Source organism: Paramisgurnus dabryanus, chromosome 2 (assembly GCF_030506205.2).
Source record: "Paramisgurnus dabryanus chromosome 2, PD_genome_1.1, whole genome shotgun sequence".
NCBI lineage: Eukaryota > Metazoa > Chordata > Actinopteri > Cypriniformes > Cobitidae > Paramisgurnus > Paramisgurnus dabryanus.
In genome coordinates, this window is record NC_133338.1 from 7,237,677 (window position 1) to 7,381,855 (window position 144,179).

The 144,179-nt window shown below is 38.8% G+C and overlaps 6 protein-coding genes across 8 annotated transcripts in view; 1 reads left to right on the forward strand and 5 right to left on the reverse strand.

The window, feature by feature from the left end:
• Positions 1–37,535: 37,535 nt before the first annotated feature.
• Positions 37,536–38,285, reverse strand: LOC135783407 (L-selectin-like). The gene has a single exon (XM_065294084.1). It carries the CDS (start codon positions 38,283–38,285, stop codon positions 37,536–37,538), a length of 750 nt encoding a protein of 249 aa, XP_065150156.1.
• A 5,737-nt stretch (positions 38,286–44,022) lies between these two features.
• Positions 44,023–45,901, reverse strand: LOC135731444 (secretory phospholipase A2 receptor-like). The gene has a single exon (XM_065249432.2). It carries the CDS (start codon positions 45,453–45,455, stop codon positions 44,703–44,705), a length of 753 nt encoding a protein of 250 aa, XP_065105504.2. The 5' UTR covers positions 45,456–45,901; the 3' UTR covers positions 44,023–44,702.
• Positions 45,902–46,846: 945 nt separating this feature from the next.
• Positions 46,847–79,310, reverse strand: fah (fumarylacetoacetate hydrolase (fumarylacetoacetase)). Its single transcript, XM_065294280.2, has 14 exons — positions 79,100–79,310; positions 78,798–78,908; positions 78,596–78,717; positions 78,363–78,412; positions 74,676–74,766; positions 72,908–73,005; positions 70,902–70,954; positions 65,039–65,138; positions 60,389–60,519; positions 59,094–59,169; positions 56,139–56,185; positions 53,500–53,601; positions 48,075–48,192; positions 46,847–47,436 (listed from the first exon to the last, which is right to left on the reverse strand). The coding sequence occupies exons 1-14, from the start codon at positions 79,262–79,264 to the stop codon at positions 47,360–47,362; spliced, it is 1,341 nt and encodes a 446-aa protein (XP_065150352.1). The 5' UTR covers positions 79,265–79,310; the 3' UTR covers positions 46,847–47,359.
• Positions 79,311–79,981: 671 nt separating this feature from the next.
• On the reverse strand, positions 79,982–90,156 carry zfand6 (zinc finger, AN1-type domain 6). 2 transcript variants are annotated; one of them, XM_065294281.2, is made up of 7 exons: positions 89,992–90,156; positions 85,064–85,218; positions 83,590–83,659; positions 82,896–82,999; positions 81,478–81,627; positions 80,839–80,940; positions 79,982–80,700 (listed from the first exon to the last, which is right to left on the reverse strand). In XM_065294281.2, exons 2-7 carry the CDS (start codon positions 85,212–85,214, stop codon positions 80,552–80,554), a joined length of 726 nt encoding a protein of 241 aa, XP_065150353.1. In that variant the 5' UTR covers positions 85,215–85,218; positions 89,992–90,156; the 3' UTR covers positions 79,982–80,551. The 2 variants fall into 2 exon arrangements, with proteins under 2 accessions (XP_065150353.1, XP_065150354.1); XM_065294282.2 differs by lacking the exon at positions 89,992–90,156 and adding an exon at positions 89,300–89,422.
• A 1,117-nt stretch (positions 90,157–91,273) lies between these two features.
• mthfs (5,10-methenyltetrahydrofolate synthetase (5-formyltetrahydrofolate cyclo-ligase)) lies at positions 91,274–96,348 on the forward strand. Its single transcript, XM_065294284.2, has 3 exons — positions 91,274–91,562; positions 93,189–93,450; positions 95,423–96,348. The coding sequence occupies exons 1-3, from the start codon at positions 91,452–91,454 to the stop codon at positions 95,647–95,649; spliced, it is 600 nt and encodes a 199-aa protein (XP_065150356.1). The 5' UTR covers positions 91,274–91,451; the 3' UTR covers positions 95,650–96,348.
• An 11,367-nt stretch (positions 96,349–107,715) lies between these two features.
• The window catches only part of LOC135783526 (uncharacterized), a 43,526-nt gene continuing 7,062 nt past the window's right edge, over positions 107,716–144,179 (reverse strand). For both annotated transcript variants that reach the window (XM_065294286.1, XM_065294285.1), the window contains 3 exons: positions 129,917–130,028; positions 110,463–110,544; positions 107,716–110,381 (listed from right to left, as the gene is read on the reverse strand). In XM_065294286.1, coding sequence (XP_065150358.1) covers positions 110,313–110,381; positions 110,463–110,544; positions 129,917–130,028 — 263 coding nt within the window. In that variant the 3' untranslated portion in view covers positions 107,716–110,312. The remainder of the gene's footprint in view (positions 110,382–110,462; positions 110,545–129,916; positions 130,029–144,179) is intronic.

The following is a 144,179-nucleotide window of genomic DNA, read 5'->3' on the forward strand; positions in this document are numbered from 1 at the left end:
TGCTCTCCCGTCTGTTCGAGAAGTCCGGTTCGGAGAGGGCGGAGACCATTCTCCCGGAGGGGAGGGTGGTCGGCGCCCTCGTATGGGGAATCGAACAGCGGGTGAGAGAGGCCGGCCGGGAGGGGGAAGTTCCGGAGGGGTGTCCAGCGTGTCGCCTATGGGTTCCTGAGCGGTTACGTTCCGATGTCATCCGGTGGGGTCACGAGTCCAAGTTTGTCGGCCATCCAGGAATTCGGAGAACGTTGGCTGCCGTCCATCAGCGTTTTTGGGGGCCTTCTATGTCCACTGACGTCAGACAGTTTGTACTAGCCTGTTCGGTTTGTGCTCGTAATAAAGCATCTAATTTACCACCCGCTGGTCTGCTTAAATCTTTGCCCGTGCCCTCCCGCCCCTGGTCTCATATAGCTCTTGATTTTGTCACTGGCTTACCGGCATCTAATGGTAACACTGTTGTTCTAACTGTGGTGGATCGTTTTTCGAAGGCGGTTCATTTTATTCCCCTGCCCAAGCTACCTTCTGCTAAAGAGATGGCCCAGGTTTTGATTAATCACGTCTTTCGGTTACATGGTATTCCGACTGATGTAGTGTCAGATAGGGGTCCTCAGTTCATCTCTCGTTTTTGGCAGGAGTTTTGTAGACAAATTGGCGCCACCGCCAGCTTGTCTTCTGGTTATCACCCGCAGACCAATGGGCAATGCGAACGGGCTAATCAGGATCTCGGTAGAACGCTCCGCTGTCTGTCGTCACAATATCCGAATTCCTGGTGCGATCAGCTTCCGTGGGTTGAGTATTCTCATAATTCTCTTCCCGTTACGTCTACCAATTTATTCCCGTTTGAACTTTCCATCGGTTATCAACCTCCCCTATTTCCATTACAGGAGCCCGAGGCAGCAGTTCCGTCTGCGTTAGCTTTCGTACGCAGGTGCAGACGCACCTGGAGGAGCGCTAAGACATTGTTATTATCTAATTCCAGACGAACCAAGGCTGCAGCTGATCGTCATCAGCGACCTCCACCCCGTTACGTTTGTGGTCAAAAGGTATGGCTTTCTACCAAGGATCTGTCTCTCCGTGAGCCTTCTCGTAAGCTGGCTCCGAGATTCATTGGGCCATACAGTATTTCTAAGGTCATTAATCCGGTGACGATAAAGCTTAAGTTACCCCTTTCTCTTGGTCGGGTTCACCCTGTTTTTCATGTATCCAAGGTTAAACCTGTGATGTTTGCTCGCTATAACCCCCCTGTCTCTGCCCCTAATCCCCCCGCCCCTCGTCTAGTGGATGGTGCCCCTGTCTACACTGTTAAGAGGTTACTAGACTCCCGCCGCAGGGGCAGAGGATATCAGTATTTAGTGGATTGGGAAGGATACGGTCCTGATGAGAGGAGCTGGGTTCCGGGTCGGGATTTGCTGGATCCTGGGCTGATCGAGGATCTCCGTCGGCGACAGGGTGAGTCTCCCGGTCCGTCTGGTGCCGGTCGTGGAGGGGGGGCTACTGTCATGACTGCTGGGTGATCGATGGCTGTTTGATCTGTGTGTGTGTGTTGTTTACCTGTGGTGCCGGTTCCTCGTGTATTCACTAACTCCGCCCCCTTGTTTCGGTAATTGTTCACCGGTGGTGTCTCGTTTACCTTTTCCTTTATATTGCACGTAGTCCTGTCCTTCGTTGCGCGCTCATTGTTTTATCACAGTCCTGCTGCCCTGCCTTGTCTTGTCAGTCGCTCTCTGTCTTCTCCTCTGTTACCCCAGGTTTGGTTTCGGCGTTCGGGGACTCGTCTTCACCCGGACCGCTCGCTTGTGGAGTACTGGATTAATTGACTTTGTTTGTCTCTCGCAACAGCTCCCTTTCTCTCCGGTTTGCATCATCACCCGTGAGTGGAGTTCACCTCATTACCATTGTGGATTATATTGACTCTAACGACTGTTGTTTCTCGGAACCACCGGTTCGCTTCGTTTTTAGGCGGTGACCAGTGGTTTTCGAGTGGCCCTACTACATCAGGATTTCACAGTGGATTACCCGTCTGAGAACTTGGAGTTTCCATCTTCCATCTCCGCCTGTCATCCACCTTCAGGGCGGCGTGTATCATCCCTCTGTTGCGTGTGGTGATTGTGCTGGCGTTCTCGACGGAGTGCGTGGGTGGCTCTCTCTCTCCCTTCGGATCTGTACTGGACTATTGTGTAGCACCGACTCACTCTCTCCTACTGTGGGAGTGCTTCATCCTTACAGTAGTGATTCCACCAGAGTGAGTCAACGGGTGTGTGCCGTGTGTGGGTCTATCAGTGACTTGCTCTCCTATTTTCTATATTTTCTAAATAAATTGTTAACTTTCATCTGACTCCTGAGTTCATTTCGTGACAGTAGTGTTATTATTATTGTTGTTTGTACACAGTAGGCTATATATATATATTGTTAGCAGCATTAAAAAAAACTGACGTCCTTCCGTCCGCGAGCTAGTGCGCGTCGAGAGGTTAATAATGTAATAATAATAGTAACAGATTCAATAACAGATAATAACAGATTTAATAATGTAATAATGGCTTTTTATGACTATAATTGTGTATTGTGTCTATGTTTGTCATTATAGGGACCAGAACAGCTCGAAAACAATGTGGATTAAACAAATTTATATACATTTCACTGACCTTCAAAATGCATCTTGAAGAGGTTTTGCTCATAAAGGCATGTAAAATAAAGTAATGTGAACTTGAGATCATTATACTGTTATTTAACTGCACAGTTTGAGCTGCAAACACAGCCAGTGTAAACACACGGCAAACGCTCTCCTCACGCGCTGCTCACGCTTGCGGTGCGAAACCGGTTCAGCCTGCGCTCCAGCTGGGTCAACTTTATTTTTTTTAAATAATTTCTATATTTTATTTTCAAACTGAAAACATGATGTGATTAACACTCAAGTCATTCAAGTCTTCGTGTCTCAAGTCAAGTCCCGAGTCTTTAACTTTCAAGTCAGAGTCAAGTCTCAAGTATATTATTTTTTGTCAAGTCAAGCCACAAGTCATAAAATAGCGACTTGAGTTGACTCGTTCCAAGTCACCAAGTCACAAGTCCCCATGTCTGCAATTCAGTGCAAATGTTAAAATTTGAGAGAACTACAGTAGTTTGGGCTGTGACGGGCAAACGCTTCAGAAAATCAAAAATTCTTCTAGTAACTTTTGTGAGGCTTGGTCCAAGGAGCATGTACGTCCAGTTTCGTGAAGTTCAGACAAAATTTGTGACCTTTGAATCTTTTTTTAGGTTTTCTGTTTAAACCAGTATGGCGGAAGAACGACACGGATCTGTGACGTCATGTCCTCAAGCAACTTAGACCGGCACTGCCCGAACGTTTTAAAGTTTAAACGGTTTCTATGTGCAAGCACACTTAATAATGGGAGATGGAAATGCATTTGCCAAAAAATTTGACGTAGCAAACATTAAAGTAGCAGCACTCACACACATCATCAACACCTCCCTGCTCACCGGTATATTTCCATCAACGTTTAAACGGGCCCTGGTCATGCCATTGCTTAAAAAAGCCCCACTCAACCCCCAGTGCTGGGCAGTAGCTTCACTACAAGTAGCGAAGCTAGTAGTTTAACTACATTTTTCAGTAGCTTGGTGGTAGCTTAGCTGCTTTCTAAATCAAATAGCTTTTCAGTAGCTAAGCTCTTTTTTGACCAAGTAGTGAGGTAGCTTCCACACAAGCTACAATTTTCCAAACATTTCTGAAGTCGTCCTGAATTTGAGAATAAGCGCGTCATTTGAATCGACACAGGACGTCGTTTGTCCCATATTTTCGAGTTGTGCAGCCTTCCTTCATTCATACAAAACATTACCACTCGCATTCTGTGAAGACTCGTGCTCTACCTCTGACTGGGTTATGTCATCAAGCCAAGCTAATATAAAAACATGTAATAAATATTACAATTGAAACTATTAATAGAATGTGCTTTGGCGGGCACCTCACAGACTCTGTGCAGGCTACCTGCTGCCTGCGGGCCCACGTTTTGAGACCCCTGTGTTAAGATATGTCAAGGCCAGGGGTTTTTAAATTAAGGCAGCTCAAACATGCATTTTATTCTGGAAGTAGGATAAGATCTGTCCAGAGCAAACCGCCCCATAATGTGAAGTACCTAGGCCTACATTATGCTTGTATAGCCTATAATTACCAAAATGCTAAATGGAAACGGAATAAATAATTACATAATAAAACTGGTTAAAAATAAAAAAGTAGCTTGGATGTAGCAAGCTACTATTGATGTAGCTTAGCTTGCTACATTTCCCAGGGGGGTAGCTTCAGTGTAGTTAAGCTTCATTTAATGTGAAGTAACTGGTATCTTAGCTCACTACATTTTCCAAGTAGCTTGCCCAGCACTGTCAACCCCTCTCTTACAGATATATAGAGCTGTCTCACTCCTTCCATTCATTGCCAAAACACTTGAAAGAGCAGTTTTCAATCAGGTATTTTCCTTTCTATCACTGAACAATCTACTTGATGACAAGAAGTCAGGCTTTTAATGCAACCACTCCACCGAAAAAGCACTTCTGTCGGTTATGGAAGCATTATGGATAGTGAATGCGGAATCCAAATCCTCGGTTCTGATTCAGCTAGACCAGTCAGCAGCCTTTCATACAGTCTGCCTATCCAACATCTCGGCGTGGATGAAGAAACACCACCTCCAGCTGAATCTAGCGAAGACGGAACTGCTGTTATTTCTGGCACAACCCAAGATAAAGCATGCCCTTTCCATTCAACTGGGCAACAAAACCATTACTCCTTTCAAAACTGCCAGAAACCTTGGCTTAATCTTTGATGACCAACTGTCCTTCACTGATTACATTGCAAAGACAGTATGTTCAGGTCGATTTGCACCGTACAATATGAGGAAGATACCCCCCTTCCTAATGCCTAAGTTCAGACTGCATGATTTTCAAACTTGTCGGGTCACCTGTGGTTTTACACTGCGTGATTATCTGGGGTAGCGTTCAGTCGATGCTGTTTCAGACTGCATGATGGATTGGCAACAGGGCTTTTTATACTGCATGACTTTACCGTAAGAAGAATCGCCGATAACTTTGTCCCGGTTCGCAGACTACGTCTCACAACCAAACGTATGTGAGAAGTGACGCGAAGGAAACAACGCGAGGTCACGCGTGCAAGACCGGAGTTCTCACGTGAGACTGGGCTTTTTTATTAAAAATGGTAGCTCGCAAGAAGCTTACCATACATATTGCATGTGCGCTCATTTGCAGCAGAAAGAAGAAGAAATAAAGATTATGAAGGAGGAAATGTTTTAAGAGACTCCTCCCCGAACTTCCAGCTGCCCTGTATGTTGCTCTCTCATTGGCTGTAGGTCATCGCTGATGTTATTGTCAGTCAAAACACATTTCACATGGCGTGATTTTGAATCGCCGACCGGTCCAGATATTTAGCATGCCAAGGCGATTCTCTCAGAATGCGTCTTTTATATTTCACTGTGTGATAGTCACTCACGTGAACGAGCATCGATTTGCCTGTGATTTCGGGCATTGTACATTTACATTTACATTTTGTCATTTAGCAGACGCTTTTGTCCAAGTGACTTACAAGTGAAGTAAACAATAGAAGCAATTATGGCAACACAAGAACAGCAATACATTAGTGCACTGGAAATAGTCTCATCAAGTCCAACACAATATACATAGCCAAGGGTTTGTTAGTATTTTTTAATAGATAGGGTGGAAGGTAAATAGAGAAAGAGATAAAGAGAAAGGTAACTAAAGAAAGATAGTAAGTCTGTTATTAGGAAGTGAGGTAATGGCGAAAGAGAGAGGTTTTAAGCCGAGTCTTAAAGACAGCTACAGTGTCAGCAGATCGTGTCATGACCGGCAGATCATTCCACAGTTGTGGAACAGTTCCTGAGAAGATACGCGCTGGTGTTTTCTTCCTTTTTTGAGATGGCACTACAAGCCGTCGCTTGTCAGCAATTTCTCAAAACCGGTCGGCGAGTCAAAATCAGGGCTAAAATCGTGCAGTCTGAACTTGGCATTACGTATCATGTTGGCCCTGGTTATCTCTAGGTTGGACTACTGCAATGCTTTCCTTGCTGGCCTTCCTGCACAGAGCCACTCCAACTGGTTCAGAACACAGCAGCCCAACTCATCTTCCAAGAGCCGCTCTTCATCTCTCTTCACTGGTTACCTATTAACTCTTTCCCCGCCATTGACGAGATATCTCGTCAATTAAGAGAAAACGCTTCCCCGCCAATGACGAGATATTCCGTCTTTCCGCAATACCGCTATTATCCACCAGGTGGCGCCCTTCCGCAACTTTTTAAACCCGGAAGTATTGCCCTATGGCATACTGCTGCATGTCCGTGCCTGTTTTAAAGATCGCTCTGAATATGATCTCTATGAAAAGTCCGTCATAAAAATGGAATTATCTCTGCTTTTTGCTCAAAATATGTGACCCGTCACGGAAACCAGGGACTCAAGTCGGCAGCACAAGTTTCGAGAAAATGAGAAACAAAGTTTTTTTTTCGAAATTTGTGATTTTCGTTTTATTGCAGAATCTGTTAGTTAAGATCACGAAGAAGCCTCTCCATGTTTGAGATAGCAGTTTTTGTATATTTAAAAGCGTACATTTAGCGGTTAAAATAGGCTTGTTTTTCCGGAGATTCTAGCGTGCAGCGGGGGGCGTCATTGTCTGTGTGTATATTTACATACTGTATAAGCTTGTGTTTTCGCCTCCGCCCCCAAAGGGAACAGCGTGACTACTAAATAAGGATAGTTCGCCCAAAAATGAAAATAATGTAATTAATGACTCACCCTTATGTCGTTCTAAACTCGGAAGACCTCCGTTCATCTTCGGAACACAGTTTAAGATGTTTTATCGTTAGATTTAGTCCGAGAGCTTTCCCCTTCATTGAAAATCTATGTATGGTTTCCATGTCCAGAAAAAACATCATCAAAGTAGTCCATGTGACAACAGTGGGTCAGTAAGATTGTGTTGATGCATCGAAAATACAGTTTGGTCCAAAAATAGCAGAATTACGACTTTATTCAGCATTGTCTTCTCTTCCGGCTCGAGCGTGAAGTCACGTGACTGTAGTGACGCGCTGCCCTGTTCCTCAGACATGTTTGCTAAGTTTTTTTTTTTTCAAACTTATAGCCTGCGTCTCCTTAGACTGTAAAGCTCGGGCGCACAAAACAAAAGAAAAATAAAAGAAGCTGGGGCGGAACAAATAACAGTCAGCCGCATCGTACGTCAGCCGCGTCACTGACTTTATGCGGCGCCGCAGTCGGATGACGTCAAAGTACCGCGAGAGCACTTCAAGAAATCTTACGGAGTAGTTTAATTTCGACTCGCTCTCGCGGTACTTTGACGTCATCTGTATGTCAGTTTTTGCAGCGCAGCATGAGTCCAAACACACAGAAGTTACACAGATATAGTTGTATTCTTCATATAATTGGCTACATGTTTTGTCTATCAATATTTTCCATGAAGTCATTGGCTGATGGAGGAACGAGCGAGCCATTGGTAACCTCTCTAAAGGATGTCACGTTTTCGACGGCGCTGTTTGGATGATCTATTATACTACTTCCCTAATTTAAATACAAACTTTGAAGGCGGGTTCATGTGTTTAACGGGGTGTAAGCTCATATACCCTTACATGTTACGATTTAAATAGTCTTCAGATTATATATTATATTGTATTACCAGACATTCATGCGAAATCTGATGTAAACAATCTATATTTCACGGATTATACGCATTTGTGGACAAATAATGGTCATTAGATAATCTGAAACAGACTGGATTCGACTTGTGATCCCCACAAAGGTAAAAGAGTCATGTTTATTTTTGCGGGTTGTCATTTGTTCATAAAATACTACATATGATGCTAGAACATCTCAAAAAGGGTTTTACAGGGGGCATGGCTTAGCTAAATGAGATGTAAATGAGCCCTATTGTCTCCCCCAGCTGAAAAGAAGAGTCCCTTTCGTCTCGATTTTCTCGGTTTGAGTATTTCTGAGTTCCTATATTCAAATGGCCACAACTTCTCCAAATCTTATCAGATTTCCATGTGTTACACATCGTTGGAAAGCTTAGAAACTGCACTTTCAGAATCTGTGAATAACTCAAAATGCCCAGATCCGACTTGTGTCCCTACTTTCCGTGACTGGTCACATATGGTGTTTTTGCAAAAACCTACCCATATTCAAAAGCTGATTGCAAAAGAACCACTAAAGGTAGGATGAAACGTTTTTTTTTGTTTGAAAGCAGAGGGTCTGTTCTTTCATTTTGTATATTGTATGTTTATATATTTAAAGAAGAACATTTTCTGGAAGGCATTAAACTTTGGTGAAAATCATGAAAAATGCTGGCGCTGGCTGGCAACTTTTTTTAAAAACGCTGGCGGTGAAAGAGTTAAAGTGCGTGTCGAGTATAAGTCACTGCTGCTCATTTACAGAACTTTCACTGGCACTGCACCGGCATATGTTCACACTTTCCTGCATTCCTACACCCCATCCAGAAACTTACATTCAGCATAGGAGTGGCGCCTATTCTTACCTTTTACAAAAGGCCACTAAATCACGTTCCCACTCATTTTCCTTCACTACTCCCTACTGGTGAAATGATCTTCCTATAGGAGTCCAATCAGCCACATCTTTCACTACATTCAAAAAACTAATCTTTTCCAAATATACTTGACAAATTAACACGGACTGTAGACACAACTTTTCTATCTTAAAAAATGTAACCAACTCTCTTTCTCTCACTCAACAGGTGTTGTTTCAGAATTGTAAAAATTTATAACTTGGTAAAAGAACTTCTTGTATTATTGCCTCACTATGACAAATCACTTGATTGTTTCCTTATATTTGTAAATCGCTTTGGATAAAAGCATCTGCTAAATGCCTAAATGTAAACCCATGTGAATTACCGTCTAGCTGTTTCTGCTGACATTGTCTTTACCAAATATGGAGCTCGACGTCGTTTTAATGCCCTTGCGGCTTGTGATTGCATCAAAAAGTCTGCATTCCTTCTTCTGTGCACAGCATTTAGTTTTTAGCAATTACAAGCTGCACTGCTACAGTTCTGTCTCCATTTCCATGTGTGCCTTGTTTGTTTACTGTTGGTTACCAATACCTAGATTACCAATACCACCATCATTAGCTCTAACAACTTTATGGACACGCACCTAATTTGCATTTGTTTGTTTTCTTGTTTTGTGAATTTTGAAAAGATCTGCTTCACATTTGGATGGAAAACCCAGCTTTTACTCACTTGCTCACCCTTAAAGGTGACATAGAATGATTGAACAGGGTATTTATCCTTGTTCTGTGATGTGACATGTAGACAATTTTTTTGGTTTGGGTCTGTAATGAAGCTTCCTAAAAATCTCTGATAGCTCTATTAGGGTGGGGGATTTTAAACTATTGGTTTTGCACCTATTTGGCTCCCCCTACTGGCTTAACTTGGAATCTCATTACTGATTGGCTGACTTTGCTGCCACTCAAAAAATTAGCCAATTATTTTAAAGTGGAGGGGCAGTGAGATGCCTGTGATTTTCTGGCTGACATTTCTAAAAGAGGAATTTCTATGAGACTGAGATGTTTAGCATGTCTAGCACTTTTTGTATGTTCGTGAATGTGGGTAGACTACCATTATTCAACAAAGACAAGGTAAAAATGGTTTTTCATTCTCTGTCCCCTTTAAGAAATCCAAGATACATATGTCCATCATCTTTCAGAAAAGCACATTTGGAGTTATTTTAGTAAACTTCCTTGCTCTTCCAATTATAATGGTAGAAAACAGGGATCAGGGAACAACTTCTGACTTTAAACCTCAAAAAAGTGCATGTATCCTTCACAGAGGTAATCCACACGTCTCCAATGGGTTAGTATAGGTTTTATGTGGGTAATCGATGCAATTGTGTAAGAACAATATCCATATCAGAGTCCTGCACAGGTCCATTTTTGGAGACCTGCTCCCGCCCGTACCCGCAAAGTTCAGTTACCGACTAAATGCATTATGCCTACGCTGCGTAATGCTTTGTCTTTATATTGTATTATTATGGGAAAAACAGTTTATCTCAGTTTATATATATAAAACCACAATATCAATTCTGACTAACCCAGTGTTAAATTAAAAAGTTTAGCCGTTTTGGAGATCAGTGGTTTTGGTTAAATGATATGCAGAGGACCTCATGCATAGTAAAACTAGGCGTTGTTTACCCCATAGTTGTTTTTAGGGAGGAGATGAGGTGAAGATGCACGTACACACAGTCTTCCACTGACTGGGACTTACAAAGGGAGTTTTGTGCAGTTTCTGGTCTACACATGGTTTTATAAATCTGGGGCCGTATTCACAAAGAATTTTAAGGCTAAAAGTAGCTCCTAACTGGCGAATTTAGGAGCAACTCCTAAAAATACTGGGCGTGTCACTCCTAAATTTAGGACTCCTAATTTTTTTCACTAAGAGTAATTCACAAAGCATTTTAGCCCTAAAAGTAGCACCTAAGTCTGGGACAGCTTAAAGAGTAACTAAACCCCAAACCAACTTTTTTTAGTTAATGATCTGTAAGAATGATGCTTTATTAGTGCTGTTGATTGATTTTAGTAAGTTTTTTGACATTTGGATATAAAGTGTTTCAATACTACAATATATGGTGTAAAAACGTCTGAGTGCTGCCCTCTTGAGGTTGAACGGTGGCTACTGCAGTTGAATTTTCCTATTGGATGTTGGGTCCAAGAAATGACTCGTGACGTAAGCAGGTTCAAGCTCACCACGCCCTTGTTACGATCTCACCACACACTTAGTTCGTCCCCTCTATCTCCGTTGGGATCTGCCCACTTTTCTTGCATTTTTCAAATATTGCAGTGGGTGGAGTCAGGCTCTGACCAGGGGTTTAGTTACGCTTTAAAAGAAGTCGAGAGGACTCATAACTCACTAAGACCTATTCACAAAAGATCTTAAAATGCCTTAGGTGCTGATCCTCCTTAACATGGACAGTTTCACCAACTCAAAAGCATTGCACATACTTAAAAGCACACTTTAATGTAAGCATATTGTTTATAACATTTGTTTCATAATTCATTACATTCATGACAAGCAGGAAGTTTTTTAGAATTACATGAAACAATAATGAAATTAAATATTTAATATTATAGGCATACCTGTTGCCATGTTAGTCTGTTTAAAGGCTGCAATCTCAACCCTCTACTGCGATTGTAATTCATATACCACCGCCTCTCGCATTCGTCCGGGGTCCGCGACATAAGCGGGAATGCTGCATTGATCTGCAACAAATCCTCTCCCCAGTGATGCGCGGGTTGATCCGAAATGAGCGGATGCATGCGGTCACCCGCGGTTACGAGTCATCCAAAAATATTTTTTTATGATATTCGGGTCGCGTTCCGTCGGGTCGTTTGAAATAAAGATGGCAATTAACTATTAAACAATTACTACTTTAAAAAAATGCGGGCCAGGGAGCGGGTCGGTTACACTATTTATTTTTTTATTTTTTGCGGTCCGAGTTGCGGGCGGGTTAGTTGAAAACGTTGGTCGGGTGCCAGTTGTTTTGTACATTGACCCGCGCATCACTTTCTCGCATGTCTCACGCTTAGTTTTGCTTGATATCTCAGTGCCGAATTTCCCTTTTATTACGTGTCTTTTTTCCAGCACCAACTGGGACAGCAGCAGTAACTGATCCTGCATCCATTTGGGCTTTCTTTTTCGTTTTGGCGAGTTCATAATCCACCATCATTTATTATTACATTAGGCAGGCTTCTTTAATATGGGCAACATTTCCTTGCTTTAAGTAGTCTATTTAGGCTAATAGGATGTACATTAATCAAGCGAGTGTTAATGCAATGTCGTTTTTTCTTATTAGGCAATTGGCGGTTTTCATTTGTATTAGGCTACCTTGATTTAATTTAATTTAATTCACGACTTTTCTTTTATATATGCATTTCGATGGCATTACTATTATTATTTTGTATAAGACACAGACATATTTCGATGTTGTAATTCCATGATTTGGTGCGTCTGTGTTATGTTCTGCATGACAGCCCTGTCATCTAACAACCAATCACCGTGGTCATTGCGAGGCAGCTCGTGCATGAGAATTGACGTCATCCGTAGCAACAAAGACTCACTCTTAGTTTAGGAGTAATAATTTTTCCTTACTAAAAGTAGGTCTGAAAGGCTTTGTGAATAACTTTTAAGAGAAAACTCCTAGCTAAAATCTTTTAGTGCGATTTAGGAGTACTCTTAGTGATAAGATAAAATGCTTTGTGAATACGGCCCCTGAAAATTTTGAAAAATAAAAAGTTTAATAAATGACCCCTGAACAGATAAAGAGTGTGAAAAGTCATTTATTTGAATCAGATGCACAAAAATCAACTCATCAACACAACAATGCTTAATACTAAAAAGTTTATTAAAACAAAAAACTTAATGCAGTGGTGAAAATTGAAAAGTCATGTTTAAGTCATTTTGTGGTGCTGTGGAAACAGGCAAAGGACAACAGATATGAAAATTTAACTCACTTCACTAAAAACTCAAACACGGGTACAGAAACAGGAGAATAACACACACACAGGTTTCAATGTTTTGGGGGGACATTCCATAGACGTAATGGTTTTTGTACTGTACAAACTGTATATTCTGTTCCCTTTCCCTAATCCAAACCCTAACCCCAACCATCACAGAAAACGTTCTTACTTCAGATTTTCAATAAACATCATTCTGTTTGATTTATAAGCTTGTTTCCTCATGGGGACCTCAAAATGTTATTCCTATCTTTGTGGGGACCAATTGTTAATTACCAGGTACACACACATTATCTGATCATTTCCCCCCAGACTACTTTCCCATATAGACTGTACTAAACAAAGACTTACTTTTGAAGTTCGTAATTGTGATGGGTAATTTAAGGCAGTCAGGCAGAGGCAGATGATCCAATTGCAGTATTTATTAAAGTTAAAACAAAGCAAGCAGACGTGTAAACGTAAACAAAACAGGCACAGGCAAACACAGACAGGAACAAGGCATTGCACATTCATTTAATTAACAATCACCGACAATAGACAATGCACACACTGGGCTTAAATACACTGGGTAATGAGGGATAACGAGAGACACCTGGGAAACAATCATCACGCAAACCAAGGAAACAAAAGAACTACACAGAGCTACAAATCATGGCAGATATGGACGGGACTTCAAAACAAGAGTGTACACAGAACATGACAGAACCCCCCCTAAGAGCGGCTCCCAGGACAGCAAAAAATTGTAGAGGTGTAGAGGCAAAAAAAATGTAGAGGGGAGGGACGGTGGACCAGACACGTGGCAGGGCAGGAAGCAAGGGTGGAGCCGGCAGGGCAGGAAGCCAGGCCGAGGGAGAGAGCAGAAAGAAGCCCTCTGGGCCAGGTTAGTTGTGGCAGAGAGTTCAGGGAGCTCGAGAGTGGCCATCTTGGGCCAGGCAAAGAGTTCAAGGAGCTTGGGGACGCCATCTTGGGCCAGGCAGAGAGTTCAGGGAGCTCGGGGACGGCCATCTTGGACCAGGCAGAGAGTTCAGAAAGCATGGGAATGGCCATCTTGGGCCAGGCAGAGAGTTCAGGGAGCTCAGGAACAGCCATTTTTGGCAAAGGTAGACAGTCTATGGAGCTTGGGAGCGACCATGTTGGCTGACCTTTAGGACACGGCAAACTCAGGAGTAACCATCTTGGCCTTTACAGGAAACTCGGGGAACTCGGAAACAGGCCTTATGGTCAGGACAGAAAATTCAGGAAACTTAGGCTCAGCTAACATGGTTAAGACAGGAAGCTCAGGGGTTCAGGTTCAAACCTTTCAGACGTAAAAGGAAGTTCAGGAGACTCAGGTTCGGACCTCTAAGGCATGACAGGAAGTTCAGGGGACTCAAGTTTGGACTTTGCGTCCAACTCAGATGACTCAGGTTCATGGGGTTGAGAGACATCTTGTGAAACAGAGGAACAGAAAGCAGACCACACACACACACCATAGTGCCATGGTAAATACAGGGAACACAGAAGTCAAAGGACGTACCTCCGATGCCATAGGCAACATGGAACTGGACACTGCCGGACTTGAGATCCCAGCCACCCGTACAGACATTATCTGGGTATCCGCCACACTAGACATCAACCGCTGGATCATGGCATTAACTGTAGAGGCTGGTGTGGCAGCCATCTTGTGAAGTGGCTCGGGTGTGACAGCCATCTTGTGAAGTTATCAAAGTGCGTTCTGGGTTCAACGAGCGGTGCTGAGCGAGAGGAATTTTTAGAGAGGCACTTTGATTGTAATATTACCGCACTGCTCAAGGCTCCGCTCCGCTCACATGCTTTGCCCTGAAACGTCAGTTAAAGCGCCCAGGCTCTCAACTGAAGGAATACATATGTCTACAAATCAAATGCTTTGGTAAAGTCTCACAAATTAAACATTGAAGTACATGTTGCATAAAAATAAACACTGAAGTTTATAATTACTATGTTTTTGTTTTTTTACAGTGGGTCATAATTTATCATATATTTTAGTTTGTCAGTGCGTTTTGTCGTGTTAGGAATTGTTTGCGCATTTCTGCACTCAAAATGGGCGTACACCACCTCCTGAGTCTCTGGTGTGGTCCTCGAGGGACCGATTACATTGACGTAGATTAAATAATGAAACTGTTGGATCCATAAAGGTCGATCGTTCTGTAATAATATGTGACCCGTCACGGAAACCAGTGACACAAGTCGGCAGCAGAAGTTTCGAGAAAATGAGAAACAGTTTTTTTTCAAAATGTGTGATTTTTGGTTTTTATTGCAGAATCTGTTAGTTGAGATCAGGAAGAAGCTTCTCCATGTTTGAGATAGAAGTTTTTGTACATTTAAAAGCGTACATTTTGCGGTTGAAATTGGCTTGTTTTTCCGGAGATTCTAGCGTGCAGCGGGGGGCGTCATTGTCTGTGTGTATATTTACATACTGTATAAGCTTGTGTTTTCGCCTCCGCCCCCAAAGGGAACAGCGTGACTACTAAATAAGGATAGTTCCCCCAAAACTGAAAATAATGTAATTAATGACTCACCCTTATGTCGTTCTAAACTCGGAAGACCTCCGTTCATCTTCGGAACACAGTTTAAGATGTTTTAACGTTAGATTTAGTCAGAGAGCTTTCTGTCCCCTCCATTGAAAATCTATGTACGGTTTCCATGTCCAGAAAGTTAATAAAAACATCATCAAAGTAGTCCATGTGACATCAGTGGGCATCGAAAATACATTTTGGTCCAAAAATAGCAAGAATTACGACTTTATTCAGCATTGTCTTCTCTTCCAGCTCAAGCCTGAAGTCACGTGACTGTAGTGACGCGGCTGGCCTGTTCCTCAGACATGTTTGCTAAGTTTTTTTATAAACTTATAGAGTGCGTCTCCCCAGACTGAAAACGAAGCTCGGGCGCACAAAACAAAAGAACAATAAAAGAAGCTGGGGCGGCACAAATAACAGTCAGCCGCATCGTACGTCAGCCGCGTCACTGACTTTATGCGGCGCCGCAGTCGGATGACGTCATCTCTCTGTCAGTTCTTGAGCATGAGGACACACAAGTTACACAGAGATCTTTGAATTCGTTTTATAATTGGCTACATGTTTTGTCAATCAATATTTTCTATGAAGTCATTGGCTGAAGCAGGAACGAGTGAGCGATTGGTTACATCTCTAAAGGACTTCACGTTTTCGACAGTGCTGTTTTTGGATTATCTATTATACTACCTCCCTATTTTAAATACAAACTTTGAAGGCGGGTTTATGTGTTTAACGAAATTTAAATTACCGGAGTGTAATCTCATATACCCCTACATGCCACGATGTAAATAGTCCTCAGATTGTATATTATATTGTATTACCAGACGTTCATGCGAAATCTGATGTAAACAATAGACTATATATCTATATTTCACGGATTATACTAGAGGTCGACCGATTTATCGTCCGGCCGATTAATTGGCCGATTTTTGGCATATTTAAAAAAATCGGCTATGGCCGATTTTGTTGCAAAATTAGGCCGATTAATAGACGGGTGCATCTGCGGGCAAAATCGATGGCAAAAGGTCAGAAGACCAAATCATATCCACCGAGGAAATGTTTTACGTGTTGTTACAGTAACACTTTGTTTACAGTTTTGCGCTGCTCAGCCTGGATTAGAACACAGCGCGTCCAATTCGCGAACAGACTTCTTTTGATGGATTCGTTTGAATGAACGGTTGAACAGATCTGTCCCAACACTAAACTCACAAGACGTCACTGTCAGCACAATCAGTCACTTATAGCGCCTCCGAAATGAGAATGTAAATGTGTTTAGAAAGATTTGCCCTAAATAACAGTCTCAACTAAAAAACATTAAAGACATTTACTATGTTAACTTTATGATGAAGAAATAAATTATCAGGTCTACCAAATAAGGATTTTATCCTACAAAGCAATAAAAGCCATGGTAAAAAACTGATCAAAGATGATGACAGCAGAGTGTCAGGTAATATCTGTGTCTGATAAATGCATGGTGCAGAGGAGGTTGTAAAATTCTTCAGAAAGACCAGTCATATTTTTTTTAAATACTTTGACTTAAATAGTGACATTTTTTTCACATTTAAAATATCTGCTAATGATGAGAACATTTTGATTATCATGTACATTTAGAAAATCGGCCAAACATATTGGCCATTGGCTGCCCTGATTTCTAAAAATCGGCATCGGCCAGATAAAAAGCCATATCGGTCGACCTCTAGATTATACCCATTTGTGGACAAAAATCATTGGATGATTCACACATCTGAAACAGACTGGATTCGACTTGTGATCCCCACAAAAGTAAAAGTCCTTTTTATTTTTGCATGTATTCATTCGGACTTCTGTCATAAAATACTACATATGATGCTAGAACATCTGTATCTCAAAACGGCTTTACAGGGGGTATGGCTTAGCTAAATGAAATGTAAATGAGCCCTTTTGTCTCTCCAGGCAGGGAAAAGGTAAAAGTGTTAACTTTTTTTTAGAGATGCAGCGATACCGATACTGGTATCGGGTATCGGCCTCGATACCACATTTTCTAAAGTACTCGTACTCGTTAAAAGTCCCCCGATACCAGGGATCGATACCATGGTCTGAGAAATGTCTATGTTTGAGCGGCGTGTAAGGGGTTAATGCCTCTTGTGTTGTCCAAAGAGGCAGAGTTTACAACAAACTGGAAAACTAGTCCCTTGTTTTTTTGTTAAATTATATGACTAAAGCTGTTACCTGTAAATTTAAATCATGTTTTTTATTAAGTACTCGGTATCGGTATCGGCAAGTACTGAAATGCAAGTACTCGTACTCGTACTCGTATTCCAAAAAAGTGGTATCGGCGCATCCCTACTTTTTTTCTTCCTCAAATTTCTCAGCATTCTCTTTCTTGAATGTGTTACATTCAAATGGCCACAACTTCTCCAAATCTTATCAGATTTCCATGTGTTACACATCGTTGGAAAGCTTAGAAACTGCACTTTCAGAATCTGTGAATAACTCAAAATGCCCCAGATTCGACTTGTGTCACTCCTTTCCGTGACTAGTCACATATGTGATTTAAGACAGGTAGGCCGAGGATCCAACTGCAGTATTTATTAAAGTTAAAACAAAGCATGCAGATGGGTAAACATTATCATAACAGGCAAACACAGACAGGAACAAGGCATTACACATTCATTTAGTTAACAACACCGACAATAAACTTCTTCTTCTTCTTTGAGGTTTAATGGCGGTTGGCAACTCGACTAAAAGGTGCATTACCGCCACCTACTAGACTGAAGTGTGGGCATTAGAATGACATCAAAGGAAAGCGGGGGGAAAAATTATAACAAAATAAATAAGTAAACCCTTTCAAATTATTTCACTTAAAAAATAAAATCGGTAAATTGTGTATTATCCCAGATGTTTTCCCTAATAAATGCTCAAGTGTCATGCCTTGTTAATCCATGTGTGCCTTTAATTCTACCCTATTTTCTTCATATTTTGTGCAGTCTAAAGCTGCATTTACACCAACCGCGGTAGAGGCGTGAAGCGCGAGTGATTTCAATGTTAAGTAAATGTGAAGACGTGTTGACGCGCGTCAGGAGGTCCCGCGGCGCGGAAGAGGCGTTCGGCGCGGCGCGGAAGATGCGTTTCCGCCTCTTTCGCGCATGAAGCTCACGCAAAAGGCGCAAATTGAGCGTTGTGCCGCGGTACGCGCGGTAAGCCCGAAATGTGCTTTTTGTGCATCTTGCGGTTCACACGAATTTGCGGCTGACGCCCGAATTGAAAAATTTGAACTTTGGCGGAATTTTGCGCCGCGTTAACAAATCAGGAGCCTGCTTGCTGCTGTTGTGGCAGCCCCACCCGGAGTCACTCATTCAACCAACGCTTGATATTGTCCATAAGCAGTCACCCGGAGCTATACGAAACAAGTTCTTATTTCTATAGAGGAGACAGCAATAAAAAGGACCTCGCTTGGAAGAGTGTCAGTGCAGACATTGGGCAACCTGGTAATTGTAATACACACTTCACTTTTGAGTCACGTGACGTTTATCGACCCGCACCGTTTATTTTCCCCCTATAGTAAGGTTACCAAATACAAACTGGTAACTCTCTCGATAAATGCACAATCAACATCAGTCATTTTGCAAACAGACAACCGCATAGCACTTGCCCCTCCCACAAGAAGCGGAGTTTGCCTCTGACGCGCGTCAAATGCTTGCTTTTTCCGCACGTCTACTCCGCTCTTATACATTACAATCAGTGCATAATCCAGTGGGATGTTTTCCTATTCTGTACAATGTTGTGTTTAAACCAGTGTGACCTATTCTAAGACGTGAGACTAATATCTCTTCCGTTGGGCTCCTGCCCTTTCCTCATGCTTGTGGCTACTTGTTTTTGTATACTATATAAATGACATCCTGTATCCGCTGTGTTCCAATATTCCTGCCATTTTTTTAAGTTAATGTTGCTTTATGATGGTTTTGACCTCTGTCTACTTATTGGTACATGCACACAGCTGTTTCATGAGTTTTTTGCTAGCATATCTACTGTTTAATTTCCTTCCACCCCTACATGGGCAGGAACCCAAAGGAAGGAGACATCTATTCTTTTATTAAGAAGTGTAAGAAGCAAGTGGAGTATTTGATGAATGAGGTTGATGCTCTTCCAGATTGAATGCTTATTAATGGTGATAAACTGTCTGAGGCTATAATGACACCTTTGTTCTGATTATTATTATTGTCCTCAACCCACCCTAATGCCAGTAAAATTGCTACTAATTCCAAAGTGTATACTGACAGGTGATCGGTTGTCCTCTTTTTGACTGCTATTTCATATCGAGGAATAAAAAGGCTGCACCAGTTCCTTTTAAAAAGATGGGTTTTAATCATGATTTAGAATTTTGGGAATTCAGTGCAGTCTCGTATTTTTTGGGGTAAAGAGTTCCAGAGGGAAGGGGCAGCAACAGAGAAGGCTCTATCACCCCAGGTTCGGCGCTTGGTCCTGGGAGGTAGAGTCAAGAGGTTTGCATCTGAAGAGCAGAGGCAACATGATGGATTGAGGCGATGAACCAGGTCGGTAAGGTAGGAAGGGGCTTGGTTATGAAGAGCTAAATATGAATAATTAGTTTGAACTATTATCCACTCTGGCATTATTTCTGTATTTTCTTTTAGTATTTTTTGTAAACTTATACTTAAAGATGGTTTTACAAATTTCCAGGGTGGAATCATTGAAATTGCCACAGTGGGTCCTATTTGCAACTGATTGAGACCTGCATTTTGAGCCTTAGTATTCCCCACCCATCCGAAACTGTAACAATTGCATTTGCTATGCTCTGCGCATTCTTGCAAGATAGTCTTTTTGGGGTGCACCATACTATGTCCTTGTAAATTATTCCAATACGCCAACATGATCTTGACCCTCCTAATATGTAGCAGCATCTCCCCTGCCTCCACCTATAATGCAGTAACAGGTGATGTTTTAAATACTCTTTTACAAATCCGAAGTGCTTGGGCCTGCTCCACATCAAGCTTTTGAAGGTTAGATTCCGATGCTGACATATACGCTAATCAACCATAGTCAGTTCTCATTACTGACAATAGACAATGCACACACTGGGCTTAAAAGGACATTCACCGATTTGCATTAAGCCTTGTATCGTTAGAACCCCAGTCATGTTTTTGAATGGTCGTGCATCATTCCCTCAGTTTCCCCTGAGACGGGAGAAATACAGATTTCAGTGTTTCACTTTCTTCTTTCAATGATGTAAAAATCGTCATTTTGCGTCATTGAAAGAAGGAACTGCTGTATCTTTGTCGAGAGTGAAAGACTACAGACACTCATAGGGGCTATGGGTGGGACCCACTCAGGATACAGACCTATTACAGATAAGTGGGTGGGACTTACAAAAATATACAAACACAGGCAAAAAAAATAGATCAGCCACCATCTTTATGCTAAGCTAAGCTTACAGACGTTGTCGAGCGAGCATGTAACAATAATAGCGGGAGGTAATCGATATGATATGGAAGTGGGTGATTTTGCAAGTGTGATGCTCTAATCCACTCTTCATGGCACCTTTATGAACCACAATACAGCAAAGAACTGAGGCAGATGGAGGAACAGAAGCCTGAGAAGAAGGCCGTAGCCTGGGCTTTGGCTGCGTAAAGGAACCCTGGATAGACGCCGCAACCCTCGGCCTCTGCTGCGTAGAGAAGCCCGGACTAGCTCGAGCTGAGACGGACTAGTAGTGGCTGTACTCTCGCTGTGTGCTTTCTGTATAACATTTCTGCATTAGATCAGGATATGGAAATTTTTTTGGTGAATGGTCCCAGGCAAGAAGAGGTGTGTTATTTCACAGACATGTTTCAGCTTACGAGCACAAGTGCTGAGCCAGCACGTCTGTGGAGTATACATATTGTGCGGTGGACGCATTTGTATTGAACGATTTTGTGTATATTTCTTTTATGTGTAATCAATGTCTGATGCGTAACATTGCAACTGTGCCCTGATGTTATCAACTTTCTGATTACATTACAACTGTACCCTGATGTAATTAAAATATATGTCTCCAGTGAAGGTGTGAACCAAATGGCCCATAGAAACTGATCAGTGTGAATAACAAAGAATCACCATTCCTCAGTGTAGACTGCTCGCTAGACCAATCTCCTGTAGGAGGTCCTAACAGGTTTCTGTTGTTTGTAGGCCTTTTGTTATCAAGTATAAAGTTCTGTCCCACAGACAGAACTTTGGGTTAAGAATGTAGAAGGTTGACACGACAACATCGCTTCTGAAGAACAATGCTACATAAGAACCTTCATTAAATCTCTTTTCCCCACATGCACTTGGTCCTGCTTATTATTTTACGTATTAGATACATTCTAATATGTTGGCGAGCCACGAAAGACTGAGCAGCCAAATTCAAGAAAATCTAACAATTTGGCGAGCCAGCCAGGAGAGACAGATAAGAAGAGCACTCATCACTGCAACAAGAAGAGAACTGAAAAATTTCAAAGATTCTAGTTTCTGAAGATTTCTGAAGATTACTGAAGACAAACCGACTATGTTTGTGAACTGTGTTTGTGGAAGCAACTTCCTTGATGACTTTAAAATCTTCATTTGGTGAGTGAAACTTATCAGCTCTCTTAAAGAACTACTTAAGAAATTAAGCAGACCAATGTTCATGGTGTAGCATTGTTAACCATTTTAAGCTTGGTCCTTTCTCTAAATGTCTGTAGGAATTGTTAAGAAACAATTTAGTCCGTTCATCTAGAGATTGTAGAAGTAGAAGCTTGGTCCTTTCTCTAAATGTCTGTAGGAATTGTTAAGAAACAATTTAGTCTGTTCATCTAGAGATTGTAGAAGTAGAAGCTTGGTCCTTTCTCTAAATGTCTGTAGGAATTGTTAAAGAACAATTTAGTCCATTCATCCAGAAACTGTAGAAGTCACAGAAATAGTTTGGGACTGATATTGCTGCAAGATTTTAGGATTCTTGACTGGGTGCTAATCAGTAGCCACTATTTGGTTAGAAAAAGATGGTCTAGAACCAAAATTATGGAACTTTAAGTCAATTTGCCTTCCATTGAAAGATATGGAATGTTCTGAGTGAAAAATAGAAAAATAAGAACTGTAATTGAGCATTCTGAATTAGGATTCAGAAAGATTCTAAGAGTTTAAAGTGTGAAGTCTAATGTTTATTAGTGTGCAAACAGTAGACATATTTTATTATGGTTCTCGTTCTTTCTTAATTGTAGTATTAAGAAGTAAACAATAGACCCTTTGCAAACACGTGACCTAGACCACGTGACGACGCCATGCTGGACGGCAAAATCACTGACGCACTAGGTTGATTAGTAATAGACGAGCGGGATTTTTGATTAGTTTTAAACAGTTTAAATATATATTACACTAAAATACATGGCTTCTTATATTAAGGAAGTTGTTGTGCCGTTATCGGTCGAGGTAGGGCATTTGGTAGGTCCTCACAAAAAGCGCTATTTAGAGAAGTTAGAGATAGCGGGACTGGATACCGACCCTTACCTTCTTCCTCCTTCAATTTTCACGGACCTCATTAAACAACGAGTCTGCCCGACTTCAGCCCGCATGAATTGTACCACTATGTGGTAAACGGGATATCCCCATACACTGGTGCTAATCTTAAGGTTTTTTAAAAGTCTGCAGAGCTGGCAACTTCTGAGTTCAGCTTGGAGTGAGATTTTTTTGGGGGAGTGGGGGTTTGTGGTAATAATTTTTTATATAAGTCCTAACCATTTGCCAATTGATAATAGTGTGGATTTTAGCTATTTCTGTGTTAAATAGTTGGAAAAGACTGCATTAAAATGGTTCACAATACAAATCGAATCATATTTTAGAAATTAAATTGAAATAAAAGCTTTTACTGAGTTTAAATGCCTGAGATTAGAGTCTTTACTATTATTTTATACACTTCTATTATGCTTTCCTTCTGATAAAAGTGCCAAAAAAGTTCTTAAAATCTAATGAAGGCTACTGGTCTCTGTAAAATGTATAACTGCAGATAACAGCAGCTTTGATTCAGTTTATCCACTGAGAAAGAGAAGCGTAAAGTGATGATTTGTGATTGGTGATAGAGGGACTGTCACAATCAAATAAACCAAATGAGTAGTTTATATTAAACTAAAGCAACAGATAATGTGTATGTCAAGACCATATAATTATATTTCGTATATATTATTGTTTATAGATGTCAAATATCAATTGACTTTTTTCTCTTTTATTAAAACCTGACACCGCAAACATCACGCAGGCTTGTACTGCTTGCAAACATGCACACGCGAGTGATGGTTGATTAAAATTGCTGTTTTCTGAGGGTATCTGCGTGCGTGGAATCCGGGAGGTCTCTGCTTTTCATCCAGACCTTGACGCTTTGTGTGTTCGACTGGTGCGGAGCTGACTGATCGGCGTATGACATCAGAGTAACGCGAGAGCAAAGGTAAAGGTGGACCCTTTTGTAACATTTCGACTTGCTCTCGCGGTACTATGATGTCCTCGCTGCCGAACTTCCTGCGCAGCACCACAAAGTGAAATGCTCTTTGACTCTTTGCAGCAAAGTACCAGCAACATGAGAAGTGGTGGCACGCAAAAGACAGTGAAGGTACGCTAAAATATAAATGTCAGTACTGCGAGCACTGGTTTAGCTACTTACATCGTGAAAATGGATGTGTGGCGTGAGAATGGGGTCAATTACGATGCGTGGGAGTTAGCAGCTATGATTTATGGTGTCACTGCAGCATTAAACAATAACAATAAATATATTCATGTAAAAATAATGTATTTATGCCACTTTTCTGTAATGGTAGGTGCATCATAGCAACACGAAATAACCATTTTATGACCCTAACGAACACAAACACGTACTTGTTCGGCTTGTCGTCCGTCTACAACATAGCACTTCCGCCGTCCGTCATGGCATCCACAATTCGCGCGAGTAGAGCGTGACGTCACGTGCAAGGGGTCTATAAGTTAGCACAAACTAATTATTGTTATTAAGAGTACATTTTAGAAATTTATGTTTGAGTGGGTTTGTCTGTATACTCCAAATGGTATGAATAAGCATCTTTAACAGATCTAACACCTTTCTGTTTTGTTTTTACACCTCTGAGGGCATTTCTCCTGTACTGGCCATGGCTGAGTCTATTATGAAAAACAATGGTTGTGGATCTAACCTGAGACCCACTACAGAACGGCATGGAACAGAACCTCCAAATGTAACCATTGATCAGATGATGGAAAATCTGAATTCATATTTGGACAAAAGACTGGAGATAAGGACATGCCATGATGACATCTGTAGGAAATACAGTATCAAGCACTCAGAGAGTGGACAATGGGCTTTGCCAGACATCAAATGGGCTTATGGAAAGATACAGCGCTTAAGGACAAACACCAGAAAAGATGGATGGTCTGTGATTTTGCTCAAACAAATTCAACAGCACCTGCAGAAGTGTGAGATGGACAAACTACAATCTGAGATTGAAGCTGAGAAGGCTAAGGTTCGAGGATTATCTGAATGACTGCAAAATGAAAAAAGAGACAAAGAGAAACTGTTAAACCAGAATGAGATAATCTCAAGAAAGACACTTGACTTTAGACAGTAAGCAAGTTGAAGATGCCGTCTCCAGAGAACAAATGTTGTTGATGAAAGGTTCAGCAAAACAGAGGGATGATAAGCAAGACAGCAATCACGCCCATAAGAAACCTGGATTAAGCCCTCTAAAGAAATGTCACAGGCAGGCCCATGCCCATACTCAGAACAGAAGATATGCTTAAAGCTCATATGAATGACAGCCAAGTCCTGAACGACCCTGAACGACTCAGCCTGGCAGTACAAGATCCTTAAGAGCAAGTTTTAAATGTATTCCATTGTGAGTTAATATACCGACTTACGAAGATGATTTATTAACATAAAAATGCTGCCTTGTGTCCCTTTAAATACACTTGGTGATGAGGGATAACGAGAGACACCTGGGAAACAATCATCACGCAGACCAATGAAACAAAAGAACTATACAGAACTACAAAACATGGCAGACATGGACAGGACTTCAAATAAAGAGTCTACACAGAACAGAGATCATGACAGTCACAGGCATCGCTCCCGTGGGGGTTTCCGGTGAGAGGATTCAACACTAACACTTTTTCTGCAGTTTTTTTGCTGCCTGTGGCCTTCTTGTTTTACAATTTGTCATTGTGCATTCAATGTTAAATAATAAATAAATGAATTATAAATAAATAAATGAAGGTACAATTGGTTACGACATTTTGTTATGTCATTTTCCCGCGAACTGCTGTCCCGTGAATCTGGTGTTGAAACGATGGCGCTCTCGTCCCAAAACCAAATGTCACGTCGCCAGTTTGGGAACATTTCGGCTTTCAACCCAATGAAAAGGGCGAGGCAGTGAATTTAGACGAGCCGATATGCTAAATTTGCAGCAAGAAGGTTTGTGTGACACGCGGCAATACATCAAATTTAAGGTGTCATCTCGCTAACTGTCATCCAGTCATTGAAGCGCACCTGCCCCCTCAAGCATCAGCTAGCGGAGCAACATCAAAAAGAACAGCTGAGGTTCTGGTACTGGCCGACAGTTGGGATTAGCTGAAGCCTTTGCGAAATCTGTAAAATACAGCTGTGAAAGTTACAGGCATAAATGCCTTACAGCTGCTGTTACACAATACCTTGTTCAGGAGATGGTTCCATTTAACATGGTGGAGAAACCTGCATTCAAGTCAATGCTTCAAAAATTTGACAAGCAGTACGAGTTGCCGGCCAAAACGTACTTTTCAGAAACTGCTGTGCCGAAAATGTACAGCAGGGTAAAGATAACGATCAAAAGCGAGCTTATGAATGTCGATTACTTTTCTGCCACAACCGATATGTAGTCAAGTGTCAATATGACTCCTTATATGAGTCTAACGGTTCATTATCTCAGCACGGAATGGATTCTGAAATCACGTTGTCTTGAAACAAAAAAAGTCCGACAATATTTCGGTGCTCTCTGACACGCATTTGAAGAGTGGTCCCTGGATGAGAAGAAGCTGGCCTGTATCACTACAGACAACGGGGCCAACATCGTTGCAGCAGTCAAAAAGTTTAATTGGCCGTGGCTGAACTGTTTTGGTCACAATTTACATTTAGCAGTTACAAACGCAATGGCAAGCGTCAAGGACTGCACTGCCCGAGCAATCGGCCTGTGTCACACATTGGTCAGTACATTTTCTCAGAGCTGGTTGAAGAGAAGAGATCTAGTGAAAGCACAAGCAGAAATTCAAATTCCTCAGCATGGCCTCATACTGGTAAGTTATAACATTTAAACTCTTAGCTAACTTATTGATTTCAATAAATAAAAATGAAATTTATAAAAATTAAACAATATGGCCTTTGTTACAATAGTATACTTGTCTGTCGCTGGGTTTAATGTATTTTTTGTTTTAAACAATTATTTTGAAACGAAAATTATTTCAAAAGGTAAGATATATTGAAGAAAAAAACATTTAGGCTAACTTCATTTAACGTCCATTACGCCTATCTGTCTTTGCACATTTAGCCTAATTAATATGTATTATTGCAGTCGGGATAATTTAAATGTATTTTTTTATTAGTAAAAATATATTGAAACGAAAAAATAATTTAAAATGTAGCCTAGTCTATAATTTATTTTCGTAGGCTATTAGATGTTGTTCTTGGCTGATTTCTATTCAATGATTTAATGGCCACTACTCTGTTCAGGACTGCGCTACGAGATGGGGCACCAAACAGAAAATGGTGGAAAGGTTAGAGCAGATAACGAGCTCTCGCGCTATCTGCATGAGGAGTGCATCGACTCCAACGCAAATCAACTGTCCTGGTGGCGCGATAATCAGTCCAGATATCCGCTGCTGTCCAAAGTCGCACGCAAATACATGTGTATTTGTGCAACGAGCGCCCCATTGAAAGGGTTTTTAGTGCCCCGGGGAATATTGTTACCCCTGCGCAATCCTCCCTGAAACCACATAAGGTTAATATATATATACGTTTTCCTAGCACGAAACAAGGACATGATAAACCAGGTCTAAATCACATTCGTTAAAGCCATTTTCTTAATGCTTGTTTTCATGTGATCATTTAGAACTCTTTGATTTCTTTTTTATTTCAAAATTGGTAAAGGCATGTTCTTGTTGCTGTACGAAACAATGACATGATACCCATGTCTAAATCACATTCGTTACTGATAAAGTAATATTTAGTTTATTCTCTGTATGTTCACTTACACCTATACACGTTGTTTTTATGTGATAGCCTACTTAAGAATTCTTTCGTTTTTCAAATTAGAAAAAGCCATTTTCTTGTTTGTTTTCATGTGATAATTTAGAACTCTTAGATTTCTTTTTTATTTTAAATTGGAAAAGGCATGTTCTTTCTGTTGCTGTTTGGCATTTAACAATAAACAAATGTTTTAAAACGTGTCTCTCTGTCAGTTAAAATATAAGCTACATAACTCACTCAAAAATAGAGCTTTGTATGCAGTAAATTTAGGATAAATTAGGTTTGTAAAAAAAGCGATAAAACAGCACATAGCGCTAAAAAGCAACCCAAAATAACCGCAAGGGAAATTTCTTAACCGCGACAGCCCTAGATGTATATACTTCAGCTATGAAACAAAATGAAATCCTGACTTTGTTCAGCAGCATGATCATACGCGAAATAGTTGAAAACATCAGATCACTTCCACACCTGCAGTACTCTGTGATGATGGATGGGACACGAGACGTGTCTGGAAAAGAGCAAGAGGCAGTGTGTTTGAGAGAATGTTGACAAGGATTTAGTCCCTCGTGAAGAATTTATTGGTCTTTATGAAGTTTCTTTGACATCAGAAGAAAATCTAGCAAAAGTAGTCATGGATGTGTTGCGGCGGCTAAACTTGCCTGTCACTGGGTTGCGTGGCCAAGCATACGATGGGGCTGCAGATATGGCTGGCAAATACAATGGAGCACAGGCCATTGTAAGAAAAATACAACCTCTGGCTCACTATGTTCATTGTGCTGCCCACTGTGTTAACCTAATTACACATAGGTCCTGTACTGCCTCAATATTCATCCGGAATTCTCTGGATTGGGTCAATGAGTTGGGAGTGCTGTCTGGGAAGTCAGGGAAACTGAGGGACATATTTCAGGGAATTGCAAGGTCTGATGAGGGTGAGGGTCCATGTCACACTATAAGACCTCTGTGTCCAACAAGGTGGACGGTCCGCACTAGTGCCATCCGCATTGTGCTAAACCAGTGCGAGTGCATAATCAAAGCTTTGGCTGAGATGGCAGTGAGCGAGTCTGATGCGGCTAGTAAGGCACAGGGGCTGTATGAGGCATTTCAGCAGGGAAATGTTGTCCTTGGTCTTGTGTGTGCTGTAGAGATCACAGGGGAGTTGGAGGTTTTGAATATGTCTCTCCAGAGCAGAACACAGACCCTAGATGGTATGGTTTCAGCTGTTGCCTGTGTTAAGGAAAGTTTCATCAAAAAGAGAAACCCAGAAATCAACCCAGACATCCCCAAAGTTCAGCTTGCATTGTTCAGAATGAAGTACAGCTTCTAGTCTAGTATTGAAATTGTTGCTGTTCTTCAAGTGATGACCCCAGAGGTCCGTGGTCTCTTTGACCAAGTCGAAACAGTTGTCCGACTTCTCCTAGTTGTGCCTGTGTCATCAGTCAGAAAGGAGTTTCTATTGTACAGCCTCCGGATGCTGAAAACTTGGCTACGCAGCACCATGACCCAAACCCGCCTTAACAGTGTAGCTGTGTGCCATGTACAAGACATGCTGGACAAGGTAAACAGAAAAAAGATTGCTGAACAGTTTATCTCCTGTAAGGAGGGCAGAAATTATTGATGGATTATTGATCCTGCTGTTCTGTGGAGTTCCGGAGTCCCCTATACAACCCGTGCTGCTAGTGGGTCAGTGCCTCAGTGCCGCATCACTCATACAATCTGAGTTCAAACGCACAATCTTATTTAAGCAGAGAGACACACACACACAATATTCCTTTCATAACGTTCAGTTATTCAAGTTTGTTTTGTTTACCTTACTTTACGGACATAAAACGATATGGGTTTGATAATGAAAAAATTAGTGTTTCTTTGACAGAACCATGTTCACGTTCCTTACTTCAATTCACTTATGTGATGTGTTGCTACACAAATGATTGTTTGAAGTTGGCCTAGTGTGATCGTCCGCAGAGTGTAACTTAAATTTCTAACTGAGAACTATTAATTGTTCCTTGTTATTTATTTTCGTTTATGTAACTGTTGTATATGCTGTTTATTTTGTTTTGTTATGCTGTTTTTTTGTCTTGTAATTGGTTGCGATATTATGGAGTTATCCGGTTATTTGTCTTAAATAAATTCGGTAGGAACGCACCTACCTGGCGTGCGAACTGTTGAGCTGTTTATTTTTTATAAGTCTCTAATCATGGACCTGATTTCATCTAGAAAGTGAGATTTTTTTCTCACAACTCAATGGTGTAGTGGCTAGGTCGTCATGCCACCGCGCTGGAGACCCGAGTTCCAATCTCACCTCTAGCAGTGAATACATTTTTTAAGACCTTCTACTTTAAACCACCGTTACAGCACCAAGTCTTGTTTTCTCCTATCTTTCAGGTGAGGAAATGACACCATCAACCAATCTTTTGTAAGTCAAATTTTATGGTAAGTGATCGCTTTGCATCAAAATGTTGTTGTGCTCATTGGTAACAAACTTGTGCTGGTTACCTTCAATTGTCTGTTACATTGGCACATTATTCAAGTATAACTAGATTATTTAGCTAGCTATGAACTTACTCTGCAATATTTTCAACTGTTGCTCTGAGAAAACTGACCGTCCTGTGTTGCAGTATGAATTACGTACAGCAACATTGTATGGATCTGCAGTATGTTCAAGTGCTTGCATAGAGTGTCACAGACTATGTTTACATGCAGCCAATAACCCATTCAAATCCGGAATATTAGCAATAACCCGGTCGCGCACGTCCATGTAAACACCGGCAAAAAGAGAGAAATCACGGATAATTAGCAAACTTCAGATGCTGTGGAAAAACCTACCAAGTGCAGGACTTTAAATACGTCACATGTCTAAACGGGATCTTTATGGTATGTGTGTGAATGCATACACAGATTCCGGAAAATTATTAGCAGTGTGAATGAACCGAAAATTTAACAATCTCAGAGAAATACCGAACACATTTGCCATGTATTTTCTGTAGTCTCATTGTGAAAAGGGCTTAAGTTTGGCCTTGTCTACACGGACATGGGTATTTTTTTATAACCGTGACTATTTTACGCAGTTCGGCACACAGAAATGCAGTATCAGGTCACACAGGCAAGTCTGCACTAAATTATGTCATCAAAGTGTGGACTCTGAGAAAGCCCACTAGTCTGGAATGTCCCATTTGGGACAGGGCCTTTGTACAGATCTTTTGTCCACACTCCAGATCAGTGGATGGCGGTAAATGCAAATCATGTGTGTGGCTCATTTTGAAACATTTTTGCAGTGTTGTCATGTTGACAGTAAAACTGGGTTTTTTGCTTCAGATTATGGCTTCTGACTGGCCAACGTGGCTTTACGATTAGGGTTATGTCACCGCCTGCTGGTGTGGCATGCTCTTGACAGCGTGTGATAGCGTGTTTTTGCATTTTCATGTAGGCAGAGATTTCTTTTTAACCGAGATGGGTGGACGAGATTTTTTTTAAACGCAGGAGTAAAAACTCCAGTTATAAAAATACCTTTGTCCGTGTGGACTAGGTCTATGTCATAGTCTTTCCTGAGTTTGTTGTTTATTCCTAGATTTCTCCCCATGTTTCAATTATTTAATAAATTATCTGTTTCATCATCCTCACCTGTGTCTTGTTTAGTTACTTATGAGTTTTGAGTGTATATATACCCCTCCTTTGGTCTGTTCCTGGAGGTATTCCAAAAAGCTGGTTATGTGACATATCCAGCTATGTTTAAAATTGAAAATGTCTTATGTATTTCCCGTGTGCATGCATTAACTCTCAGATACAAGTAGAAGGTTGATTGAACAAACTCTTATCAAGTGTTTTGGAATCAACATGATCAGGGTAAGCAGGTTTTGGGTTAATAAACCAAAAGTTCAGGTTTAGTTCCTCCTTTCTAATTGCTTGTATTGCATTTAAGTCTTGTGTTGGGGCAGTTGTAGCCTAGTGGTTATGGTGTGTGCGTGTGTAAACATTATGAGGCGGTTTCCCGGACAGGGTTTAGGTTAATCTTAGACTAGGCCTCTTTTGCAGCAATTTTTGTGTGAGCATATCAGTGAACACCCCTGACCACTCTGTGAGTTTCACGTCTTTGTAAACAAAAGTTTAAGGTGTTTAGGAAGGATTGTTCCAGTGCACCTATGCAGCAATTGTAGAGGTGGGGTGTGATACAACAGAAATCGAAAATTCTCGGGCCAGCATCATATGTCCAAATTTCAGTCAAAACCATTATATTTCATCATAAACATCTGAAAACAGCATTTTAGTTTGAGACTAGGATTAGCCCTGGCTGGGAAACCGCCCCTAAGGGACCTCTATTACTTTGACTATTGTGTGGATTGTTACTAGTTTGTGCATGCTTTTGCAGTGCTTGATAATGCCTCTCCAACCAGAAATGAGTTTGAGGCTGTCCGACCAGGAACACACTCTTGAGGGTGTCTGACAAGGAACACGCTCTTAAGTTTATCCAACCAGGAACAGGGTCTTAAGGCTCTCCAGCCAGGAACACATTCCCAAGGCTGTCCAACCAGGAACACGCTCTCGAGGCTCTCTGACCAGAAACACGCTCTTGAGGCTTTACGACTAAGAACACAATCTCGAGCCTCTCTTACCAGGAACACACTCTCAAGGCTCTCCGACCAGGAACACACTGTTGAGGCGCACCGACAGGAACACACTTTTGACACTCTCTGACCAGAAACACTCTGGAGACTCTCCAACCAGAAACCTGCTCTCTAGGCTCTCTGGAGACTCTCCGACCAGGAACACACTCTCAAGACTCTCCTACCTGGAACACATTCTTTAGGCTCTCTGACCAGGAACACGCTCTCAAGGCTCTCTGACCAGAAACACGCTCTTGAGGCTCTCCGACCAGGAACACACTCTCGATGGTCTCCTACCAGGAACACGATCTCGAGCCTTTCCAACCAGGAACACACTCTCAAGTCTCTCCGACCAGGAACACACTTTTGACACTCTCTGACCAGAAACACTCTCTGGAGACTCTCCAACCAGGAACATGCTCTCAAGACTGTCCGACCAAGACACAATCTTAAGGCTCTCTGACCAGGAACACTCTCTGGAGACTCTCCAACCAGGAACATGCTCTCAAGGCTCTCAAGACTGTCCGACCAAGACACACTCTTAAGGCTCTCTGACCAGGAACAAGCTCTCCGACTAGGAACACGCTCTCAAGACTCTCTGACCATGGACACGATTTTGAGGCTGTCCCACCAGAAACACACCCTTGAGGCTCTCTGACCAGGAACACGCTCTCAAGGCTGTCCAACCAGGAAAACACTCTCGAGACTCTCCCACCAGACACATGCTCTTGAGACTCTCCGACCAGGAATACGATCTTGAAGCTGTCCTACCAGGAACATGCTCTCGAAGTTCTCTGACCAAGAAGAGACTCTTGAGGCTCTCCGACCAGGAAAAAATTCTCAAGGCTTTCTGTGAAATCTGTGTAGTGGAAGATTTTTGATTTTGATTATAGTTTATGAACTTATAATTGTTAAATGCAAAATCCTGTTCTTCTGTTCTAGTGAAAGATTTATATTCTTTCCATCTGTTCAGTAGTAAAATGTCCAAAGACTAGGACATTATGCAAAGTCCTACCAGATAAGATAAAGGGGGGCTAGTGAATGAGATAAGTAACAAATAATGAGCAAGTGGAAAAACTCCGTAAACGGTAGAGTTTCACTGAGAACAAAATAATTTCTTCTATTTGACCACATGTGCTTCAACTGATATGTTTCTTAGTCATTGATAAATTGAAGGTTTATTTTCTAAGTGACGCTGGAACTAAGATGAAATATTTGGATCATGGGCTGATGGGATGACTGTGTTTTTCAGTATCTTACTATAAATATGTGCTCAACCTTGTAAACGGGGCTCTCGGTTTTAAAACTTCTGGCACCAGGGAGTGAGAGCCTATTCTATAGAATATATTAAATTCAGACAAAGAAAATTCTGTTGACAGTGTGTCTGTGTGATCCTTTGACTTTCACTCACTCTTAGTGAGTATTATTTGATCCGGCTAAAATTCCACGACATCTGTCTGCAGGGTTCTTTGATAGCTGTATTATTCTGTCTCATGTGGCGCTGACAGCTTTTAATAAAATACTTAGTCAAACAACAAAATATCCCAGAGGGGCAAACAAGGACAATAAATTAAACAACATGACATGACACTTTGCAGGGTAGGGCAGGACAAGACAAGAATATGCAACGGCATTGCAAGATGCACAACTATCCAACACAAGTGAGCAAACACAAGGGCTTTAATTAGGAGATAATTGATAAGGGCAACAGGTAAGAGGCATGAACCAATATCAAGATTATTAGGAAACAAGGGGGAAAGACAAGAGAGATCAGGCCCTGTCCCCAATGGCGCACTTTATGTGGACTTTCGGTCTCATGGCCCTAATTTGCTGTGCTCGCTTAGTCTATGGGTCTGTAGGGTGTCCCATCCGTCTTTTTTATGCTCTGAAGGGTGCTCATAAGCACCCCCTTTGCACCTTTTATGCAGTCTTCGTCAAAGCCCCCACTGCTGCAGTCTCTATGCACTTTACCAACCCAGAAGTCTTTGTGAAAGAGCAATCAGACAATGGACTCGCAGCAAGGGTCCCTAAAGTCTGCACTAAATTATGTCATCAAAGTGTGGACTCTGAGAAAGCCCACTAGTCTGGAATGTCCCATTTGGGACAGGGCCTTTGTACAGATCTTTTGTCCACACTCCAGATCAGTGGATGGCGGTAAATGCAAATCATGTGTGTGGCTCATCAAGTAAAATATGTGTTTGCCACGTAATTTAAACCTATGTGCATCATAAAAAAGTTGTTTGCCAACTGCCAATAAATATAATAAAAAGAAGACAGGAGAGCACATGGCACACAAAACACAAAGCCAACTAATTTATTAAGTTACCTGTCTTTTTGTCTCAAAGACCATGCAGCATTATGAAGTGTTTTAATTTCGACTCAATTCTTTCCAGAGAGAATATATACCATATACCCTAAATGTACTTTACAGAAGTGTGTATTTTGTAAAAGTATTTCAACCTTGTTGACCTTAGATTTTCATCATTAGCAAGCACAACACTCTTCTAAACAAAGCATGACATACTCTCTGAACAAAAGCTATGCAAATAAACAGATGTTTTTTTGGTAAATCAGTGAAACCTGGGACGTGCATATTCCCCTGTGTCCTCCTCTGCCATTTCTGCCTGCAGGTGTTATTCATTTGTTAAGTCTTCTCGATGGCTCATAAAAAAGCAATATTGGCTAACGCATTCAAAATAGCACCACTTAAGTTTGGGAAGAGACAGACAGCAGAATAATTAAAGGCGGAGTCCATGATGTTTGAAAGCCAATGTTGATATTTGAAATCACCTAAACAAACACGCCCCTACCCCAATAGAATCTGGACCTTCTGTTGATAGACCCGCCCCACACATACGCAACCCTGCATTTGATTTGATTTGATTGGCTATAAGTGTGTTTTGGTAGTCGGCCCGTCTCCTTTTCCAAACCGTTTTTCAAACATCGTGGACTCCGCCTTTAAAAGAAAAATTGACAATGGTTGTTTATCAGAAATGCTATTCTGGCATGACCAAAGCTAAATTACAGCCACGTCAAGTACTCTGTGAGTGCTTAAAGAAACTTCACAAGATACACAGTTTTTGAATAAACTTGTAAACACATTTTTAAATTGAGATTTCATTAATATTTCAGTATAGTTATCAATTAAAGGTGACATAGAATGATTGAACGGGGTATTTATCCTTGTTCTGTGATGTGACATGTAGACAAATTTTTTTTGTTTGGGTCTGTTATGCCTTAGAAGCTTCCTAAAAACCTTTCTCAGATAGCTCTATTAGGGTAGGGGATTTTAAACAAGTGGTTTTTCACCTATTTGGCTCCCCCTACTGGCTTAACTTGCAATCTCATTACTGATTGGCTGACTTTGCTGCCACTCAAAAAATGTAGCCAATTGTTTTAAAGTGGAGGGGCAGGGAGATGCCTGTGATGTCATAAGCAGCAGTTTTTCAGATTGGGCCGTTTTCTGGCTGACATTTCTAAAAGAGGAATTTCTATGAGACTGAGATGTTTAGCATGTTAGCACTTTTTGTATGTTTGTGAATGCGGGTAGACTACCATTTTTTCAACAAAGACAAGGTAAAAATGGTTTTTCATTCTCTGTCCCCTTTAAACAGGAGACCAAGAGGAATACTTTGATACTACTAAACTCATCTTTAGATTATGAGACTTTAACCTGGATTTCACAGATAGGGTCACAATGTTTCTTTTCACTTATTTTAAGGTTGTTTGTTAAGGAAATTTAATTGTAAAATGAAAAAAAAAACATGACCCATTTTCAATGCCCTGGCTAAGGGACGGAGGTTCTCCTCAAGATTTGATGGTACATGGTACCATCACCCCCTTGATGCACTACAGTTGTCCTGTCCCCTTATTTGTTTGATGAGGAGGTGGTGTTCTTGGGGTCATAGGCAGCATTCCTACTCCTCCAAACATGGCAAGTTTAGTTGATACCAAAGAACTCATCTGACCACAACATTTTCTCCTCTGAATCATTCAGATGTTTATTGGCAAACTTCAGACAAGCCTTGTACATGTGCTTTCTTGAGCAGGGGGACCTTGCAAGTGCTGCAGGATTTCAGTCCTTCACAGCGTAGTGTGTTCCCAGTTGTTTTCTTGGTGACTATGGTCCCAGTTGTTTTTTTGGTGACTATGGTCCCAGCTGCCTTGAGATCATTGACAAGATCCTCCCATGTAGTTCTGGACTGATTCCTCACAGTCCTCATGATCATTGAAACTCCACAAGGTGAGATCTTGCATGGAGCCCCAGACCGAGGGAGATTGACAGTTGTTTTGTGTTTGATCCATTTGCGAATAATCTTATCAAAACATGTATGTAGCTTGTCGTGTGTGTGGCTCGTCATGTCAAAATATGTGTTTGCCATGTCATGTGAACCTACTGTATGTGTATTATGCGTCATGTCAAAATACGTGCCTGCTGCAGACGCATCAAAAGGGTTTATGCTAAAAGAGACGACTACGAAGTGCCTACAAGATCAAATAAGACCAGTTTCTGTCGCAATACACCACTGGATTGCTGAGAAATAGCCTCACTTCATTTTAGATCATTGACAAATTTGCACTCTAGATGGTGCATTCAAACTTTAATGCAAATTGAATATAGAGCCAAGTAAGAGTGTGGCTAACTCTTACTCAAATGGCTAACTACACTCTGAAACAATACTGGTTTAACAATAACTTATATTGGGTAATTTTTTGCTCAACGGCTGGGTACATATAGGACATAACACATTCTGGGCTAAATTAAAATAGGAATAAATTTTAATTTAAATGTTTGGAGGATTTTACTTCCTAAATGGCCTAATTTTTTTTTTTTTTTGCAAATGTTAAATAAATCACAAATATATGTTGATAAAAAAATCTCTACTTTATTTCTCCATAAATAATATTTTTCATAAACATGCTATAGAACAAAAATTGTATGTTATAATATCATTAAATAAACTAAATATAAAGCAAAGTAAAACACTTAAGTTACTGAATGGAGTAATTGGATAGCTATTAATATAGCAAATTATTTTATGTTAAATAAATTACAAATTTAGTGAATTGAATATGATTAAAATGTTGGAAGAGCTGCAATGTTTGAGTTAAATTCACTCAAGTTATCAATATGCATTACTTTTTTTGTCTAATAAGTTTATTGCAAATAAAGCAGTAAATATACCAGAAAAAAGTATTGTACTAAATGTAAAATAAAGAGAGTATGTCTTAAAAAAAATCAGCATATCAATACAGTTTTATAAGGCATTTTACAGTTTGCACTCACACTGTAAAAGGTACTGTAAAACAACTTGGTTTTGCAAGTCAGTTCAACCTACTATTTTAAGTTTTGGCTTGTAATAACTTGACTTAACTTGTAATATCAAGTTGAAATTGTTAAAGTAAAACTTAAAGTAACATAAAATGCTGTGGTTTTTTACAGTATAACTGAAAACATACATTATCTATAACCATACATGTTTTATGGATTAAAGACTTATTAGGAAATCTGTTTTTTACAATTATATGGAAATGTTGAGCTTATAAGGTTCTTAACATAACATAACATAACATAACATAACATAACATAACATAACATAAAAGTGTCATATATCAGAATATCTATTTCAAACAGTTTATTTAATTCTTAATACAGACAAAGTTTAATCTTTCCTCACAGTCTGTAGGTTGCCAAACCTTATTTTTTATATCCAAAGCTCCACACCTGAGATTTTTGGGAGGGCACAGTAGCTCCCCATCCACAGACCAGGCTTCATATCCAATATCATCACCACTGACCCAAAACCAATCACCAGCTAAAAATCGTAGTCCAGTCCATACATAAGCTGTCTGTGATGTTGTGATGTTTTTTATCACCTCTGCCATATTCCTCTCAGAGGCGATACTAACAAGATCAATGTAGTTTTGTCTGCAGTGGTCCAGAGCCTCTTCCCATGTCTTACTCTCCTGTACCACTACCGTTTCATAGTAGTCCATACAATAAAATGATTGAGTCCAATCGCACGGAACATTGGTCAGTCCAGAATCCCCTTTTACTATAATAGTGCATTTCTCATGATCCAAAAGGTTTGGTTCTCCAGGGTTCCACTGTTCAACTGGTTGTTTCTCACCTCCAGACCAAATCCATTCAGATGAGTTTAAAGGATTTTGGTATGCTCCAACCCAAACCCAACTAGAAACCTTGGGGTTACTGGAGAGCTCCACTGTCTCTTGTGTGGTAGTAGTGGACAAATCATCATAATGCTCTCTGCAGTACGTCTGTGCATCATTCCAGTGCATTACGTCTTCCACATAGAAGTGTCTTCTATAGAAACTGGAGCTCAGTCCACAGATGCACAAAAATAGATATACACTAACAGTTGCCTTCATTTCTCTACACAAGATCTACACGATACAACCTTTTTGAGCAGAAGTTAACAATAATGTCATCACACGCTGTCAAATGTTGTTATATAAGGACAAAAAAACAATCAAAACAAAACAGAAAATCTTTGAAGATCAGGCTCAGTCTTTGTGAATGCAAATATTTAGAGTTACCTTAGTACACCTTTATATCTGCCGATACAAAGTAAACATGAGATGCTTTCTAGTAAAATTTTGTGCGAAATGTAAATCCTGAAGGTCCCAAAAGTAAAAAAAAAACATTTGTTCACCTATTACGTGTTGTTGTAGGAGGCCTTTTATGCAGAAATAAATTGGTTTTTACAGTTTTGTGTTTTTTGATGGAAATGATATAATCTTACAGTGTTGGGGCTTTGGGTGGCAGAATTTGAGTGATTTTACTCACGGTCTGAACAAATCTAGAGAACATCTAAGAGTTTATCTGTTACCCAGTAACAGTAGCCTATGTGTTATTCTCAGATTGTATTTACATAAACTAAATAAAAACATACATTTACCATGTTTATCTCTGTTTATAGACATGTTCAATGATCGTTGTCCCATTTTATAATTAATGAATGCTCCTTTAAAAAAAAACTGTGCTCATTGGTGTTATCTGTCAGAGCTGTGATCATGTCTTCTGAAGTAAACCTGCTGAGGTACTCCAGTGGTACAGATGTCTCAGAGAGCAGAATGCTGTGAGCACATTCGAAATTCTGCGGGATCCTGCAGAAGGGGGGTTCGGTGAGAGACGCAGGAAATACAAAAACCTGTAGATGGCAGTCGTGTTTCATGTAGGCCATACTAACGACAATATGTGTGCTCGACTTTATGCTGAGCTTACTGTATGATATTGAAGTAACATGACGGGGATTCTCTGTGCTTTGGCAGTACTTTGATGTCACATGCACGCTTTTTGGCAAACATTTGGTTGGCAAAGTTTTCTTTTGCCATTTACATAAACAGTCACATATTCTTCATAAAAATCTGACTTAAACGCGCATCATTTGTTAAATTTTTTTCTGTGTACTTACAGTAGAAGAGACGTGATGTATGATAACTGAGTCTTATAACAAAATAATTCACGTAGACCTTTGAAGAGACCGATAGCATTTGCCTAATATCATTAACTAGTACATCTAATTTTACATTTAGTTCCTTTTGCATCTGAACGTTTTTAATAGCTTAAACATGGTTCTGATGCGCTTTTCTGCATTACTGTACAGTACTTTTTATATTATCATGTTTATTTTTACATGGTATTTAACAAGATATAAAGTGTGCAATAGTGTTAATATGTATATGGAAGGAGATGGAAAAAGAAAAACGTAATTGATGCAGATGTTCATATTTCTAATTATACATTTTCTAAAATGTAAAAAAAAATGTATTGTACATTATAAAAATGTAAATTGAAAATGAATGCAATGAATTAAAGTGAATACTTTTTTAATGTACATGCATACTTGAAGGTGTTTCAGCAGTGGTCACCAATCCTGCTCCTGTAGGGCCGGTGTCTCTACAGAGTTTAGCTTCAACCCTAATCAAACACACCTGAAGCAGCTAATTAAGGTTTTTCGTATTTTCTGACCTTGGTGGGATGACTCGTCTTAATCACCTAAATCTGATGAGTTTTATTTTTGTAATGGTGGGGGGTATAGTTGTGTTGTTTGTAGACAGGCGCTTATCCAAAATATATCCCAGACGTTAGGTTTATTTGAGTTTATGCGGCACCCCAAAAACCGGCAGGAAGGTGACGTCAAAGTACCACGAGAGTGATTTGAGAAATCGTAAGGAGTCTGCTTTCGAATCGCTCTCGTGCTACGGTGATGTCATCCGCTTTTTCTGAGTTCTTCGTCATATGCTTGTTGAGAATGCGTGGAGTGACTGGATTCGGGACATAAAGTCAACAGTTGAGTAAAAGACACAAAACGCTGTAAAATTTTATCCCTGTAGAATTCTGAGATGTCAATGATATCAGTTAAAACAACATATATAATATACATAGACTGACACTGCAAAGTGACCTGAAAGGATTTTATTGGAATGGATTGGAGCAAATGATGGACATGGGATACCCCTCACTTGTAAGTCACAGTGGGCCTATCTGTGAAATTCACCTACTACATTTCAAACCATGAACACTGTGTCAAAGCTCTGGCCGCATATATGTAAGGGATAATGTAGAGGCAGCCGGTAGTTATTGGGAAATAAGCCCCGACATTGTGAATCACACTGAAGGGGCTTATTTCCCAATAACTACCGGCTGCCTCTACATTATCCCGCTTATTACATGGCTACTTGCCACATAAGAAAAAAAAACTGGACATGAATATGAATTTGAAACATTTTATTGGCATATTTGTTTTAAATTAACATTTTTATCCTTCCGCGAAACTTTGCACAGATGCATAAAATGATCGTAATACCTTATTAAGATCCTCTGCTTCAGACTTGTCTCCATTTTTTTCTCTTTTAGCCAGTCTTTGAGAAGTTTTAATGCCCATTCTGTATTTTTTTGTGTGTTGGCTTCGTAGCTGTCATGCTCTATTTTGTCAAGTTCAGTCTCAGTAAGCTCTCTGTGTCTTGTCGTGGTTGTCGAGTGTTTGTCACAAGATGGCGCCAAACAGACAGTAATCTTTATTGATCTTTATTGGCGCGGAGCGATTTTACTCGTGCAAGTAGTCCGGCTATGCGTTATTATTTTGGAGCGGTTATTATTTGAAAAGAACGAACCTGCAAATGTCTCAACTGACCAATCAGAATCAAGCATTCCAGAGAGCCGTGTAATAAGGGGCATTAACATCCTACTTGTATTTTATGGTTGTCAGCTTTGTTGCATTACATTTACTTAATTTACAGCATTTTCTGTTTGAATAAAGCTTCCAGTATTGAACCATGTTTGACACAATTGTATCAGAAAGCGTGCGGGGGTGGGGGGGGTTCTTCCTTCTTTTTTGTCCTTGGCCAATCACATGACTGGTTAAGCTATTTCTTTTAACTGTTTAAATAAATATGTATAGAAATGTAACCAGTCCTACTCGCACCCGCCCTGAGCGAGATTCAAACCGCTCTGATCTAGCATGAAAGTCGGATGCTCTAAGCCAGGAGACTAAAGGCCATAAGCTAATGTCTGTCGCTAGAGCACTTCTTGAGGGTTGGGGAGTTAGGTTTACTTATACTGTACAGCTTTAACTGAAAAATTGCTTTCCATTACATGCCAGCATGCATTCCATCTTTATGCTTTGCGCCAGATATGCGAAATAGTGATGCGCGGGTCTGCATTTTTCCAACCCACAGGTTCCCGCTTTTATGAAATATTTTGCCCGCCCCAACCCACCCCCCAACACTGTTTCTTTTTATACAACCCTCACTGCCCTGCGACCATTAAAATAGACATACTAGGCATTTGCCATGTAAACAAAAAGAGGCTTTATTTCAGCCTAAAAGTGCTTGGCAGCCATTAGATTACATCGCTCTGTAAACTGGCAACAACAAACGCGAATGAACCATAGAAACCAGTATGGTCGTATAAATATAGAGATAGGATAATGATAAACATTTTAAACATTTACAAAGCAGCGTATGTATTATCTATTCACAAATTCCATACCTTAATTTCTCCCGCAGATCGTCTTTCATCTTTTATTTCTTCGTTTGTTTTGTTTTTGTGGCTGGCAGCAGGAGCTACTTGGCGCTTCTGTGACGTGATGCCAAAGGTTTGGGGATATCAAGTTACGTTGCACAAGTTACGTTGCCACGTAGGCCTACATAATTTAACCTTATCAAAGAACATAATAAAATATAAAAATGTATATTCCCAATTATAAAACGGTTAGTTCCAATCCTTGATTCTGATTGGTCAATAGGTGTGCTTTATTCACAATAAAACACTGCTATGACCGCTTCACCCAACAGTTCTGTTTATCACTGCACCCTTAGCAACACCCTTAGCAACCACACATATTGGTTTGTTGTTTTTATTTGAGCTTTCATGCATATTTCACATTGGAACACTTTTTTTTTCATGGTCAGGGACAATTTTTTCTAGCGGAAGGAATGCTTTTTATTGATTTAACTTTATGAAAGTTGCACAATTTTTTTTTACTTTAATATTGTGTGGTAATCGTTTTATAAAAGCAATAAGGTACTTGAGGCAAGTGCTGTATCGTGAATAAGTAACGGCTGAAGGGGTTGCAGGCACTCCGCTTCGCGTTTGCAACCCCTTCAGCCGTTAATTATTCACGATACACCACAGCCTCTCGTACCTTATTGCTTACATATTTAATATATATTCTAGAGGGAATTAGCCACAACATACCTGTTTTTTATTTTGTTTTTAATGACCCGCCCCAACCCACCCCGCATTAAAGTTACAATTTCTATACCCGACCCAACCCGACCCGCGGGCTACGAGACGACCTGCGCATCACTAATGCGAAAACATTTGTTTATGATCATAATATTTAATAGAAAAAAATTGACCAATTGCCACAAGAGCCAAAGCGCTGACATTAATAATCTTTTCCTGATTTTAGTGTTTTTGCACTGTTGTGTGGCAGCGTTTTTACTTATATTTAATTCTATTTATTTTATGCCGTTTATATGGCTGTCTGATGACTATTAATCATGGGAAGATAGAGGCACAGATATAAAGACCAGAGGGGTCTGTTTTCTCAGAACGAATGTTTTGGTATGAACGTTGTATGTATCTCCAGAATCAGCCAGCGAAGAACGTCTAGGCTATATTCCGATTGGTTGCTGGTGTTTTGCCACTGCTTGCCACTGAACCACATCATAGCTCATTACCATAATGTTGAGCTTCTTTTAATTTTCTAATGAGCAACCTGGTTGCTCAAAACACCCAAAACGCAACGCCGATGAATTTGACGCTCCTTGCAGCTGAGGGAAGCCAGCCTCCATTGTAAATGAATGACTTCCCATAACTTTGGAAGCTCAAGTCTGCGGTGGTGTGAACGTACAGTTAATGATGTTTTATTACTGTTGAGATGATGCTTAACTCCCAAGGGTCCAAAAACACGGTGCCGCGTTTTGACGTGTTTTCTCCTCATCAAAGCAGAATCAACTTAAAATACTCCATAATAATAATCATACACTTATGTGTTAGACATCATTTAAAACTGTGAAGGTTCTTCTTTTATTGTGTACATTCAAAATTACAACAAATCTTTGTGTTTTTGTCAAATAAATAAAATTAACAGGGTGTCCTTACAGACGTCTGTCTCCGGCATCGTTGTCAAAATTGTTGCCATATGCAAAAAAGTTTGGATTACCAAACCCTAGATTGTGCATGCAAACTTTTATTCAAATCAAATAAATACAGCCAAACAAGAGACACATGTTTGTATCAGTGAAATTAACATGATCAACTAAAACACTGTTTTAACAACAAACCAGATTGGGTTATTTTTAGCTCAAAAGCTGGGTAAATATAGGCTTTAACTCATTCTGGTCTAAACTAAACTATTTTCCTTGTTTTTTTCCAAAGGATGAATTCATTTTAATTTGAATGTTGGGTAGATTTTACTTCCTAAATGGCTTAATATTTTCAGGGTTACTTTTATTTTATTGAAAATGTTAGATAATCACAAATAAATGTTGATATACAAATATCTACTTTATCTGTCCATTAATACAATTTTCAGTAAATATGCTATAGAATAAAAATTGTTATATAATTTAACATACTTAATATAAAGAACACTTAAGATACTAAATGAAGTAATTGGATATCGCTTTTGATATTACAAATTATTTTATGTTAAATAAATTACAAATGTACTGAATTGAATGTGATTAAAATGTTGGAAGAGCTGTAATGTTTAAGTTAAATTCACTCAAGTTATCAATAGACTTATTTTTTTTAAGTCAGCCTTTTTCCCAAAGTTTTAAATAAAAATGTAAAATTTGTCCAACTAGGCAAGAAGGTGCCTTTTCATTAAAGATACTTACATGTTTATGCCATAACCAGCAGTACATACACTCGAAAAATGGCTGGCTTAATTTTGACCCATAATGGGCAAATACTGGACAGAAAACAATCCCAACTGCTGGGTAATTATACCCCATGTTGCATAACAACAACCCAACATTGGGTCATTTTTATCCCAGCATGCGTTTTGTCCAATATTTACCCATTATGGGTCAAAAATAACTCAGCTATTTTTAGAATGTACCTGTACAAATTTCAATTAAACACTAAATATTCTTTTATACATTTTACAGTATGCACCCTATGAATAATTTAAAAACATTATACATTGTCTATAACCATACATTTTTATGGATCAAAGACTTATTAGATAGATTATATATGATTTTTTTTTACAAATGTAAGGGATGGTTGAGCTTATAAGGCTCTTCACATAACATCAGACCGTTTATTTAATTCTTAATACAGACAAAGTTTAATCTCTCCTCACAGTCTGCAGGTTTCCAAACCTTATTTTTTATATCCAAAGCTCCACACTTGAGATTTTTGGTAGGGCACTGAAGCTCCCCCTCCACAGACCAGGCTTCATATCCAATATCATCACCACTGACCCAAAACCAATCACCAGCTAAAAATCGAAGTCCAGTCCATACATAAGCTGTCTGTGATGTTGTGATGTTTTTTATCACCTCTGCCATATTCCTCTCAGAGGCGATACTGACAAGATCAACGTAGTTTTGTCTGCAGTCGTCCAAAGCCTCTTCCCATGTCTTACTCTCCTGTACCACTATCGTTTCATAGTAGTCCATACAATAAAATGATAAAGTCTTATCGCACGGATTATTGGTCAGTCCAGATTTCCCTTTATATATATTAGCACATTTCTCACGATCCAGAAGGTTTGGTTCTCCAGGGTTCCACTGTTCAACTGGTTGTTTCTCACCTCCAGACCAAAACCATTCTGAGGAGTTTGCAGGGTTTTGGTATGCTCCAACCCAAACATATCTATCAATAAGGTTTGGATTACTTGTCATCTTCTTTAACTCTTGTGTGGTAGTAGTGGACAAGTCATCATAATGCTCTCTGCAGTACGTCTGCGCATCATTCCATTGCATTCGCTGCGTCACATAAAAGTGTCTTCTATAGAAACTGGAGCTCAGTCCACAGAGGCACAGAAACAGATATACAGAAACAGTTTCCTTCATTTCTCTACACAAAATCTACACGATACAACCTTGTTGACCAGAAGTCCACAATGATGTCAGTGTATGCTCTCAAATGTTGTTCTATAGGAAACAAAAAACAACCAAAACGAAACAGAAAATCTTTGACCAATCAGAAGACGAGGCCCAGTCTTTGTGAATGCAAATACGTAAAGTTACATACACCATACCTTGGCAAATCCGCCAAAGTCAACAGGTGATGCTTTCTTGTTAAATTTTGTGGGTAATGTAAACCCTGAAAGGGATAGTTCGGCCAAAAATGATATTAAACACATGATTTACTCACCCCCAAGCTGTCCGAGTTGCATATGTCCATCGTTGTTCAGACAAACACATTTTCGGATATTTTAGAAAATGTTAAAGTTTTAGATCTTTCAGTTGATAAAATGTAATGTTACGGGGTCCACGACCTTCAAATCCAAAAAAAGTGTGTCCATCCTTCACAAAATAAATCCAAACGGCTCCAGGATGATAAACAAAGGTCTTCTGAGGGTAATCCGCACGGTGTTGTTGTAGAAATATCCATATTTAAAACTTTATTGACGTAAATAACTACCTTCCGGTAGCGCCGCCATCTTAGTCGTGTCCGCATTCAGGATGAGAGCTTACGCAGCCTACGGAGGCTACTCTGCTGCTGCTCTGTGCCCCCGCCCTCTGAATTTGTCATACGTCACTAAGAAAAGTGCGTACACTACGCTAATACTCTCTCCTGAATACAGAGGAGTCTAAGATGGCGGCTCCATTACAGAAACTACATAAAACAATTACGGAACCAGAATTTTACATGCCAGAATGCATTCCTTCTTTATGCTTTGCCCCAGACAAGCGAAAACATTTGTTTATGATCATAATATTTAATAGAAAAAAATGCAATGGACAACGTACTCTCAAAATAAAAATAAATAGGCTTTATGTCTACTTAGACAAGACGTCAGACTAAGATAATAGTCTGTTTGATGACCTATTGCCACAGAAGCCAAAGCGCTGACAGTAATACTCCTGATTTTACTTTTTTAGTACTACTGCGTGGCAGCATTTTTACTAATATTAAATTACTTTAGGCCATTTATATGGCCATTTGATGACCATTAATCATGGGAGGATCGAGGCTAATATAATCCCCCCCCCAGCAAATCACACCCTGGACAAAACACATCAATATTACACAAAAAGACTGATGTACAAAAAAATATGTAGCACCTATCGGTATAGTAAGTGGTGGTGACATCATTATGTTTAATTACAGTTGCGATGATGCTAAGAATGAAGCTTCCTTTAGTATAGTATAGCTATAGTAAGCAAGGTAGCTCATTAAAATTTGGAGAAGAGTTTGTGTTTATTCTACTGCAACTCTACTCAAATATGAGACATAATACAGGTAAATGGTAACTTTATTGTAAAAATTCAGTAACAAGATACAGTAAAAAACTGTCTCAGCAACCTTAAAATAAAGTATGTAAATTGTCCAAAAGTAGGGATGCACCACCAATACAAAATTTCTGTGGCGATACCGATATTCTTTTACTAATAATGACATCTGCTAATTCAAATTATGATGTACAGAAATCATGGAAAGTCTTACGGTTATTCAAAATAATCACACAGCTTGAATTCAGATGTGTTTTTGATTGACAGGATATAGCCTGCACTGATCATTGTCTCTTTCTAATTAATCGGCCAATGTCCGATAGTGGGGAATTTTTTTTTGCAGATATATCGGTGCATCCCTATCCAAAAGTAGAATTACTACTGTTTCCAAGCATACGGAGGCAACAACTGCATGTTTCAATTATAAAGTTTGGATTTTGTGTGTATTAACATTCAATTTTTGTGTAGGAACGATGTTGAATTTGTTTGTAGCTGTAGATGACATGCCTTTTGTCTGGTCACTGTTGCAGGGCAGGAATGATCTTCCCTTCACACTGACCAAAGCCCACTCTGTAACCCCTGCCCTCACAATAACCTGCAGACACAGAGAGGTCATATTCAATTCAACCCAACAGCAACTACCACATTTTTAATGTTAAAATGATCATAAAAATTTATTTCTATATGAAAATAAGATTTATTTATATTTTATAATTTAATAAATGTTGTTGTAATGATGTTTGTAATTATTAACTAGGGCTGGGTATCGATTCAGATTCGATTTCAATTTCGATTCACAAGCAATTTTATTTCAATTTTGATTCCGATTCTCGGGCCGATTTTTATACTCGATTTTAGATTCAACTCAATGAATATGGATTATATAGAATATTATATCATATCATAATATTATATTATATTATATTAGAATATATCAGAATAAAGACTGAATGAATGAATGACAGGCTTGCCTCTGGCTCATTGGTAACATCGCGCAAGAAAAAAAAGAGGGTGACATCTAGTGGAGAAGACTAGTAACTAGATTAACGTTCATTTTATGGTCAATGTTTGCGGAAATAAGTATGGAAAAAAATCCATTCGTGGGCTTTAAGAATCGATTTTGAATCGACCAGGTAAAAAATAAATAAAACGATTAATCGCAAAAATGTTTTTTTTTGCCCAGCCCTATTATTAACACATACACTGTGGTGAAAAAACGCTTTTAAAGCCCACCTGTGAGTGTAACCTCATCCCCATCCTTCAAGAAGGTCCTTGTTTCTCCATTGCCGAGGTCAATAGTCTTAGATCCTCTCCACGAGAGCTCCAGCATGGAGCCAAAACTTTCAGGATCCTAGAGATACACAAACACAGTCCATTGGTCATAAGCACCATTAGGCATCAGTCATTTATTGACTGCTGAGGATGAGAGGGAACATAAATCATCTAATGGAAAATGTTTACAGTAAGTCGTCAAATATGACTGAAACTGGATGTCAGTGGTTCTCGACCAGAGTTCACCTGTGTTTCATCCCCAGTTCTGCTCACACTTCCCATTCTTCACATGCTGAAATTTCTAGACTATTCTTGTCTTTAACTTGTGCTGGTAAAATACAGGATTTTTCTACATAATGGACTTCAATTGAACTCCTTTGGGATCGTTTAGAGCCCTTTGAAGCTGCACTGAAACTTTAAACTATTAAGATCCACTAAAGTCCACTATATGGAGAAAAATCCTGACATGTTTCCCTCAAAAAACTCCATTCCTTTTCGACTGAAGAAAAAAAGACCAACATCTTGGATGGCAGGGGGGTGAGTAAATGATCAGGATTTTTTATGAAAGTTGAGTAATCCTTTAAGATATTTCAAATAAATAATTTTGAATAGGTTCAAAAAAAAATTTCTGTATGCTGCAAAGAGTTCATTCTGTTTGACTGTAATGTTTGTTAACATGAGCACCCACTGATTTACAATTAAAATTTTGTCCAGTGATGAGTTGCTACAACTCGTACATGCTTTAAAAGTGAGGTAATGACATACAGTGAACATAGGCACAGACATAAACCCCATGCACACAGACCTTTGGTCCCAGAAAATACCCGTAAAATTGCCAGACAAGCGTCTGTGTGAACACAAACACGTCCCGTATATCTTCTGGGATCGTTGCCGGAAAGAGGACCTAGTCAGATACACAGAAAAACCTCTGTCTGAACAAGAAGCCGAAACAATGTCGTAATGGGCGTGTCGTAGTGAGGACGTGCGTCATCACAACAAAAGTTATGGTTCAGCTCCTTAAAAGGAGATCAAATGCATATAAACATTCACCATGAGAAATGTCGCAAACTAGATTGAAGCAGTTATCAGGAAATGATAAATGAGACGCATAAACAATTACGCACGTGCTGTAGTGAGGACTCGCGTGTCATGTCAAAATGAAATTGGTTCAACTCTTTAAAATGAGGGATTTACAACATTCATGACATTCAAGAAATGTCAGCAAACTGGACTGAAGCAGATATCAGTTAAGTAAGCTCGTTACATACTGCGTTGAAACAGAGATCATTCAGCAGCATAAAAGAATATCGCGTCACATGCTCATTTCAGCTTATAACAAACGAAAATACCCGCGAGTCATCCCAACAAGAAATATCGTTCAGCTCCTCAAAATGCGGGTTTTAAATGCATATAAACAATCACAATGAGAAATGTCTGAAAGAATTATTAAAGCAGAGATCAGGGAGCTCGTCAAATATCCACTCAGAAGCGGAGATCATTCACCAGCATAGAACTGTGCGTTCACGCGCTCCTTTTTAATCTTATAAACAAAAATGCACACGAGTTGTTTCTGGAGAGAGAAATAATAAATAATATGCAAACTTCAAACACTGCGTAGAAGAGAGGGCAGGACTTTCAACCGGTCACGTGTCTTTCCGGGACCTTGCAGATGCCGGCTAATCATGGCAGTGTGAATGTACAAAAAAATCAAACAATCCCAGAAAAATCCAGGATGCCTTTTCCGTGTATTTTCTGGAATGTCTGTGTGAAAAGGGCTATAATGTGTCCTCATGTGGTCACGTGACAAAAAAACCTCAGTGGTTGAAAAAATTATAAAAAGACTTCAAATAAAATGTTTAATTTAATTTGGTTTAATTTGCTTTTAAACGAACTTAACAAAAATGAAAAAAAAAAGATTTTTTCAGCTATGCCAGTTTAAAAATGTACTTTTTATAAATGACACAGTTGCTTCACTTCTTTTAGTGTGGCTTAATCATGCTCAGGTTTAAAGAAAATGTAGTATGAAAAATGCAGTAACAACAGAAAGGTACACTAAAGTAAATTTTCCAGTTTTGTTGTTCAGATACTGCATTATGCCTTTATAAAGAAGCAAAGGAAGCCAGTGGAGAGTCGGATGTGCAGTGATGTTGGGGACAGATAGAGATATGTGCCAAGATTGTCCGACAGACACTCTTCGGGCCCTATTTTAACGATCTGAAACGCAAGTGCGAAGCGCAACGCGCAAGTGACTTTGTGGGCGGATCTTGGGCGCTGTTGCTATTTTCCCGGCGTGAGAAATAATTCTTGCGCCAGGCGCAAATCAATAAGGGGTTGGTCTGAAGTAGGTTCATTATTCATAGGTGTGGTTTGGGCGTAACGTCAAATAAACCAATCAGAACGCTATCCAACAATCCCTTTAAACGCAAGGGCGCAAGTTCCATGGCGGGTTGCTATTATTATGACGGATTTACCAGGCGTACGCCAGGAGCGGTTCACAGCCGAGGAGACCGACGTTCTTGTAAGAGCAGTCAAAGACAGAGAAGTTGTTTTGTATGGGGATAGGAGAAACCCGCCCAAATCAGCGTAGGTTAAACAGGCGTGAGAGGAAATAGCCACAGTCTCATCAGCTGGCATCCCCAGGACGTTGCGCAAAGCGCTACAATGATGTCAGGAGACGGGGGAATCCCAAGCTTGCCAGCATAAATCGGGCACGCCGTGTAACGGGAGGTTGATCTGCCTCAGGACCTGACGACCAGCAGAGGACATCGCTGCGTCCCCCCTCACCGCTGAAAGGGTTTGGGGGCTTTGAAATCGGACTCAAGAAACGCAAGCAAGGTCCAACCCCAAAGTACACTTACAAATCAAGTTCATATACATTAAGGTTTCTTATGAAAACATTTTAATTATTATTTACATAAAATAAACGTAATACAGCCACACAACAAACTTATGAAAATATTTTAATCGTTATTTGCATGATCATTTTTTAACGCAGCCACACAATAAATAAAAACTATCACCACAATGCTCACCACTATGATTCCCCTTATCTTGTGTATTAATATTTTTAAGAGTAACAATTTATGATTTGCAAAAATAACTGTTGCATGTGTGTAGATTAGATAAGCAAAGTGTGTGCGCGTTGTGCACGCTATACATTATGGTCAAGCATGCGCCCTTAAAATAGCATAATGAACAACGCGCAACGCACCACTGACTTTAAACTTTTTTTTCTGGTCAGTGGCGCAATTGTTTTTTGAAACTGCAAAATAGCATTAGGGATGGTTTGCGCCGGAACACGCCTCTTTTTTGCGCTGAACCGCCCAGGGAGCGCAAGTTCATTCCCTAGTTTGCCGACGTGTGTCTGTGATGGGAAAAACCAAGGTGCGCCGGTGCAAAATACAAATGATACATGCGTCACTGACAAAGTCAATTGCGCTGGGTGCAAGATAGAGCCGTTCATGTCTAAAGCGCCGTTCACATTATAACGATAACTATATTAGTGTCCACATCGGACCATAATGATAAATTTATTCTAATTCGCTCACGCACGCAGCACTCACACAAATCACTTACCTGTAATGGCATTAACTAATATTGGATACTTCTTGTAATAAAAACTTTTGCAATTGTTAACATGTTACCTGTTACTGAATAAAAACTCTAAACAGTCTCAAATCTGTTGTTGTTGCATTTACACAGAGGGTAATCAGCAGATGTCCTCAACATGCTGCATTTGCATACTCTAAACAGTTAATCTAATAGTTTGTGTAATCTAATATCTTATCTATTGCCGAAGTCAATGTAGTAGGGAAAAAGCATTACGTAGTCAATTTCACAGGGACTGCATCAGCGCTGGATACCCGAGGTAATTTTATATTATGGACCTCAGCAATTTCAAGTGTGTGTGCAGTTCAAATAGATTTGATTGGCTGTCAATGGTTTATCGTTCATCAGGTGGGGAAAAAATAGCTCAGGAAGTGATCCCAACTTTATTGTTCATTGTATATTCATCGATATAGTTGTGATGTGAAATTAGTAGGGGTGTAACGGTACGCAAAAATCACGGTTCGGTGCGAACCCCGGTTTTGAAGCCACGGTTCGGTTCATTTTCGGTACAGTAAGGGAGAAATGCAAACATTAAACTGCAGGTTGTTTATTACTTTAAACTTTTTTTTACAATTTGTTTACACTTTTTTAAACACTTTATTAAAGTATAAAATATATATAAAATGAAAAAATAATAAATAAAATACTACTGCAAAGTTATTTTTTACATTATTTTATAACAGAAGGTAACTCTTATCTTAACCTTCTCTTAAACTTTTTCTACTAAAACCTTGAACTAACAAATTCAATTCCTGAATACATTTATGAACTATTAGCCTACATTTTTGCCACTAAAAATTTTCTGTTTTGATTTATTTTGGATTGTTTAACTCACAGAATTGAATTGGTTATGTTCCATCTCTGTATAAAAATAATATTACTGCTCTATGTGTAACTGCATAGCAAGCAACATGATGATATACTTATTATACACTCATTTTGAGATTAGTGAGCTGCATACATAGCCATCTTTGATCTTTTGCACGTTTCTCCTAATCTTTGCTTGTGTCATCAATGTAAGCTGTGACTTTACTTACGAACCCCTCCGCAGCTGAGTAACAGCTGAGTAAGCCCGGGTTACAGCTCTTCTCTGTCCCGACCAGCTGATCGCATTGTGACAATGATATGATTGACGTGATATGCAGATGAAAAATCTGATCACGCATTCCTTATTCTTGCTGTCACAGAAAGCGCGTCTCATGAATGCGTAGCAACGAAAGACGTGCATCCTCTCACGCACTTTTGAAAGAACAAAGCAGCGCGTTGACACGCGTTTAACATGCGCTTTTAGATACGACACGTAAACGTTTACATCAATAATCAAACGGATATACAACTAAGTAAATAAAAATCTTTCTGCGGGCCGAATTATGTTATATGTTTGACAGAAGACTTGCGCTGAACGCGGAGACTTCCGCCACTTAATATGTTCGTGCGGAAACGCACGTATTATGTTCCGCACAGGCGCACACAAAATACTTTCGGTGCACGTGCGCACCGTGCCGAAAGCCCTGAACCGAAACGGTCCGGTTCGAATACACGAACCGTTACACCCCTAGAAATTAGCTATTCTCTTTAATATAAAACGATTTTTAAAACTATATTTTTATTGTAATTGTTATAATTTGAACGGCCCTTAAGTGGGCATTTCTTAGAAGCTTTCAAGCATGACCACACTTTTATCATTAATCTAGTTGTAGACGTTTCATGCATTATGTATCATAAAAATATTGTATATACCAATGATGTTTTTGCACATATGCAAACAAACACATACCGGTCCACTGATGGTGCCTGATGCCAGCAGGTCACCTGGTCTGACGTTACAACCATTGACTGTGTGATGTGCCAGCTGCTGTTTCATGGTCCAGTACATGTACTAGAAAGACAAACAACATGTTATGTAGCCTTTTTTTTGTTAAAAAACAGGACAATTATTAGAATAAATGCTTTAATCTCTTCCATTCACTGCTAAGTCTGCAATAAAAAAGTTTTTCCAAAAACGGGAACGCCAAAATCAATTTTCTTCACTGCTCAATGCAATCTATATCACATTTAAGCTGGCTGCGGGAGATTTTATTTTTTCGTGAAGATATTAATGACTGACAGGAAGAAGTTGGAGGCAATTTTGTGCAACAGAGCCAGATCAACTATGACAAATCAGTCCTGCTTGCTTCCTGTACAGTTTGCGGCTTTGCACGATCCCAAATGGAAAGTGAACGTAACGCGAGCGCCAGAGATGGGGACTCAAGTTTCAGACTCGGACTCGAGTGCGACTTAAATCGCACACACAGTGACTTCAGACTCAACTTGATACTCGTCCTCAAAGACTTCAGACTCTACTCGAGCCGCGCGACTCGTGAACAATGTTTATTTTTAGGAAACATCTGATGAGCTCGCTGTTATTCCCCTCCCTCCGTTACCTACAACCTGCCAACACGTGACGTATCTGCTCCGCGCACGGCCACACATTAGCGAACATACATGTCGACTGCACCGGCCGCTACTGTGCCATTCATCTGAAGCTTTGGGTAGTGCTGTGACGGATCCGCAGTTCGGCTCGCATGCGATTCGTGGATTAATATGCAATTTAAATAGGGTAAGTTTATCATTAACGTGTTTCTAAGGCTTGCAATCATTTTAATGGTTAAACAATTTAACCGCAAAAAGGCGCTCAAGTGAGCAGATTTCTGTGTCCGGTCCAGCTCCAGTCAACGAGACTTGAGACTTGACTTGGACTTGAGCTCAAAGACTTCAAACTTGACTTGGACTTGAGCTCAAAGACTTCATACTTGACTTGGACTCAAGCTCAAAGACTTCAAACTTGACTTGGACTCGAGCTCAGAGACTTCAGACTTGACTTGGACTCAAGCTCAAAGACTTCAAACTTGACTTGGACTCGAGCTCAGAGACTTGTGAGCATCTCTGGTGAGCACGCGTTCAAAAGCAATTCAAATACCAGATGCCTGAATTACATACACCAATTACCCATCCAAATCTGTGAGAGAATGCAAAAGCATTTAAATATATTTTTCCTCCCTATGAGTCAACATAGCCCGACGGGCAGGACAGAGATGCATTTTGGTAGCCCGCCTGCAAGGCACAATAGCCACGGGACGTCGAGCTAGCGATTTTGCATGCCCTGGCGCTTACTCAGCAGTCACAACTAGGTGATTCTCACGAAATCCAGACTTAGAGGTCCAGCATCAGAATTTTAAAAAAGCCCTTGAAGCTAATTTTTTTGCACATATAAGATTAAGGTCTGAATTTGCTAATCATTATTTTTAGATTATTTAAAAAATATTTAAAAATTCAAAAATTATCATTACCGCAACATGATATTACATTACATAAATGCATTTACAAACTCATGTTTCGGTAATGAGAACTAAAAAGTTGTCTAGGTACTATGACAAACAATATTTTAACTTTTATCTGGGGAGAAAAAAATAAGAACTGCTTATCTTGAGTGTCACAGTCAATTATGTCCCTTACAACTATTTTTTTCAAATGTTAGTTCCTTGAGGGCTTAAACAATGATTGAAAATTGTTGTGGAGGATGAGAAAATTGGTCTTGGACACATTTATATTCCTTATTATTGTCTCTACATTTTACCAATGATTACGAAATACCACATGTTTCTTTACTGTAAATGTTTATAGTTTAACATGCACTGAAGCTTTTAATTTTTTAGATTTTTTAATTATAAATATTTCCATGTCAAAGAACCCAAATCCAGTCATGGACACGTTGCGGTAATGAAAAATTTCCCCTTAAATGTGGAAAAAAACATCAAACTTGGTTTGTATGATGTAATTTAAAATCATGTTCAAAATAGTACATGAGGAGATGTTTGTAACTGTATGCTTCTTATTTTGATAGCCGACTTTGTTATTAGCATTGTAACAACATTGAAATTAATTTAATGTGTAATTTAATGTTGGGGTATACATCTCGACTGTAACATCACAGTTGGTGTTATGCTGAGATTGGCCTGTTTTTCAGCTGTCTTTTGCATTCACAAGGTTTACATAAGGAGGAAACAATCATGTTAGAGGCTTACAATATGTCTTCAACATGTACAGAATTCATATTATTAATCTATGCCTAGATAAATATAGTTTTACATTCTACGGCACCTTTAATTGTAAACAATATATGAGATATAAACAATGCCAGCACCTACATGTAAGGTTGATATAGCTCAAATTCATGCATTGTTGCTGTACGCAATGTGTACTGCAACACAGGATGATCAGTTTTTTTCAGAAGAAAGGGTTTATGAAAATCTTTCAGAGCAAGTTTATAGCTAGCTAATCCACTTAAACTTAATAATGTCTCATTGTCACAGACAATTGAAAGTAACCAGCACAAGTTTGTTACCAACAACATTGTGATGCAAATTGATCACTTACCTTAAAATTTGACTTACAAATGGTGGCTGCACGTGGCATTCCCTCACCTGAAAGATGTCAAATATATAGGCGACAAAACAAGACTGCTTTAGTAAAGCAGACTATACATAAACAAGCAGTCTTTAGTAAGGTGTCTAAACATATAAATATATACATTCAGTGGCAAGAAAAAATTTGTGAACCCCTAGGAATAAACTGGTTTTCTACTGTGATTTGCCATAAAATGTTATCTGATCCTCATCTAGGTCACAGCAATTAACAACCACGATGTGCATAAGCTCACAAGACATAAATAATTCCAGTTTCTTGTGTCTTTTTTGGAAACACCCATTAAACATTCATAGTGCTGGAGAAAAATGTAAGTGAACCCTTGGATTTAACAGCTTGTTGAGCCTCATGTGGCAAATACTTCATGTATGCAAGCGCTTTCAGTAGTTCTGAATCAGACCTGCACATCGTTCTGAAGCAATTTTTGCTCATTCCCCTTTACAAAACCGCTTTAACTCAGGCTCTGTTTACATTAGAGCATTTGCTTTTTAAAACAGCATTTTAAAATGAAAACGATCCTTGTTTATACTAGCATTTTAAAAAGAATTACACTATACACCACCATAAACGCATGAAACATGACCAATCACGTAACTGGGCATGCGCATAAAAGTTTTAAATAACTTATTACTCTAATAATAGCTTACCTTTGCGCGTTTATGCAGCCTAGGGGTGTGCGATATTGACAAAAAATCATACCTGGGTCCTTTGCTGGCAACTACAACCGACACTATTTTTGAACCTATAAAAATGTGTTTGGGAAAGTCTTATATTGTTCTAGCTCCCCCCTACAACATATTAATATGATTTATAGGTTAATTTTGATTTTATAACTAAACAGAAAGGTCTTTATGATTTAAAAAGAAAGCATTCAAGTGAACAGTACTTAACGAACTTAAAGCAAAAATAAATTTCAGCAAATGCAAACTAGTAAGAGGTGAAGTATAGCTTTAGCCTACAGAAATGCTTATTGCATTCATTTTTAAAAGTGTGCGAGCAACACAGAAATAGCTAAAAGCGCAAGCGGATAAACAAGCATTAAATATTAATGACGTTGAGTTTATTGTTTTTATTAATTTATATTCACAAAACTTATCAACAAAACATCTATTAAAATTAAGAGACAAATTATATGAAACGAAATTCATTTTAAAGTAGCAAACAAAACTTAAATTAAACCTCGAAAATAATGTCTGACCCATTACAATTCTCCCTTCATATTGGCCTTTACAACGCCCATGGCGTTTAAAATAACAGTCTATCTTTCGTAATAAGCTAACTAAATTTAAACAAAACAAACAAAATTACAAAAATATTCAAACTCAACAATACTCAAACATAAATATAAAACAGACATTATCTATAAGGATACATGTTAAAACAATCCGATATAGCGTTTATAATAGCTGGTTGGTAGATGTTTACTATTTTTGGCAAAACCTCCGTTGCAAACCTCCATTTACCTGAATAAAATAATTTTTACTTTGAAAATGATGCGCTGTCACGTTAACATCAGCTATTCGTTTACATAAGACTCCGTCTTTGTTCATTTACACTCAGCGCAACATCTGAGTTCTCAAACTAAAACAGGGTCTGCAGCGTTTGCGAACGAATCCATTTGAGGGTCAAAAACGGTGGTGTAGTGTAGATGAAAGGCGTAAACGTAGCAAAAGTAACGCGTTTTAAAGGATAAACGCATTAATGTAAACATAGCCTCAGACACATTTGTAGAATGTCTGGTGTGAACTGCTCTCTTGAGGTCATTCCACAGGTTAAGGTCTGGACTTTGACTAGGCCACTCCAAATGGCGCATTTTGTTTTTCTTAAGCCAGTCTGTAGTGGATTTACTACAATGTTTAAGGTCATTGTCCTGCTGCATCAACTAACTTCTACTGAGCTTCAACCGGTGGACAGCCACCCTGACATTATCCTGTAGGATTTTTTTTTTAACTTAATAATTCAGTTTACCCTCGATGATGGCAAGTGGTCCAGGCCATGAGGTCTAGCCCAAATCATGATGTTCCCTTCACCATACTTCACTGTTGGGATGATGTTTCGCTGATGGTAAAATGTGTCCTTTTTGAGCCATAGTATTTTTCCCAAAAAAATCAACTTTTGTTTTATCGGGAGAGCAGCGGCTTCCTCTGTGGTTTTCTGCCATAGACATCGTGCCTGTTTAAAGACTTGCATATGGTAGACTCATGAACAGAGATGTGTGCCATTTCCAATGATGTCTTCAAGCCATTAGCTGATACTGTGGGTTCTTCTTTACTATATTGAGTATTCTGCATGGTGTCTTAGGAGTCATCTTGGCTGTGCGCCCACTTCTAGGTAGGGTAGCTACAGTATTAAATGGTCTCCATTTATAGACAATTTGTCTAAGTGTAGACTAATGGAGGTATAAACATTTTGAGATTGTTTTGTATCCCTTTTCAGCCTTATGGAGTGCAACATCTCTTGATCAGATATCAAGAGCATGGTTCAGAAGAGCTGATGCTTCTTAAGGACAGCAATCTTAAAATGTGTGAGTGTCTTAATATCAATCAAAGTTGCACTAAACCACACATTTAAACTCATTTTATTAACTGGACTCCAGTTTTCCAGCTTCTGACAAAAAAAGCTTTCAATAAAGTAATTACAGTAGTCCATGGGCTCACTTACATTTTCCTCCAGCACTGTGAATGTTTAATGGGTGTTTCCAAAAGAGACACAAGAAACTGGAATTATTTATGTCTTGTGAGCTTATGCACATCGTGTTTGTTTATTGTTGTGACCTAGATGAGGATCAGATAACATTTTATGGCAAATCACAGTAGAAAACCAGTTTATTCCTAGGGGTTCACATACTTTTTCTTGCCACTGTATATAGTCTATGCACAATAACAGTCATGTCATAGAGGCACAAACCTTTCAACGCCACGAACAGGTTGATATTGAACGTATAGGGGTCATCGTGACTTAAGTATGGTAGAGGAACAGGGTCCTAAAAAGATTAAAAAACATCAGGTTAATAGTATGAATAAGGCATGTCCGGAAAGTCTACTGTAATGCACTAAATAGTTCTGATTTTAATCAAACAATAAAAATTTGCATTAGGTTTTTGCCAATATTTATGTGTACTATGTATCTTAAGACAATTGTGTTAGCTTAGCAACATGTTTCAGACAGGATGCAGGATATGTAGACAGCAGACAAAGTTTCGGTATTTATGAACAGAGTGCATTAAATAGTGATGTCTGACATTCTGTATGTCAAAAGTAGTTTATAATGAGACAAGGATTTGATTTCTGAATTTTCAAGTAATCTAACTGAAACATTTTTCCAAAATATTCAAACTCTTATGCTGCGTACACACCAGACGCGAGCATCCTGGTCCTTGCTCTAGATTACTCGCTGGATTTAAATTTTCCTCAAGATAAATATTTTCAATTTGCACAAAGATGCATTAAAGGCAAATATTATATTATTCCCAGATTTGTTTTATGCAACAGTCAATCATGGCCATTCACTTTCAGAAGTTGTTGTGATGTTTTCTTTTTCCAGAGATATGACAACACATGTTGTTATATAATAATGTTATATATTTTTAAATGGCCTCATAACCTTTTTCAGACTGATAGATCTCAATTTCAATCTTTCTCATTTGTTTCTGAATATCTTAAGGTCTTGGCACGATGGCTGGCTTTTGAGGATTTTTTGGTCTATTTCAACTGTCCTATTTGAGTGATTTCTTGATTGTGAACAGGTGTGGCAGTAATCCGACTTGGGTGTGGTTAGAAAAATTGAACTCACATGTGATATACCACAATTAAGTTATGTTTTATCAGGAAGGCAAATACTTTTTCACACAGGGCCATGTAGTTTTGGATTTTGTTTTCCCTTAATAATAAAAAGCTTCATTAAAAACCACATGTTGTGTTCACTTGTGTTTTCTTTGACTAATATTTAAATGTGTTTGATGATCTAATACATTAAAGTTTGACAAATATACAATAACATAAGAAATCTGGAGGGGGCCAACAAGTCACGTCACATCTTAGATTTATACTTCAAATGTGCATAAACTTTCTGTCTGCTTTTGTCAGAAATAATGCAGCATCATTTCACAGTAATCATTTTTAGTAAAGTCCGACCGCTTCGGCTGATGTTGGAGGTAGCAAAACGGGGTGGGTCTTTGTGAAAGGTCAATGGATCTAGTTTACCTGGACTGTATTGGACTCAACAAAAGGCATCAGCGCTTCCATTGGAACGACCCAGGGTGAGATGGTGGTGCCAAAATTTTTGCCCAGAAATGGACCTAATGGAACATATTCCCAAGCCTGGATATCCCGAGCTGTAACATAAGAGAGGAAAGGATACACTGTAAATAACTTTTATGGATCATACATTCATAATAATTACCTTTGATATAGAACTTGCAACCACACAGCATACACCAAAAAAATCCCTTAACTACATCCTATAAGACTCTTGCAACATGGTGACTTCACTGACATTTTCTGCATATCATCAAATTTCCAAATATTACATTTGTAATAATTTGCTGCAGTATAAGGTCATATTTGAGCATAAAACAAAATAATACAATGTTTAATTCAAACCAAAATTATTCTGCAATAAACTTTAATAATGCTTGGGTTGCATGTTGGGATAAGGTGGGTCACGCAAAGTCACAAAACAAATTTGTCCTATGAATGACACTTGGTTTTGATATCAAGTGTTTTGGGATTGCAATTAAACTTACATTTTATTCATACAATGACAATGAAAATATAAACTACTGTCTTCTAAAAGACAACTAATTTAATTTTGTATGCATAAATGTATTTTTTTGTATCGCCCACCCCTCATGGGGCGTTTTGTACAAATATAGAAGTTTGCTAGAAAAATAAGTGATTAAATAAGCCCTGCAGGGCAGTATTCATTAGAAACAGGTACCTTCTTTTATCCTCAGTTTCTAAATTAACTGTTTTATTTGAGCGGTGGGACTAATTTATACTAGGGCTGTGACGGTCACAAAACTCACGGTTCGGATCACATTACGGTTTTTAAGGCATCAGATAATTTTTCGGATCAGCAAAAAAAGGGTGGGAAAATTTAATAACAAATAAAGATATTACAAACATTTATAAAAAGAACAAAGCTGCACATTAAGTAAGATCTAAAATTAAAAATAACACAATTGTACAAATTAAATATTATTATAAATTTATAAATATTGTAAATCATTATAAAATATTATTATTATAAATATTATTTTTCTCTTTGATTGGGATGGGTTGTTTGATTAACATTAATGACACAGACTTAAAGTGACACTTTGTAGTTTTTCAACCTTCATAATATATTTTTCAAGACCCTTATGATGGTACATCGACTTAAAATATGTTGAATGACATGTCTACCATAGCCTGATGGGGTGTGTATCCAGGGGCGGATCTAGAAAATTATTTATGGGGTGGCAAGGGGGTGGCATGAGAACTACGAGGGGTGGCAATGAAGTAAGCATCCTTGCATGCTTGTTGTGGATACAAGAAATTATATACAGTATATACTATATTCGGTGTATACACTGGACCTCAAATTTTTATAACATTAAAAAAAAACGCAACAACAAATGTTCCTGTAAGTACCCAAGCAGCTACCTTTAGCATCTCTACTGTAGCACCCTTTGTCTTAATACTAAGTTAATACATACATCTTACCAATATCTAAAAACACTGACTGTAACCATGATGAGCAAGGTTGAACATAATGGTATAAAGACTCTTATATAAATAAAATAGGTTTGCCTAGTTTATATTAATGTAAAACATATTTGAAAGGCATCTCTTTCTCTGATAACCCTCTTTCTTTAATCCTTTCACTCACTTCATGATGGATTTATGTCTTTTCACTTCTTTTTAGCTCTTTGCCATCCATATGTTTCTTTCTTTAATGACTTCATCTACTCCTCTCCCTTCCACAACGTATTTTTTCTGTCTTATTTGTACCTTCCACTCCCATAGTATTTGATTTTTGTATTTTTTCTTTTTGGTTAAAAAATGGATATAAGCCTTTCTTTTCATAGTATCCTGGAAAATGCAGCCTTAAGTTGTCTTTCAAGCTTTCTAAACATACACAACACTGAATAGTTTTGTCTCATTAATGAAGACAAATAAAAACATTAGACTATATCATAACGAGTGATTTCATATGCACGTATGGAATATTTTGATTGCTGCAGTAGCTAACAAGACATGACGGGCTAACTCTAGAAAGAACTGCTTAAAAGATATTTACTGCTTACATAAACCTGCAGTTCAGTTGTTTGAACTACCAAACACCTCAGGCATATTAAACAATTAACAGTTTAATTTTTGTATTTTTATCCTGATGCAACATTTATTTGTAAAATATGACCGTATTCAGTACTCTGATTTGCTGATGTGATGCTCAACTTATTCACTTAAAGACACTAAAGAGAAACCACTAGTTTTTTTGCCAGCATGTGATAATGTGAGGTGCTTTATTAGATCAGAATTACTTGCTAAATATGTAAAGAGACTCTTTCTTCATGGGCATAAGTTGCACGTTCATAAACATTCTTGCCTTTAACCTCAACGATGGAAAAGTAACGTTTGTGCTTTTTATACTTTGTGCTTGCGTCCGCTACCTTTGTTTTGAGATCGTTGTACTTGTCATCGCTCTGTTGTTGCAGGTTTGTGCAACTCGGAAGGGATGGACTGCAGTGCGAGAACCGGGCTGCGTGTGAGTGCCTTGGATGGGGCGATGCATCCTTTCACCGCAGTTTCCAAAAGTCTCCAACCACGCCAGAAAAGATCGCTAGAATTGTCCTAGTCGCTTTTTTAATAAAGTCGCTAAAGGGGTCTAAAAAGTTTGCCAAGTTAGCAAGACTGCGCGGACTTTTTTTACACTGTCAAAGACTTTCTGCTCGGACTGAATGTTCGTGCTTGTGTATGAATTCTGCTGCCTCTGGTTGGCTAACGATGGAAATTAAGCCAATCATCATCAGCTATGTGGTTTTCCCACCCCCTCTAAGACACACACACCAATCATCGTCAGATATGTGTCTCCCACCCCTAAACACACGCTGAGAAAAACTACATCGCCTCTCTGGTTAAAAGAGCCTAATCGGGTATATATTATATATATTAGGATACCAGCGCTGGGGTGGCATATGGGGTGGCAATGCTTTTATTTAGGGTGGCAACTGCCACCCCGTGCCACCCCGTAGAACCGCCCCTGTGTGTATCACTTTAACTCGTACTTTTAAACTTGGGGTTTCGGGTAGTAACCAGTAACTTCCTCCACTTCCTCAAATTCGGACGTAAGAGCGCAACTATTTATGTTCCTGATGTTTTTGTCATGGCCGAAGCAGCAACTAAGAAAAAGAAACCCAAGGTTTTGTTGGAGGAGACCAGAAAGAGAAAATGGCAGAGAAAAAGAAGGACGAGGATCAATATTGGGCCAACGTTCGCTCGCTGGCATGAACTAAATAAGGAGGAGGGGTTCCTGGCTGATGCTGACTTGGCCGTCATGCTTTTGGACTAGTAAGTAATGTAATATTGCTTGCATATATAACTTAAGTCCTGTCTGGCGCCCGAACACTGTTTTTTTACGTGAATTTTACTGGAGGCTACTTAGAGAGTGTAGAGAGTGACTTATATCACGTGACACTGTGGCGGCGTGGTAGTGTCATGGATCTATGACACAGGCGAGCTGGGTTCGATTTCTATTTAAGGCAATTTTTTATATAAACTTTAACCAAGCGTCCACCGTTACAGCTGGCTTGAAAACGTGAGCTATGCGATGTTTTGGCGTTTGAAATAAAATAAAACCCATGAAATTATATTCATATGACATGCTGGAAGGCACACTTTGTGACCTAAAGAGTAGTCTTCTTTTCCTTTGCGACAGTGCTACTGCGCTTGTGGCCTTTAGGGGAGCTAGACGTGAAAAATACATGTCTAGCACGCCCTAGTGGCCAAAAAGTTCTGTGGCGTGCCTTTAAGTACGTTAATTGAGGTTACTGTCTCTTTAAGAACAAATAAGCACAGACTGGTTTCTGACTCTATAATTCACTTAAGACATAAACAAATGTTTTCATTAGAAAAAGAATACTGTGAGATAATTTTGTGTGTACGTGCCCTGTCAAGAACAGAAAGATTTTATGTTATGTTTGAAATGCGTCTCTCCGGGTATACACTACTGAGGGCATTTAAACGTGTGCTCACACACAGGCTGAGGGCGAATTCCAAAACGGTGCTTCAGGAAGAAGATGCAGCATAAACAGTAGCTTCACATAAAAACGTTACGTTGTTTTTCATTGCTCTATTCATCAAATGTATGTTAACGGACTACAGTATGAGACACAGTAGCGCAACTCTTGTTATAGTTTACACATGAGGAGTTCTGATGGCTGGAGCCGGACCGGACACATTTAACCGCATGTGTGTACAGAAATCTGCTCACTTTAGTGCCTTTTTGCGGTTAAATTGTTTTAAATCACTTGAATGTTAACATTTGCAAGCCTTAGAAACACGTGTAAATGAAAAATCTGCGAATCGTATCTGAGCCGAACCGCGGGTTGTGATCAGTAATGATCACTGATCAACTGAGATGGGTCACAGCACTCATTTATACCTGTATTTTGCATAGACATTTTCATACTATATAGTTGTGATTTAAAAGTGTGTATTTTGTTCATTTATTTTAATCTCTTTCACCTTCATAAGTGCTATACTCCAAGTACAACATTCCTAAACAAAACAGCAAACTTTTTGAACGAAAGCCATGCAATTAAACAGGTGTTTGGTAAATCTTAAAATTAATATGTTACATGTTCTCACCACTCCAGTCGTTCATTAAAACCATGCCGAAAATGTGCTCATGGGTCTTCTCCACTGGGATGGGCTCACCCAACTTGTTGCCTTTCCCCACAAAGAATGCCTGAGAGATGAACACAGAAAGAGCTTCATTCTTCTTCCTTAGTGTAATATAAACCACACGCACAAAAACGTCTCGGGTTACGAATGTAACCATTGTTCCCCGAGAAGGGAACGAGACGCTGCGTCGCCGAAGCTACGCTATGGGAACGCCCTCTGCGTGATTGCGTCTGAAGCACGTATGTCAAATCAATCCAATGGTCAAGTGACACGTCATAGGCAGGTGACGTGGGAACCAGGAAGCTATAAAAAGAGCACCCGGCAAGCCGACTTCAGCTAGATTGTGCCGAAGCAAGGCGAGACAGGGATGCAGGGAGTATGGCAGGGAGACGCAGCGTCTCGTTCCCTTCTCGGGGAACAATGGTTACATTCGTAACCCGAGACGTTCCCCTTCGAGGGAACTCGAGCTGTGTCCCCGAAGCTACGCTATGGGAATGATGTACCAAAACACCATACTACAAAGTGCCTGTCTGTGTGTAAAAACGCGCACAGCTTAAGACATGAGCACCTGGGCTCCAGGCGTAGCACCAACATCTAACTCGTAGAACCGAACGAATGTGAGCGGAGAGGACCAGCCTGCCGCATCACAGACATCCTGCATTGAAGCCCCTAGCCACAAGGCCTTGGAGGCTGCCATACCCCAAGTAGAATGAGCCCTGACGGTGATAGGTGTAGGCCGTCCAGTGGTCTCATAAGCCAGAGAGATAGCCTCAACTATCCACTTACTGAGTGTCTGCTTGGTCGCCGGCAGGCCTTTCTTGGGCGAGCCAAAGCACACAAACAGTTGTTCAGACCTCCTCCACAAAGAAGATCTGTGAACATAGGCATCCAGTGCTCGCACTGGACACACCAAGTTAAGCTTTTCCTGATTCCTATCCCTAAATGGGGGAGGACAGAGGGCCTGAAGTACGACAGGTCGTGGCACATTAGTCGGTACCTTAGGCACATAGCCGGGCCTTGGGTACAAGAAAGCCTTAACCATCCCCGGTGCGAACTCAAGGCACGTAGGGGAAACCGACAGGGCCTGAATGTCACCCACTCTCCTCAGAGAGTGACTGCCAACAGAAGTACTGTCTTAAGTGCCACAAACTGGACTGGAACAGTCTCAATGGGCTCAAACGGAGCAATGGACAGACCTTCTAGCACAACGGCCAGGTCCCAAGCTGGGACCCTGGGTCGGACTACAGACCTCAGCCTCGTAGTGCCATGAAGGAAGCGGACCACCAGCGGGTCTCTCCCAAGGGACTGCCCGACCAAAGGAACATGGTAAGCCGAGATGGCCGCCACATACACCTTCAGCGTAGAAGGAGATAACCCTGCGGTGAACTTTTCCTGCAGAAACTCCAAGACTGTACCAATTGGGCAGTTCACAGGGTCATGCAGGTGTTTGCTGCACCAGGAAGTAAAAACTCTACATTTAAAGGCATAAAGCTTCCTCGTGGAGGGAGCTCTGGAGTGAAGAATGGTCTCAGCAGCCTCAGCTGAGAGACCAGATTCTATGAGTCTGGCCCCCTCAGTGGCCAGACCCACAGTTTCCATAACTCTGGGCGGGGGTGAAGAATTGAGCCACCCGCCAGAGAGAGGAGATCCCTCCTGACGGGTATTTCCCAAGGTGAGCCGTCGAGGAGGGACACCAGGTCCGAGAACCATATTCGGTTCGGCCAGAGTGGGGCTACCAACAACAGGCTGAGTTGTTGCGACGAACCCTCTCCAGAACTCCCGGGAGCAGAGCGATCGGGGGAAAAGCGTACAGCCGTAGCCTCGGCCACGGCTGAACCATGGCATCCAGTCCCAGCGGTGCTGGATGTGTGAGAGAAAACCATAGCGGACAGTGTGTCGTCTCTCTGGACGCAAACAGATCCACTTCCGCCTGGTAAAATCTCGTCCAAATGGACTCCACCACCTGAGGGTGGAGCCTCCACTGCCCGGGCCTCAGCCCCTGTCTCGACAGGACGTCTGCTCCCTGATTCAGACACCCGGGAATGTACACTGCTCTGAGGGACAGCAACTTCCCCTGTGTCCACAGAAGGATATGCCGCGCCTATTTGTACAAAGGGCGTGAACGCAAACCCCCCTGGTGGTTGATGTACGCGACTACCGACGTGTTGTCTGTCCGGACTAACACGTGATGGCCCCGCAGGTGAGGGATGAAACATCTCAGGGCGTAGAACACCGCCATCATCTCTAGGCAATTTATGTGCCAACTGAGCTGTTTGGCCCCCCATAATCCATGAGCCAAATGGCCCTCCATAGTTGCTCCCCAGCCTGTGAGGGAAGCATCCGTTGTCAGCGTAACTCGACGGTACTGAGCCCCCAACATCAGTCCTTGGGAGAGAAACCATGGTCTCTTCCAAAGATCTAAGGCACGAACACATCTCCGCGTGACCTTGATCAGACGGAACGGGTTGCCCCTCGGGGAAAACCCTTTGGTTTTGAGCCACCACTGTAGCGGTCTCATGTGAAGCAGCCCAAGGGGTATCACATTGGACGCTGCTGCCATGAGCCCCAACAACCTCTGAAATTGTTTTACAGTGTGTGACTGGCCTAACTTCACTCTGCCTACAGCCAAAAGAATGGATTCCACACGAGCAGGGGACAGATGTGCCTGCATTGTTGTTGAATCCCATATAACGCCAAGAAAAGCTGTCCTCTGTACTGGAGAGAGCATGCTTTTCTTTGCATTTAGCCTTAACCCCAGTCCTCTCATGTGGGTCAGCACAGCATCTCGATGCTGCCATGCCATACTCTCTGATTGGGCTAAAATTAACCAATGGTCTATGTAGTTTAAGACACGGATGCCCCAGAGTCGTAATGGAGCCAGCGCTGCATCCATGCACTTTGTAAATGTACGGGGTGACAGAGATAGACCGAAAGGGAGAACCCGATATTGGTAAGCCACGCCCCCGAAGGCGAACCTCAGGAATCTCCTGTGTTGCGGGAGGATAGATATGTGAAAATACGCGTCTTTTAGATCTATAGTCACAAACCAGTCCTCGGATCTGATTTGTGTGACGATCTGCTTTATAGTTAACATCTTGAGCTTTAGTTTTGCAACAGACCGGTTCAGATGACGTAGATCTAAAATAGGACGTAACCCCCAATCTTTCTTTGGAACTATGAAATAGCGGCTGTAAAACCCTGACTCCCTGTCGTGAGGAGGCACACATTCGATGGCATCCTTGCACAAGAGAGTTTCTACTTCTTGTTCCATTATTAGAGCCTGCCCAGCACCCACTATGGTAGATAACACGCCGTTGAATTGGGGGTTCAACCTGGGTGATATTAATGCCTCCCTCCTCGGAGAGAGGTGTTGCGTGCCCTGCGCACGAGGCACACAAGAATATGAAGCCGCTGTGCCCCGAAACACACACTGCGGCGGGGTTAACACACTGGCATCCCGAGGGCATCGAGGAGAGACGGGCACCGTGTTGTGAGGTGACTGCCGGCTCTCCCCGACTGGGGGCTGCCCTCGGAAATATGACACTACGTCCCTCAGGACTTCTTTTTAGCCGACGCCTTCCTCGCCATAATAACAGCCCTCAGGTCTGTTTTCTGCTTGGATGATGTCTGAGTGCGACCGCCCGTACCCCAGTTTTTTTGAGGGAGACCACGAGTGGCAACACTATGCTTTTGCGATGCTCTATACGATGTCGATGGCTGCTCCCGCCCAGCAGCCCTAGAATCAAGAGCACGGCGGGGGAGATAGCGTTCGAACGCCGCCGACTGCTTACGAGCCTCCGCAAATCTCTCGCCGACAGTATTAACGGCATCGCCGAAGAGACCGGAGGGCGCAACGGGCGCGTCTAAGAGAAATGCCCTATCTGAGGTTTTAAGCTCTGACAGATTAAGCCATAAATGGCGTTCCGTGGCTACGAGAGCTCCCATTGATCTACCCACGGCTTTCGCAGTCTCTTTAATCGCCCTGAGTGACACATCAGTGACTCGACGAAGCTCTTTAAATATATCAGACATACCCCCCTGCCTCGGTATCTAAATCTTAAAGCAGTTCTGCTTGGTACGCCTGTAAGACAGCTAAGGTATGCAGTGAAGCCCCAGCCTGCCCTGCAGACTTATAAGCTTTACCCACTAAGGATGAAGTTAACCTAACCGGTTTTGTGGGAAGCGAATGCGATTTTAATGATGATGCCGCAGCGGGGGAGAGATAGCTCGCAAGCGTCTGCTCCACCCGGGGCATCGTTAAATATCCGTGTTCACCCATCCCCACAATGTTGGAATACATGGTGGCGTGCGGGGTATGAACACGGGCTGAATACGGAGCTTTCCATGATCTTGACAGCTCGCTGTGGAGATCAGGAAAGAAAGGCATGTTGCGCCGCGAAGGTGAGGTTTCTGTTTTAAAAAGCGCTCGTCTAACATGCTCTGAGGACGCGCGCTCTGTGTCTCCGCCGGCCAGTCTAATTTTAAGCGAGCCACGGCATTAGTGACAACCTCCAATAAATCATCAAACGCGGGGGACGAATGAGAAGTTTCCTCAGCGTCCACCACGTCCACAGACATAATATCGACTTCCTCGGACGACGATAAATGCAAATCTGGGCTCCCGCCCTGGGCGGAAGAAACCGCAGGGCGGGCTTCCGAATCCAGAGACGGGGCACTAGATCCCGCGGGTGAAGGCTGAGAAAGGGGAAGATCCATCTCAAGCTCGTCCGCGAGATCTAGCTGTGATTCCCACGATCGCAGCTTCCACTCTGCCTCGGCAGCAGCGGGGCCAGAACCGTGGGGAACACGCGGCTCACCACCCTCCTCGAAGAGTGCGAGCCGCGAGCGCAACGTACGGAGCGGCATCCTTTCACAATGTGCACAACCACCCCTCTCAAGAGATGATCGTGTGTGTTGTGCCCCGAGGCACATAACACAGAGACGATGCGAGTCCTCGCTCGTAATGAAACGAGGACACGGGGAAGCACACTCCTTAAAACTTTGTTTGGACTTGGACATGATCATGACACACACTTGCTTGCTGAGGCACAAAGAGCTGTAGTCCGCTTGCCGGGTGCTCTTTTTATAGCTTCCTGGTTCCCACGTCACCCGCCTATGACGTGTCACTTGACCATTGGATTGATTTGACATACGTGCTTCAGACGCAATCACGCAGAGGGCGTTCCCATAGCGTAGCTTCGGCGACGCAGCCCAAGTTCCCTCGAAGGGGAACCACAGACTTCCCAATTTATTTTATACATTTATCTTATTTAGACTCAATATGTAGGACCTTATGATAAAACACACAGAAACATTTTCATTTTATGTAATGTTGGACATAAAGAAAGATACGTCCGTTTATTGTCATGCATTGCAAACAATGACAAGCGTTGCCTCGTTAGAGCGCAAGCAGGTTTTGTTAAAGCCCGGGACACAGCAGACTAAAGGTACAGTATATTTTCTTCAACGCGTCCGCCTTGCTCACACAAGAGTCCGCACAAATAAATAAATAAAACAGAATTTGGGGAAAAAATTAACAGATTTCATAGGGCCCTAATTATGGTACATTTTCAAACAGCATTAACAGGTTTTTATTCCAATTATTAAGTTGTTAATCTTGTTTTAAGCACTAAACTTGCTAAGTGTTTAAGGATGAAACGTTTCCTTTCTGAAATACATTTGTCAAAGAGATTTCTCCTGAGGCAGTGTCTTGTTTAAAAAAAAAAAACTGCACTGTCTGCACCTCTGCATAAGACTGAACAGGTGACCTTTAATGTTGAATAACAGATGCTTGCCTATTCAATTATCAAATAAAACCCAATCTCACCATCTCCAGTTCTATGTCCAGCTGTTTGCTTGCCCCAAAAACAGGTGGTTGAGCTGAAGGAGAGACAGATTACACAAATAAAAATATTGACAATGATTTTAAAGAATATCATAGCAGAAAAGTTTTTATTTTACTTATATATTGACTATATGTTTAAATCAACATAGCATCAGACATGAAGTGAACCTATTAAAAATAATTTGAGAAACCAAATAAAATGACCGCACATCATTATATATTACATGGAGATTTTGTTAGATATATGAGCAATTTCAACGTTATAGATGTAACAGTTGCAGTCAAAACTTGAAATATAATTTCTCAAAGAATGCATTTATTGGCAATATACTGAACCATCTGTTTATATTTCCCAAAACCCATGATGATAGAGTCCAGACATCATAAAAATAGCAATATATTTACAAGTTTTCTATTTAAGATGAGGGAAAAATGCATGCCTTATGGATGTGACAAAAACATTTTTGGATGACAACATACTTTGCAGGAACTCTTTGAATTTAAATGCACAAACCAGAAGCAATAATAACCAACAAATAAAGAAAGAATATTTCCTCAAAGAACATTTAATATTTATTTTATAAAATTTTTATATGTGCATTTATAAGGAAGAAATAATATGGACATGACAATTCTGAAATTTACACTCACTTAACTATGGGATGCAAAACTTATTTAAAAACAGAGACTTTGCATAGGTATTTAACCCCCCAGTCATATTAGCTACAAGAGCCAGAGCGACAGGCTACCATTCATTTTCAATGGGAGTGGCCGTTAACCAGTGACAAGCGACGGACGAGATCCCCGCTGCGCGAGCAAGTAGGGGCCCAATTAGCCAATAAGACTATTTTATGCAAATGCCGAGCGATGCGACAAAGGGACGGCCAATCGGAGTGAAGGGGCAGCTTGACGTAGGTCTGTGGCCGAGTCGATATATTTCTGTATATATCTGATAAGTTTGTCATTTTATCTCATATATTTTATCGAGAAATAAATACTTTTAAATCCAAAAACATTGTTCATGTAAATTAACAATACCTCTAAAGTGACTTTTGATACCGCTTTTACATACTAGCCAAGGAACGCCCATCAAGCGGGTGCGTGTCACTTGGTGTCGATTACTTTTGTAGCTAATGCGTTACAGTTACATTTTGCAGGTCCATACTGAAAAAACACAAAAAAAATCAATTTCCAATCTTTGTCTGATACAGGCTTAAACATAAGGTCTGTTTGCACACAGAGCTACTGAACTGTGAAATAGCCAATCAGATCAGAACTCCACATTATTATTCATGCCCCTTTTAAATAAGGTAATAATAGACTATTCAATTTTTAGGGCAAATCCTAGGGTTGTTAACGGATATGAAAAACATTTCTAGATAATGTTTGCACTTAAAGGAACAGTATGTAGGATTGTGGCCAAAACTGGTATTGCAATCACAAAACGTGTGGCTAAAACTGGTACTGCAATCACACAGCTGGTGGCCAATATACCAAACGACAACATAAACATCAGTTGAGGGCTGCAACTCCACTTTTTAAATGACAATATCCTGGCCGGACTGCTGTTGTCAGTGATAAAAGTATTTGAAATGAAAAGGATTTCTTAATGTCTAGTGACATTTCAGGGCCATTTAATGATTAATTGATATAAATTTCTTACATACTGTTCCTTTAATAAAGCCACATACCTTCTATGTAGATATCAGAACACCTGATTTTTGTGGTTTGTGCACTTAAGTTTAACAATCATAAATGTCATATAAAGATTTTTAAAACTTGCACTAGCTATGAAAGTAATTTTGTTGGATGGTTTGTATTTGAGTATTTTAATTCAAAAACAATCCTTTCTTTTATTTTTTTCCTTTTTTTAATGTAATGATTACTTTTAACTTGTTGTGTTTGCAGATCTATTCAACTTACCAAAATAAAATAATAATCCCCATATATTAATCACCCATGTGTAATAAGTGTCTGAACATGTTTACCTGGGTCTGGTCTCATTTGTCCTTGGGGTCTTCTGATTGGTGTTCCAGACACAACCACAGAGGAAGCTCTCCCATGATACCCCACCGGTAGCCTTAGCCTACAGTAAAAATGCTAAATGTAATTTTTGTTTTTCTTTAATATTTCTTACCTTTTCTAGATAGATAAACCAAATGTGCAGCAACCGAAAATATTCGTCTGAAAATAGAAAAATAAAGCATTTTCATTGTTTAGCCCAAGTGTGGTGCGCATGCTTACAAATGCAGCAAATATTTTTTACAAATGCGGTAATATTTTACCAAGCAGATCTGGGGCACCATTGACTTCCATTGAGTTATCTCGTCAATTAAGAGAAAACACTTCCCTGCCAATGAAAAAATGTTACTGCAATCCCTATTTCCGCTTTTACACACTAGGTGGCACTCTTACCAAACTTATAAAACACTAACGCATTCACTTGATTAAAACAGTAAAAACTGGACTTTGATCATAGCTCTGAATATGATCTCTAACAAAACTCCTTTACAAAATAGCAATTATCTCAGTTTTTTATTTAAAATGTGGTATTTTTAAAAAACCTACCCATATTTTAGAAAAATTAATATAGGATTAAACATTTTTTATTGAAAGCAGAGGATCTGTTCTTTCATTTAATATATTAAATGAAACATACAATTTGTATGTTTATATATTTAAAAAAGATAATTTTCTAGAAGGCATTCAACTTTTGTGAAAATCATAAAAAAATGCTGGCACTGGCTGGCAACTTAAAAAAAACAGCTGACAGGGAAAGACTTTAGAGAATTCTTTATACAAATCTGATAATTTACGCAATAATCATTTACTCAACATTCTTCAGATGAACACGAGCAAAGATTTTTATAATAAAATATTGCATTTTTAAATTCTAATATGGTGGTCAACATGGTGAAGCTTGGTATGTCTTGTGTCTGGTGGCCATGTGCACATTTATTCACAAGAGACACCAAAACCATTGAGATTCAACTTTATCAACATATTGGCGTATTTGAACGTGCCACACATTTTGGAACTCCACCATGTTGACCCCCATATAATATTATACGGCTGTGATTAATGAACAATTATTTGTTTGTGTTAAACTAAAGAAAGGAAGTCTGGGATATTTACAGAAATTTGGGAAGGTATGCGGGTGAGTAAATTATAAGAGGATTTTCATGTTCAGATAAACGATTCCTTTAAATGTCAAGAGTATAATTTCTAAAATTGCAAAAAGAATGACTTTTGAGGTTATGTCACTGACAATGAGGTGGTTTTAACCTTTAAAGTTTTTTCAAGACTTTTCAGGAGAAATGACACAAATTTGGAGAGGAATTTTAGCGGTGTAAGATATCCACTAAAACTAAAACTTTTCAAAAAGTCCCTGTTCTGTTTCCAAGCGAATAACTCCAATTCTGAGCCTTGTAAGTGAAAAACAAGGAAAGAAATACAGTTCTGTTTTGGAGGCGAGAGTTATTGCTAAAAGACAAAGAATTGGAACATACAGGTGCATTATTTAGCATGACAGGCGTACACAGCAAAAGGAACAAAGAGCATTTTTATGGGAAAAACATGGAAGAACTTTGCTGGCTCTTTTAAACTATTACCTATATGGTTGGCAGCTCAAAATATACATGAAATATCAAGTGAACAGGAGTTGGTCAGTCAGCATATTTCACACTTAAGTGGAAGCACACTTTATTTAAATGTTAGGATTTATGGGGTGAGGAAAATTCATAACCTGTCACATACCAGTTGGGCATCAAGGCATTCTCTTTTCCACGGAACATTATTCCAACGTTGGTGGCATGATCTCTGGATGAGTAAAAGTCTGTGTAGTCCCCTGTCGAAGTGAAGGCAGGAAAACAGATGATGGAAAACGGAGGTGCAAAAAGGAAAGAGTGAATATTTTCAACTTGTCTACCTAAAGGTGCCATAACAATTGCATTTTTTTCCTTCTTATGTAAATCTTGTGCATATAAAAGACTGCTGGACAACAGGCCAATCTCAACATAACAACGACTGTGATGTAACAGTTGTTTCAATATTACCAATATGAGCTACGGTCATGAGCAGAGCCAATCAGAGCAGACCTCAACATTATTATTCATGACCCATCCAAATAGGGCAAAAATAGACAATTTCATTCAAAGGACAAATCCTAGGGTTTTAAATGGACATGTAAAATGTTGCACTTAATAAACCTTCTATGTAAAAATCTAAGAACAATTTAACATTATTTAAATGCATTCTTTGGTACCTTTAAATCCAGCTTAAATCCATTTCTAATTATTGATTTTACTGTACTCCAAATGATATTCAGTGACTTGGAAATAATCTTATATGCATCCTCAGTCATTTTAATGACTTTTTTGGAGAAGTGATGTGTTTTCTGCCACAATACTGAATCACCCAAGAAAATGGGTCTTTAATACGAAAATGCATTATGCTACATTCAACTAAAACTTCTTCCACAAATCATCTCTACTTAGAAATAAATGTCCTTTTCATTTTCTTTATGCAGCAATTTTTAGGTTAAGATTTAAAGGGATAGTTCATCAACAAATCCTGTCATCATTAATTCATCGTCACATTGTTCTGAGTCTGGATGAGTTTCTCTATTCTTTTGAACACAAAAGAAGATGTTTTGATAAATACTGACTTCCATAGTAGGAAAAACAGATACTATGGAAGTCAATGGGCACTGTCAACTGTGTGCTTACCATCATTTATCAAAATATCTTCATTTGTGTTCAACAGAAACTCAAACAGACTTCGAACAAGATATGTAAATGAGTAAATGATGAGAGGATTTTTTTTTTGAGTGAACTTGTCTATACCTTTAAGTGTGTTGTATTAAAGCATGTGAATATAAAATAAATAATTTTGGATTTTATAATTTTATATGCAAGTAGCTCTAAAATGTAATCTTAAATTTCCTTGAAAGCATAAAGTTTACAAAAATAAAAATAAGCAGCACCAAATACACATTATAAATTGAATGGAGACTTGCAGAAATATACTTTGTCTAGGATTCTTTGGGGTTTAGAACAAACCCTTATTCGAAACGCCTTGAATACCTTGCTCATTTCAGGTGATTTCTAAAAATACAAAGTAGACATTGACAACTACAGTTAGTCAATAGTGCACTCTAGTGGTCAATATAGCGGCACATAAATAGACTTTATAAGAAAGTTTCAGTACCACTTACAAAATAAACTAACATCCTAAGCACTATCTATTTTTAGAGTCAAATAAATATTACACAGTCAAATAATATAGAGTATATTTTACCATTTTAACCTGTACCACAAAACCAGCCATAAGTCGTATGGGTATATTTGTAGCAAACCTAACAATACATTGTATGGGTCAAAATTATAATTTTTTTAAATGTCAAATAACATTAGTATATTATATAAAGACCATGTTTCATGAAGATATTTTGTAAATTTTCTACCATAAATATATACAAATTTATTTATTATTAGTAATATGGGAGCCATGACTGGTCACGACCTGGACATCCCATAAGCATTAAGGAACCCCATATAAAGCACAAAAATATAATTTAGGGGGTCACCTTTTTTTTATAGAAATTAAGATACTACATAAATTTAAAATGATCATGCTGTGCTGCCACAAAGTGATACAGTCCATTATTTGTCCCAATTTCGCAATAAACTAATCCAAAATATTTCTGTCTGTAATAAATGTAAACTCTCAAGAGCGCCTTATGCTGTTTTCAGGAGGAATTGTCAGATTTTTAGATTAAGGACATTGTTAGGGGGTTGCCCAGGGGTTGGGGCTTAGCTAAGGGACCCCTAAAATAATTGACATAATACAAACACTGCTTTAAAGTCGATTTTCTCAATATTATGGGCTCTATTTAAAAGATCTAAGCGCATTGTCTAAAGCGCACAGCGCAACGTCTAAATGGGCATGTCCGAATCCACTTTTGCTAATTTAACGACGGGAAAAATGTTTTTTGGTCGAAAAGGGTAGGTCCTATTGTAATGGGAGTATTTTGGGCTTTTATGTTCCAATTTAAAAAAAAATCTACGGTGGCCGCCAGGGGTCACTGCAACGAAAGAAAACATGCAAATAGAAAAAACACCAGCAAATTAAGAAAACCTCTTCATCAGTTTGACAACACATGCGCTGCATATACTCGCAACACAAACAAATACAGATAAGCGTTGAAAATTCTTACAACACAAACAAATACAGAAACACGCTGCACGCAGAAGAAAAGACAACAGAAGTGTTTTGGTGGGGGTCACAAAAAGTGATGCACAAGTCTGGGAAATGTTGGTCATTTCTAAAATTAAATAGTGCCCTCATGAAGTCTCATTTGTAGGATGCATTTAAACACTGTTATGTTTCAGAATATATAAAGTTCATTGTTGACTGATTCTTGTGTAAATTATTGTAATATGCTTATGACTTGCGAATGTTATGCTCAGTTTTTTATTACAATTGACAGTAATATAGATAATACAGCAGTGTAAACTGTCCAAAAAAATAACACAAAATGACATAACTCAAAAAGAGAAAAAAAATTGTTGCTGGGGGATTAATGTTATACAAAAAAATGAAAATAGTTACATACCTGTAGAATCTGACATGCCTTCTGGAATGTAATGATCAGTTAACTGAAATAAAGCTGTCTGACGTATGGACCATGCATTTGTAACTGGCTACAGAACAGTGCTCTAGCTTATTTTGTTATTTGTCTAACTTAACTTATTTTGTTATTTTTCTAACTTGTATAATTTTGTTTGTGAACTACTCAAAACTTTATATTGTGTTCCCATGAGCAGTTACTCTTTAAATTGTTGTAATATGCTTATGACTTGCGAATGTAATGCTTGGTTAACTTAAATAAATCAGGCTTGATGACATATACAGCCTTAGGATTGAGAAACAGCAAACATTTCCGTATGTCTGACGTTTCTGTATTTGTCTGTGCTTGGAGTATATGCAGTGCGTGTGTTGTCAAACTGGTGAAGATGTTTTCTTAATTTGCTGTGGTTTTTTCTATTTGCATGTGTTTTCTTTCGTTGCAGTGCAATGATCCCTGTCGGCCAACAGTAAAAATCACTGTCTTCTAATCTTTGATCAAAAAACAATAAATTGCTTCACCTCTGATTGAAATAACTTTACAAATACCACTCACTTTTAATTCCCTCCCCTCCAAACACCAGGCTCTATTCTGCGATGTAAAACCTACTTCTTAGAAGCCAATAAAATTCCAGATGGAGCTAATCAATTTCCACCTCACTTTCCCTTTCACATTAAATATCCTGATACCACAAAAACGTACAACCAAAGTACAATGTGTTGCAAATACTGACTATAGGAGGCTAAGCTGAAACAGCTATAGAAAAAAAAAATGATCCTGTGTAAGTTAGCCTATGTGTTATCTGCAACACTCACCGATCTCAGCTGGGAGATGCATCACAGCTGAACTTAGATGAACAAATGCCCTGAAGATCACAAAGCACACACAAGAAGCCAAAATGACCTTAAGAGGCATTAGGTAAAGTAAAACTCCTTCAAATAAAATAATTGATGGGATGAATAGATAAGAACTACACTGAGGTAATCTGATTTTACTTGGAAACATATTTGATCATTATCTAGTAAAATAGTATGTTATGCATGCTTACCTGCTCCTTAAACTGACGTCATCACGCAGCGTGGACTCATTTGCAGCCAGAAGCATCTGGAGAAACTTTCTTGCTTCTCTCCAAGCGTCATAACCCAATGCCATGAAAGCATTAAGCGTTGGCTTTTGAGAAAAAGTGTGTTTATATTGATTGTAAGATGGACAGACCAATGACATTAACAAATTAAATTAAGATAGCTCACCTGATCAAAAACATCTTGGTGGGTCTCAAGAGCTGGTCCATTGAAAAGATGCTTTATGACACTGAGGTCCAGGATTTGGTCTCCAATCGCAACGCCGATTCTGTGCCTGGGCTGTTGTCAGAATTTCAGAAGAAAATCAGTTTCAGTAATGCAATTTTTTATTCAAAGTAATGCAAATCTTAAAACGTATTATTTCAGGTTTTCAGTTAGATTTAAAAACTCCGCTTACTCAACATTTGATCAACAGTCGTAATGTCTAGCCTAAAACCTTCGTCGTATAATAAACCATACATTATACTTACATTATCCGATGTGGAAAAAACTCCGTAAGGCAGGTTATGATAAGAAAAGTCAGAGTTCTCGTCCACTTTTATGAAAGACATGGTAAAATTGCAGTTATACTCGGGTAAACTCTTCAGACTGAGTAACAGCGCGAGTAAACCCTTCCAGATGTTGACTGCAGCCATATGAAAGATGCCGCCGCCTCACGTGTCAATGTGACGAGCCAATCAGAAGCGTCCTCTTCCATCCTCCCTACTCCAAGTGCACTTCATAAATAACGTGTATCCTATTCAACGTGACTCAGCATAAAGAGATGTTCGACTTCGTGCGTAGCTGCGCAGACTTATTAGCGTATGTTGATATCGCAATATCGCGAGATACTTTACTCTCGCGGTACTTTGATGTCATAAACCGATCGATTTGCGCAGCTCGTTTGAGGTCGATAAATGATTTGTTTTCGATAACTGATAATATATCGTTAAATGAAACAACTGAAAATGTTGATAATTATTTATTAGAGCACTTACAATGAGTCTTATTTCACACTCCAAATTAAACCTTATACTTATTTACTTTTATTTAGCATTCAAACCACGATAATGCTTTTGGTTTCACTTTTAAGAATGAAGTTTTTTAACTTGACTCGACGTTCATGTTTAATAATTATGACGTAATAATGGCCGTGCCATACCTTGCCAACCTACCCACCATTCAATTACTTGACAAATGTTGCATCTGTTTAGTTAGCATACTTGGTAAGCAAAATATTTTCCCATCTAGCCAAGATAATGTCAACATATAGTTTAGCTTGAATTAAAATAACGGCCAAAACTTGTATTACTGATAATCAACAAATAAAATGTCTATTAAAAATAAAGAAATGTTGAACAAACTAAACAGGGTTACATGTGTGATGTGTAAAACTTTATTGAACATGAACATAGTGCATGCACAAACATAAATAAAGCACTCTCATTTCTGTCACACACAACTTTCACTCAAACTAGTAACTGTACCCTAAAAAAAGTAAACACAGTCCATAATGAAGTGCAAAACGTGTTAATCCAGCGATGGTGCATATACCTGCACACACACAACCACTTGTATAGTTGTAATCACTTGTACTTGAAAGGGCAAATACAGTAATTGTTGAAAACCTTATCTTTTATAACATTACGTAAATTGTTATGATCCTTATTTGAAGAAACTAAAATAAAACAAAACAAAAAGACATATTCTGGCAATGGTTTAAACATGCAAGCTTTGTTCAGACACCAGAAATGCACAGCCACACAAATGTTTCAGAACATAAAGTAAATTAAATTATTACTGTAATTATATAAATATTTAGTGGGTTATAAACCAAAGTATTTGTAATTAAAGAAATTTAAGAGGTAAAAGGACACAGGGAAAAAATATGTAGATGTGTTTCATTGTGCCATGCACAACTTTTAAGGTGTTGGGGAAGCAGCTTAAATTTTTTGGATTTTCACCCCAACGACCAGGGGGTTTTCTTTTCTTATTTTCTCAGCAGCATCAGCCTTATAGTCAAAGCTACAACTGTGAATGTCGGTGTATCGGTGAACGCTGCAAAATAAGTGTCCGCATCGACATCCAAAGCCTGTCGGAAAAAAAATAGTTGAGATATTCAATATTTTGATAAAGAAAATTACTGTAGTATGTCTAATGTGCACATAGGTTCTGCTCCCTGGCATCCATTATATTACTATTACTATTATTATATTACATTTATTCATACCAGTGAGCCCCAATTTCTTGCGGCAGGTGAAACAGCGGTTTTTCTTGGGTTTGGAATGTTCTGGTACATCTGAGGTCTGATCTGAGACGTCTGCTGCTGAGGCTACCAAAATAATACAGGTGTTAAAACATTTAAAAAGTCTCCTAACTATTTTAATTAATTTCTGATTCTCAAAGGTTCTTGGTTTACACTAGGTCTTCATAACAATTATTCACAACTACTCGTTTGCAGGATAAAAGTTTTTGTTTACATAATATATGTGTGTGTATAATAATTATGTATAAATAAACACACACAAGCTTGAATAAATGTAAGCAATATTTACACATGTATATACAATTTTATATGCATGTACAAATTATAAAAAAAATTTTTTTCTTACAATTACCCATCCATGTGTCTGCGTTTATATATACATAACTATATAACTAGAGTACGTCACATACATACACACACAAATTTTCAAACGATTTTCTTGCGATTAATCGATATGCAGCCCTAGTTCACAACTGAAACTTTTCTTCAGCCATTATAAATCTGCAAGGTTTCCAAGATCAGCCGAAAATATAAATTTTCTCATAACTTTAAAATTGTGCCAGGAGCTAAGCAAAGATGTGCTTTTCTGATCCCAGTACTCACCAGACTCCGTTTCAACTGGCTGATAAGTTTCATCCAACTTCCTCTTTCTTCTCAACGTGCTGTCCTCCACTGAGCTACCTGCTGTAACCAGCTTGTCTGTGGTGGCTTTCTCCTGAATGTTTCTTGCTAATTTGGTGCTCGACACGCCATCTACACAGCCAGAAAAACACATAGTTATTGACAAGAAAATGCACTTACTATGAGTTTCTACCTGTTCCTATGTATAGTGTTTTTTATTTTATTTCAAAGTTTTAAATTGGCTTTACAGAAAGTCATATTGGCCCCATTTACACATGAATTAAGATGTGTTTAGGTCGATCAGATCACAAGTGGACGATGCTAAACACAGGTTTAAACAGTGTGTAAAATGCTTTGAGCTCGTCCACATTTTATCAGAATGCGCGTTTAATGACGTTTCATGCTGCTAACGCAACGCTATTGTGGTGATACTGGAAAACACAAAATGTCTATTGCTTATTAAAGGATGAAAATTATTTCAAAAATAAAAATTCTGTCAATATTTTCTCATCCTCATGTTGTTCTAAATATGTCTGAATTTCTTTTTTCTGATAAACACATAGGAAGATATTTTGATATATGTATATTATGGATTATGGAAGTATTATGATAAATGATGAAGAAGATATTTTGATAAATGATGGTAAGCACACAGCTGATTGTAACCTTTGACTTCCATAGTAGGAAAACAAATATTATGGAAGTATTGTGATAAATGATAAAGAGAATATTTTGATAAATGATGGAAAGCACACAGCTGACAGTACACATTGAATTTCACTGTATTTGTTTTCCTACAATGGAAATCAATGGTTACAATCAGCTATGTGCTTACCATCATTTATCAAAATATATTTTTTGTGTTTATTAGAAAAAAAGAAATTCATATATGTTTAGAACAACACGAGGATGAGAAAATGAAATTTTTTTTTATTTTTTGGGCCCTTTCATGTCTTGGTACAATTACAAAAAGCTATTCCTTACTGCTTTAGCCCATGTGAAAGTCAGTATCAACTCTAACATCAGAGTTTACTGGCTATACAGTATGAACATAATGTTGAGGTTAATTCTAAAAGTTTCTAGTAAAATACATCAGAAGAACATCTTACAATGTAATCTATTTAGACCTGGAAAATGGAAAAACAGGGCTTTATTAAACGTAACAAGTGAACTTTGAGCACTTCCTGGCCTGGTATCAAAGCAAACAATAACATGAATTTGGAACTGAACTGAAGCTCTGCTAGTTAAAAAGAAAGCTGCTGTCTGGCTGTTTCTATGGAGCTTGGCAGAGCTTTTGTCCCTCATGTCATGCATCTGCTCAATGCTGTGGTGGAGTTAAGTATCAGGGTTTGGAGAAGTGGATGACATAATGACCAGGTCAATGTATAACGAAAGCATACCATGTTGTACTTCTTGTGTTGTCAAAGCCACTTGAGAAACTGTTGTTGCCTCGTCTGTTTTTGTAGCTGCCGTGGGCGTTGAGAAATTCTGCTTGGAGAGAATACTGACAGAAGATCTTAATGTTATTTAGGAAACAAGTAATACTTGCATAATAATATCTGCAAATTACATAAAAAAATGTAAATGTAAATGCCATTAAGGTGAGTAAATTATAGGAGTTTTTTCTTTAAAGCCAGGGATAATATACACACACCCGCTAACACACATTTGTCTATTTCTACATGAATGCTGGAATTGATTTTGCTTGTAAACCATAAACAACCTAAAACCTCTCCTGCTTAATAAAGGTTTGATGGGTGGCAGATGTATAAAGTAAAAAAAACCTGAGAAAGTGTGTCTAAAACAGTAGCTACATCTCATATTAAAGACTGATCTCTCTGGAAGCGGTATTTCTCAGCACCATATTTCTTCAAAGTTGGCTTATTTCTCAAAAGCAACCATTACATTTCAAGGAATAAACATTAATGACAACCTCAATGAAATATAGTGGCAGACATCGAAGACAAAAGCAACCTCCAAATGCAGCCTTCAAAAAGAGACACAACTCCATCCCTCAGAGTCTTTAAAATTTGTGCCAAGTTATATATGGCATCTACCTTAACTAAGGGAGGTGTGGTACAGAAAAAGCCCTACCTGTTCCGCTCATGTTGTGACGTCAACTGGACAGACACAGAATCTCCTATACTGCTTACGCTGGATGACACTGCAGGAATGAAAAAACAGGACACAAAAAGTGTCAACACTTCCATTTTGAAGTCTTCGTAGTTTTTAAAAGCTGACTAATGCAACCAATGTTTAATTTAAGTTGCTTCACAAAAAAACAATTAACTTTCCTGAATGAAAGTCAAGGCCAAAGTTTGTAATTTATGTGAAAGTAGCACAACCAAACGAACTCCACCAGGTCAGCCACTGGTTATACAAACAAAAAGGCCATCCCAAAACTTACGTCATTGATTAAGACACTACTTGCGTTTCTATACCCTTAAATTGTGCAAATAAAAATTTGCCCAATGAAAACTACCACATATCTCAAACACGTTTTTACACTTGCATGAGGCAAAGGGTTTCTCAGGCAAAAATAAATATAAATTTCATTCGGCGCATTTTTTTAGAAAGACTTACTTTGAGAAAAACACAAATTGTTTTAGTCCCAAAACATCTGTTGATGGAGCCATTTATTTCGCTATTTTTTATATCACAAACGTTTTACACAAATCTGTATTGGAAACCAGGCTGCTGTTGCTGTATGAGGATGGTCGGGACTCAAACAGTCTAATGCCTTTAAACAGTGTTTATACTTTTCAGGGAATTCAACTTACCGTTAGCCTACTTCTAGTTGTCTCTGCATATTAAACTGGGACAAGAGAAAGCATTTTAACTTCAAAAATTACAGCAAAAAAAATCATATTTTGTGGTATAAAAACACAGATTGGGAGGTTTCACACCAATTATATTTCAGGGTCAAAAGAAAACTAGACAGATTTATCTAATAAGGCAAATAATTTGGCTATTTCAGTCAGGATATTTGACCATTATCTGCATCGATAATAGTCAACTATATGTTTGGCTTATGACCATTATTGAAGCGATACTCCAGCCAAATATCAAAATTACACTATGATTTACTTGCCCTTAAGCCATCTGAGACACATACTATATGTCCATCATCTTTTCAGACAAACACATTTGAAGTTATTTTAGTAAAAATAACATTAGTACAAAAATAACAATAATATTAGCGATTACCCAAAGAAGACCTTTATTAGCCCCTTAGAGCCGTGTGGATTACTTCTGTGAAGGATGGATGCACTTCTTGGGGTTTAAAGTCAGATGTTGTTCCCTGATCCCTGTTTTCTACCGTTATACAACTTGGATAAGGAAGGACATTAAAATAACCCCAAATATGCTCAAGATGATGGACATATGCATCTCGGATTGCTTGAGGGTCAGTAAATCATGGGGTAATTTTGATATTTGGATGAGTATTCCTTTAAACTATTCATATACCACCGCATTTTTACCTTACCAACCTCCCTTCATAAAGAACAGACAAGATACTGCTAATAACGCAGGGGTGTTGTAAACAGGTGCATTATGTGTCTCTCACCTGGGTCGCTGGATCTTCCGCTGTCATTTTGCCGCTGTAAGGAGTCTTTAAAGCACACCGAGCACATGCCGTTTTTCCGGGGGTTCCCGTAGAACCCACAACCATTGGCACAGAGTAAAGGCACTTGGGTCTGGTTGGTCTCCTGAGCCATATCCCTGTTGTGGAGAAAACAAAAAGATTGATTACAGTTAAAATGTGACATTTCTTGACCAGTGGTTTTGGCAACAACAAAAAGGCAGCAATCATAAGCTAGACGTGGGGGGCATTACATGTGAATGTAGCACTGACAAATAAATGGTCCGTTTAACCTAAAAAGAGTCTTCAGTTTGAGTCATAATAGTGTGTACACAACTCACTCTTGGTGCAGATGTTTGCTTGTTGTGTTAAGGAGTGAATAAGACACTTATCTTATCTTCCTCTGTCATGCTCTAACTGTCTCTGTGCACCTGTCGTAAGGGTCTTCCTCTACTACAAGGAAGTGTCCTCACTCTGCTTAAGGAATGAATAATAGGTAGTACAGAAGCAAACTGTAGTAGGAAAAGATATGTTTAGAGATGTTACAAGTAGCTTTAAGATATTGCTCTAAGATAGCCTTCTTTACACAAGAAATTAACACGTCACATGGGATTGATTCCAAAGTCGTCAGCATTGAAAACAAAGGCAAAATAAAGTATACATCCATATGGCAATTAAAAGTAATTTCAAGAAATTGGAAGATGATGTATTATTTTAATGACCCTATGCTGAAGTCTGCGATTCAAATAAAAGACATACAAAAAATGTAATTCAAAAAATATAAACTAACCATAAATCTAAACCCCAATTTATACTTCTGTGTCGAGTGTTTGGCTTAGCTTATGGATAGACACATTCCATACGCCATAGCCTGATGCGCACCATTCAAAAAATTTAACAAGGCTTCAATTTCACATAGACCGCAAGCTATAATAGGTTGGTTGAAGTTGTCATTATGGTGATCAGTGTTTTCTTCATTTGGCATCTTGACCCTTAACTTCTGTTAAATTAATTTGTCAGTAATGGCAGTTGTGTTTCTGTCAGAACATTTGTGGTTTTAACTAAAGCTTTTGATAAACCAGATTAGATGATGTTGATTGAACTAACCAAAGTCAGATTACTTTACTCAGTTAAAGTTTTACTAATAAACCATAGAAATTATTGTACTAGATAGTCTTAAAATAATATATTTATATTACGTGAATTCTTGCTTAGTAAACAATGAGTATTGAAATGTTACATGAGCCTACTGAATTTCATGTATGTGTTTCCCAAGAGCTGCTTCATTGAAAATGTATAGGTGGTGTTATCAAACATTTTTGACCAGGTACTCCTAAAACTCATTTAGATATACATTTTCACGTCCTCTGACATTTACACAAACAAACTTTCAGTTTTCAACTATGGTAATGACCACAAAAGGGATTTACTTTGGAGATAATGACAAACAGAGGAGTGCCAATGAAGTCCTCATTTCATTGGTGCTCAAGCCCTAATCTATAAAATACATTTATACAAATTTACACAAAACCCTTACAAATACTGTGTGAATATACTAGTCATGACGACTTATTAATAAATTGTTGACAGCAAGTTGTGCCTTATTTGAACAATTTCAGTGTATTTATTGCAGTGCAATATTGAACAGCTCCAGTTAAAATAGGCTATGTTTAGTGTGATTGTTTTGATAAAAGAAAAAAACAAATTTCCAGTTTCAACAATATTTGCCCTTTATATATTCCTCTTAAAATACAATAAGTATACTTTCACAATATTTACTTGGAGCAATGTTGATGGCACAATTTCACTGGTATTGCAATTCTTAGGGCCTTATAAATGGAGATACCAAAAGATAAGTAAAAGAACCAGAATTTAAAAAAGGATATTACATCTTAAATACCTCTTGAGTTACTAGCATGTAAACTTAGTTTTTTCTAAAACGCGGAAGTGCCGCAACAAACTACAAGGAAAACACTGGTATGGTGTTCCTAATTCTCAGTCTGTGGATGTTTATCACCGCTAAAAGGGAGTTTGGGAACTTACAACAAAAGAATAGATGACAACAAGTTTGCTCGAGACAGCTCAACCAGAAAGGTCTTGCATTTAGCCGTGACATTAGTAGTGACGATTCTCTCAGACCAATCGCAATCAACAATCTACAGTGTTTTTAAGTCACATTTAGTATCAGCTCAGCTCGCTTGGAACCCCAACCGAGGTGGTACTAAAAAAAGTATTGGGTACTACGTACTGTACCAAGTGGAAAAAAACCCAAAATTAAACTGACCCAACACATGGGGTACTATGCAATGTAAAGCACCATTAGTGGATTACTCAGTAAATTATTATTTTTTTAATGAATTACATTTAATATTTTGGCCTTCTTTATCATTTTAGTATTACTTTTTCAAAAAAAAAAAAAAACATTAATCAAAATAAAACATTTTAACAGGGGAAATTTTCGAAATCGCTCTGTAAATGTTCTGGGATCGCTCCAGTAAAGATGACCTAGTAACATTGCGGCAACATTTACGGAAAGCATTCTGTGTGAATAAGACGCAGAAACAATGCCGTAAGCGCTGTGCCGTAGTGAGGATGCTCGTGTCATCTCAACCAAAAGTCATGATTAAGTTCTTTGTGCAAACTTCAGATGCTGTGCAAAGAACTTTCCAAGTGCAGGACTTTAAATACATCACCTGTCTTTACGGGATCTTTACAGTATGTGTGTGAATGCACGCACAGATTCCAGAAAATCAATGGCAGTGTGAATGAACCAAAAATCAAATTATCCTGGAAAAATCCCCTGCACATTTTCCATGTATTTTTACGTAACCTCTGTTTGAAAAGGGGCATGAATGTGCACAATAGTATAAAATGCATTTTTATGCAAGCACAAAGTATTCAAAAACAGCTAATACAAATTGGGAGCAAGCAAATAAAATAATAACATTCTGGCGTAGCCTACTTATAAAATGACATTAAAATGTATAACATTAATAAAGTTTAAATATGCGCTTATGCTATGAGGGACATGATACCTAATGTGGTTTCCTATGAAACAACAGTTCAGATATTTAACACTGTAAATAAAGTATATGTTACGAAATGTGTTCCATCTCTAAAACTTTCCATTTGGCTGATGGCACCAAGCACCTGGCTTTTTTCTGGTATGCAACACGCCTATAATCCCTCCCACTCCGAAGTGATACTAAACTCGATGGAAAAGCTAACCACGCCAAAGTGAGGTGAGCTGACCCGACCCAAACTAAACTAAACCGTGGGGTACTATGCAATGGAAAAGCGCCATAAGATCCAACTAATTCCAGGTGAAAAAACTCAAGTCCAGGCCTACATTTTTATTTTTGCACATCATGTGCAACTTGAAACACTACAAAAGTAAAAATGAGCAAGCAAATTGTAAGATATTGGCTGATAACCATGAAGCTTTTGTTATTTTGTAACTGTCAAGGCAAATCAAGTGTTTTTGGACAAGCGTTAAAATCCTGGTGGGACACCGGCATCTGTAGTGTAGAAACAGATCAAAATATATGCTGGAGGGGACCATGCTGGACGGATGTTAACAAAAAGAATAAAAACCATTTTATCATATAAGTCACTAAAGCTACGTTCACATTTTCTGCTTGTCTATCAGTTAGTAGTTAGTAGTTTTTGAAACCAATGCATGTTAATAAGCCATTTGGAGAGTTATTGGCCAAATATTAACTTAACGAACAATATCATTTGCCAATCATTGCCAATGCCATTTGTAACCTTAATAAGTTTTATATTATGCATTAACAGTTGTAAAAAGATAATAACATTTTAATACTTTTAATAAACAATCAGATCTGATTCAAATTTACTCGAGGAAATGCATTTTTAAAGATAACTACCCCAGTGCTCTGTAAACTTCAATGTCGTGTGGCTATTTGTGGGGTCCACAGCAAAATTTAGTTTAAGTAAAGGGAACATATAATTGTACATTAGTCCTTATTATGACAACGTTAAATATTAACTTATGTTTTACTTTACAGATAATCTACAACTTTGACTTGTTGCAATTTTAATCAAAGTGATGGGAGAATCGTTCGTTCCATAGTAACTTGCACAATTTACACTGTATCCTTTGTTAACTAATCATATCAACAATGAACACCATCACCAGCTAGCGGTCGATTTTATCGCAATATCTCGTCTCAACACAGAATAGTATGGGCTCCTTACCTGGGCAATGCTTTATGGTTTTAAATGTTAATCTTCAACGCAACGTCGCTTGCTGTTTAAATGAAAGCAAGACATCGTAAAATACATTGAGTGACGCATTTAGAACACGCCCATTTACACGCTATTGGTCACGTACTCTAAACCACTCCCCGGCAAACATTACGATTTAAAGAACACAAAATATTGTATTGTTTCATACTTTAAATTACTTGGATGTCGAATATGTGAATCATGACAACATTTAATACATGCAAAGTGGATCAATTGTTTATTCGCGATATTAAAACCGATCAAATAAGCAGTTTATCAATTATATTAACACTTTGACAGCTACAATTGTATTTTATCTATGGCCGGAGTTTCAATAACTGCGAGTTGGTGTCTGGTAGACCAAACACTTGTAAGTAAGCATGTCTTGTGAACTAAAACCATAGTAAAAGTTAGAATGGCTAATGTAGCGGTTATCGCACCATCAATCTTTCCCAGCTGTCCTCGACGTAACGTTATACCTGTTTCCAACCACCCGATCTTATCACCCTCGTTATTTAACTTTGTTAGACTAAAACATTGTTATGTAGTTTTAACCAGACTATGCAGACACATCAGCAAGTCTTGCTCTTGACAACTTGGCAAGCCAAACACGCCAAAACGTCGCAAACGAGTCACTGATTCAAAGCAGAATATACACTCACCTACGGATTTACTGGACGTTTACACCACAGGTATCTCAGTAGTTTTACTCCTTTATTGCTCGCACTGTTAAATTGTTTGCCAAGTGTGTTTAGCTTTGGCTAATTTCCCTTCCCCCAACCAGAAACAGCCCTGTTTGTTACTTTTGACACTCCAACCCCCACTTAACCTCGCTTATGACGTCACACACGACTCGTTGTCAGCCGTTGACGTATTCTTCTTAATGTATATGCATTATAAAGAGGTTTAAAATATTAAATAAAATTAACTTTCATTTATTTTCATAAAACATACTTTGTAAAGACTTTAAGTAACACTTTACAATATTATATTGTTTGTAAATTGTTAACATTAGTTAACAAAACGACCAAAAATATAATAATAATAACGCATTTGATAAGATGAACTAACAATGAACAATATTTCTACAGCCTTTATTAATCTTTGTTCATGTTTATTTCAGCATTTACTAATAGGTTTTTAAAATCAAAAGTTGTAACGATTAAAATTAGCCTTGTTAGTGCACAATATACAACATAAACAATTGTATTGGCATGATTTAACATTAAAAATATTAATTCATGCTAAAAAAAAAACTATATTGTTCATTGTTAGGCTAATGCATGTTAATAATTATAATATTGTAAAGTGTTCCCAACTTTTGTGAATGTATTATGCACTTGTGGATTTTATATTAAGTCTATTGAATCTTTAGGGAATTATAATTTTATTGTTTATTGTCGATTATCTTAAATCTACCAATGATGTGGTAAAATCATAGGGTAAAATACTGATGTTATTTTCAGTGAAGTAATTTTCAAGCAATTTTTGGAGAAGCAAACTATAAACCTATAATATTTGTACATTTGTTGAAATGTTATACATTAAATCAAGCAGTTTATATGATTCTGTTAAGATGTTAATCTACCAAAAGTTTTTATTTTTATTAGACAAATATTAGACGAATAAGACGAATACATTTGTACTAAATACATACTCATATTACTGTACTTTCTGCTTTATTCTCCTGACAAAAAAAACAAGTCAAATTTTTATTTGGCACTCTTGATCCAGATCCTGCAATAAAATGTTCTCAACCTAGGTCAAAACTCGAAGGCTAATTCTGTAAACTAGAAATGCGCAATTTTCAGGCATTTTTTAATGTGAATTGTATAGTTTAACTGAGCAACAATATGCAAATAGGTTAAAACCGCTCTTCAATAATTTAATGTTTATTTTTTCCTGAAAGGGGAGTCTGCATAGCCCCGCCCACTCAGGGCAGCCAATCGATCCGGTAATCGTCGATAAAACCCACGTGCACATTCCACTGATGATGTTGTTGCTACTTTGGAAAGTTCAGGGAGTAGATGATTAACTGAGCTATTGCAATGCTTTCGTTAACCCGTTTAATTTGTGTTTTCCCATTTTGAGTGGTTAGCAGCCCAGATTCACGACCCTCAGTATGGCAGCTCTGCGTGCAGCAAAACAAGCTTTGAGGAAAGAAATCAAGAAGCGAGTGGCTGCAATGAGTGATGAAGAGAAACATCGACAGTCTCGAGTTGTCTCACTAAAGGTAAATTTGGTTTGCATGATATGACGCGACCTTTAAGTGACTTGGGCATTTGGACCAGCTGTCAAGTGTCATGTGGGTCTTTGCATAGCCCTAATGCATTGAAGATTGTAGAAGCAAGTGCAAGACACCCTTTCCACAGAATATTTAGCGTATTTTAATATTTAATATATTTAATATTCTTAAAGTAATTAGTATTTAATACATTTTTAATAAAATATTTGTTTTAGTGCACATTGGTAGCCTACATGCTAACGTATATATTATCCATTATAGCAGAATGCGTGTTAAGAGTTGTAACTCCATGTCATAGCTTACATGGCCAAATATAAAGGAAATTATATGAAAACTATATAAACATTGCAATAATTCCATAAAATGTAAATAAACGGTATAACAAATTAAGAAAAAATGCATGGATGTCATTGCATTGACTTTTTACATATATTTTTTCTATTTAATTTTACTTTTGACATGTCAGTGTTATGCCCAACTCCTATGAAAGGTAACTGTCTCAAGAAAATATTGTTTCATTTAAATTGCCTTATGTTTAAATAGACTTTTGCGAGTTTTGCTCAAAAAATTAGTCACCATAATATTTTAACGAACTAATATTTAACCATCCAGTTTTAGTGGATATATATATATATATATATATATATATATATATATATATATATATATATATATATATATATATATATATATATATATATATATATATATATATATATATATAATGTCACTCTCCTTAAGTGACATTTATGCATTGTACAATACAATGCAATGTTTTTATCTTTAATGTGAATAAATATCCTTACATATTTAAATAAAAATTCTCATATCCTACAACATTTAAAAAATATACTTAATCATTTGCCATGTTTTTCATTTAGGAACTGGGTTTGACTCGTATGAGAGCTCCTAAAATAACTGATACACATTAAAAAGGCATTATAGACAGTTTCAGCAGTAACAAGATGAACAAAGTCAGCTAAGAATCAATAACATCAAAGTCCTTTTAGAGTAGTTTATTTCTGAACAACCAAAATAAACAACAAGTAGATTACCTTAGTACATATTTCATAGCTAAAGCATATAAAAAACAACACTGAGCTAATATTGCAGTGTAAAATGTGTACTATATAATGTATACAATGTTTTCTACAAACCAGCTGCCAAACCTTTTTTCACACAGTGTTGATACATGATCAAAGTATTTGTTCCAGACAGAGTTTATTTTAGCCACTAGTTAGACCATTAAACAATAAGAAACCGGAAGTAAAGTTTTGACTAGATGTGTAATCGCAACAACGCACATGCATCTTTAGGGATCTGTAATGCTTCATCTTTTAAGTTTAAGTTGTTCATATCTATATCTTTTGAATTAAAGTGAGCAGTGAACTCTGTTGCCATGAATCTCCTGCCTGCCATTCATTTCATATTAGCTCCCGGCTGTCCTTGCCTGCCGTATAGTGGCATGAACAAAATGGGTCACGTGATGTCCAGGCCTCTATACTCACAATCATGGTGGCTTGCAGTAAAATATTTATGTCAAGCATTCATCAAGAATATTTTGACTTTAAATCTATGATATTGTTTTTAACCAACAGTTTAACTCTTTTCTAGTTGTTCAAACATCCGAAATACCTTTCCAGCCAGCGCGTCGCTGTCTTTCTGAGCATGCACGATGAGGTCCGCACAGAGGAAGTCCTTCAAGATATCTTCAATAGAGGAAAAGTGTGCTTCATCCCCAGATACTTCAGCAACAGCAGTCATATGGACATGCTACGTCTAAATGACATGAAGGACATAAACAACCTGGCCCTGACGTCCTGGAACATCCGGCAGCCGGGTGATGAGGAATGCAGGGAAGAGGCCTTGGCTACAGGTGAGTTAGAGGAACACTGGAAAGGTGGATTGTGTAATGTGCTCTTTTTAAAGGGTTGTGCTGCAATGCTTTGTATATTTCTACTGAGGTAACACACAGATATTAGATTACTGGTTCTTAACCAAGGGGTCACAACCAAATTTTGGTCTTTCCTGACCTTAAAATCATAAATGGTTAGGAAGGCAAAATAAATAACAAGTAAAGACAACACAATATAATTAATAATAAACTGTATATGCTAAGTGTAAAACTAAAACGTGCATTGCACGTATTTGTATAGTTTATGGATAACAAGGGTGCAGCCCTTTTATTAGATTTATTAGAACAGTGGTTTTCAAACTGGGGGCCGGGGCCGCGAGATGGTGCCAGTGGGGCCCCAGTTTTATGACATTTTATGAAATACATTAATTTATCATGAATTCTGTGTAATTAAACTTAAAAAATAAGACTACTAACCAAAAGCACTACTTTTTGTATAATTTAATGTTTTTTTTAATTAAAATGTTGAGTTTTAGAACAGTTTTTTGTCACATATTTTCTTTAGGGGGCTGCGACGGAATGCACCGTACACAAGGGGGGCCACACGCTGAAAAAGTTTGGGAATCACTGTATTAGAAAACGGTCTTTAACTCTTAACTTGACTTGTGTTTTTTTACTTTTACGCTGAAATGATGTGCAGAGGAAATTATTGTTTGTTTGTTCTTTATGACCACTAGATGGCGGAATCATCCCACAGTTTTATATGCAGCCTCCTATTTGTTCAGCTTTATTGTGTGGCTTTAGGTAAAAGGAAAATGTTTTGACCCAAGGTTCCAAGTGAAGGCTGCATGCAATTTTAAGATTGACACTCAGTTTTACTTCTAATTACTACTAATATTCTAGAAAGTGTCCTCAAATGTCAAAGTTTCACTTCATAATAAAGTTGTTCATGAGCTTTTAGTGAGAATTTATCAGAATTATACAAGAATGTTTGACATTTGATAATTAAAAATGATCTGGTAACACAACAACAAAATGTATATGGGAGTGGACCTGTTTGGTAAACAATAAAGTGACTCTTTATGCTCTCTGCATTAATTCTAATGTCATCAAAATGTATTTGTTATAATGCTGTTCCTGCCCAGTTATTAATGTATAGAAGAAGCCTGACAAGAAAAGTGTAAAGAATTAAAGGCATAGTTCACCCAAAAGTGAAAAATCTGTCATCATTTATTCACCCTTATATATAAATGCCTTAGTTCTGATTAACACCCAAGGAAGAACCATTGACTTCCATAGTTGGATTAAAAATACTATGGAAGTCAATGGTGCTCAAACGGTTTGGTTACAAACATTGCTCAAATTATCTTCATTTTTGTTCACCAGAACAAAGACATTTATACATTTGAGCAACTTTAATTTTTGTTTGTGAACTATCCCTTTAACCCTGGAGAACCCACAGGTCAAATTTGGCCAATGTTAATTAATGCTTATACTAGGGTTTTTGTGTTCTCCAGGGTTAAATAATTAATAGCTTTTGCCACTATTCATATCAATATGTAATTGGGTTGTTTGTCTTTGAAATAATTACTTGTAAACCAATAAATCATTCTGTCTCTTATTTTCTCAACACCGCAAAAATCAAGTCTGGATTTTTAGAGAAATTTGACAGAATTTTTATTTTATTTATCTTGCATTGGTAAACAGACCATTGCTTATACTGTATGTTTATGTCCATAATAAAATAAAGTCAGTTTGTACGTGCACTGATATTGAAAATTCTCTGTGAGAGAGCCAATATGGGATGTAAAAAATGTATTTGTATCTAATTATTTTTTAACACCAGACATAGCCACAGGGGGCTGCTAAAACGTTTTGCTTTTAAAGAGCCTAGCTGGTTGTCAAGCGAAAGGAATGATATCATCTTGAAGTGTTCATGTACTCATCATTTATTCTGCAAGCTTTTATTTAAGTTTGGTTAATTTGGTTACAGGAGGACTTGATCTTATACTGATGCCTGGACTGGGGTTTGACAAGACCGGGAACAGACTTGGACGAGGAAAGGGTTTTTATGACTCGTATCTGGAGCGCTGCAGGAAGCAGCAGCATGAAAAGCCGTACACCATTGCCTTGGCTTTCAAGGAGCAGCTTTGTCCTCAAGTTCCAGTGGACAACCGTGATGTCGTTATTGATGAAGTCCTCTATGATGAAGAGGAATGAACAGAAACAATCAACATTTAATTCAATCAAGTTCAAATGGATTTTGACTGGTCCTAAGACATTGATCCTGTTTGTACATTTGAACAAAGTGAATTAAATATCCGTTCAATCTTAGGGAAGGTTTGTATGCAATCGATATTCTGAATTGATGTCTATGCTCATTCAGAAAGGTTTATAAGAGTATTTTTTAAAGAGGATTTGCCAAACTGTCCCAATCGGAGACTCTCTTCTACCTGTAAAATGTAACCAAAGAAAAGTGTCTGTGAAGAACCACATCAGTCTACAACTCGGTTGGTAATGTGACTTTCAGTGTTGGGGGTAACACATTATAAGTAAAGTGCATAATGTGTGGGTGCCTAAGCAGGAACATTTTGAGTAAGAAACAAAAATGGCAGGCCAGAGCTTGACATTTTTGCGATGGAAATGTGCAATTTCTAAATGCAGAACATCTCAGTCATCAAAAACACCTGCAAGGCCTGTAAGAGATCAGGCCTCAGCCAAGTAAGAAAAAGTAACTTAAAAGTAATGTAAGTATTACTTTTTCATAAAAAGAAACGCAATTATGAACTTTATTGGGGAGTAACTTAATATTGAGATGCATTACTTTTAAAAGTAACTTTCCCCAACCCTGGTGACTTTAGCTTCTGTAACTATTAGGGGTGTCAAAAGCATGCAAAATAAAAGTTAGTTTTTGCCTAATATATGTGTGTACACTTTGTGTAATTTGCAATGTTGGGTGTAACTAGTTACTAAGTAATTAGTTACGTAAATTATAACTTTTTCCGTGAAAAAGTAAAGTAAGGGATTACTCTTAGTTTCCAGTGATTTAATTACAGTTACTTCTGATGTAATTAAACTAAATACTGGGTATGGACTGTAGAGCAAATGTATACATAATACAATAGTGGATTTAACATCGAAATTTTAAGTTTAAGGTTAAAATGCATGTTTTTTGTGAATCATTCTTAGTTACCAATTCTCACTATTAAATTGTTTGGTTAGTAGGATTAATATTACTGAGATATTGGCTGTTTATTATTACTTATAAAATCACATATTAAAGGAGACATATCATGCTAAATCCACTTTCTTAGCTCTTAAATGCATTTTGTTGTATATTTGTAGTGTTTAGAAGTACATAAAAGTTGAAATTAGTCTCTTCAGGTGCTTTGTTGATATCTTTATATTCTGTTTTGTTCATATTTTCCAACCGGTTCTGATTTTTCTATTATCTATTACGTTTTTTGAACAATTACGTCACAGTATTTGCAGCGGAACTGCTAAATAAGGACATCGACTTCCAGCCCAACACTTCGAGCAATCCGCCATTTTCAATTTCTCGCTGCGATATTGTAGTCCAAGCTCAAGGATGCAGAAGTTACGAGAGAGTAAATCAAAATGTTCGGTTGTTGAACCTGTGCCTGGTTGAGTTTAATTTTTCACAGAAATGTAATTTTTTAGTGCGCGAAGCACTTCAAGGATAACTATTTCACCAACCTCCACCAGTATAAAGTAGGATTTGCCGATAGACTTCGTCTGATTGAGGGGTCAATTACTTCTATCTTTGGAGACGACGAGCAGAGCACTTCGGTAAGCTGTAAATAACTTTAAAAACAGTAAAGTACATGGTGGTCATGGTTTAGCAGTGCTGTTTCTCAATCCGAAGGCTGCAGGCTGCGGATGTCGCATGTCGTCATCAACCCGGGATTAAGTTATAGCATATTACAACAACTTACAATTAACTAAGAATGATAGTCAACTTTATAATTGTTAATATTCTGAAATAAGACAGCCGGCATTAACACACCATTGCGATACCTCCATATGAAGAAGTTGTTTTGCAGGTTCGTCGTCTTCATTTTCATCTCGCTCCATTTCCGACTCTGGCGCGAACATATAAGGCTGGATGGACATGTCTTCCGTTGTTGACATTTTGTGAATAACGAGTAAATAAAACGTTTCTGTGCCGCTAGATAATCGTATCTCTGCTATAAAACTACAAAAATGGCCAAACGGGGTGGAGTTTAACCGAGTGTCACCTATGCAACCTGGAGAGAGGGTAGGGTATGACGTGCATTTAAAAAGACAGTACCAAAACGAGTTGCTCTCAGATGCACATCAGAAAAGGGGTAGAAAGGGGGCCTGTGGGGCTATAATAATAAGGAATTCAGACCCAAGCATTGCAGTTTCGCTTTATATAGACCACAAATAGATGATTTATATGTAAAAAGGACAGATTTAAAAGCATGATATGTCTGCTTTAAAGCATCACTGTGTAGTTTCCATGTAAAAATGACTTACAGCTCCCCCATGTGGTTGAAAAGCGCAACAGTGCCTGGTATCAGACACTCTTCTGCAGGCTGTGCTCTACTTTCAGAGTGTGCTTGTAGCAGCTAGGAGGCTGCTCAGGTTGCAGCAACAGTACAAGTTAAAAGTTGTTCTATCACTGAAATAATTTTAGAGACATTATTTTAAGTGTTGCTTTAATGCCTGATTCTGCAAAACCTTATTCTACATAATTAATACTACCCAATTCTTACCAATACTTAAACTTAACAATTACTTTACTATGCAGTAGTAAGCAGTAATTTGAACTACTGTGGCAAAATCAGTTGGCCTATCTTTGTATCATTTACTAAATAGGATTTAGAAAGTAATTAGTAATAAGTAATTAAATACTTTTGGAGAGAGTAATTTTTACAGTAATCTAATTACATGATTGAGGATGTAATTAGTAACTAGTAATTAATTACATTTTTTAAGTAACTTACCCAACACTGGTAATTTGTATATATAAATACATGAATGCACACATGCATATATACATAATAAATACACAAATATATTATGCAAACACAAACTTTTATTTTGTTAGTAATTAATCGCAATTAATCTTTTAACAGCCCTAGTTATTATATGTGACCCTGGACCACCTTACCAGTCATAAGTCGCACGGATATTTGTTGAAAAAGCAAAACATTGCATGGGTCAAAATTACAGATTTTTCTTTTATGCCAAAAATCATTAGTGTATAATGTACACAGCCGGGGGGATGTGTGGGATTTCCCCCTTTCTATTCAATGTATCAATTTATATAAATGTATAAATTTATTCCCCCTCAAAGTGATCCGTGCTACTACACTAGTGGCGAGACGCATCACAAAACTTATCACGGATCAGTGGTTTGATTAAAGTCAATTTTATTTTTAAATGCGCTACTTTGGCTGGCTCTGATATAGCTGCCGCGCAGCCTCTCTGTATTCACCACTTTGCAGACTTGCTCAATGTCACGCCCACGGCGCTATCTGATTGGTTACACACCCGGTTACACCTCAAGAGTAATAGCCTATCAACACTTGCGAGATGGTTGTGGAGCTGTGTGTCGAAACGAAGGAAGGCAGCATATTCAGCAGCATATTATTCAGCATATTAATAAAGCGGGAATAAACATCACAATCTTATTATCTATTTATGATGACAAGCAGAGTTAGTGTCAGTCACACCACTGAGAATTGCCGAAGTTACACATATGATAAACGCCAATGACGTGTTTAGGGAAGCGCGGGTGCGTCCAGTTCGCGCAAATGAGGCTAATTTACTAACACATACTGTAATGCATCTATCTTTTCTATCATTTCACAGTAGCTCGAAATTGCGGTGTAAAGTTAACGTTATTACTTTAAAAGCAGCAGTAAAACTGTTTCTACTGTAATGGTTTAACTTTGCAATCAATCCATTGTTCATATTTATGTTTAAGTTGACACTACGATGTGGCATATAGTTTTGCCATTCAAGATTTAATTCGCGCGTGTTTTTTCGTTGTGCATGATCACAGTTCATATGTGTGGGGAAAGAAAAGCTTTTAGAGTAAAAATATTGCATTAGGCTGCTTCATGAGTTAATTAAAAAAAGATTTTACAATTACTGCAAATGCAGTGATTAAGTTCATGTTCTCATGATTCATTTTTATGAATTAAAATGTTTTGAAATGTGCTGTGGACAGAGACGCATTCATTGGCGCAGGTTATGTTTGGAAAGACGATGTGCTGTAGCTCAGGCACGGCCCCACTTTTCAACAGGCCAACCTAAAATGTTTTTTCCAAAAAACAACTTTTAATATATTCTAATTTTGTCAAGAATTATAAAAAATCATCAATAAACTCATAATTTGTGCTAAAATAGTCTGTTTAGTTTTAAAACCATTTTAAAAAGCTGGTTATATTTTGATGTTTCTGCACAAGTTCAGCAGACAGTGAGGTTCGAATTTGTTCCAATCAGAGCTCGTGAGCTGAGAGCACATGTCTGAATATAAAAAATATTTATATATATATATATATATATATATATATATATAATTAATATTATAATGGATTTTTGTTAGGTCGGACAATGATTACCAAATTTCTCTCTCATGCTCCTCATAACCACTGAAAACAGTCAAAAAACGAACCAAAAGTCAAATTATTATGGACAGAAGTTAAAAGTGGTGGGTACAAAATGACTTGTGATGAAATGTCACCAAAATCAACGCCTATGAAAACACCCCCCCCCCCCCTCTTTTTTTTCACAAATCGCACCCTGAATGTACATATCATGTTCCATTAAGATATTTAGTTAATTTCCTACCGTAAGTATAACAAAAATCCTCATCAACCTTTTTCTGGGTTTTTCCTTCATATTTTGTTTCCCAGAATGCTTTGCTTGAGGCTGTTATTTTAGTTTTATTCTGTAAAGATACAGACTTGCTAATGTTTAATTTTCATTTAACTTTGAACAAACTGTTGCAGGTAATTAACTTAAATTTAAATCTACAGTAAGTTACTGGCATCCAGCTGCCAGTAATACTGTAATTTCTACAGAATCTTTTTACAGTGCACTCTTTGGGGATTTCCAATTTAAGTTTGTTTGTATAAGTGTTTTTATGTATTCCCATTCAGTCCACAAGGTCATAACAGCATTAATCCAAAAGAGAGCACTAAAACAAACCTTTTTATTAGGAATATGCATTGCTAAAGACTTAAAGGAACAGTATGTAAGAAATGTATATCAATTATTCATAGAATGGCTCTGATATGTCACTAGACATTAAGAAATCATTTTCATTTCTGACAACAGTGGTCTGGCCAGGATACTGTCATTTAAAAAGTGGAGTTACAGCCCTCAACTGATGTTTATGTTGTCATTTTGTGTATTGGCCACCAGTTGTGTGATTGCAGTACCAGTTTTAGCCACAAGTTTTGTGATTGCAGTACCAGTTTTGGCCACAATCATACATACTGTTCCTTTAAATTTTCTTAATATTTAGATTTTTTTCAACCTCAGATTCCATATTTTAAAATAGTTGTATCTCTAATAAATATTGTCCTGTACTAACAAACCGTACATCAATGGCAACCCAGTCTCACCCCATTTCGTCAATATTTGACGACACTTGACCATTCGTCATATGTTGACGTGAAGGGTATACCTTTCGCGTCTTTTTTTGACGAACTGGGGACTTCAATACTATTACGTCCGTTGCATTATCTTTCCTATTTTATTACCATTTGCGCGTCGGTTTAGGGTTAGATTTACATAATGACATCCCTACCCAAACCTAACTCTAACCCCAACGCCAGGTGACAACTGTTTCTAACCCCAACGCCAGGTGACAACTGTTTAATTTCGCGTACACTGTTTAATTTCGCGTACACTGTTTAATTTTGCGTAATCTAACCCTAAACCGACGCGCAAATGGTAATAAAATAGGAAAGAGAATGCAACGGACGTAATAGTATTGAAGTCCCCAGTTCGTCAAAAAATGACGCGAAAGGTATACCCTTCACGTCAACATATGACGAATGGTCAAGTGTCGTCAAATATTGACGAAATGGGGTGAGACTGTGTTATCAATGGATATCATATCATTTAGCCTTCGGATGATGTACAGTGAGGAAAATAACACCCTGCTATTTTGCAAGTTCTCCCACTTAGAAATCATGGGGTCTAAAATTGTCATCGTAGGTGCATGTCCACTGTGGGAGACATAATAAAAAAAAACAGAAATCACAATGTATGATTTTTTTATAACTATTTATTTGTATGATACAGCTGCAAATAAGTATTTGAACACCTGAGAAAATCAATGTTAATATTTGGTACAGTAGCCTTTTTTTGAGGTCAAACATTTCCTGTAGTTTTTCACCAGGTTTGCACACACTGCAGGAGGGATTTTGGCCCACTCCTCCACACAGATCTTCTCTAGATCAGTCAGGTTTCTGGCCTGTCCCTGAGAAACACAGAGTTTGAGCTCCCTCCAAAGATTCTCTATTTGGTTTAGGTCTGAAGACTATAGGCCACGCCAGGACCTTGATATGCTTCTTAGGCAGGGAACTACACTGCGACCAAAATGGTCGCATATGCGACCTTTTGAACTGCCATTGCGACCCTAATTTTTAATGGGTCGCAAATGTGCTACCTAATGTTTTAGACAATATGCTATGATTTACTACGAGCATTTATTAAAACAGAAATGTGATTTTTAAGAATGCGTTTTATAACGTGCTCTGAGCCTTCAACAAGTTCGCTTCATTTTGCGTGAAAGCACGTCGTGTCTCTCCCTATTTGAGTGTGCGTTCGCGTGCTCTCTGTTTCTCAATTAATTGGGTGCGACGCGAAGCAAGCTCAGTGTCTTCCATGTTTCTGAACTTGAGCAGAGGTCTTTCTTCACTGAGGACGCGGGACCCGTATGGTTCCGGGTTTATATTTTAAATGGTCAGTCGGGTCCGTTTAGGTCCTACACTGTAAAAAATTACTCTGGAGGGTGTTAAATTTAACCCATGAAAATTAGTTATAATTTAATTAAGTATATAAGCTAGCAAGTAAAATAAAAAATAATGGGTATATTCTACCTTCACTATCCAATTTTTAACAGTAATAACTGCAATACTAAAAAAATAAGTAACATATACCCCAAAATATTGGCCTTAGCACCGCAAAGTGCGCATGAATCAACATCCAGGCGGGACTCGAGTCACCATTTTTTTCATATCATATCGGCGGGAGAACTGCGGTTTGTTGACAGGTAAGTTTTTATTTAACTTGTTGATATCATCATGAATGGAAATGTTAAGTTGGTTAACTGTAAAATCTACCAGAAGTTTAGTCATTTGCGTGCTTCTCTGTCTCTGTTGTTGACAGATTGATAGGTTAGAATATGTCAGTCAGGTTAGCTTTGAATGAAACATCGCCCAGTTCTTGCACCTGCGAATACGAATAAATATCCATATTTATGATTAAAATATTAACTTCCATTATTATTATTTACATGTCTGAATCTCGTGAACAGCGGAGCTGCTCAATATGAGTGGTTGAACTTGAGCAAGCCACGTGACGAGAGAGAGCAGCGGACGGTTGATGTACGATACAGACGGGAGGGCGTCGAGCAGACAAACAAACAACGGTAAAGCTGTCGATGCTAGATAATTACTGTAAAAGTTTTCTTGCATTTATCTGTTAATATATTGAGTTTTGTTTTAGAAGGGATCCATTTATGAAGCCATTTTATTATTATTATTATTATTATCATTTACGGATATATACTTAACGTTGCCTTTCGCTTTTTAATGTCTGTTCAAAAAAGTATTTCGGAGTTCATATGTTATATATGAGACTTGTATATGAAGTTGAATCACTTAAAATTGAATGTAAGTACTTCTTGTTAGTGTTCAATGTTTTATGCACGTGTACTGTGAGTTATAGCATAATATGAAGTTGTATTTTTGCACTTAATAAGTTTTAAATGAAGTTGAAATGTTTGTTTGTATCGATATAGCATGCTAGTCTACTGAGGTAAATGAGATCAGTTTTTCCTCTCATATTATTGTCTTCTTTAATTTTCTAATGATAACGTGAAGAACAGTATTTAGGAATCTTGCTTTTAATGGTTTTTTAACATCTCATGAAGCCTTGGTTTATTTTGTTTTATGAAATAATATGTTCAAGAAGCTTTATGTAAAACTATGATATGTTGTATTTCACTTGAAATGTATTGGGGTTATTATACGTCCAATAATTAGTTTTAAATGTTTACAGAATGTTATTTGGTCAATAAAGCAAGCAATTTATGCAATCTTGTGCATGACTATTTTCTTATTCAACCCTCTCTGAATAAGTAATATGTAATGTTTCTTAATGGCTTATCATTATTAATAATAATTAATAGATCTGTGCCTTAATACCAATAGGGTTAATGTTATTCATTTTTTTATAAGTAATTAGTTATGAAAAAATAGGTAGACCTTACCTAATTTTTTTTACTTTATCATAGTAATTAAATTTAGGTACTTTTTAATCAAATATATAGGATATAATTTACTCAAACAAAGTGAGTGCAAATTGTTACAACAATTTTTTTGAGTAAATTCTATAGGTTGTTTTTTACAGTGTAGTTTAATTACTTTGGGTCCCAAGTCTGATTAATATCGTGTGTATAACCCAAGTCGATCGGAAAACGGCCATATCTTTTCTAAAACCATATCCATATTTAAAAAGTTTGCACAGATATTGTAGCAAAAAAGCAGTGCTAATGTCAAGCCCATTGCACTGAACGAGCAAAGCTTAAGCTGACCCAGCATATAAAAAACGCAAAGCAATGTAGAGTCTGTCACCGGGACAGCAAGTAGACTTTTAAATCTGAAATAATTAGTGGGTTAAGCTTTTTTAATCGGCAAGAGAGAAATAGAAAGATAGAGCAGAAGCAGTAAAAGTGCCTATTTAATAGAAATTATTACCATTATAGCATCAGTCACATTTATAATCTATAGACCTGCACTGTCTATTAATATACTATACATAGTATTGTATTATATTGAGCTTTGACAAACAGTGTCAGCTTTGTTAATGGCAAAGAAAGTTTGGGGTGGTTAGATTAATGAAATATAATGTGAAATTAATATTATTTTTCAATAAATCAAAGTATTGTGTTGTGTCACACATTATTAGTTCTTCGTCACATGTAAAGTAGACCATTATTTGTCAGTGGGTAATGATTGCCCTTTTCACCGGCTACCACCACAAGTAAATTTCAGATCTGTGGGAAACACTGCAACGTTTAAGAAAACAAGGCGGCATGTGGTTTAAAAGATGGCAAGTAAAATAAAAAGCATATCTGTGCAATACAGTTTCATTATTGTTCATTATTATCCAGAGCGTCTTAATATAACTTGAAAAAAATATGTGCGACCAAATCATATTTTGCGCCAGTAACTGAAAAAGTTGGTAGCGCAAGTGCCACCAGTGGAAAAAGTTAGTGTAGTTCCCTGTTCTTAGGGCCGATTCACACCGCATGCGTGGCCTGTGTGTTGCGTGTCTGTCGCATGGCAGCTGCGTGGCATTTTCTATGCCCTTGCATAGCGTTTCTGATGCAGCCCTGCTGCTGCTAGCCTATTCTGTATACATGTAGGTTTCCTATTGATAAACGCTTGCGTGTTGCGTGAAAAATAGGTGTCGGTCCTATTCCTAGCATGCATGCGTTTTCAGCGCGGCTTGATCCCCACTTGAGACATGCGTGTCATGCATGTGGTGTGCACGGTCAAACCTGCTAACATAGGAGCCTAAATAAAAACAGACACGCCTCACGGCTGAGACGCTCACGCCACGCACATTTTGAAAAAAGGAACCACACACGACACTCTGAACACTTATTTTGAATTAGCGTCCCTTGGATGAGCAGTCACGAGCCGCCACTGCTGTATATAAACAGAACTGTGGTCATTGAACAACCTGTTCTGATGACACAAAAGTTGCATTCTTTGTGTTGTTTTTTTATGAATTTGTGTTTAATACTGTAAAATACTCTCAGTATTACAGTCACTGCCCTTGTTGTCCACAATAAAAGATAATACATTTGTAAACAACTTTACTTGGCCCCAATGTGTGAGTTGTCTCTTTAGTACCTTGTGGTTAATATCATGTTGCTCCTGATTGGCCTGGCATGTTTGATAAACCCACCACATAAGAAAAGCGTATCTCAAACCTGTTGCACACCAGTGCACACTCTTTCAGGAAGCCGGAAACCGTAGCAAAACATCGCGCACCGGGTTAAGCTTGACAGTACCCCAGCTCTTCTTGTTCTCCGTTTGGCTCTTCAAGCCTTTACTATGTTGTATTGTATCCTAAAAATGTTTACTTTAGTTTTTTGGTGACTCTTAGCGTTCTGTTCCAAAATCTAAACTTACATGATGTTTATTAGTATTCTTAGGGGGAGTATACACCAAGGCTTTTATACGTGGCGTAAAACACCAGGTGGATTCCAACTGTGGGCACTTGCCAGCGTTTCTTCAGCTAGGGGCTTTGGTTGCTATGATACTATAGTTTATCAGTTGTTGCACGATGTGCCATTTGGTTTTTGTATTTGTCCCCCACCTCCTCCACTGTGATTGGAAGGCTTAGTGAAAAGTGACTTTGACGAGCTAAGCGTTTTAAAAATCAAAATCTTGTCATCATGTACTCCCCTCATGTTATTGCAAACCTATATGAGTTTCTTTGTTCTGCTGAACATAATGTTATTGTGATAAATGATGTAAGCACACAGTTGATGGTATGCATTGACTTCCATAGTGGTAAAAACAAATAGTATTCCTGCTGGTAGAGAATTCTTAGTCCCATTTTTTAGTCCTTAGTCCTCCCAGATGAGGACAATGGCAAATTGTAAAATTGGTCTGATAGTCTTTATGTTACATTAGCCAAGGGTTAGCCTATAGAATTAGCAGTCTGGTTGATTACATGAACGGTGGTGGTGGTGATGCTGGCATCAGCAGAGGTGACCAGGGATGTCAAATTTACACCCTGAAGGATTGTCTCAGTCTGCCACTGCCCACTTTGGCTGCATGGACTCTACTATTATGTGCATTGACTGTCTGGTGCCTAAGTTTTGTTTTATGGTTAAAAGCCAGTTAGTAATAAAAACTTTGACTTCTGGGCTATGGCCAGGCAAACTTAACATAGGAGGGAGGCAGTCTTAGAGAAGGGTGTGGAGCTGGCAAAAGGCCAACTTTTAAAAACTGGAGATGCAAGTAAAGATAAGTAATAGTAATACTAGTTAATAATAGTAGTAATTATTTTCTGTGAGTATAGGAAAGTATGGATTGGGGCTAAAAAAGCTTAAAATATCGAATTGGGGTTTAATGTGGGGATGAGGTACACAATCCAAATGTAGGGTGTTATATGGGTTCAGCAGTCTTAAGTGATCACACAGCTGTACAAGGGCGTAAGTTTGATTCTGGCATTGGTGGGGACATAAACAAATTGTCACATTGCAAAAACTGTTTATCCCCATTTACTTGACTTAAACAACAGACAACTCAGTGTGCACTTTACTCAGTGACATCCCAAATTTAATGTACTATAATTAACAATTGGTTACGTCCTAGAGTAGGGTTCCCCAAATCTTACCCTGGAGGGCTGGAGCACTGCAGTATTAAGCTCCAACCCTGATCAAACCTGAGCAAGCTAATCAATGTCTTCATGATCACTAGACAATCACAGGTGGGTACGTTTGATTAGGGTTGGACCTAAACTCTGTAGTGCCCGGCCCTCCAGGGTAAGATTTTGGGAACCCTGTCCTAGAGCCTAATAAACATGCCACAAGCCAATCATAAAATGATTGGAGTTAAGAAAGGCGGGACTCAAGAAATGCTAATCCAATCATATTAGCGATGTGAGTTATGGAGACGAGACTCATTGCAGAGAACAAGAGCTGTTAACCGATTTTACTACATAGAGTGTTATTTTTACAGACCAGGATTGCAAAAGATTTCTAATCTCATTTTAATGATTCCTGAATAAAATATAATAAGTAAAACATAGAAAAACACAAAAAACAGACGGACATCAGTGGTTATATATAAATACAGATTAATTGTTTGGTCGAAATTATTGCTAGGGACAATTCATTCGTCCTTGAATATTGATAGGGACAATATAGCGTCCCACCCTAAATCTACTCCTATGCAGCTGTGTTTCAGAGCTGTGGTGTAATCTATTTTTTGTTTTACATGTACATTTAGAAACAAAGGACAGCTTACAAACACTTAAAACCAGTTTTATTCAAAGTTATATTTATAGTAATGAATTATCATATTAAAATAACATATACAGCATACAACTCTCAAAAATCTTAAAAACAGTGTCTCTCTCGTGCACATTGAGCACTCCACCATTTTTCTGAAACATTTTAATGGATCCCTTTCACACAATCAGAAAAAAGGTAAAAAAAGTTGTCAATTTTTCAAAAGTTCCTAATATGTACCATTTGGGTACAGATATGTAACTTTAAGGAACCAGTATTTACATCAAAGTTACCAATATTCACCTTTTAGGTACAAAAGTGTATTTTTTTAAAAGGTACCAACTCAGTGACAACTTTTGTACCTCTTGTACTATTCTGAGAGTGCATTTACTTTACACCAGTACCTTCCTTAAAAGGGCAAAAGTGCGTTTCAAATGTTCCATCACAAACCACAGAGGACGGAACTGCAAAAAAATGAGATCATTGCTTTGGAAAGTCCCAAAAACGTTATAAAAGGTGAAGCATGTTATTCGTGGCTATTGGCATTACGTAGTACTACTACAGTAAAAGTTTCAAACAAGTTTATGCCACAAGACTTTTGGTTAAGCCCATGATGCAGTTTGAGGCTGGCAAGACTGAATTAAAAATGAAGCTGGTCATGCATGGTTATATTATCTGAAAAAAAAAATGTATATATTTTTACAAGATAGCAGCAGCTGAAAAGTTTACAAACCCTTTTAAAACAGATTATTATAGCCCCGTTTCACTTTCTCATATAAAAATATGAAAAATCAGCAATGGCGATAACTGTTCAAGGTTTAAACGTCTCTGTTACAACAAAACTATATGAACTTGTGACTTCTCTGTAACTCTATAAATAATCACAATACTGTCTGAGATAACATCAAAGCGTACGTCACTAAAATAATTAATAGTGACCCTCTGACAAAACCAGTCATAAGTCGCACAGATTTTTTTGTGCTAAAAATCATTAGAATATTAAGTAAAGATCATGTTCCATGAATATGTTTTGTTATTATTTACATTATTTAATATTATTTTGTCATTAATAATGTGTTGCTAACGACTACATTTTAACTTGGAAGGCGATTTCCCCATTATTTAGATTTTTTGCACTCTCAGACTCCGGATTTTCAAATAGTTGTATCTCGGCCACATATTGTCCTATCCTAACAAACCATATATTAAAGGGGTCATAGCATGAAAATCTGACTTTTTCTATGCATAAGCAATATAATTGGATGCCCAGTGCTTCTGTCAATCTAGAAACACAGACAGGTTTTGAAAAATTGCAGACAAATCGATGCAAGTGACAATCACACAGTGTGAATTATCAAAGAAGTGATCTGAGAGAATTGCGGAACGAGTCACCGACACCTGTGAGATATCTGGCAAGCTAGATATCTGAACCTGTCGGCGTTTCAAAATCATGCCGTGTGAAATGTGTTTTGACTGAAAATTACATCGCCGATGACCTACAGCCAATGAGAGAGCAACATACAGGGCGCGTGACCTCGTGTTGTCTCCTTCGCGTCACTTCTCGCGTGTGTTTGGTTGGGAGACGTAGTTTGCAAACCGGGACAAAGTTGTCGTGATTCTTCATATTGTAAAGTCATGCAGTGTGAAACCCCCTGTCCCCAATCCATCATGCAGTCTGAAAACAGCAGCGACTAAACGCTACCCCAGATAGTCATGCACAAAAAAGGCTCTGCATATATTGCATATCAGATATCAGGCCTTTATAACAAATCTTATCTCTGAATGGCTGTTATGTTAAATGAATTGATTAACTAAAGCAAACTAAGTATACTCAAAGTCCTTTTAATGAACTCTCCAGCATCATATTTGCTGTGCACACTGCTGTGGTTGTTAGCTCATCTCCTCAGATGCTGTGACGAAATGGCGTCGATCACGCACTTCTCAAAACGGCCACAAGATACTGGCATGTATCGGCAATCTGATATTACAAAACCAACATCCGATAATGCTTAAATATTGGGAAACACATATATATCGGTCGATCTCTAGTATTGACAGGGTGCAACTTCTGATTTTAAAGCCCAAAAAGTGCATCCATCCTTTACAGCATCTACACCGGAACAATCCACATGGCTCCAAGGGTTTAAAAAGGCCCTCTGAGGGTAATCAATGCGATTTTGGAAGAACATTTTTCATATGTATCCCTTTAATTGACAGCTTATTTATGTACAAATCTCAATATTAACAGTTCCACTTATGACTGGTTTTGTGGTCCAGGGTCACAATGATGTTTAAAGTTAGCATGAAAGCCAACTACAAAATATATTAAAACACAAAACATTTATGGTCAATATATTGCAAGCTTAGTTCATTTTGAAGCCCTGACAGGATTCTAGGAAATGAATGCAGCTGTTGAAAGAGGCAGACAATATAAATGAAGAAAAATAAATTTTTACACAAACATTTACAAACCACAAAAGATTCATCTTGAACTTCTAAATGTGTGCATTCATGACATTCATGTTTTTTATACACCAAAAGAATAAGTTCATCCTCTTATGTGCAGTAATCTGTCTCCTAGGATTGTTTGATATTGTGACATATAACCTGTGATCTAACAGTTCCTTTCTTCATTTGCATACACTATTTCAGTTTCATGTTCCACGTATCTGCTAGAAAAATCCTGGCAAAACAAAGAAATAATGTTAATTCCCTTCGTATGGTAAATGCATCACTGTGATGAATTCAAGCCTGGTCACTTTACCTGGAAGTCATGTTCTTTCTCAAGAAGGTTTTTCACATTTATAGACGGACCGGGAATGGGAGGGAAAAGCTTCTTTGGGAGCCTGTGAAAATTCAAACAGCCTTGATTAATAGTTGTATACAACTGAAGAAATGGCTTCTAGGATATTGTCAGTTATCACTTTAATAAAGGCAAAATGGATAAAGGTTTATATGGAGACTGTCCTCCAAAAATAATGACCTCATAGTTTGTTTGTGCAAGCACCTTTATACGATGGAAAGCAGGGGTGGGCATTCCTGGTCCTGGAGGGCCACTGTCTTGCAAAGTTTAGCTCCAACCCTAATCAAACACACCTGAATGTAATTTTTTCAAAGTAATCCTGCAGCCTTTTATTAGTATTTTCAGGTGTGTTTGATTAGGGTTGGAGCCAAACTTTGCAGGACAGTGGCCCTCCAGAACCAGGAATGCCCACCCCTGATGTAAAGTAATTTGTCATAGTGCCCTCTAGCGCCATTAGCTTATACAACCTGGCTTCCAGGGGCGGATCTACCGGGGTGGCACGGGGTGGCAGTTGCCACCCTAAATAAAAGCATTGCCACCCCATATGCCACCCCAGCGCGGGTATCCTAATATATATAATTTATACCCGAGTAGGCTCTTTTAACCAGAAAGGCAATGTAGTTTTTCTCTGCGTGTGTTTGGGGGTGGGAGACACATATCTGACGATGATTGGTGTGTTTGTCTTAGACGGGGTGGGACAACCACATAGCTGATGGTGATTGGCTTAATTTCCATCGTTAGCCAACCAGAGGCAGCAGAGTTCATACACAAGCATGCAGTCAGTCCGAGCAGAAAGTCTTTTACAGTGTAAAAAAAGTCCGCGCAGATTTGCCAACTTGGTGACTTGGTCGCTAGATTAAGAAACTTTTTAGACCCCTTTAGCGACTTTATTAAAAAAGCGACTAGGACAAATCTAGCGATCTTTTCTGGCGTGGTTGGAGACGTTTGGAAACTGCGGTGAAAGGATGCATTGCCCCATCCAAGGCACTCACATGCAGCCCGGTTCTCGCGCTGCAGTCCATCCCTTCCGAGTCGCACAAACCCACAACAACAGAGCGAAGGGAAGTACAACGAGCTCAAAACAAAGGTAGCGGACGCAAGCACAAAGTATAAAAAGCACAAACGTTACTTTTCCATCGTTGAGGTTAAAGGCAAAAATGTTTATGAACGTGCAACTTATGCCCATGAAGAAAGAGTCTCTTCACGTCTGTAGCGAGGAATTCTGATCTAATAAACCACCTCACATCATCAAATGCTGCCAAAACAAATTCTCTTTAGTGTCTTAAAGTGATTAAGTTGAGCATCACATCAGCAAATCAGAGTACTAAATACGGTCATATTTATAGATAAATGTTGCATCAGGATAAAAATACAAAAATTAAACTGATGTTAAATATTGCACGAGGTAGTTGCTTGGTAGTTAAAACAACTGAACTGCAGGTTTGTGTAAGGAGTAAATATATTTTAAGCAGTTCTTTCTAGAGTTAGCCCGTCATGTCTTAGCTACTGCAGCAATCAAAATATTCCATACGTGCATATGAAATCGCTCGTTATGATATAGTCTGATGTTTTTATTTGTCTTCGTTAAGGAGACAAAACTATTCAGTGTTGTGTATGTTTAGAAAGCTTGAAAGACAACTTAATGCCGCATTTTCCAGGATATTATGAAAAGAAAGGCTGATATCCATTCTTTTTACCAAAAATAATAGAAAAATCAAATACTATGGGAGGGGAAGGTACAAATAAAACAGAAAAATATGTTGTGGAAGGGAAAGGAATAGATGAAGTAATGAAGGAAAGAAACATATGGATGGCAAAGAGCTAAAAAGAAGTGAAAAGACATACATCATGAAGTGAGTGAAAGGATTAAAGAAGAGGGTTATGAGAGAAAGAGATGTTTGCCTTTCAAATATGTTTTACATGAATATAAACTAGGCAATCCTATTTTATTTATATAACTGTCTTTATACCATTATGTTCAACCAGTCAGTGTTTTTAGATATTGATAAGCTGTATGTATTAACTTAGTATTAAGACAAAGGGTGCTACAGAGATGCTAAAGGTAGCTGCTTGGGTACTTACTTATAGGAACATTTGTTGTTGCGTTTATTAATGTTATAAAAATTTGAGGTCCAGTGTTCACTGAAAATAGTATATACAGTATATAATTTCTTGAAACCACGACAACCATGCAAGGACGCTTACTTCATTGCCACCCCTTGTAGTTCTCATGCCACCCCCTTGCCACCCCATAAATAATTTTCTAGATCCGCCCCTGCTGGCTTCATAAACATTTATGGTTTTAAAGCTATTTTGCAGTATAAAACTATAACAGACAGTTCCCATTGCAAACCTTTGAGAACTAAAGCCAACTCCATGATTAAAACACACAGTCATTAAAACATGACACACAATTTGCCACAAGAGTCAATATTAAGCTATTTCTTGTAACTGTTGAAGTAAAATATGTATAGAAATGTAACCAGTATTATTCACACCTGCCCTGAGCTAGATTTGAACCGCTCTGATCTGGCATAAGAGTCAACCTGGCAAGGAGGCAAAAGGCCATGAGCTCTAACATCTGTCGCTAGAACACTTCCTGAGGTTTCATTTTACTGCACAGCTCTAACTGACAAGTTGCCCTCCATTACAGTAACTTAATAAAACAATTACAGAACCTGCACTTTACATGTTAGAATGCATTCTTTATGCTTTGCGCCAGACATACAAAAACACTTGTTTATAATCATAAAATTTAATAAAAAAAATGAAATGCACAATGTACTCTGAATATATAAATAAATAGGATATATGCATGCTTAGACAAGAGGTCAAAGTAAGAAAATAGTCTGTTTGATGACAAATTTCTTTTTTGCTTTCCCGTGTTAACCTGACAGTTCCCTTTCAGTCGGTCACTACGACGTCACGTCGTGACCGACGAATTGGGAACTCGCTTAGAGGGACCAATCTGCTTCGAATACTACTAAAACGCCAATGAACTTGGCATTGAGATATTTGCATAATGCTGGCGCCGCCCCGCCAGGTGCGTATATAAGCAGCAGGTGCAAATAGGGAAATTAGCTTTTTATCGCTTCGAAAGCCGGCAGTATCTGCTACTGAGAAGCTACTTTACTCTGGTGGGATTCGATTGCTGAAGTTGGTTGGACTAGCAGTACCACAGCGGACGCTTCGCTTAATTCCACGGCTCTACACCTGTTTGTTGTTTTGAGTTTAGTGTGTGCGTTGCCTTTCCCTGTGCGCATCATCAACTGAGCATCTGAGTGAATTTCCCTAAAAGAGTGATACGAGAGAGCTTTGTGCCTTGTTAAAGGCAGCCACTCTCTCGTATATCCGGACATCAGCGTCCTTTTCAGGATGGCTTTTCGTCCGTGCGATCTTGGGTGCGGCAAATACATGGGTCCGAAGGACGGTCACGAGCGTTGTCTTTCGTGTTTGGGCATCGAGCACGCAGAGGCAGCGTTCGCTGGGGGTAAGTGTTCTCACTGCGAGAACATGTCCCTTGTGGATTTGCGCAGACGGTTGTCTTTCCTCCGGGAAAAACGCAACCCTCGTCATGCGAGTGCTGAACGCCGCCACGGTGCGGCTGTGAAGCTCTCAAAGGACGACCTGCGCATCACTGTGCTGAGCCGAGCGGGGGATTCGTCCTCAGGCTCTCAGCCTCCTCATCCACAGCCGGTTGATGTGCCGATGGAGACTTCAGCGTCGTGTTCTACGATGTCTCTAGAATCCATCGTGCCGCCCTCCGGGTCCACCGACGCCGCAGCATCCGAGGGTGGGCCTCCTCCCCCTGACGTGGACCCCGACGCCCTTCCTCCCTCTGGTCGGGTTGGGACGCCGGAGTTCGATCCAGAGATGGTGGCCGTGCTCGCTCGAGCGGCGGAGACCGTAGGGTTAGAGTGGGTTCCCCCCCCTCAGCCCGAACCGTCCCGCCTGGATGATTGGTTCTTTGGAGCTGCCCGGGTTTCACAACCCTCTCCACCGGTGCCTTTCTTCCCCGAGGTGCATGAGGAGCTGACTAGAACCTGGAAGTCGCCGTTTTCCATGAGATTACGGCCGTTTCAGCCCTCCCCCCTCACCTCCCTCACCAGCGGAGCCGCTAAGGGTTATACGGGGATCCCTCCTGTGGAGCGCGCGGTCGCGATGCAGCTGTGTCCGGCTAACGCTCCCTCTTGGAAGGACCGCCCAACCCTCCCCTCTCGTGCCTGCAGACAGTCCTCCGGTTTAACGGGCGCTGCCCACCAGGCATGTGGAGAGGCGGCTTCAGCCCTGCACGCTATGGCGCTGCTGCAGGTTCACCAAGCGAAGGCCTTGAGGGATCTGCACGAGGGAGGACACGACTCGCCTGTCCTTTCGGAGCTCCGGGCTGCCACTGATCTGGCTCTTCGCGCTACGAAGGTGACAGCGCAGGCAATTGGTCGTGCCATGTCCACGATGGTGGTCCAGGAACGCCACTTATGGCTATGTCTGGCGGACATGTCGGATGCGGAGAAGAACAAGTTCTTGGACGCTCCAGTGTCCCAGGCTGGCCTCTTCGGTGAGTCGGTGGAGTCTTTTGCCCAGCAGTTCTCCGCCGCCCAGAAGCAGACAGAGGCGATCGCTCAGATCATGCCCCGGCGCAAGCGACCTGCATCTCGCCCTCCAGCGCCGGCGGCCCCGTCTGCTCCTCGCCGAGGGCGCCCTGCGGCGGCTGCCTCCACCCCCCCCACTAGAACATCTTCCAGGCCACGGAGGGGGAACAGCCGTCGGCAGCCCGCCCCGCCCGCCCCACCCGCTTCCCGTGGTAAACGGAAATCGAAGCGGCCCTGAGACGGGCGACCTGGAATCGGATGGGATCACTCTTCGGGAGACGGTGACGGCATCGCTCCCTCCACCGGTAGAGGGCCGGATGGAGAATCCTTGGTTTCGTTTTGTTTTTGTTCCGCCGGCTTCTCAGCCGGCACCCACAAAACCACAAAAAGAGTGCATTCCTATTCCTTCTCCAGGTCTTCAGAGGATCGAGAGAGATGTGAGCGGGCATTCACATGCTCTTCCTCCCTCTCCTCTATCGCCAGCGGGTGTTCTGAGGAGTTCCAGCTCTCCGCTGAGGAGACGGGACCACCAGCACCCTCATCGGAGTCTGTGCTCTCCGCTGAGGAGACCAGACGACCGTCACCCTCAGCGGGCTCAGGTCAGTGTCACACACACACATACTGTAGATACTTATGCTGCCTCAGCAGACGTACCGGCAGTACCACCTGTCCCGCTCCGCCGCCCCCCCGCGGGTACCCCGGTAGTGCCGTTAATTCCCCTCGTACGGTCTCTGGGGGCTTGGCTTCAGCTTCCCAGCCCGTCTCGTTGGGTTTTACGCACTGTCCGCCTCGGTTACGAAATACAATTCAACCGGCACACACCCAAATTCTCGGGCATTCGTTTCACCACGGTGAAAGCGTCCGATGCACATGTACTGCGTGCAGAGGTCGAAGTCCTGCTGGCGAAGGACGCGATCGAGCCGGTCCCTCCAACCGAGATGAGATCGGGCTTCTACAGCCCGTATTTTATAGTACCCAAAAAGGGCGGGGGGTTACGACCGATCTTGGATTTGCGCGTTCTGAACAAATCTCTGCAGAAGAGGTCTTTCAGGATGATAACACCGAAGCAAATATTCAATTCAATTCGCCCCCAAGATTGGTTTGCGGCTATAGACCTGAAAGACGCGTACTTTCATGTGTCCATTCTCCCTCGTCACAGACCGTTTCTCCGGTTTGCATTCGAGGGACGGGCATACCAGTACAAAGTTTTACCGTTCGGGCTTTCCCTCTCTCCCCGTGTGTTCACGAAAGTAGTGGAGGCGGCGTTAAAACCCCTCAGAGAGAGCGGCGTTCGCATACTGGCTTACCTCGACGATTGGCTTATAATAGCGCATTCTCGACGGACGCTTTGCGAACACAGAGATTTAACGCTTCGGCATCTCGCCCGTTTGGGTCTTCGGGTCAACTGGGAAAAGAGCAAACTCTGCCCCACGCAGAGGATCTCTTTTCTCGGCATGGAACTGGACTCGATCGATTTATCGGCGCGTTTGACAGAAGAGCGCGTCCAGTCAATTCTGACTTGCCTCGGTTCATTTCGAGGGAAGAATGCGGTCCCGCTGAAACAATTTCAAAAGCTCCTGGGGCATATGGCAGCAGCAGCGGCCGTGACACCGCTCGGGCTGCTCCATATGAGACCGCTTCAGCGTTGGCTTCACGATCGAGTCCCGAGGAGAGCGTGGCGCGCCGGCATCCATCGTGTAACCATTACACCTGCGTGTCGCCTAACATTCCCCCCGTGGTCGGACCCCGCGTTTCTCAGGTCCGGTGTGTCCATGAGACAGATCGCTCGGCATGCTGTTGTACATACAGATGCGTCCGACACGGGCTGGGGTGCCACGTACGACGAGCTTACAGCTTCAGGGGTGTGGACAGCACCCCAGTTGCACTGGCATATCAATTGCCGAGAGTTGTGGGCAGTATATCTGGGACTTGTACGCTTCGCTACGGAGCTGCGAGGGAAGGATGTACTAGTACGCACCGACAACACTGCGACCGTTGCGTATATCAACCGTCAAGGCGGTTTGCGCTCCCGTCACCTGTCGCATCTCGCTCGTCATCTCCTCCTTTGGAGTCAGAAGCATCTGAGGTCCCTTCGTGCCATTCACATTCCGGGCTCGCTCAATACAGCGGCGGACGCGCTTTCTCGAGCTGCGCGCCCCGGCGAATGGCGACTCCACCCCCAGACGGTCCAGCTAATTTGGAAGAAGTTCGGTCGTGCGCAGATAGACCTGTTTGCGTCGCCGGACGATACCCACTGTCGCCTGTTTTATTCACTAACCGAGGGCAGCCTCGGCGTGGACGCATTGGCACACAGCTGGCCTCGGGGGATGCGCAAATACGCATTCCCCCCAGTGAGCTTAATCGCGCAGACACTGTGCAAAGTCAGGCAGGACGAGGAGAGCCTTTTACTGATCGCCCCATATTGGACGAGCAAGAATTGGTTTCCAGAGTTAATGCTCCTCGCGACAGCCCCTCCCTGGCGGATTCCCCTGAGGAAGGACCTTCTTTCTCAAGGAGGGGGCACATTATGGCACCCGCGCCCCGACCTGTGGGATCTCCATGCGTGGTCGTTGAGCGCGCGCAAGGTTTAGGTGATTTACCGCAAGCGGTATCTAACACAATCGACGCGGCTCGAGCTCCGTCCACAAGACGGGCTTACGCGTTTAAATGGAACCTTTTCGTCACCTGGTGCTCCTCGCAACGCGAGGACCCCAGAGAATGCCCTATTAACATTGTGCTTTTATATCTTCAACATAGGTTAGACGGTAGGCTGTCACCCTCCACCATTAAAGTTGATATCGCTGCTATTTCTGCTCATCACTCACTTATCAACGGCAGAACAGTTGGCCAGCATGATTTGGTTATTAGATTTTTAAGAGGCGCTCGTAGGCTAAACCCCTCGCGCCCTCCTTCTATTCCTCCCTGGGACCTGTCCATGGTGCTGAAAGCCCTTCAGGCCCCCCCGTTCGAGCCTTTGCAGTCTGCGAGTCTGAAGCTTTTGTCAATGAAAGCTCTGACCCTGCTAGCATTGGCCTCAGTGAAGAGAGTAGGGGATTTACATGCATTCTCTGTTGACGACTCGTGCCTTCAGTTTGGTCCTGCTGCCTCAAGCGTAACATTGAGGCCCAGACCAGGCTACGTGCCCAAAGTTCCCACCACTCCTTTCAGAGACCAGGTGGTGAGCTTGCAAGCGCTGCCTCCGGAGGACGCAGACCCAACCATGGCTTTGTTGTGCCCCGTACGCGCACTGCGACTCTACGTGGATCGCACGCAAAGCCTCAGGACCTCAGACCAGCTCTTTGTTTGTTATGGTGGCCAGCAGAAAGGGAAAGCTGTCACTAAGCAGAGGATGTCTCATTGGATAGTTGATACTATCACCCTGGCTTATAATCTTCAGGGTATTTCTTGCCCCTTTAATTTGAGAGCGCACTCCACACGGAGCGTTGCCTCATCTTGGGCTCTAGCTCGTGGTTCCTCGCTAACAGACATCTGTAGAGCTGCTGGTTGGGCGACGCCTAATACGTTCATTAGATTTTACAGTGTTCGTATCGAGCCTGTATCCTCTCGTGTTCTTTCCTCACCAGGGAGGGCACGGAGAGCAGACTCGCACGTCGGCTTGCAGCCTCCAACTGATGCTTCATAACTGTGTCAGTATGGAAGGCCTTCAGAGCAAAAATGCGTAATGGTTTGAATTGCTCTTCCTCCGCTGCCTTGGCAGCCTTTGTTGCGGAGCATTGGCTGTCAGCCTTTCACTAGCTGTATCCTCGCGAACCTACGTGTCTGGCTCGGGCTCCACATTGTGTCCCACCGGGTTCCTTTGTGAGTATTTTTCCGTGGGGTTAATCCTACCAGCCCACGTTTCCCTTAGCAGAGCACTGCTTTGCTTACACAGCCACGGCTGTCTTTATTTTTCAACTACGGTTGACTTTCGCCCACCATTAGCCCTTAAGACGGGTGGTGGCTTCCGCAGCGTTCCTATCCCGCTCAGGTAGGGCGCTTCCCAGTCGCTGGCACTTCTGTGGGGTTAAAGGAACATCTAGTGCCCGGCCTTCTGCCTTAAAACCTATCTCCTCCTCCTTAAGTGGAACCGGAGGGCTTTTACGCAGTCACTGGAAGAGGTCAGCCCCTAGTGGCGTTTTGGTAGGGATTCCCAATTCGTCGGTCACGACGTGACGTCGTAGTGACCGACTGAAAGGGAACGTCTCGGTTACGGATGTAACCCTCGTTCCCTGAAGGAGGGAACGGAGACGTCACGTCCCGTCGCCACAGGTGCTGCCACCTGCTGTTACGGCCGGTCACACTTTCCGGCTTTCTCAGCGAAAAAGAAGCTAATTTCCCTATTTGCACCTGCTGCTTATATACGCACCTGGCGGGGCGGCGCCAGCATTATGCAAATATCTCAATGCCAAGTTCATTGGCGTTTTAGTAGTATTCGAAGCAGATTGGTCCCTCTAAGCGAGTTCCCAATTCGTCGGTCACGACGTGACGTCTCCGTTCCCTCCTTCAGGGAACGAGGGTTACATCCGTAACCGAGACGTTCCCCTCGATTCTAACAATGGTAGTTTCTGCTGTCTGATTCTCATTGGTAGTATTTCTTGGATTTGTTTTGTGACGGTCCTGTAAAATACGATTATATGCTGCTTGGGATCCTTTTCATTTATTATTTGGCTGTTTTTGTGCTGGAATATACTATTGGTATTTGGCGACATTTGGAAAATCCGGGCATGGAATAAAAAAAGGATCATGACATAACCTAGACCTGCTGTCATCTATTGCCGCAGAAGCGGAAGTGCTGACAGTAATACTCCATTCCTGATTTTACTGTTAGTTGCACTATTGCGTGAGAACATTTTTACTTTAGGCTGTCTATATGGCCATTTGATGACCATTAATCATGGGGGGATACCTTTTGTCCCCACAGATAAAATAAAAAAATGAATCAGAGGCAGGGAAATAAAGACTAGAGGGGTGATAATCCTCCCATATGTAGTACATTGGTCCTGGGTGAACATTATTTCATTTCACTATATTGTAGGCGCTACCAGCTGTGCAGAATATATATATATGGCAAACTTTTACCTTTATAACTGTTTAACTTTCATTAATTGTTACATGTCAAGTATTCACAACATATAGCCAGTCTTCTCCTAATGACTAAAATTGCACTACATGTTTTCATTTTTAATATTTAAATACAGTTGTAGTTAAATTGTAAATGTGTCATGGGAGAGAAGCTCATTCCATCGCAAGAGCCTTTAATCTATGAATATATTTATAGTTAATAATTTACCTACCAGTAATCAATCTTTAAAGTATTCAAGTGTTACTGATAAATTGAAACAAAAAAAGAATTAATATTTTTTTACTTTGCAAACAGTTTTCATTGGAACACACTGAAATACATCACTTCCGGTCGGCGTGTGACTTGAGGTGTAACTTAGTTGCGCAAGTTTATAGGTGTGTTCGACTTCATGCGGCGCAGAACGATCGGCAGCTGACTTGAAGCAGTGCATGCTGGTTAGTAATTTTGTCCAACTTGAGCTGGCGCTGAAGGCATGTGACTGTGTCATGTGGTTTTAAAGTACCACGAGACCGTTTCGAGAGTAGCCTGCTAGCTCAGCCGTTGTTGTAATGACGACACAGCTCTTCGTAATTGGTCGCCTCACTGATGACAACGATCACGTGCGTTTCAAGTTTAATCCAACCTTCAATTCCACTATTAAACATTATTACACGGCTCTCTGGAATGCTTGATTCTGATTGGTCAGTTGAGACATTTGCAGGTTCGTTCTTTTCAAATAATAACCGCTCCAAAGTAATAACGCACTACTTGTACGAGTAAAATCGCTCCGCGCCAATAAAGATCAATAAAGATTACTGTTTGGCGCCATCTTGTGACAAACACTGGACAACCACGACAAGACACAGACAGCTACTGAGACTGAACTTGACAAAATAGAGCATGACAGCTACGAAGCCAACACACAAAAAAATACAGAATGGGCATTAAAACTTCTCAAAGACTGGCTAAAAGAGAAAAAAATGGAGACAGACAAGTATGAAGCAGAGGATCTTAATAAGGTATTACAATCATTTTATGCATCTGTGCAAAGTTTCGCGGAAGGATAAAAATGTTAATTTAAAACAAATATGCCAATAAAATGTTTCAAATTCATTTTCATGTCCAGTTTTTTTTCTTATGTGGCAAGTAGCCATGTAATTTTTATATAGTGCCGTGTATTTTTAATAGTTACCCTAAAGGTTGAAATATTTCTATATGTACCAAAACAATAAAAGACAATACATTTTTTAACTTTAGTGTCTTTTTATATTGGTCTTAATATCAAATAAAAACATTGTGAAATTTTAATGTTGTTCATACAGTTCACTATCGACGGTTTCATCTGATGCATGTGGGTTGTGCTACATCAGTGCTTCCCACTGAACCCCAGTTTAAGAGGGGTTGCATAAAGTTTAAGTATTTCAAATACCAATACAATGAAATAAAGGCTTCAATTTTGAACAAAGTTTTTCGACTGTCATTCACATCTCACTGATTGATTTTGCCTTTTATAAAGGCTGAGGTCAGGGGTATTGGGGTTAAAAAGGTTTGTTAGCACTTCTCTAGATCAACTCAAGTAGGTTTTTAATGGCATTTCAACCATGTACAGCTGGTAGGGCCTACCTACAATATAGTGAAATGAAACAATGTTCCTCCAGGACCAATGTGCTACATACAACAAAACTGCAGAAATTACACTGAGCTACTGAACACAACATGATGAAGTTATGTCTATATATTTAAACAACAAATGAACAACAGTTACTGATGCAAATAATAGATGCTTAGCTCAACAGACGTGTGTTACATGTGTGATGTTTAGTGTCACTTCCCCTTTCTCTTAACCCAATTCTCAGGAAGGGGTGGGTATTTTTACGGTCAAGCTGTTTGGCACTTACAATTACACTATTATTTGTGAAATCAGCAATGCAACAAAAGTACAAGTATGGCGTGTGTTGCTGATTTGCACGTATAAAAAAGTGTGAATCACACTTTGTGTCTTCACACCAGAAACCGCAGCATTTGTTTGCCTCTGATGTTCATTTAAAAGACACTATAAACAATAGATCATATGCAGTACAGCTATGCAAAGTTTTTAAACATTTTAAACAGTGGAACTAAAATAGGATGTTGAGTGCAATTGGAGATTTTGCATACATTTTATATACAAAATGAATACTTATTGCACTAATACACTGATGGTGAACATTTGGCCAATGACAAATTCGTTTTTTGGTGTATGTTGAATTTTTATGATAAGACAGGCAGACCAATAAAATATCTGGAGCCATAAGTTATACAGATAAAAATCCATATTGCTTATGGCTTCACCAGATGAACATCACAAAAGATCATTTGTGACCCCGGACAACAAAACCATAAAGATCCATTTTATGAAAAAATCAAACATTTTGACTCATACAATGTATTGTTGGCTATTGCTTGAAATATACCTGTGCTACTTATGACTTTTTGGTTTTGTAGTACACGGTCACATTTTAAAGAGATGTGTAAACAGCAAGTCGCAAAATTTGGTCAGTGGTCAGTCGGAAATGTTTAGGTCTGTTATTTCCTGATAACAACTGCTAAAAGTGAACACACTGCTCATCGCGGTACCGTGACAGGAACTACTCCGCTGTCTTGTTTCTCATGCCATCATATATAAAATAAGTTACTGCTGCAAAAATATTAATGCAAGTAATAAGCTGGTCTTTCTTTTAACAAATGGATGGATTCGCACTATCACTTACTTTACAGGACTTTCTCAATAGTAATATGTAGATGGAATTTACCGACCACTGATGGGATGCAAATGCATGCTGTGTATGGAATTGTTATTCATACAAATGAAAATCTGTCACACGGAGTAAATCACATTAGACACTATCTGTTCCTCGACTTGCTAAAAACAAAACTTTAGGTCATTTAAAAACAGGAAGATTAGGCCCTTCCTGTCTAAGCATGCTGCACCACTTCTCATCCAGGCACCTTTCGTTTCTGGACTGGTCTACTGAAATGCATTTCTGTGACCTTTAACAAGTGCAATCAAACATCTGCAGATGATCCAAAATTCAGCAGCATGTTTGGTCTTCAGTGAGCTAACTTTGCGTTCATACCAGACACAAATGAAGCGAATAAATCACGGGTTAACTGGCATCATACCGCATGAAATTCACATTATTTGCAAGTGAAATTCAGATGCTAATACGCTCAATTTGCCAGCTTTAGCTAGCTTGTAGTGTCTATATATATATATGCTATATATAGCATTTTTATCAGTCTCTATGTATGTGTATATATATATATATATATATATATATATATATATATATATATATATATATATATATACATAGATTTATACATTTTTATCAGTCTCTATGTATGTGTATATATATATATATATATATATATATATATATATATATATAATTATATATATATATATATATATATATATATACACACACACATACATAGAGACTGATAAAAAAAACGTGCCGTAATTAGAGGTTGTTGAATCTGAACTTGTGTACTGTTTACCCCTTTTGACACACTTTTGAAAAACAAAACCTTTCTGGTTTCATCTCCAACAGCAAAGCCTCCCAGAGCAAAAGAGAAAAAAAGAACTTCACTGATATTGAATATTGGTGAATGTCCTTGTTTGTTCTTTTGCTTCAGTGGCATTTTTTTCTATAAGTTTCTCTGCGTTGTGGAAAGCTCTTATATGGAGTTGTTTTGAGCATGTTTTATAAAAATTACTAACTTTGGGTATGCTCATGCATAATCATTTATGTACTCGTTTAAATTTCTCTGAATTTATCAACATTAGAACACTGTAAACCCGAACAGTAAAATGTACTCATTTAAACTTAAAAGTTTTATGTATGTTCAACGATTTCACCGCTTTGAGTTCCAAAAACAAAAAGTGAAAGAAGCCAAAGAACTTTGCTAACTCAAAAATGTCATTTCAATACAACAACCTCATTTTAACAAACACTGCAAATAATTACAAACTTTTGGTAGTTGTGATGAGGTTTATGACATCCAATCTGCCAATTAAGCTAAGAAAGAGTCTGGCACTGCAAATTTACTTCTGTTTAACTTTGAATCAACAGAATTGGTTGAGGAGGATTTCCAATTCCTAGAATGCTTTGCATGAGCCTGCATTACAAGAGCATACGGTTACCATTGTTCAAGTGTAGTGCCTGTTAGGGCGTAGGTCAGGTAGCATTTATCATATAAACAATAACTGTGAAAGTGACTTGTGAACAAAACAAGACAAGTCTGTGACTTGTGAACAAAAATAAATGGTACACACGACTTAGTTAACGGTTCTGTTCTTTCCGTGTTTTTGAAACTTTGATTTGTTCATGTTTCATGTGTAAAAAATGTTGTATTTTTCACACAATTTATGTATCTGTATACCGCTGTTTTCACTGTCATCGAAACAGGCTGATGTCTTCCTTGTTCTGTGAAGTTCCTTTTTCAGAAATACGTATCGAGTTCTGAATGTGTAGTTTGTTTAGTTTATTGTGATTCGATAACAGTTTAGCTTGCTGTTAGCTTAGCTGGTGACTGACGTATTCCTGTGGGAGGAGTTTAGTCAAAAAACTGTTCTAGTGAAGTCATTAAAGCAGAAAGTAGAGAGCTGTAGTCTCTCTGTAATCTACTCACAAAATGATGTACCTATAGTCATTTGCGAATAAAATAAGCTCAGTTTGCCAGATTCGTCTAGCTTGTAGTCTCAATATGTTTATATATAGCTCAAATTGAGTCACTCACTTTCTTGCAATCAAGATCCTTTTAATTCCTATTTCTATAAATGTACGAAGATGTGTCTTACAGCTCCGGGTGTCCACATACAGTGGCAATGATTTTTTCCTCCATTGTTGTTACGTCGTAATACATCAGTACTAACTCCTGATTAGTTAATACGGCGTGAATGTTTTTTCAGCTCGTGTCAAACGCCGGAAATGCTCTATTTGTGCGAATCGCATAATTCATGCCGACTCATTTGCGCCAATGGCGCAGCAGGATGTCTATCGCGGCTTTGCATTGACTTAACATGTAAATCACACAAAAACACGATAGACATCCTGCTGCATGTTTTGTGCGATTGACGTAGCATGAATTGAGCATTTCTGGCGTTTGAAGCACGAAACACATGATTAGTGCGAGTTGAAAAATGTAAACGTTGGCGGATATTTGCTCTGCATTAACCAATCAGGAGCTTGCTCTAGTAATGTTGTAATTATAACGTAAAGGCAGAGGCAGAAATACAAAACAATGGAGGACAATGGTCGCTGTACGGGACACCTGGAGCAGTAGGACAAATCTTCGTACTTTTATAGAAACAAGAAAAAAAGAATCTTGCTTGGAAGAAAGTAAGTACGGTGGTCGGACAATCTGGTAAATTGTAAAAAAAAGCTCTTTTCTCAATTTGAGATATATTAGTGCCGGGCATATATTAATCTAGATTAATCTCATACTAAATAAAAGTACCCGAAAAAGTTCAAGCGTATACTGTAGCACAACTTATTAGTTTAATTTGCATCTGGACTGAACACACCATAACACAGCATAGACCTCAATATTTATAAATTACAATTAATCCCAACTCAAAGTTTATATTTCATTGGATTTAATATTAAAGTACACTTAAAACAGTAGTTTTAGGGGTGTGACGAGATCTCGTGCGACAAAATAATTGTTAGGGCCAGTCCTTGATTGGTTAAAACATTTAAAAATAATGTGATTTCAGTTTTTTATTCATTTATTTTATTATTGAGGGTTTCTTAAAAAGTGTAAAAATATCGTCTCGTCTCGTTCTCGTGAACCCAATCTCATGTTTCGTCTCGTCTCAAGGATTAAGTGTCTCGTCACACCCCTAGTAGTTTTACAGGTCACATTCTTTCTGATCCCATTTTTTAAACCCTAGTTAGTGTGTAATGTTGCTATAATAGCATAAATAATACCTGTAAAATTATAAAGCTCAAAGTTCACTGCCAGGCGATATATTTTCTTTAACAGAATTCGCCTTTCAAAGCATCCAGCGATCTGCAGGTTTGGACAGCCCAGTCACACAAAATTACGTACCTATATATAATTTTTTTTTATTCTTTTTCGTGAGACTATCACGAATTTCCGTTTTTTTCGTGATCGTATCACGAATTTCTGTTTATGTGTCATTGTCGCGTATTGGTTACTCGACTCTTTTGTCCTATTTTCTTACTATTTGTGCTTCGGTTTAGGGTCAGATTTACATAAAATGACATCCTTACCAAAACCCAAATCTAACCCTAATGCCATGGCGACAATGTTTTAAAATTTAGAAAATATAAAAAATTTAATCAGAAAAAAAACAGTATAAACCAATATTAAAGTAAAATGCTATCGAATCACAACACACTAAACAAACTACACAATCAGAACTCGATACGTATTTCTAAAAGAGGAACTTCAAAGAAAAAGGAAGACATCAGCCTGTTTTGAGGAGAGTGAAAACAGCGCTATACAGATAAGTAAATTGTGTGAAAAATACCGAATTTTTTACACGTGAAACATGAACACATGTTATATTGTGCAGTGTAAACACAATCAAAGCTTCAAAAACACGGAAAGAACAGAACCTTTAACGTGTGTACCATTTATTTTTGTTCACAAGTCACAGAAGCAGACAATGTGACTCATGTGTAAGTGTGAAGAAACTGAGCTCAGGACTTTCACACAGTTATTGTTTATATGATAAATGCTACCTGACCTACGCCCTAACAGGCACTACACTTGAACAATGGTAACCGTATGCTCTTGAATACAGGCTCATGAAAAGCATTCTAGGAACTGTAATCCTCCTTAACCAATTCTGTTGATTCAAAGTTTAACTTAAATAAATTTTCAGTGCCAGACTCTTTCTTAGCTTAAATGGCAGATTGGATGTCATAAACCTCATCATAACCACCAAAAGTTTGTAATTATTTGCAGTGTTTGTTAAAATGAGGTTGTTGTATTGAAATGACTCCGTTTGGAAGTTATAAATAACATTTTTGAGTTAGCAAAGTTCTTTGGCTTATTTCAGTTTTTGTTTGTGGAACTCAAAGCACTGAAATTGTTAAACATACATAAAACTTTTAAGTTTAAAAGAGTACATTGTACTGTTCGGGTTTACAATGTTCTAATGTTGATAAATTCAGAGAAATATAAATGAGTACATAAATGATTATGCATGAGCATACCCAAAGTTAGTAATTTTCATAAAACATGCCCAAAACAACTCCATATAAGAGCTTTTCACAACACAGAGAAACTAATAGAAAAGAATGCCACTGCAGCAAAATAACAAACAAGGACATTAATCAGTATTCAGTATCAGTGAAGTTCTTTTTTTCTCTTTTGCTCTGACAGGCTTTGCTGTTGGAGATGAAACCAGAAAGGTTTTGTTTTTCAAAAGTGTGTCAAAAGGGGTAGCAAGTACACAAGTTCAGATTCAACAACCTTTAAGTGCGACTGACATGTTTTTGTAAATGAGCATTTTTATCATTCGCTGTAAATCACATTTAAAAAATTCATCCGATTGCAAGGAACAGATTCAAAGAGAAAGAAGCTGGATTAATGTTTTCGTGGATTAATAACTTAATACTTCTCTGTACTTTGTATAGACGGTTTCAGCAGTAACAACATAAACAATCGGCTTTCGGTAACTTCCGGTAAACTCCGCTAAGAATAAATAACAACAAAGTACTTTAAACGTAGTTTATTGATATAACAAGCAAAATAAACAATACGTAGATTGCCTAGGAAACAAAAACCTTTGTTATTTTCGACGAGGTATTTGTTCAAGAGTTCAGTTTAGCAACTAGTCAGACCATTAAAAAAACTGAAACTGGAAGTAAAGTTCGGACCACACGTGTATCGCTTCACCGCACATGCGTCCGATGAAACCGTCTAAACTTTTTTTAGTTACGTACTAATACAATGTATTAACAGTGAGACCAGGCTGCTTATGGTTAGTTATTTTACTTTAATGGCAATGAAAAGGTTATTATTGCAATGCCTTGTTTTCACAAATGTCACTGTAGTCATTTCATTGGTATTTATCAAATTTGTCTTTCGCTGCAAAACCCTATAAGTAGATGCAAGCTTTCTGGCAAAAACCTACACTTTTAAAAACTATACACTTCTTTAGAAAAAAACATACCAAACAGTTGCAAGATCACTATAGATGCTATTAGAAACATTGCAAATTATGAAAGTCAGAATTCAAAAGATAAAAATAAAGAAACTGAAGCACACATTGGAAGCGCTGTGAAGCATGTGGCTGACACATTCGCACTTAGAGGAATTTGATGAAAAAGTGGCGTGGCGTTTAATGGATTCTGTCAACAAACCAGTATTTCTGAATTGCGATTAAATAGATTTTAGGCGAAAGTATTTGATAAATATATAATATGTGCCGAGACCATTCGGTTAAAATCATTATCTCATTTTTGACGGAGGTAGGGTTTAGCGACTTTTGCTTCTGAGCTCTTCAAATATATGTTAAAATTATAGTATGTGATTATAGCACACCTGATTATCATGTATGTGCATGTATACGTTTTTCTCGCATTATTCTTTTGCACTTTTAGAATAAAATGTACATTTTTGGTGAATCATAATTTGTTGGTGAAAATGTCACACACAGATTCATGTGTTTAATTTGTTAAACATGAGTTTAACCTATTTCCCTATAAAACACTTCAGTAGTAATTATATAATTACTAAAATATACTTTTTTATAAATTTATCAAATAATTTTTTATTATATTATTATAAATATTAAATTATTTTAAAATGACTAAATAATAAATTATATATAACAACATATTGCTAACCCTAACCTTAACAATACTTAAATCAAAACTCAATTTTTTCAATGACTTCACAGATATAGTAGCTCTAAAGTTAGAACTCAAGAGTCATGCAACGAAAGCCTGGTTGGGGTAGTTGCAGCTTAGTCCAATAAAGAGAAGTTGGTACAATCAGACAGCAGAGACTGTTGCAGTTTCTCATAATATAAGTTTCTTAGCTTGTTTGTAACAATCCACAAATGTGAAAAACACTATAGAAATTTCGCTTTAATGAGATCATGTTGCCTGTTCTGTTTTCTTTTTTGGCTGTTTGGTTTATTGGTTTTAATAACAGTCAGATGTTACAATCATATTTGATCAATTGCCAACCTTTATGCTTAGCTTACGTTTGTAAATTTGTTAGAAACATATTTAATATCGAAATATTTACTTCCAAAATCCAGCTGTTAATACATTTAATATTATATAGACCCCTTTACAGCTCACGTGATCAAATAGCCTGCGCGCACATTTTGGCAACAGAAGTGGTGTTAATCCCTATTGGTTCTAATGTGTTAGCAACTCAGAAAGTTTATTAAAATGGTTTCCCAGCATCAAAATGTCTGGTTGTTGCGTTTGGTTGCACTTATATACTAATATATGTATATGGCAACTTTATTTTTGGCCATCTGCTAACGTCTTCTATCCACTTCACTACAGTATAGTACACGGATCTGGTAGTTGTGTTGAAAAAGTTGATAAAGTCAACATTTTAAAATAACTTTCTCTGTCTGTGTTGCTTCACTGCTGATTCTTGCCATACCTCCGTTGCCTAAATGCGCGCATATGCTGCCACGTCATCACTGTGTACAAACAGTTAAAGGGTCTATAGCAATCCATGATACACACAAACATACAGTGATAAGAATACTTTACCTTTGAAACTTGCACAGCAACAGGATGGCCAGAAGGAACATTGGAAGGATCAACACTATAACTGTTATTACCCATGGATTCACACTGTACTTGTTCTCAGACGGTCCAACCTCTGAATTAAGAACAGACAACAAAATATGACTCTCACATGTAATGGCACAGGGCATTGCATACTGTAGTATTCACCCCCCGGTTGTCATGTTTTGTTGCATTACAACCTACAATTAAAAGGAAAATTTGATTTATATAATGCTACAATTGATTAAAAAGTCAAATCATAATATAAAAGCTGATTGGGCCAAAGTTTCACATAATCTGTCAAATGATTATAAAGTTTTATTCATGCCGTGTAAGAGTTACAAAAATTACGACAGTATTTTAAGCCAATGTATTTTAAGCACTCATATACTCATATGGTCACATACTTGTAGTCACTTATATCGTCACAAAAACTTTCAAAATGGTGGCGACTTTAGAAGTAAAATGTAATTAAATGGGTGTCTTCTAACAGAGTACTGTGCAAAAGTCTTAAGGTCGAAGTATGGTCCATTTTTTACATATACGCAGGGTCATCAGAAGAATGCATGCCACTGTACTTTGCAAGGCTATGCGTTCAACTGTGCTTGTATGGTCGAACATTATAGACCATGGGTCTTCAACCAGGGGTCTGTGACACAACTGCAGGGGGTCCACCAAATGATGTTTAACCACAAGCTATTGCTTTCAACGTAAAACATATGTATAAAACGTTACCTGTCCCCTTTAACTTGCGCATGTGCGTGGCTGCGTAGGCTTGAAGGCGTGCGTTCAGTACAAGTTTAGCAAGCAGACCAAGATAAAATATCTGAAGATTATAAATGTCCACACAGGAAGCAGCAGCATCCACGAGAAAGGCAACAGACCTTTGAATTATAAAGTAGCACAACCTATATCCCTACCAAAATAGACAGTCTCTGTGCCATTCACCATGATCAGTCTTCTTTATAAACTGAAAGCCCAGGTTCAGGTAAATGTGTTATCGTCCATCTCACAGTAAAATGAAAATGTATTACACTGCAAATACCTCAAGATAATAATTAAACTAAATGTACTTTTACAAAAAAAATACACACAGAAAATGATGCATGTAAAACAACAGCATAATAGTGCTAATGTACTGTCTTAATATAGTATGGCTGTGTGACAATATGGTTTGTTTCTATAAATAAAACACTTCCAGTTGATTCTGATTGGTCAATAGTTAGTGTCTAATATGAAAATACAGCCTCTCGTATCTTACTGCTTACAGTACTTACAGTAAATATCTCTGTTTTATAAATTTAGTATCAGGGGGTCCCTGCTCCATGTCTCTCTCATCTAAGGGGTCCCTGCCCCAAAACATTTTATAAACTAAAGAGCTCCTCCTACACTGAGCAATAAGAGGAATGTGGCAGCTCTCTTAAACCTGAATGAAATGAATTCTAATTTCCTCAATAGAGTTCAAGATGTGTTCAGTGCTGTACCCAAAGGGGTCAATACTAAATACTGACTTTTACCAGAAAATTTAATTTTGTTCTGAATTTGTATAATAAACAATTTAAAAGGTCAAACATTTTTTTTTATAATATTTTATAATATTTTTGTGTGCATATTTCCTGTATTTTGTGTTTGTATCTTAATAAATAAAGAGAAAAATAAATAGGGTAATTTAAACTTTGATAAAACAATACAACAATACTGTGCATATATTTATAATACATATTTAAAATACAAAATATTATTTTGTTGTTTGTAGGCATAAAAAATGGAAAATTTAATTAGTATTTAAATGCATGTTAGTTTTTTTATTGTAACTACCACATGACATTAAAGTAGTATAAAAACATCTGTTGTGAAAGGCCTCGCAGTCAAACAAATGCCTCATCAGTTGAAAGTATTTTAATTATTGTATTATGCTCATTGTTGCCAGACTGGCGGGTGGATAAAAATTTGGGCGGGTTTGGAATCAATTTGGTAAACAAATCCCAAATGTGAACTCCCAATGCTGTGTTCTTCAGGATCCTTAAAGGAATATTCCATTTTCTTAAAAGAAAAATCCAGATAATTTACTCACCACCAAGTCATCCAAAATGTTGATGTCTTTCTTTGTTCAGTCGAGAAGAAATAATGTTTTTTGAGGAAAACATTGCAGGATTTTTCTCATTTTAATGGACTTTAATAGAGCCCAACATTTAATACTTAACACTTAACAGTTTTTTTCAACGGAGTTTCAAAGGACTATAAACGATCCCAAACGAGGCATATGGGTCTTATCTAGCAAAACGATTGTCATTTTTGACAAGAAAAATAACAAATATACACTTTTAAACCACAACTTTTCGTCTAAATCCGGTCCAGCGCGACCTAACGTAAATGCGTAGTGACGTAGGGAGGTCACGTGTTACATATATAAAACGCACATTTGCGGACCATTGTGAACAATAAACTGCCACAAAGACATTAATTAGTATCAGTTGACATACAACAACGTAGGAACGGTCCTCGTTCTCAACACTTGTAAACACTGGGGCGGAGTTTCGCGTTCGTCCTCTGTGACCTCTTGACGTCATGACGTATTGCTGGGGTCACGTTGGCTCATCACGACCGGATTTTAACGAGAAGTTGTGCTTTAAAAGTGTATATTTGTTATTTTTCTTGTCATAAATGACAATCATTTTGCTAGATAAGACCCTTATGCCTCGTTTGGGATCGTTTATAGTCCTTTGAAACTCCGTTGAAAAAAACTGTTACGTGTTGAGTTAAGTAATAAGTGTTGGGCTCTATTAAAGTCCATTAAAATGAGAAAAATCCTGCAATGTTTTCCTCAAAAAACATAATTTCTTCTCGACTGAACAAAGAAAGACATCAACATTTTGGATGACATGGTGGTGAGTAAATTATCTGGATTTTTCTTTTAAGAAAATGGAATATTCCTTTAAGTTTCCAGCAACGGCCTTTTCCTGTTCTACTATTTAAAGGTAAGATCTCTATCACTCCAAGACGATCACGCACCACTGAAAAATTTTCAAAGTGACCCATAGCCTGTTTCATGAAACATGATGTGGCCTAATAGTCGACAACTGCCAACGCTTTCTATTTAGAAAAGTATTAGGATACTGATACTCCCGTATTGCATTAATAAGGGTGACAGACAACTTCTTAATAATTAAAAATATGATTTTTTGCGATTGTGAACTGTATATTAAATATGCATGAAAAAAGACAAGATGTTTTATTCTTTCACACGCGTTCTTATATGCCCCTGCATGTACCCATGTTAATTTCATTACTTGATTGGTTATTCTGTTTTTGGTTTGTGGGTTGAACCATGGAGTATAATAACCCACCAGCTGGGTTAAAACAACCCATCATTGGGTAAATTTTAATCTAGCGATATTAAGGCACTGTTTACTAAAGGTAAAATAAGTCTTTGGTGTCCCCAAAGTGTTTAAAGGTTTACCTCAAAATACCCCACAGATAATTTATTATAGTAGGGTAAACTTTTTAGGTGTGAGCGAAAATGCGTGTGTGTGTGTGTGTGTGTGTGTGTGTGTGTGTGTGTGTGTGTGTGTGTGTGTGTGTGTGTTAAAATGACACATCTTTTCCATAGAAGGGTGGGGTTTCAACAACTCGAATTCAGCATGCAGCAGCAAGAGAATTTCACATGCAGCAAGATAGTCAGTATGGTCAGAAGCGGTATTAAGCCTTATATTTTTAATCATAAACTGTAAAAAATATGGATGTAGTGTCTGTGACGGCACCCATAGGTTTGTAAAGAACTTTTTTGAAGCCAGTAGATTTTGGACCCTGCTGTCACCATCTTGGTAGCATGTCACCGCGCATCACTCACGAATAACCGAAAATGGATAAAAAGGCTTAATATTATTTAAACGGATGAGTTACAAAAAAATTCACCCCCCCACAGTTGTCATGAATAGGCCTGTCGCGATAATTACTATATTGACTTATCGCACGATAAGTGGACATGAACCAGTAGTTTTTAGAGAAGAGATATTTTGCCATAGTATTTACATGTGTGTTTGTTTGCATAAAAATGAATGCCATTAGTATTTTAGCCAATCCTGATTGCCTCTGTCATTTCTGTCTACTGTCTGTCTCACAGACATCCCAAGTCTCCCGGAAGTTCAGGGAGTCTCCCGTATATTGATAGTGGCTCCCTGATGCACACAAATTAGTTACAATCTGCCGGAATTTAGAGCGAGCAAGCAAGAGTAGCACGCAAAAAGCAGAAAGGGAGGGGAAGACGTTGTTGTGTGTGTGTGCTAGTGTGCCTCATTAAGCACATGTAAGACAGAGAGCATCCTGATTGGCCTGTTCCGGTAAATCAACCAATCAATTGTCAGTGTGGGCGGGCTTTTATCTCTTCTCCCAAACCGAATTAATCAGTGTATCTAGAAACAGGAGCAGAGGGAGAGTGCCCCAAAAGCGAAAATATAAGACACATTTTATGCCAAACTACACGAAAGTGTACCCCTGTCTTATAAGAGTTAAAAATAATGACAATCTTGCACGCTAAGTAACAGTGATTTCAGCATTAACCATGGCGGGTAAATGATTGTAAAAGACATTGAGGTGAGTTCAACAAGATTAATTTCATGGCCGGTTAGTTGTCAAGGCTACATGAAAACAACAAAACTCCTTATACCTGTTTAAAGGTTCAATGGAATATAAATAAAAACAGTTAGCATAAATGGTATAAGCAGCTTATATAAATAGTAAAAGTGATCTACATATTTTAATATAATTAACAAATAATTGGATAATAAGGTTCATTAGCTAACATTTGTTTACTACATTAGTTAACATGAACTAATAAAGAACTGCACTTATAAAGCATTTTTTATCTTTGTTAATGTTAATTTAAACATTTACTAATACATTATTTAAATCTTGTTAACATTAGTTAATGCACTGTGGACTAACATGAACAAACCATGTAACAGCTGTATTTTTATTAACGTTAACAAACATTAACAAATACAGTAACAAATGTACTGCTCATGGTTAGTTCATGTTAGTTAAAGGCGCTCTAAGCGAATCTGTGAGATGTCACTTTTTGTTGATGTTTGAACTGTTTTCAAACAAACGGAGTGTAGCTAACTCCTCCCCCTTCCGTGCTTTCATGAATGCGCCCAATCCCCACCCCCAAATCCTTCTTGTCGTTTATTAGGTGGAATCTGAAACATAACCATAACATCTAGTGTTTAGATCTGAGGTGTAGCTAACGTGACTTCACTTGACGCATTTAGAATATCCTTTTTCTTTGATTCCAATTTCATATTACTATTTTATATGTTTAATTCTTAAAAATCAAATTTGTGTTCTTAGAAAGGATGTACTTGCATTATTGTCATATATAATCAGTGAAATTGAATGGTCTTAAAAATACAATACTATCGAGTTAAGAAAAGTAGCTATTGTGACAGGCCTAGTCATGAAGGACAAAATTAGCTACACAGACCAAAATCTTTTTTTTACCAGGCTGTAAAAATTTTCGGATAAAGTTGGGCATTTTAACATGGGGGTCTATGAGAATGTCCACCCTTTTGGAGCCATCTTCTAGCGGACCGTCAATGAATTGCAGTTTAAACCACTTCTGTATTGGCTTCATCAGAGAGATCGGAAGGTTGTTTCTCTGTTTGAACCAGTATAAAAAGTCAATAATCTACTGTAATGTGCTTAATAAATGTGTGTTTATGCATTTGCAGACGGTGAGGATAAAAATAAAGACACATAGCTCAGGTCTCATGCTGCCTTTACAATGTTTAAAACTGTCAGAATGATATTCAGCTTAATACACTGCTGCGAACACTGTTGTCCTATTTGTGATCATGCATGTTATCATATTTTTATCATAAAACAACAAACGATTTATATTATATGTTGGAAGCAAGTAAAGTTGCGCTGAGCTGTTAATTACGCATAAACACTCTCTTTCTGTTCCTTGCACTGCGTTTATCCTCATCTTCCTTTATTACCTTCAGAAAAAGATAAAACTACATATTATGCTTATTGTATAAAAGATGACAGTTTACAGTTTCAATGCAGTTTAAAATTGCAGTTTCAATGCAGCTTCAAAGGGCTCTAAACGATCCCAACCAAGGCATAAGGGTCTTGTCTAGCGAAACAATTGTCATTTTTGCGACAAAAAGTACCACGTTGAACCACATAGTGGTTTACATTAAATTTCTTTTTACTGTTTTAGAATGGTCGTTTACACACACTGTGGACACATGTTTTTCTAAAACTTTATTAAAAGTGAATTCTAATAGTGTGTCCTTTAAGATATAATTTATAAACATTTATTAAATATAAGCAGTATATTTAAAATGATAAAAAAACACAATTTAATCAAATTACAATAATAGATGTGTTTCAAAAGTGTTTCAATTAGAGAGTCGCCATCCTATTACTCTTTTAAGATTAATGTTAAAAAATGGTTTATTGAACATCAACTTTGTCAACACTGATGCTGGTCAAATCTATTAACACTAAGTGCATTATCTAATAGCATTTGCTAAATATGTATGTATATGTGAATGTATATATGTAGGCTTTGTATATGTATATGCATGTATGTATGTATATATCACTTGTTCACTTTATTTGTTGTGATTTTAAACATAGTATAACCTTTTTATCCTTTGCTTATTGTATTAATAATTCTATTGTATTATAACAGTTTTTATTTTAGGATGCCTTATAACATCTGGCAAGGGGACTGCCGATGAAAACTAGCCTGTGGCTAATTCGGGTTCACTTACATTTATTACAAATGTTGATATGTGTACATTGTCCCTTTTTCAAATAAATAAATAATTAAAAAAAGAATAGTATATTAATAATAAAATAAGGCTTAACATAAAGAGGCACAGGAACAATAAGAAAGGCTTGATATTACGGACGAGAAATGTTTAGTGACCTCAGTCTGCAATTCAACCCTCTTGGTCCCAAGTCTCAAACTTCCAATCTGTTAAAAAAAAGAAAGCGTTTTTGTGCAGTGGCGAATGCTTTCAGTGGAGACAGTCAACTTCATTCATATCATATACAGCCCATATACTGTACAATGTTACTTATGACGCAACGTTACACTCGCGTCAAGTATTTATCGACTTAAAATAAATACCTGTTACAACTTTTAGTGAAAACAGTTAATGTATGTGAATGGTCCTACATTGCATACCTTTGCATTTTCTCGTGTACACCAATAGATTATAGATACAAAACATTGATACAAACCTTGTTTCTCCAAATAAATCAAGGAAATTGTGCTCGCTAAAACACGCTCTATCCTGGTGCGATTTAAACTCCCCAAAACACATGCAGTAGGCGGGGTTAGGGCTCTCAGCTCACATTTAATTTATTGATCCAAATAAATTCACTACTAACCTGGACAAGTTACATTTATCAAATAAAACTAAAATGCATCTGTTTATAAATGTATAATGTTTCAATTGACCTAAAAGGACCAATTTAGGAGCATTCAACGAATGTTGACTAGGTTTTAGGACACAAATTCAAATTTCCCTTATTATTTCAAGTAGGGATGCACCGAATCCAGGATTCGGATTCGGATTCGGCCGAATACTGGGCTTTTTGACGGGGTTCGGGTTCGGCCGAATCCTAGAATTTTTTTCCACCGAACCGAATCCTAGGCTTGCGCTACGCTGCTCGACGTCACGCGGCCGTTGATTACACACATCGGGTGCTGACGTGGAGATGAGCTTTTTCTTTCGGTGAGCTTTAGGGGCTGGACACACCAAAACTTTTAAACACGGCTGAAAACGCCTTGAGGACACCAAATGCCAGCTGTTTTTCAGACAAGCGCTTGGTAGCTGTGATGCTTCAGCTGTGAGCCGGTTGGTTGCTGTGGTAATGTCCCGCCCCTCCTCCATTGTAATTGGACGGCCGTGTGAAAACTGACATTGACGAGCGGAGCTTCTCACTCAAAGTTAAATATTGTTTTCAGCGCGGAGCTGCTTGCTTATTGGAAAAACGAGCGTGTCGCAACGCATCGCTTTCATTATGCATAGGCTTATGGTAATTGTCAAAACAGTTTTCCAACTTGTCATCCTGGCATAATGTACAGTTAAAATTAAATAAAATGAAAAATACATGCTGTGGACGTTGTATAATTCATTAATGTGTTTTACTGTGTTAATGGAATAAGGATGCGAGTAGGATTCGGGATTCGGTTTCGGATTCGGCCGAATCTTAAACGGTGGATTCGGTCGAACCTAAAAAATCTGGATTCGGTGCATCCCTAATTTCAAGTCACTTCACTCTCATTGCATGTACAACCTGAATACATTGAATTTTTTTCATTAAAAGGAAAATACATCCGTTTATAAATGAATTATATTTTAATCGACCTACACTGACTTTATTTATGGTCAAACAATGTATGCCCATGTGCATTTTTTAATGTTTGAATCAGGGCTCTGAACCGGTTCAAGGAACGAAAACGAAAACCGGAAACGAACGAAATTTTAACAGGAACAAAAACGAAAACTAAAACGAAATCAATTTTAATCGTTCTGAACAGAAACGTTTATTTAAAATGACCATTAACCGGTTAATAACGTTATTTTATCGTTTTCTTTAATATTGTACTTATCAGTGACCAATCATGATTTGAACAGTACAACATGTGACTTTGACGCATCAAGCGTGAGTGACTTTGACAGACACATAGCGTGAGTGAAATGCCCGCGCAGCAGTCATCGAGTCTCCGGCCCGATAGCATTTGTCTTAAACAACCACAAAGCTACCCATCAAATGTTCAGATGTATGTTTAAGTTAAAACTTGCTTGGAAATATGAAGATGCAAACTGTAAGTCAAAAAAGCCAGGGGACTTATACCACTGTCAATTACTTTTTAGATGGGTTGCCACCAAGAAATTCCTTTTCGTTATTATTCGTTAGTCTTAACAAGTCTGTCTGCAATATTGAAGGATGTGGGGGAGAAGTACAGTAGCCGGGAATCACTGAGGTAACTTACAGAGGCACATTTAACACAAACATCCAGCAGAGTATGCTGCGGTTTCAACCAGTAAAAGACATGGTTGAAAACGGGTCGTTTTTTTCAGCTGTTTATACTTAAAATGAATGCAGGTATTTCTTTTGTGGTTTTAACAATTAATGAAATGTTGAAGTTTAGTTATATCATGTGTTATGTTATTATTTTTGTGTGAAAATTAGTCTGTATGCATGTATTTGTTAAAGTATAGCCTGAATTAAAATAACGTTATTAACCGGTATTTTTTCTAAGTAAACCGTTTTCGGAACGTAAATGTTCAATGAGGAACGTAAAAACGGAAACGTTAAAATATCGATTCTGCTCGGAGTGAAACGATTGATAATTTTTTTCGTTTTTAAGCCCTGGTTTGAATACTTGTGCATACACTCAAGCATATTGTATTACAGTGCCGTAACTGGATCATATCAGATACTTGGATCGCAAAAGAGCTATTAAAGGAATATTCCATTTTCTTAAAAGAAAAATCCAGATAATTTACTCATCCAAAATGTTGATGTCTTTCTTTGTTCAGTCGAGAAGAAAATATGTTTTTTAAAGAAAACATTGCAGGATTTTTCTCATTTTAATGGACTTTAATAGACACCAACAATTAACACACAACATAAACATCAGACATTCGCTCGGCAGTCAAGTGCACAAAGCTTTCCACCCGATTTATCACTGTCAACAACGGCAACATTCAAGGACATCTGTGTTTCAAACTTTAAATGGAATACACAATGCTGAACCTGCTACTTCCTGGTTCTCACGAACCTCACAGCCCTGTCGTGTACAAGAACTTACCGCCAGACGAAACCATCCTCGAAGACGAACCAATATTCACACTCTGGTAATTAAATGAGAGACTCACCACAACGGTCACTGTTTAGCTCAACTCACAGTGTGGCCAAACCCTGATGAAATGTGTGGGGCATGTCCCACCCTGAAAGCCACACTCTCTTTCTAAAGAGTCATGTTATGGAGTGTACAAACTGTTGATGTACACCAAAGACTTTGAACAATGCATGAAGGGCATGACAGCAGATGAACATTTAAGGAGATTGACCACACTCTGCACCTGCTATCAACTGTCAGTGCAAAAGCTGCTCTACATCAAAGACAATAGCCTCTTTCAGACAGTAATTTCGGTAAATTACCATGAATTTACCAGAATGAATTTACCAGTAAATACAAAAATGTGTTGTTCCCACACGCAGCAACGCTCTGTCTTTTTACCAGTAAGACATCATTCACACATCGGTATCAAAATACCAGTAAACTCGGAGAGAAAGCAGAAGTTACCTGTGGCGTGTGGCAAGCTCAGTGTTGTATTTTAAAAACAATAGCGGGTTATGACTTATGACCATATTTACGGTCTGTATTGAGTTGTTTACTCATCTGTGGAAAACGGTGACGGTCACACAGTTGCTTGTGGCCAAACAATATTGCATTAGGCGACGTCAAAATGAACTTGCATCTTATACAATAGTACTGTTTGCACATAAGGCTTCACAGGTGTGCTAAGGAAGGCGGCAATTCAGGAAATAAATGGTAAGCTGTTTTTAACAACTTTGTTGAAGAAATGTTGATATTTACTTCACTTGTGCTCACCTTTTAAGCAGCGTGTGTAAACGTCCGTAAACAGTGAGGGGGGTAAACGCGTCATCAGTATCTATGGCCATCCAAAACGCAATTTTGCAATTAGCCTCACATTTACCCATTCACTCACAGACGGCGGTGTCAGCCATGCAAGAGCCATGTTAGGTGTCTTGCTTAAGGACCTTGGTCCAGTGGAGCCGGGGATTGAACCACAAACCTTCCAGTTTGCAGACAACCTACATTAACCACTCGGCCACTGCCGCCCCACGTAAACTAACATTCAAGTTTGACCAGTGAAAATTTATGATTTGCATCGCTTTCAATCCACAGTAACCATCTCATTCCACTACAGTGTCCGTATCGCACTGCATTACTGGTTATGCCTACTACATAGCTTCGCTAAAGCAGCTACCACCGCTCACAAGCGTTGGTAAATCAACACATTTATCTCCACGACACACCATGCACAAAACACCACAGTACCAGAGACACTAATGACACACAAACAAGTGGCATACTTCCCCAGCATGAAGCGACAGAGACCAAGCACATCAGAAGATGCCTAGTTTGATGGCAGTTCCAACCATCAATACGATGCAAACCACCACCTCACCATGGTCGGACTTAAAATAGATAAGTTTTACATTTTGATAACCCATTTGCCCCTCAACTAGATATTTACTTAAAAGTGAGTAGATGGGGTCTAAAATATCCCTAACAGAGACTTTAGACCTGTTGTTTACCCAGAGAAACATCTTGGACAAAACCACACACAAACTGTGCTTTTCTGTAAATACATTGTATGCATGTTTGCTATATGTTGACTTCCTTTTATCTTTTTAAATAACCTGTAACCAGTGAATATGCTAGTATATTTTAGGGTTTGTGTCTATTCATACATCTGAATGAATCACAACTTAATGTTAGTTTAACTTGTCATATAGACGGTTTCAGGAGTAACAACATAAACATGCGGCTTTCGTGGTCATCACGTAACTTCCGGTAAACTCTGCGAAGAACAAATAACAACAAAGCCCTTTTAAAGTAGTTTATTTATATAACAAGCAAAATAAACAACACGTAGATTACATAGGAACCCTAAACATTTGTAATTTTCGAAAAGGTTTTTGTTTAAGAGTTCAGTTTCAGCAGCTAGTCAGACCATTAAACAAACAGAAACCAGAAGTAAAGTTCGGACAAGACGTTTATCGCGTCACCGCACGTGCGCCCAATGAAACGGTCTATACGGTACCAAACTGTTTGTCTCTTAATTTCTTCTTTAATGATAAATATTGTATGACAATATAACAATTCATACTCTTTATACAATAATCTTGACTGATATTTTGCAAGTATGCAGGGAGGTCATAAGGTTGCAAATTAGCTGTTAAAGGGACAGAGGCAAATCTCCTATGCTCAACTCTGATTGGTTGAGGTGCGCATGCCCCTTCTTGAAGTTAAGTTTCGACCACAAACAAAAATTTGGATACATATCAATAATATAAATCTAAAACGATTCCAATACTCGTGTCCCTACTAGGGTTGTAACGGTATGAGATTTCCACGGTATGATAATCGTCTCAGAAACTATTGCGGTTTCACGGTTTGGCGGTATTAAACACTTATTATCATAATCATTAGCTACAATGACCCTTAAATTAATAAAAAAACAGATAGGGGGTTTGGGTTGAACATATGGGGCTCTATCTTACACCCGGCGCAATGCAGCGCAATGCGCGACGCAAGTGTCTTTCGCTAGTTTCCACCCTAATTTTCACGTTTAGCGCCGCGTTGTTTAAATAGCAAATGCATTTGTGCACCCTTTTGCGCCCATGGGCGTTCTGGTCTGAAAATGAGGTGTGTTCAGGCGCATTGTTGGCGCGTTGCTATTTTGAGGCAACTAAAATAGACTACGCCATTGACCAACAAAAACCTGGTCTAAAGTCAATGGCAATGGCAATGTGTTTTATGTTATTTAAAGAGCGCATTAGTATGCGCCTATAAACGGGAGGACAACGCGGGTTTGCTTATCACAAAGTACATGAATGCGCAGCAGCACAAAAATGCTTTTAAATATGAAACATTAAAGGATTGAATGTAAAAGATTATTATTGAATCTCTTGGAAATAAATGAGGACAGATTATGAGACGTTAGAAGGCGCAAAGAGTTGGTTCACCTGCAGCCTGGTATGTAAATAAATGCTTTGCTTTAAACAAATGCATCTGTTTTTAAATGTTTTTTTAAATGCTACCTCACGGATTTATTATATGATTACTCTGTACCTGCGGATATGGTGAGATGAGAAACATTTTTAAGTCATGCTTAAAAAAAAACTCTTTGCTAAAAAAACCGCTGTCCAAAGTGCTGAAACGCGCATAGAGCCGTTTGTAAATTCTTTATCTCCTGTTTGTTACAAATAAAGTATTTTTAGAGTACAAACCTCATGATGATATTGGATAGCCATACATTTAAAGCAATTACAAGCCTGCTTTTTTACTTCCATGACTAAAAGAAAACGGGTTTTAAAGGTTTTAATAAAAAAATAACAATTTCAATAGTGAAAAACAACACAATTATTTAACATTAATCTTAAACTGGGGATCTTCTTCCTCCGCTTAGTTTTTCAGTTTACAAAGTCCGTCATCTAAATAGGGATTAGACATAGCGCCAGCGCAACTTGCTTTTAAAGGGGATGAGAGCTGAGACTCTCATTGGTTTACTGCACGTTACGCCCAAAATACTCCCATTACAATAGGACCAACCCTTTTCGACCATGCGCTCGGCGCACAAACCATTTTTCCCGTCGTTAAATTAGCAAAAGTGGATTCGGACACGCCCATTTACACGTTGCGCTGTGCGCTTTAGACAATGCGCTTAGATCGTTAAAATAGGGCCCATGGTTTATCATGTCAAACTTTTTTGGGAAAAAAAAACACTTTAAAAAAATAAACTTTGATTCTTAATTTATTACTATTTTTAATGTTATTTTTTTAATAAAATAATGAAATACTTATTAAATTATCTCAGAGCTGCTCTGGATATATTCATTTGTTCACATCGTCATATAGTGAGTGAAATAGTGAGTGAGTATAGTTTTTATTATATATCAACTATAATCAAGTATAATCAACTTAAATTGATCTGTAATCACTTAAATGGGCTTTAGTGTCTCCTTTTGCAGCCACTCTTCGTCCACATTTCTTGCAAACTGGATATCCATCTTAAAGAACAACCCTGCATTTTTTTTTTGGATACCCAAAGTATTTCCATACTGTAGATTTTAACTTTTTTTTCTGGTGGGGGATAGAGGTTAGAATTTGTAGTCTCTGGCTCTGACATTTTCTCTGCTGTACATAAAACAATGGAGGAGTCTAGCAGTCAAGCCGAATTAAGTTGCGTGTGTGCAGTAGCGCAGGTGAGATCTGCTTTATAATTTTTGTCCCAAAACCGTGTATAAGCAAATGTTTACGGTATGATAATCGCGAAAATTAATATCATGGTATACCGCCATACCAGTATACCGTTACAACCCTAGTCCCTAGAATCGATATTCCAAGAACAGCTGCGCATTCTCGCTTTCTTTTTTTTCTCTCAAACGACGCACG

Bases quoted from the DNA above. Each gene is read 5' to 3' on its own strand.
- LOC135783407 (XM_065294084.1), bottom strand. From the start codon at position 38,285: ATGAAGGCAACTGTTAGTGTATATCTATTTTTGTGCATCTGTGGACTG.
- LOC135731444 (XM_065249432.2), bottom strand. From the start codon at position 45,455: ATGAAGGAAACTGTTTCTGTATATCTGTTTCTGTGCCTCTGTGGACTG.
- fah (XM_065294280.2), bottom strand. From the start codon at position 79,264: ATGGCTGCAGTCAACATCTGGAAGGGTTTACTCGCGCTGTTACTCAGT. The intron at 78,909-79,099 runs GTAAGTATAATG...TTCTGACAACAG, and splicing joins TTTTTTCCACATCGGATAAT to CCCAGGCACAGAATCGGCGT. The intron at 59,170-60,388 runs GTAAACTAGATC...TAATCTTTTTAG, and splicing joins TTGAGTCCAATACAGTCCAG to GACCCTGTTCCTCTACCATA.
- zfand6 (XM_065294281.2), bottom strand. From the start codon at position 85,214: ATGGCTCAGGAGACCAACCAGACCCAAGTGCCTTTACTCTGTGCCAAT. The intron at 83,000-83,589 runs GTAGGGCTTTTT...ATCTTCTGTCAG, and splicing joins TCACAACATGAGCGGAACAG to TATTCTCTCCAAGCAGAATT. The intron at 80,701-80,838 runs GTATGAATAAAT...TTTTTCCGACAG, and splicing joins CAAGAAATTGGGGCTCACTG to GCTTTGGATGTCGATGCGGA.
- mthfs (XM_065294284.2), top strand. From the start codon at position 91,452: ATGGCAGCTCTGCGTGCAGCAAAACAAGCTTTGAGGAAAGAAATCAAG. The intron at 91,563-93,188 runs GTAAATTTGGTT...ACTCTTTTCTAG, and splicing joins CTCGAGTTGTCTCACTAAAG to TTGTTCAAACATCCGAAATA. The intron at 93,451-95,422 runs GTGAGTTAGAGG...ATTTGGTTACAG, and splicing joins GGAAGAGGCCTTGGCTACAG to GAGGACTTGATCTTATACTG.